The 144,179-nt window shown below is 45.1% G+C and overlaps 1 protein-coding gene and 1 long non-coding RNA gene across 4 annotated transcripts; both read right to left on the bottom strand.

The window, feature by feature from the left end:
• Nucleotides 1-27,278: 27,278 nt before the first annotated feature.
• Nucleotides 27,279-33,966, bottom strand: LOC138985963 (uncharacterized). Its single transcript, XR_011462884.1, has 3 exons — nt 33,907-33,966; nt 30,900-31,131; nt 27,279-27,396 (listed from the first exon to the last, which is right to left on the bottom strand). It is a non-coding gene; the product is annotated as an uncharacterized lncRNA (long non-coding RNA).
• Nucleotides 33,967-50,793: 16,827 nt separating this feature from the next.
• Nucleotides 50,794-134,863, bottom strand: IRF2 (interferon regulatory factor 2). Of its 3 annotated transcripts, none has more exons than XM_005903153.3 (9): nt 134,676-134,862; nt 92,631-92,726; nt 84,057-84,156; nt 82,220-82,396; nt 81,865-81,911; nt 73,290-73,407; nt 61,929-62,093; nt 53,520-53,566; nt 50,794-52,217 (listed from the first exon to the last, which is right to left on the bottom strand). In XM_005903153.3, exons 2-9 carry the CDS (start codon nt 92,715-92,717, stop codon nt 51,909-51,911), a joined length of 1,050 nt encoding a protein of 349 aa, XP_005903215.1. In that variant the 5' UTR covers nt 92,718-92,726; nt 134,676-134,862; the 3' UTR covers nt 50,794-51,908. The 3 variants fall into 3 exon arrangements, with proteins under 3 accessions (XP_005903215.1, XP_070220495.1, XP_070220496.1); XM_070364394.1 differs by lacking the exon at nt 134,676-134,862 and adding an exon at nt 134,277-134,326; XM_070364395.1 differs by lacking the exon at nt 61,929-62,093 and having other exon boundaries at nt 134,676-134,863.
• Nucleotides 134,864-144,179: the final 9,316 nt, after the last annotated feature.

The raw sequence follows: 144,179 nt of genomic DNA, 5'->3' as shown, positions 1-144,179 counted from the left end.
ACTAAAAAGCCTCTTGATGAAAGTGAAAGAGGAGAGTGAAAATTTTGGCTTAAAGCTCAACATTCAAACAACTAAGATCATGGCATCTGGTCTCATCACTTCATGTCAAATAGATGGGGAAACAGTGGAAACAGTGGCAGACTTTATTTTTTTGAGCTCCAAAATCACTGCAGATGGTGACTGCAGCCATGAAATTAAAAGATACTTACTCCTTGGAAGGAAAGTTATGCCAACCTAGACAGCATATTAAAAAGCAGAGACATTACTTTGCCAACAAAGGTCAATCTAGTCAAGGCTATGTTTTTTCCTGTAGTCATGTATGGATGTGAGAGTTGGACTATAAAGAAAGCTGAGTGCTGAAGAATTGATGCTTTTGAACTCTGGTGTTGGAGAAGACTCTTCAGAGTCCCTTGGACAGAAAGGAGATCCACCCAGTCCATCCTAAAGGAGATCAGTCCTGAGTGTTCGTTGGAAGGACTGATGCTGAAGCTGAAACTCCAATACTTTGGCCACCTGATGCAAAGAGCTGACTCATTTGAAAAGACTTGATGCTGGGAAAGATTGAAGGCAGGAGGAGAAGGGGATGACAGAGGATGAGATGGTTGAATGGCATCACCAACTCAATGGACATGAGTTTGAGTGAACTCTGAGAGTTGGTGATGGACAGGGAGGCCTGGTGTGCTGCAGTCCATGGGGTTGCAAAGGGTCGGACACGACGGAGCAACTGAACTGAACTGAACTGATACCCCGATAAAAAATAAAAAGTTCCCAAAAAAGAATGAATCTTTAATGCACTGTGAATCTGGCTACTGTTTAAAATAATGTATTTTATAAAAATTATTTATTCATTTATCTTTAGCTGTGGTGGATCTTCTTTGCTGCACTGGCTTTTCTCTAATTTTGGCAAGTGAAGGCTTTTCTCTCGTTGTGGTGTACGGGCTTCTCATTGCGGCAGCTTCTCTCATTTTGGAGCATGGGCTCTAGGGCTCACAGGCTGCAGCAGGTGTGGCTCCCAGCCTCTAGAGCACAGGCTCAACAGTTGTGGTGCGTGGACTTAGTTGCTCCATGACACATGGGATCCTCCCAGACCAGGGATTGAACCCATGTCTCCTGCATTGGCAGGCAGATTCTTTACCACTGAGCCACCAGGGAAGCCCTAAAAGAATGTCTTGAATGGGTGTCTTGGAAGATCCAAGGTGCCTCTGTTTAGGACAGCTGTCAAATGTCATTGGAGCATCAAGCAGGAAAAATGTGAAACACTGTTTTCTATACAAAAGAAAACGAGAGGAAGAGCCTCAGAATAATGGGGAGCCACAAGGCTCCTCTTTCAGCTGAATCTGCCGGCTCTTGTTAGTATAATCTCCCTTACAAGCCTGAACTGAAAAGGAACTTGGAGTATACAGCCTATGGAAGGGACTCTGGGACCTGGGAGCTGAGGGCTGGGGACTAGGAATCTGAGTTAGTAAAGAGCAAGACTGAGGAGTCAGTGACCAAACTGCTGGCCAGAGAACATTCTGGAGGTAAAAACACCAGCCAGCTGCATTCTTAAACGTTAGACAAAATCGGAGCATGTCACAGATGAAGGAACCTCAGCAACCACCTGGTCCTAAGCCTCCACTTGCCCACAAGGAAACCCACCTCCAGAAAGTTGGGTGATTTTTCTCAAAGTCAGAATATCGGTTGGGGCTTTTGGCTGGCTTTTGAACTCATGGTCCTGAGCTCTTTGCACTTAAACGTGTTAATCAACTCTTACACATGAAATTAGGTGTAAAAGCAATTCTTCCCAAGAATAAATTTAAAGTCTATTTCTGAGACTCTACAGGAAGTGGCCAGGAAGAAAAAAAATCAGCAAAAGAGCCTAGATGTGACACCTGCAGGCAACTGCACGGTTTGAGGAAGGCTGAGATTGTCCAAGCAATACGTCTCTCCAACAGAGAGCTGATATCACACCCAGGAGCATATTTTAATTCCCACAACAGCCCATTAAGTAGATAATATTAACCCCATTTTACAGATAGGGAAACTGAGTCTCAGATTAAGTAAATGCTTGTAGGTCAGACATCCATTGACCTGAGATGTGGGTCTACCTTCTCCCAAATCCTGTGCTTCTTCCATGCGCTGACTGGGCCCTCCCCCCACTGAGTCTGAGCCTTTTCCCGAGCCTCTGGGAACAGGACTTGATTTTCACAAACACTGGAAGCAGGAGTCAAATCCAAGAGAAATAGGATCTGAAACTCAGCTGCGGGGAGAAGCAAGATAAAGGGAGGACAAGCAGAAAAGTTAGTGGAGGAGGTTTGCAAGGTGTCCAGAATTGACTGTGAAGCTCTTGTTTCTATGAAGGGATCATTCAAGGTACTTTCCAGCAACTGTTTGAGGCTTTTGTTTTGATGAGCTGCAACAGCAACAGTGATGTGGGCGGCGGGAGCCCCCTTTCTCACTTTTCTTTCCTTCTTTCCGGTCCTGACCCCAGAGGCTGTTAAGTCGCCCATAAAACAGCCCAAGAGTGTGTCAGGCCGGGGTGTCCCCTGGTGCTACCAGCACTGCACGGTGACTACTCAAGGCTCGTGCCCTTTGACAGCCTGAGCTGAGTGCCTGGGGAGAAAGGCAGACGTCTACTTCAGAAGACAGCTTTGCTCCACACTGACCATCTTTGTGTTGGCAGTAACATAGTCAGCTTGAAAATGGATTTCTATTGGGAGAGAGAGACTTTTCTTAATTATTTTTAGTAGGTCAAAAACCAAATTAGATGACCCAGATCGTTTTCCACACAGATAGAGAACCTGCATCCACCCCCATCCTTCTGTGACAGCTAAGCTGGTTGCGCTGTAATCCTTAGGCAGAAGGATGCGAGGAGGACATTGGAAGCCCAGTGCCTGTCCTTTCCAGAACTGCAGGGTTGCAGGAGGAAGGGAAGGAGGTAAAGGAGGACAAGCTCTGGGGCTTTGGTTTGCCTTTTCTCTCCGGACCAGCTCTTAGGAAGAGGGGAGCTGTAGAAACGCCGAGATCACTGAAGGGAAGCTGGAACCTCAGGGTTGGAAATCCACATCTCTGGGTGTTGCCGTGAAAAGGAAAAAGGAGGAATGAGCTTTTCTTCTCTTGCCTGAGAACAAAGAGGGTAAAGAGAACAATGAGCAGGCCTGATCACTCCTAGTTTTTACTGTAACTGACCCGTTGTCTGTAACTAAGTTTGCTTTTCTGCCCCTAACTCCACGAGCTACATTCTCCCAGTCGAGTCTGACTCTTTTTGACTCTGTGGACTATAGCCCACCAGGCTCCTCTGTCCATGGGGTTTTCCAGGCAGGAATACTGGAATGGGTTGCCTTTCTTCCCCGAGGGGATCTTCCTGACCTAGGGATCAAACCTGTGTCTCCATTACAGACAGGTTCTTTACCCACTGGGTCATCAGGGAAGCCGTACTATCCTTGACCTCTATGCTAATTACATTCTGTATCTGGTGCTTTATAGCACCCTCTTTGCAGACCACTCCTTGTAGTTTTTCTCTCTTTGCCTTACAGAAAGAAGGTCAGGGTACAATACCCAAAAGACAATGGCCCCAACTACCAGGCTACCTTATGCCAACCAACACAAGAGGAAGAATACAAGATTGGCCCAAACTACCAGGCTACCTTATGCCAACCAACGCAAGAGGAAGAATACAAGATCCTTACAACTTTGTTGCTCATCACCTATCCCTGACTGCAAGCCCTCATCTGTATAATCCCCCCAGTTCCTCATGGAAGCGGGGCACAGGTTTGAGGCAGGAGCCTACTGCGTTCTACCCTCTACTGGCTGAGGATTAAAGCCACCCTCCTATTTTCTCCAAACTCTGTCTCCATATTTTTCAACTCAGCTTTGGTGTGTGGGCAAAGATAGCCAAGATTTTAGCGGCAACATGGGCAGAGGAAGGGGAAGCTCCAGGTCCTTGCGGAACACCAGCCTTCCGCTCAATGCTACATCCAAATGGTGCAAGGTAATGGCAAGTGGGTGACAGAAGAACCCAAGGCCCTGGTTGCCCTGGGCCTGCCTGTGGCTTGATGAAGCCCAACTGTCCTACATGCCACCAGAAGGGAATGCAGCCATGCTAAGAATTCCACTCATCAACAGAGATCTCAGGTCACTTCAGAAAAGCCTTGGGGGTTCCAGACATCAAGATCAGAGAAAACGACCAGGTCTCCAGACTCCAGTGTGGGCTGCAACATAACACCCCAAAGGGCCAGATGAGGCTAGGAGCCCACCAAAGGGACCAGGGCAGGAGGGAGCCCCATCCACTCACTCTGTTGCATAAACTGGTGTGTAAATAAAGGACACAAAATGGATGCAATCAGTCTTTCTGCCATGAGGTCACAAGAGCCATGCCTCTCCTCCATTACCAGGGATATGTCTTCACCCCTTCATGCTTGTCATCCCAGAATACCTGTTAATGGCACTCCTCAGTGGTAAAGCATACACTTGCAATGCAGGAGATGCAGGAGACACAGCTTCCATCCCTGGGTCAGAAGACCCCTTGGAGAAGCAAATGGCAACCCACTTCAGTATTCTAGCTAGGGAAATCCCATGGACAGAGGAGCCTGGCAGGCTACAGTCCATGGGGTCGCAACGAGACGGACCCAACTGAGCACACATGCTTCTAATGCTTCTTTTCTATCTCAAACATGTCTCGAGTTGGCCTGGCATGTGTGGTTATACATCATATAGGATAAGGGGCATATTGTGATTCTATTTATTAATTACAAAAGTATCACCTGCAAGTCTCGGGTTTCTTTCTGTTTGCACATCTGCAGTGAGCATGTTTGGAAAGAGGCTGCTAACAGTGGTTCCCTGAGCAGTGGGTGGTGCTGTGGAAAGTGTTGTGCTATTTTATACGTTCAGCTTGTTGTACCAGTGTGTGTGTCTGTGTTTTTAAAGTGTCCCATATGGAGGATGAGTTATAATGGTCACTCCATCCAGGACACAGGAATCATCTTGAAGAAGAACCAGGGAAGATAGTAGAAACTGAGAGCCTGAGCATTTCTGTTAAAGGCACTGAACATTTTTCTGAAACTGGGACAGTTTATGGGCTTCCCTGGTGGCTCAGATGGTAAAGAATCCACTTGCAATGCAGGAGAAATGGGAGACCTGGCTTCAGTCCCGGGGTTGGGAAGATCCCCTGGAGAAAGGAATGGTTACCCACTCCAGTATTCTTGCCTGGAGAATCCCCATGGACAGAGAAGCCTGGCGAGCTACAGTCCATGGGGTTGCAAAGAGTCAGACACGACTGAGCGACTAAGCACAGCACAGCACACCCACTCCAGTATTCTTGCCTGGAGAATTACATGCAATTTGTATTATTGCAGACAGACTAAGTTCACCAGAGTAAGTTCATTCATTCTAAGCAGACTGTAGTTGGTTTTTCCTATTGCCCTGTAGGGGTGGGCTCCTAAAGAATATCAGACGAGCCAGAGAGAAGCACCTTTTCTGTGCCCATCTGAGTATAGGGTGAGTAGTTTTGTGACTATGCTAGTGTGGAATCTGACTACTACTTTTGAAAGGCTGGTAACTCATTTGTTCCAAATGACAGAAATTATAATCTCCTTTTTTTGAAGTGTAACCTGTGATAATTCTCATTTTAAGGTTTTGCTTTCAGTCCACACTCAGGCCCATAACCAGGGCCAGGTTCCAGCCAGGGAGAGCACCGCAGCTTATTACGGGGCTGCCGGTGGGCTCCTGGGGATGGTCACAGCGCCCTCAGCTTCAGAAGAAGGTCAGGCGGGGCTGGGCAGTCACTTCCAGCCTAGAGAAGCTTCTCCATGGACCCCAGTAGTTGAGGAAATGTCAGCATTTGCCATGCGGGCTATGATACTGTCGGCTTTAAAAAAAAAAAAAAGCACAAAGTGAGAGTTGTGAGTTGTTTTATTTGGGGCAGAATGAAGACTGGAAACAAGGAGACAGCACCTCAGATAGCTCTAAGAAACTGTTCCAAAGATGCAGGGGGTTGGCGGGAGGACAGCATATATGTGATTTTGGTAAAGGGGAAATACTTGCAATCAGGCACATATTTTTCCAAAAAGTTTCTACTAGTCTCATGAAGCTTCTGCTAGTCATGAGAAACAGTGACTAACAGAAGGATTTTAGTGCTTTGCTAGATAGGAGTGAAAGGTTGTTGTTGAATCACGCAAAGACACCGGGATTCTTGGCCCCTAGAGGAGAAGAATTCAATCCAGGGCCAGAGACGAGGCTTGATCGCTCAGAGCTTTTGTGTAATAAAATTTTATTAAAGTATAAAGGAGATAGAGAAAGCTTCTGACATAGGCATCAGAAGGGGGCAGAAGAGTAGCCCCCTGCTAGTCTTCAGCTGGATCTTATATAGTCACTGCTGCTGCTGCTGCTGCTAAGTCGCTTCAGTCGTGTCCGACTCTGTGCGACCCCATAGACGGCAGCCCACCAGGCTCCCCCGTCCCTGGGATTCTCCAGGCAAGAACACTGGAGTGGGTTGCCATTTCCTTCTCCAATGTATGAAAGTGAAAAGTGAAAGTGAAGTGGCTCGGTCGTGTCCGACTCCCAGCTAGCAGCCTGTTAATGAACTAAAGGAACGTCTTAAAATTTAGAATGGCACCAGGCCCCTTACCCATAAGATGCATTTTGGGATAATCTTGGCACCAAATGGTTTATCTTGGGCCATAAAATGATTAACTTGAATCTTGAAGAAGGGCAGACCACCATACAAATAGTTTCATTTACATAGATTAGGGGAACAATATCTGAGTATAACATAACTGGTTTGTCAAGTAGGTTCTGAGCCAAGAAGGGGAATCGGAATGGACTTGAAGACAGAGTCTGGGGTAAATGCATAGCACATTAGCATAGCTTAAGACAAATATTTCCATAAGAAAAAGGCATTGGTTATCTCTAGGTTTGAGAATAGTTAACTTCAGCCGAAACCAGGTGTCATTATGGCAACACAGTATTTTAAGAGAAACCTCCTTTTAAATTTGTATAGAGAAGGAAAAAATATCGCTAGTTTGTTTCCTCCTGTCGCTTAAGAGAGAGAAAAATGTCTGACACTTGCAGGCTATTTCGTCCATTTGGAGACCCCTGGCCTTCCTGCCTGTTACCCTCTCAGGAGGAGATAGAAGAATTGGGGTCATAAAATCAGCTCCTGAGAATATCTGACCATCTGAAGACCTGTCCTGCCAGTTTCTCCCTGAGCACGGAGTGGCACATTTCTGCTCTCCTCCCTGAATTCCTGCAGGTGGTGTTGAAGGTCAGCACTGCAGCAGCACAAGACTTAATCCTTGTAGAGATAGATGGCAAATGCCCATGGCAAGCGCCAAATTGTGACAACGTGAAAATAAGTTGGGAAGCACCTCCGAGCACTAATTCACAGCTAACGAGGTCTTGTGAAGGGAGACAATGTCAGTAGAAGCATTATTGACGAATCTAAGAACACCACGATAAAAGATGACTTACCATCTGTTCAAGATTTACCATTTTAACTGGAAAGGAACAAGATAATTATTTTCAGTTTGAAACAAATCTTGAGTCATTTAAGTAACTTAAAAAAACTGTCATGCATATTTTTGCTTTATCTGATGTTTAAAAGTTATTATAAGATATCTGGAAAGGGTTTTCCATTAGACGTGCTCAAAAAGACATCTGAATATAATAAATTTGTAAATGAAATGACAGCGTTTGAGGGGATCCCATGGATAAAGAGCCTCGCAGGGGGTTGCAAAGAGTCAGACACAACTGAGCGACTGAGCGCGCACACTCACAGGCATGAAAAACATAATTAGCTTCCTTAAATATAAGAGCGTTGTCCCACTTCTTTAATATTCAGATTTCTTTTTAAGTATTTAAATTGCTTCACTTCACTTCATATATATGCATATGCTTATTGACAGATTTTCCCAAATAGTGGATATTGTGAACAACAAGAAAAGAACAGCGTCACTCATTACCCAGGTGTATAAAAGGTTAAGTCATGACCCGCGCAGTGGCCCACTGACTGTGCACCCTGGTGGGAATTCAGGATGGAGAAAATCAGAATGAGGCATTCTGTGCTTTGGATAAAGGAGTCCACAGATAATTAAGATGCGTATCACAGGAAGAATTCCAATGATTCCAGATTCTTGTATCTTCCCAAACACAGAAAAGCAAAAGATCATTAATCTGAGATGTCTGCTCTTTGAGAGATAAGCAGTCATCTTTTACCGAGATGTATGAATGGGGATTTCCCTGGTGGTCCAGGGGCTAAGATTGTGCTCCGGATTCAGGGGGCCCGGTTTCGATCCCTGGTCAGGAAACTAGATCCCACATGCTGTAACTAAGAATTTGCATGCCGCAAAAGATGGAAGATCCTATGTGGCTGCAACTAGGAACCAGCACAGCCAAATAAATAGATTTTTTTTAAAAAAAGATGTACGTTTGACTACATGTATTTTCCTAGCCAAAAAAAAATTCATATATACATTGGCTCCTCCCCTACCCCTTTAGATCAGTTCCTCTGAGCTACTGAGAGGCTGTTTCCTGGGCTTAACCCTCAGTAAGGTCCCTGAAAAAAACTGAAACTCACAGGTCTTACGTGGTGCATTGTTCTTTCAGTTGACGATATGATTGTTGAGAATGTTACTTGTACTAATAAATAAAACAATGAGGTTTGGAAGTTGAACTTAAACACTTAAGGGAGAAATAGCTTATGTTTAAATTTTTGTAATCTTCAACAAGTTAAACACTAATTTTGAAAACCAAAAAAATTAGTGTCCTACTTACTGAATACTTTTTGGCCTCTAAACAATCTTTTCTACAAAAAAAAAAAGGACACTCAATTCCCAAAATTTACCCCTGACACACACATTGGCTTTTGAGTTGTGAGCCTTGTGCAGAACAAGAAGACAGGACCAGTCCATCAACACTTAGCCTTGCTGAACCTCAGTTGGTGGAGTGAACTTCAGTGAATGAGAGCAGTTATATTTAGCATTTCTTCTTCCTCCTCCCTTTCAGTTCTAAAAATTCCAACACTGGGTGTCAGTATTGCTCAAAGGCACAGACCTATTCTTACTTAGAGTTAGGACGTAACCTGTTTGAGTAAATCCATTGACAAATCACCCAGATAAGTTTTAAATATGTTTGCAAGCTTGACCACAGAAACAAAGCAAGGTGTTATTCTGATCTCTGAAGCTGGCATGCAGGTCTCACCAGTCCTCCCAAATATCCGGGCTGCAGTTCTCCAAGTCTGCAGACCGTGGCCAAACAGCTTCTCTCCCAGCCCACCTGCCTCTTCCCATGCAAGGCGCCACCTGTTATGAAACCAAGGAGGGACTCGAAACCGTTTGTCCCCTTCATGGAGGATAACTACTTCACGCAGGTATAAAAGCAGGAAGGGGGAAAGAGATTTTAAAACAGCAGAGAAAAAATGAGCGATGAAAGAAAACGAATTGAAGGAGGTTCGGGAGGGAGCGGGTACGTGTATACTTAGAGCTGAGGCCCATTGTTGTACAGCAGAAACCCACACAACATTGTCCAGCAATTATCCTCCAAATTCAAAAAAATAAATAAATTTTAAAAAGAAATGAACTCACAAGCTCACGGTTTCTAGAATCATTCCCAGCACCTGAAGTTCACCTCCTGCATCAGAAATAACTTCTTCCTTGTTCTGCCTCCCTCTCCCCACATTAATTCTTCCTCTACTCTATCCCCTACACGTGGGCATCACCAGATGGCCAACACCGAAATCAGATTGATTATATTCTTTGCAGCCAAAGATGGAGAAGCTCTATTCAGTCAGCAAAAACAAGACTGGGAGCTGACTGTGGCTCAGATCATGAACTCCTTATTGCCAAATTCAGACTTAAGTTGAAAAAAGTAGGGAAAACCACTAGACCATTCAGGTAGGACCTAAATCAAATCCCTTATGATTATACAGTGGAAGTGAGAAATAGATTTAAGGGACTAGATCTGATAGACAGAGTGCCTGATGAACTATGGACAGAGGTTCATGACATTGTACAAAAGACAGGGATCAAGACCATCCCCATGGAAAAGAAATGCAAAAAAGCAAAATGGCTGTCTGGGAGGCCTTACAAATAGCTGTGAAAAGAAGAGAAGTGAAAAGCAAAGGAGAAAAGGAAAGAGATAAACATCTGAATGCAGAGTTCCAAAGAATAGCAAGAAGAGATAAGAAAGCCTTCCTCAGCAATCATTGCAAAGAAATAGAGGAAAACAACAGAATGGGAAAGACTAGAGATCTCTTCAAGAAAATTAGAGATACCAAGGGAACATTTCATGCCAAGATGGGCTCGATAAAGGACAGAAATGGTATGGACCTAACAGAAGCAGAAGATATTAAGAAGAGGTGGCAAGAATACACAGAACTATACAAAAAGATCTTCACCACCCAGATAATCACAATGGTATGATAACTCACCTAGAGCCAAACATCCTGGAACGTGAAGTCAAGTGGGCCTTAGAAAGCATCACTATGAACAAAGCTAGTGGAGGTGATGGAATTCCAGTGGAGCTATTTCAAATCCTGAAAGATGATGCTGTGAGAGTGCTGCACTCAATATGCCAGCAAATTTGGAAAACTCAGCAGTGGCCACAGGACTGGAAAAGGTCAGTTTTCATTCCAATCCCAAAGAAAGGCAATGCCAAAGAATGCTCAAACTACTGCACAATTGCACTCATCTCACACCCTAGTAAAGTAACGCTCAAAATTCTCCAAGCCAGGCTTCAGCAATATGTGAACTGTGAACTTCCAGATGTTCAAGCTGGTTTTAGAAAAGGCAGAGGAACCAGAGATCAAATTGCCAACATCCGCTGGGTCATGGAAAAATTGAAGAGAGTTCCAGAAAAGCATCTATTTCTGCTTTATTGACTATGCCAAAGCCTTTGACTGTGTGGATCACAGTAAACTGTGGAAAATCGTGAAACACATGGGAATACCAGACCACCTGACCTGCCTCTTGAGAAACCTATATGCAGGTCAGGAAGCAACAGTTAGAACTGGACATGGAACAACAGACTGGTTCCAAATAGGAAAAGGAGTACGTCAAGGCTGTATATTGTCACCCTGTTTATTTAACTTATATGCAGAGTACATCATGAGAAATGCTGGGCTGGAAGAAGCACAAGCTGGAATTAAGATTGCCGGGAGAAATATCAATAACCGCAGATATGCAGATGACACCACCCTTATGGCAGAAAGTGAAGAGGAACTTAAAAGCCTCTTGATGAAAGTGAAAGTGGAGAGTGAAAAAGTTGGCTTAAAGCTCAGCATTCAGAAAATGAAGATCATGGCATCTGGTCCCATCACTTCATGGGAAATAGATGGGGAAACAGTGGAAACAGTGTCAGACTTTATTTTTTTTGGCTCCAAAATCACTGCAGATGGTGATTGCAGCCATGAAGTTAAAAGATGCTTACTTCTTGGAAGAAAAGTTATGACCAATCCAGATAGCACATTGAAAAGCAGAGACATTACATTGCCTACAAAGGTCCGTCTAGTCAAGGCTATGGTTTTTCCAGTGGTCATGTATGGATGTGAGAGTTGGACTGTGAAGAAAGCTGAGCACCAAAGAATTGATACTTTTGAACTGTGGTGTTGGAGAAGACTCTTGAGAGTCCCTTGCACTGCAAGGAGATCCAACCAGTCCGTTCTAAAGGAAATCAGCCCTGGTGTTCTTTGGAAGGAATGATGCTAAAGCTGAAACTCCAGTACTTTGGCCACCTCATGTGAAGAGTTGACTCATTGGAAAAGACTCTGATGCTGGGAGGGATTGGGGGCAGGAGGAGAAGGGGACAACAGAGGATGAGATGGCTGGATGGCATCACCGACTCAATGGACGTGAGTCTGAGTGAACTCCGGGAGTTGGTGATGGACAGGGAGGCCTAGCGTGCTGCGATTCATGGGGTCGCAGAGACGGACACGATTGAGCAACTGAACTGAACTGAACTGAACTCTAGCCCCAGACTCATGCTGAGATGCCGATTTGATTGTTTGATTGGTTGCTTAATTGTTTTAACCACAGCTGCTGGCACTTAGGACCCAGATTACTTTCCATCTGCGTTTTCAAATTGGACTCTTTCTCTGTCCCCTTAGCTCATCTTGCTAAGATGAGCTCTTCCCACCCTCCACCAGCTCGGAGGACACTAGCTCACTCAAGTTCCAGTGCTGCTGGGGCGAGGCGGCGGGGGAGCGGCATGGTTAAACCTGAAGAGCATCATCATTTGTGACTATGGAGACCTCTCTGGTCTTTTCCTCTAGATTTATAGTCTCTCTCTCTCTCTCTCTCTTTCTTCTTTCCCATCCACCTCTTTTCTCTGTTCTCTCTTCTTTTTTTCTGTTCCTTTTCTTAATGTAAAATCTATTCCATTGAATGGTTTCTCTCTGACTAATTCTGCTATGTGAACAGAATTGCTAACATTCAATTTTGACTTTCAAAGGGGGCCCTCGCCATATTGTGTGACAGTTTTCATGACTGAATGAAGATGAGCCGTTTCTCGATGAGCCACTGGAACGGGGCTTGTAGGTGTCAACCACCTAGCTTTGCCCTCAAAGGTGGCCTGGGGCTCTGTGTGCCATGGAGTCACACCTGGGAGGCATGTTACTGTCCAGCCAAGCGAGGGCTTCCCGGGTGGTAGTAGTGGTAAAGAATCCTCTGGCCAATGCAGGAGACATGGGTTCCATCCCTGGGTCAGGAAGAACTCCTGGAGGAGGAGATGGCAACCAACTCCAGTATTCTTGCCTGGGAAATCCCATGAACAGGGGAGCCTGGCGGGCTATACAGTTTATGGGGTTACAAAAGTTGGACACGACTGAGTGACTGAGCATGCATGCATCCAGCAAAGTGGGAAGGGGAGGGTCACCCTCTACTCTGAAAAGACCCTCCAGTAGGAAGAGGAAGGGGACCAGACCACCCCCAGACTGATCACATCTGGCGAAACGGCAGATCGGGGTACAGCTGGGCTGACCCCAGCTTGATCCTGGACTCCGGAAAGGTCCTGAACAAAGAGCACTTGTGATGAGCCCATCCCCAGTGGCGCCATTAGCCCTTCATGGGCATCCTCCACTTTGCCTGGCCACACTTTCTTCCTCCTCAATTTCTCTAGGCCTCCGTTACTCCATCACCTTACTGGGGATCATCATTTCAATCACCGATATTGTTGACTTTGGTCTGAATGAAACTTTAAAAAGCTTTTTGGCTAGCACTCTCACATTTTGTGATCTGACATGCCTGCTTTGGACTCATCAGTCAACAGGTATTTAATAATGTACACACTGTTGGCTAATCTGCCTTTTCCCCTTGACAATCACTGTGAACATTCCCCGTCTGTTATTTACCAGATTTGTAAATATTATTTGGATGGTTGTGTTGTAATCTGTCATGAGATATCCCATGAAATATTTCTTGCTGCTGGACATTTAGGTTATTTCCAAATTTTCGCTACTCCAAGTAATGCCTCCATAAATATTAGCGTAGCCAAAGCTTTGCAATCATTCTTTCAAATATTTTTAAACTACATATGCAATCAGCCAACACATGCACTTGGTAAAAACTTAAAACAGTACAGCTATGACCAAAGTCCCCGTGAATGACCAACTAGTCATTTTAGTGACCAAGTGGTCACTAGACAGTGATGTTCTAGTCATTGTCTTTCCGATAGAGATAACTACTGTAATTGGTTAATGGCTAACCTCCTTTTTTTCAGTGTGTTTACATATATTTTCATGTATCTAAATAAAGTATATAGTGGTGTATGGTTTCTATTTACGAGGCTAGGAGTGGCACGCAGATGCTCACATGCTGTATGTATTCACTCGGCAGCAAATCCCGGAGCTATTTCCATGTTCCCACATGAAGCTCTGGAACCCTCTCTGTAACTGTTGGGTCAATTCCATAATAAGGACAAATCACTGTTTATTGAGTTAATTCCCTACTGCTGTGTATCTGGGCTCTTTTTAGTTTTTTGCTGAGACAAACAACGCTGAATTTGATCTCTTCTTTGCATACATGTGCAAATGCTTCTCTGGGGAGACTCAAAGAAGGAGAATTGGTGATCACAGAGAAAGCACATTTTTTAATAAGATCTATGGCAGAAAGTGAAGAGGAACTAAAAAGCCTCTTGATGAAAATGAAAGAGGAGAGTGAAGAAGTTGGCTTAAAGCTCAGCATTCAGAAAATGAAGATTATGGCATCTGGTCCCATCCCTTCATGGGAAATAGATAGGGAAACAGTGGAAATAGAGGCAGACTTTATTTTGGGGGGCTCGAAAATCACTGCAGGTGGTGACTGCAGCCATGAAATTAAAAGACACTTACTCCTTGGGAGAAAAGTTATGACCAACCTAGATAGCATATTGAAAAGCAGAGACAGTACTTTGCCAACAATGGTCCATCTAGTCAAGGCTATGGTTTTTCCAGTGGTCATGTATGGATGTGAGAGCTGGACTATAAAGAAAGCTGAGCGCTGAAGAATTGATGCTTTTAAACTGTGGTGTTGGAAAAGACTCTTGAGAGTCCCTTGCACAGCAAGGAGATCCAACCAGTCCATTCTAAAGGAGATCAGCCCTGGGTGTTCTTTGGAAGGAATGATGCTAAAGCTGAAATTCCAGGACTTTGGCCACCTCATGTGAAGAGTTGACTCATTGGAAAAGACTCTGATGCTGGGAGGGATTGGGGGCAGGAGGAGAAGGGGACGACAGAGGATGAGATGGCTGGATGGCATCACTGACTCGATGGATGTGAGTTTGAGTGAACTCCGGGAGATGGTGATGGACAGGGAGGCCTGGCGTGCTGTGAATCATGGGGTCGCAAAGAGTCGTTCACAACTGAGCGACTGAACTGAACTGAACTGACTGTTAAACTGGACCAATGTGGCTGCACAATCAGGCTCCACCAGTGAACAAATGAGAGGGTGTGTGTGTGTCACTACCACCTCATCCATGCTTTGTATGGCCAAGCTTTGAATTGGTGCCTCTCTAATAAAAATGGATCCCATCGTATTTCATTTGCATTTCCCTGATTTCTAAAAGATTATCTTTTTAAGTTTCAGTTCAGTTGCTCAGTCGTGTCTGACTCTTTGAGATCTCGTGGACTGCAGCATGCCAGGCCTCCCTGTCCATCACCAACTCCCGGAGTTTACCCAAACTCATGTCCATTGAGTCAGTGATGCCATCCAACCATCTCATGCTCTGTCCTCCCCTTCTCCTACTGCCTTCAATCTTTCCCAACATCAGGGTCTTTTCAGATGAGTCAGCTCTTCGCATCAGGTGGCCAAAGTATTGGAGTTTCAGCTTCAACATCAGTCCTTCCAATGAATATTCAGGACTGATCTTCTTTAGGATGGACTGGTTGTATCTCCTTGCAGGCCAAGGGACTCTCAAGAGTCTTCTCCAACACCACAGTTCAAAAGCATTAATTCTTCGGTGCTCAGCTTTCTTCACAGTCCAACTCTCACATCCATACATGACCATTGGAAAAACCATGGCCTTGACTAGATGGACCTTTGTTGGCAAAGTACTGTCTCTGCTTTTCAATATGCTATCTAGGTTGGTCATAACTTTCCTTCCAAAGAGTAACCGTCTTTTAATTTCATGGCTGCAGTCACCATCTGCAGTGATTTGGGAGCCCCCCAGAATAAAGTCTGCCACTGTTTCCACTGTTTTCCCATCTATTTGACATGAAGTGATGGGACTGGATGCCATGATCTTAGTTTTCTGAATGTTGAGCTTTAAGCCAACTTTTTCACTCTCCTCTTTCACCTTCATCAAGAGGCTCTTTAGTTCTTCACTTTCTGCCATAAAGGTGGTGTCATCTGCATATCTGAGGTTATTGATATTTCTCCCGGCAATCTTAATTCCAGCTTGTGCTTCCTCCAGCCCAGCATTTCTCATGATGTACTCTGCATATAAGTTAAATAAGCAGGGTGACAATATACAGCCTTGACGTACTCCTTTTCCTATTTAGAACCAGTCTGTTGTTCCATGTCCAGTTCTAACTGTTGCTTCCTGACCTGCATACAAATTTCTCAAGAGGCAGATCAGGTGGTCTGGTATTCCCATCTCTGTCAGAATTTTCCACAGTTTATTGTGATCCACACAGTCCAAGGCTTTGGCATAGTCAATAAAGCAGAAATAGATGCTTTTCTGGAACTCTCTTGCTTTTTCCATGATTCAGCGGATATTGGCAATTTGATCTCTGGTTCCTCTGCCTTTTCTAAAACCAGCTTGAACATCTGGAAGTTCACATATAGCTGAAGCCTGGCTTGGAGAATTTTGAGCATTACTTTACTAGCATGTGAGATGAGTGCAATTGTGCAGTAGTTTGAGCATTCTTTGGCATTGCCTTTCTTTGGGATTGGAATGAAAATTGACCTTTTCCAGTCCTGTGGCCACTGCTGAGTTTTCCAAATTTGCTGGCATATTGAGTGCAGCACTTTCACAGCATCATCTTTTAGGATTTGAAATAGCTCAGCTGGAATTCCATCACTTATACTAGCTTTGTTCATAGTGATGCTTCCTAAGGCCCACTTGACTTCACATTCCAGGATGTCTGGCTCTAGGTGAGTGATTATCTTGGTCGTGAAGATCTTTTTTGTATAGTTCTGTGTATTCTGACACCTCTTCTTAATATCTTCTGCTTCTGTTAGGTCCATACCATTTCTGTCCTTCATTGAGCCCATCTGTGCATGAAATGTTCCCTTGGTATCTCTAATTTTCTTGAAGAGATCTCTAGTTTTTCCTATTCTATTGTTTTTGTCTATGCACTGATCCCTGAGGAAGGCTTTCTTATGTCTCCTTGCTATTCTTTGGAATTCGGCATTCAAATGGGTATATTTTCCTTTTCTCCTTTGCTTTTCACTTCTCTTCTTTTCACAGCTATTTGTAAGGCCTCCTCAGACAGCCTTTTTTTTTTTTTTTTGCATTTCTTTTTCTTGGGGATGGTCTTGATCCTTGTCTCCTGTACAATGTCACAAACCTCCGTCCATAGTTCATCAGCAGTCTATCAGATCTAGTCCCTTAAATCTATTTCTCACTTCTACTGTGTAATCATAAGAGATTTGATTTAGGTCATACCTGAATGGTCTAGTGGTTTTCCCTACTTTCTTCAATTTAAGTCTGAATTTGGCAATAAGGAGTTCATGATCTGAGCCACAGTCAGTTCCCGGTCTTGTTTTTGCTGACTGTATAGAGCCTCTACATCTTTGGCTGCAAAGAATATAATCAATCTGATTTCAGTGTTGGCCATCTGGTGATGTCCATGCGTAGAGTCCTCTCTTGTGTTGTTGGAAGAGGGTGTTTGCTATGACCAGTGCGTTCCCTTGGCAAAACTCTGTTAGCCTTTGCCCTGCTTCATTCTATACTCCAAGCCCAAATTTGCCTATTACTCCAGGCATTTCTTGACTTCCTACTTTTGTATTCCAGTCCTCTATAATGAAAAGGACATCTTTCCTGGGTGTTAGTTCTAAAAGGGTGTTAGTTCTAAATGGTCTTCGTAGAACCGTTCAACTTCAGCTTCTTCAGCATTACTGGTCATGGCATAAACTTGGATTACCGTGATATTGAATGGTTTTCCTTAGAAATGAACAGAGATCATTCTGTCATTTTTGAGATTGCATCCAAGTACTGTATTTTGGGCTCTTTTGTTGACTATGATGGCTACTCCATTTCTTCTAAGGGATTCTTGCCCACAGTAGTGGATATAATGGTCATCTGAGTTAAATTCACCCATTCCAGTCCATTTTAGTTTGCTGATTCCTAAAATGTCAGTGTTCACTCTTGCCATCTTCTGTTTGACCATTTCCAATTTGCCTTGATTCGTGGACCTAATATTCCAGGTTCGTATGCAATATTGCTCTTTACAGCATCAGACTTTGCTTCTATCACCAGTCACATCCACAACTGGGTATTGTTTTTGCTTTGGCTCCATCTCTTCATTCTTTCTGGAGTTATTTCTCCACTGATCTCCAGTAGCATATTGGGCACCTCCCGACCTGGGGAGTTCATCTTTCAGTGTCCTATCTTTTTCCCTTTTCACACTGTTCATGGGGTTCTCAAGGCAAGAATACTGAAGTGGTTTGCCATTCCCTTCTCTAATGGACCACATCTTGTCAGAACTCTCCACCATGACCCATCCGTCTTGGGTGGCCCTACACGGCATGACTCATAGTTTCATTGAGCTAGACAAGACTGTGGTCCATGTGATTAGATTGGTTAGTTTTCTGTGATTGTGGTTTCAGTCTGTCTGCCCTCTGATGCCGTCTCTCAGCACCTACCATCTTACTTGGGCTTCTCTTATCTTGGACGTGGGGTATCTCTTCATGGCTGCTACAGCAAAGCGCAGCCGCTGCCCCTTACCTTGGATGTGGGGTATCTCCTCACAGCCACCGCTACTGACCTTGGTCATGGGGTATCTCCTCAGTCACTCGCCTCTCCAGCGCTGTGCAGCTGCTTCTTGCCTTTTTTGAGTTTCTCTTCATAGGTCACATTCCTGAAAATTTAGTTACTGAGTCAAAAGATATGCAGTGTGTGTGTACATTTGCATTTCTGTAAGTGTGTTTGTATGTACATGAATATTTGTCTAGTATCTACCTCTTTAAAGGTTACATTTTTTTTTCCTAAAATGCTCTTTTGTAATAACTGAACCAAATGTATACTCTCACTACAGAGTATATAAACTCTATTTTTTTTCATACTCTGAACACTACTGAGTTGTTTTTTTTTAACTTTTTATTTTGTATTGGGGTATAGTCAATTAACAATATTGTGATGGTTTCAGGTGAATAATGAAGGGACTCAGCCATACATATACATGTATCCATTCTCCCCCAAACCCCTCCCACCCAGGCTGCCACATAACTTTAAGCAGAGTTCCTTGTGGTCAGCACTGAGTTTTAAATCTGTTGTTGGTTTGACAGTTTAGTACATAACTATAGCATCTCACTTATTTTAAATTATTTTTATGATGAACAAGACTGTCTATCTTCTTATAGTCTGGGGCAGTTTTTATTTCCTTTTTTTGTGAATGGCTTATTTCTTTTTTGTGTGGGGTTGTTCCTCTTTATTTCTCTGTGGATTTATAAGACCTCTTTACATGCTTAAGAATGTTAACCTACCTCTGAGGGTTCAATAAGGTCCTAACAGTTCAATTAAAATATTATTCTTAGTATGTTAATACATACAATATAATACACAGGTATATTATTATATAAAATACAATAATATTCCTAATTATAATATGAATTCCTTGCAGGGGAATAACACACTGCCACAGGAAGGGCCCCTGGGAGAACCCACTTTGGGGACCAGAGCCCCTGAAGTAAATAAACATAACTTTATAAGAAGACTGTCTTCCTTTGGTTTCCACACTGTCTCTTCACTTATAAAGCGTCCTGACAGACTGTCACGCCACAGCAGTGGATTTTGAATGTTTGCGTGTGACTGGATTCCAGCTGTTCACTGTTACAGGGTCTGTCAGTGACGTATGGCGGGTCCCTGGCTGGGAGCTGCAGCTGAAGCGGCAACGCGGCTCCTTACTTCCCTCATCTGCAGGGAACCCTCCCTTTCTCCCAGCAGGAGAAAGTCTGCCTTGGTTTTACCCTTTTCCTCAAAATCTGTATGTTCTATGTGAAGGAGAATAGGTTCCAGAGCCAGAAAGCTAGCTGGCAATGAAATGAACACACATCACGGATGACGTGTACACCAAACTGAAGGCAGGCCAATCAGGAACACTCATGGCGGGTTCAAATCCCAGCTCCACCCTGACTCACCCGGGGCTCAGCTTTCTCATCTGTAAAATGGGAACCACATGAGTACTTACCTTTAAGGCAGCTGTGGGGATTAACTGGATTCATTTGCCTATGGATTCTGGCCCAACAAGCATCTTTTGGGCAATATCTCTGATCACCGTTTTTCCATCTATTCTCTAAACACAGACAGATCTCTGCATGTGAACTATACTTTGCCAAGCAGTAGAAAGGGGCAGATGAGGGCATACAAATTCTACACCGTAGACATCGTAGCTATAAAAGAGTCTGGTGTGGGTGAAAGGACTTTTCTTGTTTGTCCTGGATATGACATTAGGTTTTGTTTTTTTTTTTAACTCTCACTTCAGTTGAGGAGTCTGGCAACCATGGATTACCCAACAACGGTTACTATGGCTGCGAGGAGGCAACAGAAAGAACCTGCCAGCAGTGTTTACTGAAGAAAAGGGAGTCAATAGCTCCGGTAGTTAACTAATGACGGTGCTTTGTCCTAATGACGGTGCTTTGTCCTTGAGACTAAAAGACAGGAATGACTGCAAAACCTGCAGAAAAACACAGCCCGGCCCTTTCCAAGGAAATCACAGCGTGTAACTCCTCACACTGAGAGGAGCCGTCTCCACAGAACTCCGTCAGTGTCTCCCCACCCAGAGGAATATGCCCAAAGGTCTCCTTTATTCAACATTAGAGCCGATTCTCTGTCATAAGCTTCACTATATTATATTGTCATGTTTATGTTCTTAGCATTTTAGGGACACTTTTCTCACAAAGTGAACATGGGTGATTCATACTGGGCCACATTTCTGGATTCATTTCAAGAATTATGAAATGGGGTGGGGGGTGGGGTATGAATTCTCCCTGACCTGTTTATGTCCGTTTGCAGTGATCGTTGATCATGACCTGTATAACATGGGGATACCGACAGTTACGGAGGGAGAATGAGCCTAAGTTGAGCAGATCTGGCTTTCAATTCTGTCTCTACCCTTTAGAGATTATGTGACACTTGTTAGTTATTTAATATCTCTGAGCCTCAAACTTCTCATCTGCAAACTGAATGTAACACTTATATTGAATATCACACTACCATATGATCCAGCAATCCCACTCCTGGGCATACACATCTGGAGAAAACCATAATTAGAAAAGATACATGCAATCCAATATTCATTGCAGCACTATTTACAATAGCCAGGACATAGAAGTACCCTAAATGTCCAGTGGCAGAGGAATGAATAAAGAGGATGTGGTATACACACACACACACACACACACACACACACACAGTGGACTATTACTCAGCCATAAAGAGTGGAATAATGCCATTTGCAGCAACATGGATGGACCTCAGTTCAGTTCAGTCTCTCAGTCGTGTCCGACTATTTGCGACCCCATGAATCGCAGCACGCCAGGCCTCCCTGTCCATCACCAACTCCCGGAGTTCACTCAGACTCACGTCCATTGAGTCAGTGATGCCATCCAGCCATCTCATCTTCTGTTGTCTCCTTCTCCTCCTGCCCCCAATCCCTCCCAGCAGCAGAGTCTTTTCCAGTGAGTCAACTCCTCCCATGAGGTGGCCAAAGTACTGGAGTTTCAGCTTTAGCATCATTCCTTCCAAAGAAATTCCAGGGCTGATCTCCTTTAGAATGGACTGGTTGGATCTCCTTGCCGTGCAAGGGACTCTCAAGAGTCTTCTCCAACACCACAGTTCAAAAGCATCAATTCTTTGGCACTCAGTTTTCTTCACAGTTCAACTCTCACATCCATACATGACCACTGGAAAAACCATAGCTTTGACTAGACAGACCTTTGTTGGCAAAGTAATGTCTCTGCTTTTGAATATGCTATCTAGGTTGGTCATAACTTTCCTTCCAAGGAAAGTTATTAAAAGCGTGTTTTAATTTCATGGCTGCAGTCACCATCCGCAGTGATTTTGGAGCCCCAAAAAATAAAATCTGACACTGTTTCCACTGTTTCCCCATCTATTTCCCATGAAGTGACGGGGCCAGATGCCTTGATCTTGGTTTTCTGAATGTTGAGATTTAAGCCAACTTTTTCACTCTCCTCTTTCACTTTCATCAAGAGGCTTTTTAGTTCCTCTTCACTTTCTACCATAAGGGTGGTGTCATCTGCATATCTGCGGTTATTGATATTTCTCCTGGCAATCTTGATTCCAGCTTGTGCTTCTTCCAGCCCGTTTCTCATGATGTATTCTGCATATAAGTTAAATAAGCAGGGTGACAGTATACAGCCTTGACGTACTCCTTTTCCTATTTGGAACCAGTCTCTTGTTCCATGTTCAGTTCTAACTGTTGCTTCCTGACCTGCATATAGGTTTCTCAAGAGGCAGGTCAGGTGGTCTGGAGATTGTCATATTGAGAGTGAAGTAAATCATAAAGAGAAAGACAAATATCATATGATATTTCTTACATATGGAATCTAAAAAAACAGAGTACAAAGAACCTATCTATAAAATAGAGTTACAGATGTAGAAAACAAAGTTATGTTTACCAAGGTGAAAGGGGGAAGGGATAAACTGGAAGATTGGGACTGAAATATACACACTACTATATATAAAATGTGATGACTAATAAAGACCTACTGTATAGCACAGGGACCTCTACCCAATACTCCATAATGACCTATATGGGAATAGAATCTAAAAAAAGAGTGCAGATACATATTTATATATCTATAACTGATTCACTTTGCTGTATAGCAGAAATAGACAACATTGTAAATCAACTATACTCCAGTAAAAAACTTGAAAGGAAGTTAAAAAAAGAAAAGGGGGAATTTGAAGACAGACACACAAGATCAGGGAGAAGGCCATGTGAAGATGAAGGAAGAGATTGAGGTGATGCTTCCACAAACCAAGGAACACCGAAGATGGCCAGCAAACCACCAGAAGCCAGGGGAAAAGCCTAGGAACAGATTCTTCCCAAAGCCCTGTAGCTAATACCTGTGAGACAATAAACTTCCAGTATTTAAGCCACCCAATGTGGGGTGCTTTTTTCTGGCAACCTTAGCAAACTACTACAGGCCACAAACATGGCTTTATATTTGTATTATTATTTTTTTTTTTTTTTTGCCATTGTATCTAAAGAGCTTAGCAAAATAGGAGCTTAATGCATATTTGCTGAAAGAAACATTTGTACTCTAGAGAACAAAGAGTTGTGGTTCCTGCCCTTGAACATCTGATAATGCGATGGAAAACACAGGGAAGGAAAAAGACAATTCAAAGTGTAGGCTTAAGGCCAGGTCACAGACGTGTTTGGTCAAGCCAAGCCCTACCTCAGATGGGTGGGCAACATTGGTCAGCCACCCTGGAAATATCCCAGTGCCTGAATGTTGAAGTATGAGTTAGTCAAGCAGAGAAAGAGAACTGGAAAAAACAGAGAGAACAAAACCCAACAGCAAGTGAGAACACAGACTGTCTGAGGAGCTGTGAGTAATTTGGTATAAAGATAAGCTGGAGCCTGATCTTAAGGGGGTTTGTATAACCTGTGTAGTCTGGGAACCAACGAGCTGGATTTAAACATGGGGAGTGAAATGTCTGGGCAGGCTTGAGTTTTAGAAGTTTCTCTCAGGCAAAAATGGGGGTCGATGACAGGGGGAGTGAGTCACCACCAGGATGCTCACTGCTCTTTATGGACTTTAGAAGTGGAGGGGGGAATTTTTAACAACCCCCCCTAAACCTCTTGGGCAAGCAGCCTCCCCAGGGCTGGGCCTGGTTGGGGACCGCCTGTAAGGTACACACCCTGCCCACAGACCAACTCCTATTTTGTCCTTTTAATGGGCAGCAGTACCTCATCACCAGATGTGTGGTACTGCTTACTATTTTTAAGTTCAGACAGTCCCCACTCTCCTAGAATCTGCCTCTAATTCTTGGAAGTTGGGGTAAAACCACATGTTTTTCAGCATTCCTCAAAACCACTAGCTTGAGCACGTAGCTCTGTGACACTGGGGAGGAGGCCGTGGACATCTGTGTGGTGTCTGTTCCCACTCAGTCTTCTCCGGTAGAAGAAAGCAAAACGGTGCAAAGCTGGGAAGACCACGGGGAGGATCAGAGGACAGACGGATCCCGAAGGAAGGAGGCTGCCCGAGACCGTCCTTCCCCAAAATGGACAGGAGCAGAGGAGGGGCTTCCGGATCTGAGGCCGCCCCCCTACTCCTGCTGCAGGACACACCCAGGGGGTCTGCTCAAAGTCAAAACACCTACTGCGGTCCTGTCTTCTCGATCACCTCTCAGGGGACGGTGGTTGCTCTGCACACTGTGCTCAAGGCTGGAAGGAAGGCAGGCTAAGTGAGCTCGTTCTAGAGGATGGGAAGAAAGCACTTCACAGAGCACACTGAAGGCCCAGCCACCACTGCACCCATCCAAGGGGCTTCTGCATCCTCAAACACTGTCCCCCAATGGCCACCAGGGCCCAGTCCGGTCCCAGGCCCCATGGAAGCCAGTGGGATGGGTGTGATCTGGGCCCTGTGGCTGGGGGTAGTGACAGAGCCTATCCACCCCTGCAGACCCCAAATGCCAGGGGACCCAGCTGCTGACCTTTAGACATTATGACAGGGCTGGTGTTGACTTTTGCATTGGCACCTGCAGCCAGCCCGGAGCCTGGTGCGATGGGTCATCCTTCTGACAGTGCCTCAGAGGCACCAAGAGACACAAAACAGAGGGGGACACCGCAGAACGATGGGGTCACCGCAGAGCAGGGCTGCCACCTGTGTGGGCAGAACCCAGTGACATGGAATTTCCCTGCTGGTCTGGACGGGGTTTCGTGGGCTTTTCAATCTTGCTCTCTTTGATCTTAAGACAGTGTTATTACTGATGTACCCAGTGTCCTGTTACACTCTAGCAGGGGTTGCATTTCAGCAGTAGATCACAGAGGTTTCTTATGTGTGAATTGGGCCTATACATCCTCCTGAGATGCTCATTCCTACTTCTGTAACGTGGCCATCGAGTCTGATCAATGTATGCAGGGTTAAAAGGCTGATTTCTTAGGATGCCAAGAGAATCCAGCAGTAAGAGGCTGTTTAGAGAATCATGAATCAATATAGAAAAATTAATCAATTGAATCTGTTTTTTTCTCTCATTAATCTATCTTTTGCCAATATAATTCACAGGGCCACCAGATACCGAATGTAGGAGGGTAGAGAAAATATTTTTCCTACCCTGTGGTATCATTAAAAATGTAAGAGATACTGCAATTAAGGCTTGGCCCACTCTGAACCAATGCTCCCAATCTACAATCTCAAACCTATTTTTCTCCTCCTGACCTATAGAAGATAAAAACCAAAGACACTTAGGAAGGTAACACTAAAGATACCCTTATCCAGTTGGGTAGAATAGCTGGAAATGTCCATTTAAGAGTAAAATGACCCATAACTAAAGGTGAATTATCACTAGTTTTAAAATTTTTGCTAGATGTTGAAATTAAATGAATAAAAAGCATGGGGCTTAAAGTCTAAGGAACTTTAAAAACGCTCCCAGATCCCAACTCTGCTTCTTAACAGCTTTTGGCTTTGGGGAAGTTATGTATTATCTGAGCTTTGATCTGTGCTCAGTCATTCAGCTGTGTCCGACTCTGCGACCCCATGGACCATAGCCCACCAGGCTCCTCTGTCCATGGGATTTTCCAGGCAAGAATACTGGAGTGGGTTGCTATTTCCTCCTCCAGGGGATCTCCCCAACCCAGAGATCAAACCCGCGTCTCTTAGACTCCTGCATTGGCAGGCGGATTCTTAACCACTAGTGCCATCTGGGAAACCTGAGCTTCGATTGCTCATCTATAAAATTCAGTTGGTAGCACGCAGTAGGAATATAGCAAAGGCTGGAATCATTGAATATGTGGATAGATGAGGGGTGGACAGTCATTGAGTCAAAAAATTGCTAAATTGTCAAATTCAGGCTTTGTGGTTCCAACTCAAAGACCGTGGAGCTGACAGAGAATTGTTTTCAAGGGCTAGCAGGGTCCATGGAGGAATGAGCTGAGAAGCTCCTTGCCTGGTTCCCTAAGCATTCTGGTTAAACATCCAAGAACCATTCTACTGGCATGAAACCTAATGATAATTGGTCCAAGTTTTTATGAATGGACGATCACTCATAGTTTAATCCATCCAAAAAAATCTCCTTGGCTTTCCTGAATAAGGCCACACCCAGCTGGGTGAGCATCAGTTCAGTTCAGCTCAGTCACTCAGTCGTGTCTGACTCTTTGCAACCCCATGAACTGCAGCACGCCAGGCCTCCCTGTCCATCACCATCTCCCGGAGTTCACTCAAACTCACATCCATCGAGTCAGTGATGCCACCCAGCCATCTCATCCTCTGCCGTCCCCTTTTCCTCCTGCCCCCAATTCCTCCCAGCATCAGAGTCTTTTCCAATGAGTCAACTCTCCACATGAGGTGGCCAAAGTACTGGAGTTTCAGCTTTAGCATCATTCCTTCCAAAGAACACCCAGGACTGATCTCCTTCAGAATGGACTGGTTGGATCTCCTTGCAGTCCAAGGGACTCTCAAGAGTCTTCTCCAACACCACAGTTCAAAAGCATCAATTCTTCGGCGCTCAGCTTTCTTCACAGTCCAACTCTCACACCCATACATGACCACTGGAAAAACCATAGCCTTGACTAGACGAACCTTTGTTGGCAAAGTAATGTCTCTGCTTTTCAATATGCTATCTAGGTTGGTCATAACTTTTCTCCCAAGGAGTAAGCGTCTTTTAATTTCATGGCTGCAGTCACCATCTGCAGTGATTTTGGAGCCCCCAAAAATAAAGTCTGACACTGTTTCCCCATCTATTTCCCATGAAGTGATGGGGCCAGATGCCTTGATCTTCGTTTTCTGAATGTTGAGCTTTATAACACCTTATAAATGCAACTCTCCTGCATTCCACTGGCATAAATCTCAATCAGCTCCCCTGTCTCCATCCTCTGGCCTTTAAAGAAGAGGCAATTATCCTTCCAAGGAAACATATTTTTTTGCCCCTAACAAAGAGCAAAGGCCCTTTCTGAAAACGTTGTTTGCTGGCCAGTCACACCTCTGTTGGAATCATTTATCACATGCCGATTTTGTGTCTATGATGGTTTCTCACAGAGTGGCCATAAAGCTTAGTTCAAGGCCAAGAATGATAACAAGTTAAACTGACTACAGCTTTTCAGCTTGAATGCTCATGGTAATGATATGTTACTGTCGACTTTCTCTGCTGTCTGGGGTGCATGCTTACACATCACACACATACACCATTATGAGGCATTTATAAGTGCACGTCAGAGAAACAGACACTTCTCGTTGACACCTTAATGTCCACGGTGACTTGGTTATTCTAAATGTCATGCAGTTAGTGTCCAAAATAGCTCATCCCACAGCCATGCTTTGGCTCCCAACTGATCGTTTTGTTAACGTTAAGATTAGACAGAAAATATTGTTTTTAGAGAGTCTGGAATTTTAGTGAGTCTAAGGACTCCTGATGGTCTTATTTATTTTATTGGTGGGGCTCCCCAAAGGAATTTCACACCACAGATAACAAGAAGCAAGCATTTTCTCATTTACCAAAACCAAAGTTGGCGTACGCAGAAATAGAGTGTCACTCAGTGGTGTATTCGTGGTACAAAGATGTGAGATCGGGGCAGAAAAAAGAAGTACATCACCCGGTGTGGTGGTCCTGAAAGATAATTAAAAGCAAACAAAATAATGGGCTCAGGGCCAAAATAAGTTGAAGTTGGGCAGGTTTTCTGAAGCTGTGAAATTAAGAACAGCACTTGGCTCAGGCCAGGGGGGAGAAATTTTAGCTTTAGCGGAGCTGTTGGCTACAGGGATGTTAGCCCTGCCTGAAGTATCTTTTTCAAAAGCTGGAAAGGATTCTTCACACATATGACCCTTCAAACACAGACACACACATTAAAAAAAAAAAAAAGTTGGTTCCTGGATTGGTGAGATGCCCTTTTTAATTTTCTCCTATCTCAATACCATCTCATACATCTTATAAGTCCTTCCAATAAAAGAACGGAGGCAGCTGACCCTACTGGGTTTAATGGTGGAAAAACCAATATGTAGAAATGTAAGGGGGCACAGAAATGAAGACCACTGTAGCTGCTGCACGGAGAAGGCAATGGCACCCCACTCCAGTACTCTTGCCTGGAAAAATCCCATGGACGGAGGAGCCTGGTGGGCTGCAGTCCATGGGGTCGAGAAGAGTCGGACAGGACTGAGCGACTTCACTTTCACTTTTCACCTTCATGCATTGGAGAAGGAAATGGCAAACCACTCCAGTATTCTTGCCTGGAGAATCCCAGTAACGGGGGAGCCTGGTGGGCTGCCGTCTATGGGGTCGCACAGAGTTGGACACAACTGTAGCGACTTAGCAGCAGCAGTAGCTGCTGCAACCAGGAGGCTTAACAATGGATTCAGGTTTTATTCCAGCTTCTGAGAACCTCCTTAAACTAAGGGACATAAACCTTCACTCGCAGGCATCACGTGGGCCTGTGTGTCTACAGCAGAGGTTGGGGAGGGCTACGGGGTCTCCTGTCTTCATCCTCATTTCTCAGTGGTACAGTCCATAGGGTCCCAAAGAGTCAATCACAACTGAGCACACCACTCTCTCACACACACACACACGCACATATCTGACAAGGAAAGCGAGTCTCAGGCTGAATTCCATAAAATAAACATTTAAAGGCAGCAGGCACAAGAGAGTTGCATAACCAGTTCTGTAAACTCAGTGAGGTATCTGTTCTCCGTCCTCCTGGCACGCTGACAAATTCCTTGTATAACAGATTCACTTCAGGCAGATGTGACAATATTCGAGCACTAGATTTAGCTACACTTCTAGACAGAGTCCTGTGCGGAATGTTCCTACAGGTCCTGCTTCAAATCTGAAGCCAGAGTCAGCACTGGTAAGGGCATACGCTAATTATTAGGCTCTCTAGATCATAATGACTTTTGTAAGCAAGAGCCAGAATGTCTGATACAGTCCTTTCAACCAACTCACGTGTGTGGAACACCTCTTATTTTACCAAGGAAAATTACCTCTAAGATCCGTTGAGTTAAATACCCAAGCCGCTGGTGTTTACGGAGAATGAGGACAAGGGAACTGCTTATAGCTGCCCCGAGAGCAGGGTCTTCCTAATAATCCCCCAGCAAACCTCCCCTGGAGTGTGTATTCAATCCTGAGGAGCGTCCTTCACGATTGTTCCTGCTCCTGGGGTTCAGTTAAAAAGAGGCAGAGGTCACACTGCCTATGTCACATGCAGACATTACTGCATTTTTTATTGTGATGTTTTACTGTTTCCAGTCTGAACTCAGACAGGAGATCCAGGCCTTCAACCAGTCTCTGAGCTTAAGAGAGCCCTCTCTTGGGCTTGCCAGGTAGCTCAGCGGTAGAGAATCTGCCTGCCAACACAGGCGACCCGAGTTCAATTCCTAAGATCCCATATGCCTTGGTGCAACTTAGCCCGAGCACCACAACTACTGAGCCTGTGCTCCTGAGCCCAAGAGCCGCAACTCCTGCAGCCGGTGTGTGCTAGAGCTCTTGCCCTGCAACAAGAGAAGCCATCGCAACGAGAAGCTTGTGCGCTGAAACTGGAGAGCAGCTCCTGCTCACCAAAACTAGAGGAAAGCCGTGCAGCAGCAAAGAGCCAGCACAGCCATAAATGCATACTTTTTTTTTTTTTTAAAGAAGCTTTAATTCTTAGAAAAAAGAGACAGAGCCCTCCCCTTTCCCTGTCCCCGTGGCCTGGAGTCGTGGTCAGAATCTGCCTGTATGCAACAGTGGTACCTGTTTCTTCTTGCCTAAGCCCAGGGCCAGCCCTATTTACCAGATGATGCTAACCAGATTAGAGCTCAATTCCTTCCCGGGGTCACCAGAGGAACTGGACTGAGGAAGGGATGTTTTGGCCTCAAGTAATCAGTTTGAACTCTAACATTGTCCTTATATAACTCTAAATGCTCTGATGTGTCTTCTCCACATGATTTCTCATCCTTCGATAAGCAAAGCCTGCTGCCTTCAGGGCCATTATAGGACCATGCTCCCGGGGACGGCAAGCAGAAGCTGCCGGCTCTCTTGAGCCTGGGTTCTGGAACTCGCAGGTCTCTTTTGGCACATTCTACAGGCCAGAATAAGTCACAAGTTCGTCTCAAATTCTAGGGAGTGAAGAAACAGACTGTGCCGCTGAATGGGAGGAGTGGCTAGGTCATGTTGCAAAAAGTATGTGTTCTAGAAAGGGAGGCATAAGCAGCCATTAAACAATAAACCAATTCCATTAATGGTATTTTATCTTCCTCATATATGAAATGAGAACAGTACCTAATTTCTAGTGATATTATGGTAATTAAGTGAAATAGCATCTTTGAAAGGCCAAGTATAAAAAATACCTGGAGAGGGAGTACCTATTATTAAGGTCCTTGACAGACTGATTATAGACAGGCATCTCTCATAGGCAATTCTTGTTCTAGAACACCTGTCTTATTAATCTTTCTTTTTCAGTAGAACCTGCAGGACATATGACGAGGAACTGAGTTTTGTTGCCAATTTTAGGGATAAAATCTTGCTTATCCCTTCATCACTGTAAGCTCCAAAATGTAGGAGTAGGAGATTACGGATGTTGAAATTTTAATTTGATTTGCCTTCAGTTTTTTTTTTTCCAGTTTATTTGTGTGGGTCAGTGTCCAGTTAGCAGAACAGAAACTACTCTAAGACTTTCAGATAGAAGAGCGTTAACATAAGAAATCAGCTATAAATGTTTTGAAGGGCCGGAGAAAAAAAGAGAGAAGCTGAGATCACTCAGAGATTAGTAACTGCAGGAAGCGAGCAGCATCCTAGAGCTGACCAAGAAAAAAAAAAAGAAAAAGTAGTATTGAGGGGAAAAAAAGGCCTTATCCAGAACGCACCATTGTTTGTGGCTGAGGCTGCTCATATAGTCACTGCTCCACTGCTATTATTCTTGGAACATCTCTCAAGAAGCCAGGAGGCTGAATTCCCATCCACACTTGCCCGTCATGATCCTGCTGCTTCCAGAGCCGGAGTCTAGGAGCATCACTGCCTCCACTGCTGAAATTCAACTACCTAAGCACAAACCCACATCACCCACTGCTGTTGCTGCTGCCACTGCCAAAGACTTCAGCAAAAAAAAATTTTATTTTTTTAATTGGCTTCTTCCTTCCACTCACCTTCCAGTCTCCCACCAGTGTCTGCCATTGGTAGAGCTCACTGGGAAGCCAGCTGGCTGGGGGATCTGGGAAATGTGGTTTGCAGGCTTCCATCCCCTCTATAGAGAAGGACAAGGAGGTGGGAATGGAACTGAGAGACTATAGAGGAACAGCAGGGTGCTGGTTCCTCCACACACACAGGTGTTTCCCACAGATGTGCATGTATCTCCAGATGCTTTCTACTCCGGTCTATCTGAAGCAAAGAGAACATACGTTGAATGTTTCAAAACCTCTAACAGAACATTACCTCACCACATTTAACCATCTGATGACCAAACCGCTCTTCTTCTTGGCCATTTACTCCTTTCTTCCTTGGGATTGGCAGGAAATATGTCAATGCTGGTAATAACTTGCATGTCACACTCCTCTTTGCAAAACACCAGTTGAATCATTTTGGTTTCCTTAGAAACAGGGACACAGGGGACCTCGCATCTAGTCAGCAACACAACCAGTTTCCATGCCCAGTCTATTCCACCCGCACATCAATATGGGTGAACCCCAGTGACTGGCCATCCCTACCAGGGCTGAGAGACAAGTAATCTTCACCAAGCCTCTGTCCTGGGCCAGGCGCCACGCTGTGTGTTCGCACACAGAATCCACTGCAGTCTTCCTAACTACTCTGACTGCTAGGGGTGGGTGCACCCATTTTTCAGAGTAGGAAAATAAAGTCCAACATTATAAATGGGACAGTCAGAGAATCTGAACCCAGGCCTGACTTACTCCAAAGCCAAATTATTTCCATAACACCCGCAGCCTCTAGATCTACCTTGAGATAACTCCCAAGCATGTAAAGAGCAGGAAGAGGGCTGGGCAGAAGAAGACGAGAGCTGAATGACTGGTTGGGACAGGAGTGGCAACAGAACAGGGGCTGTGATCGTCACCACTCGTCACAGCCGTCTTTCCGCTTGTGTCCCCTCTCCCTGCCAGTATCTCTCAGAGGTTGAGAGAGGCCTGGGTCACTTGCTTTTATTATTTTTCCCAGAACACAGTATAAGTTTGAATTTGGGGTTTCTGTTGATCTCCCCCACGGTGGGTCCCTGGGCTCCCCCTCCTTCTGTCTGCACCCCGATCTGCTGGGCTCCAAGGGGCAAGTGTCTTACATGACACATGAGACCTCCTCTTTCAAAAGGTTGTAAATACAGCTGGTCACATCCCAAGCCTGCTCTTTAATTGCTTTCCCTCAGGACCCATTACATCACTCTGCACCCAGGGGAGGGTCTATAAATATCTTCTGATCAACTGAAAAAACACACAAACCTTTTTTTTTTTTTTTTCCTAAAAAAAATCCTCATCATTTTAGGAAAAGAGTGACCACTAAAGTTGATTTCATGGGTTCACTTTGGGATTCGCAATGTTTCACACAGCCACAAAGCATGAAGCCTGTGGCATCGAACAAAATGAAAGAAGCAAACCATAAATATATATATCATTTTCTAAAATCTCTTCTTTTTAAAATTTCATGAGCTGAGACAGTGTTTCCTGCCTGGGCAGCCCTGTAGTCAGGTCCTCACCCCACACACATTGCTCTCCTCTGAAGAAGAATGAGAAAGAAAAAAAAAAAAAAAATGGAAATCTTGTGCTATTGGGAAACTGCTGGCTAAAAACTCCGTCTATCTCAACACTTTGTCCTCCTGACCCAGTTCTGTGAGATATCTTCATGGTCGAAAGCTTTACATATTTAAGCCAAACAGAACTCAGAATCCAGGAATGAGAGAGAAAATGAGATGATCTGAGGTGATAAAATATGCTGTTTTAGCCTAGTCTTCCCTTCTACGTAGATATCATTTACAGAAAAATGGTTTTAAACACCATGTTATGAAAACCCATCACTGGGAAGCAATTCAGAAGAGGTTTCCTTCCGGCGAGGAATCTGGTGCAACTTTTGGAGTTTCACATCTACCATATTTTCAGCAGCTGATCAAAAAGTCAATAATGTTTCCCGGACAATTTTTCAATTTTACACCAGCTACCAGACAGATCATCCTAAGGGTCTGAAAACAATATATCCCTAGTGGTGATTTCTTAGAAGCTTTGAAAGACTTCTAAGCTGAGACAGCTCAGTGAACTCTATATGCATTTTCAAAATGTCGCTATTCTGCCTTCAATTTTAGTTCCTCTTTCAGCTGTGGGACAGCAAACGCTGCTGCAGAAATTAGCTTCTCGCACTCCTCTGGGGTCTCTGAAGAGAAATGGACAGAGAGATGTGCATATAATATTCTGTCTCTGGGCCCATGGGCCTGTGCCTGGGGTGGGGCGGTGGAGGGCTCCGGTGACCTGCAGTAGTTCTCCGCAGGGGTCAGATGTCTATTGCCTGAAGAATCTACCCAGAAAGTTGGGGAAACTTCTCTTGCAGAGTGATAACAACTCTCCCTCCTCCAGCTCAGGCACTGGCCACAAAAGACAGGAAGGAAGTCACAACTTAAAAATAAAATTCGCACATAAGCATTCAGCCAACGTTTTAGTCTTAATCAGAGGTCTGTCTCATGGTGTCCTACCCCGACCTTCGTCCAATGTCATCAGCAGTCATCTGGATATTCAGACACCCTAGATCATCCCCTCTGGCCGGGATCTTCCTGGGAGAGGTGCCCCCCAACCCAGAGCCAGTGTGTCGCCCTCTGCTGAGAAAACCCTCCTGTGGCTGGATGTGAGTCCCACACCCAAACGCTGTGGGTTGCCGCTGTGTCCATCCGCCTCGGGATGAATTCCCCAGGCTTTAGGACCGTGTCTTTGCATCTCTTCAAGTTTCCCTTAAGGAGGGTTTTGGAACTTGCCTCCTGGCCACTAATGATGGAAAGCTTGTCACTGAGAAACTTTCAGTAAAGTCTCTGCTTTTCATTCAAGTAAAGGCTTCCTCCCCTGGAGCTTGCCCCATCTGGAAGTGGTCCCCGGGCACCATCTGGTCACACGCAGAGCCCCAAACCAGCCAGCTTTCAGTGTCTCCACACAGAGAGAAGGTGGGTTTTCATACCTTGAAGTGAATGAACTACTCCAAACAGCCTTTCAGTTCAAGATCTCTGTTCCAGCTTTCGATATGCATATTTATTCTCTCTTTTTTTTTTAGATCACTTCCTGGTAACAGCCAGGACTCACAGAATGACTGACTCATTTCATATTCCCCCTAGTTGGCCTCAATGCCTACCCAGCTTCCCTGATGGCAAGGCTCTGTTACCCAGAGGTTGGTGTGAAGCCAGCAGCAGAGCCATCTGGCCCCCAGGATGTAGGACATCACCATTTGAATCCACTGATCAGGGTCTATGAAGAGACCGCGGTTTGTAGTCTGGTGCTTCATGAGATGAATTGTCTTTTTTGTGAATGTAGACTCCAAATCATCACTCCATACCAACGAAATTAAGTCAGACACCTCTCCCTAAATCTGCCTTCAAAAATTATTTCTCTCGGACAATTCACAGACTCAGTCCTTTTCCTACCCGCTGGCTTGTATGAACTGTGTATTTATTTGCTGACTAAAGTTCTTTCTTTAGTCCTGGTGGCACAGAGTCCTCCCTGCCCCCACCCATGCTGGAGGTTGCATAAACAAGCTTATCTTTTGGCAATGATTTTTCAAAAGCATATGAGTCCTTTTCTTTCCTCTCCGTCCCCCAGGCCCCCATCCTGTACTGTATTGAACTAGTGTCGGCTTCCCAAGCTTTTCTCCAGAGCATTGTGCTGGAATAAGGTCCATGGAAAAACACCGCCTGATGGGTTTGCAGATGCGGAGGGACGATGGGATTTCAGTGGATCGTGGAGAACACCGCTCTGCCGTGTTAACGGAAGGTCAAGGTGCACTGTACTCCATTCATGTCCTTCCTTTAGAACACAAAGGCCAACCTGATTCTCCCCTTCTCACCGTACCAGCTTCTGGACCTTGGTAGCAGATAGGTGTGTCAGCATGGTGATTTGCTGAACCAACTAGTGAGCAAATATTTCCTCTGTAGGTGTAGCTTCCCCAGCCAGGGGCCTCACAGTGAGAATTACCTCCCTGATTCTTTCCTCCTCTGGCCTTTAATAAGCCCCCATGTCAACCAAGTTTAATGGATCCATTTTTTTTCAAGCCTTCCAGAGAGAGAGATTCATAATTGCTCCAGAAAGAGTTCCTTAATGTTCATTAAATCCAGTTTACTTAGGTATTTGATCTGTACCTTATCGGCACACAGTCCATTCTGAAGGAGATCAGCCCTGGGATTTCTTTGGAAGGAATGATGCTAAAGCTGAAACTCCAGTACTTTGGCCACCTCATGCGAAGAGCTGACTCATTGGAACAGACTCTGATGCTGGGAGGGATTGGGGGCAAGAGGAGAAGGGGACGACAGAGGATGAGATGGCTGGATGGCATCACTGACTCGATGGACGTGAGTCTGAGTGAACTCTGGGAGTTGGTGATGGACAGGGAGGCCTGGCGTGCTGTGATTCATGGGGTCACAAAGAGTCGGACATGACTGAGAGACTGATCTGATCTGATCTATTGGCACATACTAATCCATTGTGTGTAACTCATTTCTCATTATTTTTTTTCACTGAAGTACAGTTGATTTGTAATATTATATGTTGCCGGTACAGCGGAAGGATTCAGTATTTGTGCAGATTATACTCCGTTATAGGTTGTAACAATTTAATGGCTATGGTTCCCATGCTATACAGTGTATCCTAGTTGCTTATCTATTTTATACATAGTCATTGATATCTCTTAGTCCCACAACCCTAATTCATCCTTCCATCATTATTATTTCTTGAATAAGTGATTGAAAAAATTTGTACATGTGTATCTCCTTCCCAGACCTGTCTCTGGGTCTTTCTGAGATGGTGACAGAGCCCCTCACCCCCTCTTCCTGTGGCACGTCCTCTCCGGAACAGCTCCCTGAATGCTGGCTATGTCTTGCTTATTGTACAGATAGAAAGGCACCCCGCATCAGTGGAAAAACCTCCTTGATGGGTCCCCCCAGCACCTGCTGTCTTTCCCCAGCCATGTGGCCTCAGTCTCCCTGATCGTTTCTGGGGCTGTCTTTTGAATCCTCTTAATGATCAATTGAGAGTTGGACTGTGAAGAAAGCTGAGTGCTGAAAAATTGATGCTTTTGAACTGTGGTGTTGCAGAAGACTCTTCAGAGTCCCTTGGACTGCAGGGAGATCCAACCAGTCCATTCTAAAGGAGATCAGCCCTGGGATTTCTTTGGAAGGACTGATGCTAAAGTTGAAACTCCAGTACTTTGGCCACCTCATGTGAAGAGTTGACTCATTGGAAAAGACTCTGATGGTGGGAGGGACTGGGGGGAGGAGGAAAAGGGGACGACAGAGGATGAGATGGCTGGATGGCATCACCGACTTGATGGACGTGAGTTTGAGTGAACTCCGGGGGTTGGTGATGGACAGGGAGGCCTGGTGTGCTGCGATTCATGGGGTTGCAAAGAGTCAGACACAACTGAGCGACTGAACTGAACTGAATGATCAATTTCTCCTCTGACATCCAGCCATGCCTGAGTTTACTCCTGAATGACCAGCAGGCAGGTGGACAGCGGAGAGTCTGAAAACATGGTGAGGAATGCTCAGGTCTGTTGGAACAAAGGCCAAGGCCAACCCTGAGTCCAGGATGTGGAGCGTGGACAGGGCGGGGACAGCGTGAGGTCTGGGAGCTGCCTGTGTGCTCAGTGACCCAGGGCCTGGGGCCACACCCGGGGTTTTCCATTCCCGCAGGATGGACACTCACAGTCCCTTCCCAGCTGGAGCATCATCTTCACCTCTTGAGGGTGGATTTGAAGGGGTGAAGGGGAGAAAGAGACACACAGAGAGAGAAGCAGGGGAAGGAGAGGAGGAAGAAGAATAGACTGCACAGGACGTGGAGGAGGAGGAAGATGCGTGGATTAGGAACGGCTCCAAAGTCAAGACATGGGTATAAGTAAATCTACAGAAGCTCCTAACCTCCACGAGGTGGCGTATGCAACTGGAAGGCCCACCCACGCTATAGTTGCATTGTGGGTGAGACCTTTCTCTAAGTGTTCTGTGATAGGCAGAGGTGTCAGCATCATTTGAAGGACCCTAGCTGCAAACACTGAGAAAGTATGCACATCTAGAGCCCTTTCTTCTGTATTTTTATTTCCTCCAAGAGTGCCAATGCCACAAAATCATGGGAGGCTCTTTTGAAAGGAAAATTATAGGGGTAAGCACAAAATATTTAAAATATATATATAGACTAACGGTGGGAAGCGGGGAGAAGGCAGGAGGGACAGATATAAACAGACTTCCTGAGCCTTTGCTTTGTCAGTCAAATGCTCAAACAAATTCAGACTCCATGTGCATTTCAAGCTTCTCTCCCTTCAGCCCTGAGCCCAACCCCAGCACTATAGATACACAGACGTACTCACGTCAACCCCATGCTTCCCTACCTCCCTGTATTTAAAAAGTGCAATCTCCTCCACCTAGTTCTCCTTCTTGCCTTCCCTATTTTGCCAGATCTCACTTAAATCAGGCATTCCAACCTCTAAGACCTAATAGTGCCTGATGATCTGAGGGGGAGCTGATGTAATAATAACAGAAATAAAGTGCACAATAGATGTTATTCACTTTCAGTTCAGTCAGTTCAGTCACTCAGTCATGTCTGACTCTTTGTGACCCCATGGACTGCAGCACGCCAGGCTTCCCTGTCCGTCACCAACTCCCGAAGCTTGCTCAAACTCATGTCCACAGAGTCAGTGAAGCCATCCAACCATCTCATCCTCTGTCTGTCGTCCCCTTCTCCTCCCGCCCTCAATCTTTCCCAGAATCAGGGTCTTATCCAATGAGTCAGTTCTTCCCATCAACTGGCCACAGTATTGGAGTTTCAGCCTCAGAATCAGACCTTCCAATGAATATTCAGGACCGATTTCCTTTACGATGGACTGGTTGGATTGCCTTCAAGTCCAAGGGACTCTCAAGTGTCTTCTCCAACATTACAGTTCAAAAGCATCAATTCTTTGGTGCTCAGCTTTCTTTATAGTCCAACTCTCATATCCATACACGACTACTAGAAAAACCATAGCTTTGACCAGATGGACCTTTGTTGGCAAAGTAATGACTCTGCTTTTTAATATGCTGTCTAAGTTGGTCATAACTTTTCTTCCAAGGAGCAAGCATTTTTTAATTTCATGGCTGCAGTCACCATCTGCAGTGATTTTGGAGCCCAAAAAAATAAAGTGTGTCACTGTTTCCATTGTTTCCCCATCTATTTGCCATGAAGTGATGGGGCCGGATGCCATGATCTTTGTTTTCTGAACGTTGAGCTTTAAGCCAACTTTTTCACTCTCCTCTTTCACTTTCATCAAGAGGCTCTTTAGTTTTTCGCTTTCTGCCATAAGGATGGTGTCATCTGCATATCTGAGGTTATTGATATTTCTCCCGGCAATCTTCATTCTAGCTTGGGCTTCATCTAGCCCAGCGTTTCTCATGATGTACTCTGCATATAAGTTAAATAAGCTGGGTGACAATATACAGCCTCGACGTACTGTACTCCTTTCCCAATTTGGAACCAGTCTGTTGTTCCATGTCCAGTTCTAACTGTTGCTTCCTGACCTGCATATAAGTTTCTCAAGAGGCAGGTCAGGTGGTCTGGGATCTGATATTCCCATCTCTTGAAGAATTTCCCACAGTTTATTGTGATCCACACAAAGGCTTTGGCATAGTCAGTAAAACAGAAATAGATGTTTTTCTGGCACTCTCTTGCTTTTTCAGTAATCCAGTGGATGTTGGCAATTTGATCTCTGGTTCCTCTGCCTTTTCTAAATCCAGCTTGAACATCTGGAAGTTCATGGTTCATATATTGCTGAAGCCTGGCTTGGAGAATTTTGAGCATTACTTTACCAGCGTGTGAGATGAGTGCAATTGTGCAGTAGTTTGAGCATTCTTTGGCATTGCCTTTCTTTGGGATTGGAATGAAAACTGACCTTTTCCAGTCCTGTGGCCACTGCTAAGTTTTCCAAATTTGCTGGCATATTGAGGGCAGCATTTTTACAGCATCATCTTTCAGGATTTGAAATAACTCGACTGGAATTCCATCACCTCCACTAGCTTTGTTCGTAGTGATGCTTTCTAAGGCCCACTTGACTTTACATTCCAGGATGTCTGGTTCCAGGTGAGTGATCACACCATCATTGTTATCTGGGTCATGAAGATCTTTTTTGTACAGTTCTTCTGTGTATTCTTGCCACCTCTTCCTAATATCTTCTGATCTGTTTCTCTCCTTTATTAAGCCCATCTTTGCATGAAATGTTCCCTTGGTATCTCTAATTTTCTAGAAGAGGAATTCACCTCAATCATCCTCAAACCATCTCCTACCCCTGTTCCGTGGAAAAATTATCTTCCACGAAAACAGTCCCTGGTGCCAAAAAGACTGGGGACCGCTATTTCTTTCACAGTGAAGCAAGAACCTCAAATTCACCGGTAACAATATTATGGAACAGAGCCAAGCCATTCCTGCTGTCTAAATTCCAAACCCATAGGATCCCTGAATGTGCAGTAGATGGGTGTTTGAAGCTGCTAAATGTCAGGGATAAATTCTCGTGCACCAACAGTAACTGGCGCACCAGGTATGAGCATAGACACATTTTTCACTGCATTTACTGTCTTGGAGTATTCCTGAATCGGAGTCATCATTATAATATAAAGAAAAAACATTTGAGGGAGATAAGTCACTTTTCTAAAAGAGAAAAATGTGCGGAATTTGCGGAGGGGGTGTTGCACCAATGCAGATGGGCACAACTCCCCACCTCCCCGGTATCCCTCAGGGTGAACTGCCCTCCTGGGAGAGGAAGCACCAGCATCCAGAACATGCACAAGTGGTCCCTGCAGGAAGAAGGCAGCAAAGGAAGCTTATCGGGCAGCTTAGGGATTGGAAGGGCAGTCATGGGAGAAACCCTTTTCTGTTGCATCTTATTTATGCCTTTATTATGCCACATTGTGGGTAACACACATGCACAGCGACACCGCACCGCCCTCCACCGCTGATAGGGGACAGGACTTCCTGGTGATTGGATAAAGAAATTATTGCTAGGAAGAGAAGGGAAGTGTATGCTTCCGGTGAGTTTTGTTTTCTGTGGCTGAAATGTGAGGAACTTGGTGAACCTCCCAGTCCAAGGAGTCCCTGCGACAGGCTGATAAAGGAAGGAGACAGCCCCCACTCCCCAAAGTTACTGAAGCGAAAGTGAGCTGTGCGTACACGGGATCCTTCCTTAAGTGGAGAGGAGTTGAAATGAAAAACAAAAGACGGTAGATTTTGTAATATTATCTTGGCGGTTACGTAATCGTCTAGAGGTATTGTTAAGACATTTAAGAACCCCAGTGATTAGCATTTGGACTATTTGTTTGACTTCCTGGCAAATGATCCAGAATAGTCAACATAATATTGAAGAAGAAGAAGAAGAATGGACACTACCTACGTTCAAGCTGGAAAGTTATGACAATCAAAACAGCATGGTGTTGGAAAAGAATAGACAAATGGATTAGTGAAACAGAATACAGAACCCAGAAACAGACCCCAATAAATATAACTAACTGATCTTTGACAATAGAGCAAAGGAAACACAGTGGAGAAAAGATAGTCTTCTCAACAAACAGTTCTGGGACAACTGAGCATCCACTTGCAAAAAAAATAAAATAAAAAAGATTCTAGACACACACCTCCTACTCTTCATGATTATATGCTGCTTTTATTACCAGACTTTAGCTGCAGCTTATTTCTTTTTTAAAAAAAAAATTCATTTATTTGACTCTGCTGGGTCTTAGTTGCAGCACGTGAGATCTAATTTCCTGACTAGGGATTGAACCCAGGCCCCTTGCATTGGGAGCTCAGAGTCTTGGCCACTGGATCACCAGGGAAGTCTCTGTAGCTTATTTCAGAATCAGAAACTAAATATTTTCCCAAGTCATTTTGGACACCTACAGTTATTCACAGCCTGACGAGGATACGCTGTCTTTCAGTCATACTAAATACCTTGGCCTTTGCCGCACAGTTAAGATTGACAATGTAATTTGAAGGCATCACAGAGAACCCTAGGGGTGTGTTGGCATTTCCTCTTTGGTTAAACTTATAATTTTGTTTTTCCTTTTTTAAAGAGCGTTAAACAGCTTCTGTTGAAAGTCACTAGAAACCTTTAAAAGATTTGGAGGCCTAAATAATAGTTTTTTTATGATGCATGAAGGAGTCACACCAATTTCTCCCAGTTTTGAAAATTTTTGTAATGTACCCTGTGTCGTGGGGCAAGGTGTAATGCTCAGTGTGTGCACACGAGGTGACTTCTGCTTCAATACAGTAAAGCAGTGAAAGCTTTTTAAGACATTTTTGGTGACCACTAGGACACATATCCACTGATATGTTAATAGCGTGTGGTGCCACAATGCAAACAGTGAACCAGGAGTGGTGAAGTGGATGAAGAGATACTTCTACGCTGGCAAAGCTTGTGTGGCCATAGGCAGTGCCAACTGTCTTGGCACCTCACTTCTCCGCCCAGCAGCAGGCAAATCTTTTTGACAGGGCTTGCGTTACAGATCCCAATTTCATAAATGTTAACATATGGGAAAATAAACTGTGTTAAACTCGAGAAAATAGGGCAGCTTTCAAATATTCCAAGCCCTTGGAGAATTCTGCAGAGCTGGAGCTATGGCCACCAGATAGAAAGTTGTGTCTGCCTCTATCCTTTGTCATCCCAACACCTCCTCCAGCTTCAAACCTGGAGATCACAGAGTTCAAGTCACAGCATGGAGGGAAAACCAATCTAAAAAGGAAGAAGAAGACAATGGTTATGCTTATTTTAAGCTTCCTGCCTGAACTACCATGAGGCTAATTTCTTCTAGATTAGACTTCATTTCCTGAGGGCTCATACGCAAATGTGTCTTTTCATGGCTGTGCTAAGACACGAAACCTCCTTTTCTCAGGAGGCTCATTTGAATGAGGGTGAACACATAGCTATTGTGAAAGACGGACTCCCATTTGATAAAGGAATGAGGAATAATTCCAATAAAAGCACTTTGCAGTTTTGCATGTCCGTGTGTGGTTATTTTTGCTTTGGGTGTTCTTTGATTCTTTCTTTTTAATAAAATTATAAAGCAAACAAACTTTTAATGATGGTTCCAAGTGCTCACACAGCAAAGCCGCTCCCCTTCCTGCTTAGCAATTAAGAGCTTTGCTTTGTTGCCTATGAAAAAAATTCGTAGCTTTAAAAGAAATAGTAAGTCCCCCAGTTTGGAAATATGCGATAAGAACCTAGAGGAGGACAAAGTCAAACCAGGCCAAGATGCAGGTCCGTGGAAGGAATTTACACAAAGCTCTGGGAGAAAGAGTTACCTTGTGGGAGCTCAGTTCCCCTTCACTCAGAGGGTTAATTTAATGAGACCATAAAATGAATATGTGATCAATTTTTCGAAATTATCCATATCCATTGCATTTGAAAAGAAGATATGATCATTACTATTAGGGTATAGTGTTGAATATACATGCATAAAAAAATAATTCCACCTTATTATTTACTAAATTGTTTAAAACTTTTATCTTTATCTCCTCCAGACCTGCCATGCTGAGCATGGTGTGTTGAAGTCTCCTTTTACTAATATGTTTCCATCTCTTTCTATTCTCATTTTATGTAATTTCTGTGTTATATGCTTGGTTGCTGTACCATTTGGTGCAGAGATGTTCATAATTTATCTTCATTGTGAATCATGATTTTTCAGCCTTAGATAGCATGCCTTTTTCTCTCATGTAAAGCTTTTTAGCCTGAATTCACGTTATCTGATTTAAAAATCATCACCCTTCTTTCTTACTGCTTTTATTTTTCTATTAGAACTTCTCCTGTTTCTTAATTTTTGGTCTTTTGAATCACTGTGATCAAGGCGTGTCTATTAAATATAACATTGCCTTGTAAGCTAATTTGATACCTGGCTCATTTGTCACTACAAGAAAAGAGAAGAAACCAGTAAAGTCTGTTCCATTTATTGATACCACTCCTGTTTAGTCTCAAAGCCGTCATATTATTTTATGTTATATTCACTGCATGCTGTGTTTACTGCATTTCCTTCTTCATTTGGCACATTTTCTTTGTTATTTCTTCTATGTTTATTTTTTTAGGTGACCTGCCTCTGCCCTCTCCAGGGTGGTTCCCATCATTCTGCTTGATCTGCTTCTGAGGCTCAGGCCACTGTTCGTTCAACCACTAAAAATAAAAGAACCAGGAAACTAAAAAACAAGCCTCTGCATAAGGGAAGCCTGGCGTGCTGCAGTTGCAGTCCATGGGGTTGCAGAGAGTCGGACACAACTTAGCAACTCAACAACAACGTAAATGGGGGTGGGGGTCCTGAGATGGCAACTGACATACCCTCGGCCACTCTCTCGCCTCGGGCTACATGTCTCTCAAGGGTGATAGAGTATCTTTATGGGCACAAGCAGCAGTCCCGATGCTACTGAGAACAGCACCCACCACCTTTAGCATCTTTCTGGCTCCAGCTGGTCACAGCCTCAGCCTACACTGTCTTCCCAGAATCTAGTCTCTGACATTCTTCTAGTTCTTCTCCCAGGAAGCTTCTCAATCGCCGTGTTGATCCATTGAGGCAAACAGATACCCTGGAAAGGACTTCTCCTGCAGCTGCACCTGATCTATGTCTAGACTCTATTGAAGCTTCCGCCATATCCAAGTTCCTTCATCCTGTCCGTGACCTAGGATAACATTCTAGGATAGGGCAGGAAAATATCAAGAAACACAAAAGCTTAATAGTGTGCTTGTCTGATTTATAAGTTCGCAGAAATGCACCTGATTTCAAACTTGCTGAGTCAATATGTCCTGCATCCTACAAATCTGGTGGGAATCAGCGTGCCCACTGGTCTATGATGAAATCATGTTGCTGACCCAGAATGAAGTCAATTAGGATCACCTCAATAATCAAAAGTTAATTAAATTTTACCTGGTGGTTTTAGAAGGCATTTTAAAAATGTGTTTGAGTCCATGATATTAAAAATAAAAGTCCCTACTGACAGATTCTGATTGCCTTCAACTCCTAATATTTTCTTAACTATAAGCCCACTTAATCATAAAATGAGTCTTGCCCAACAAATCTTGGACCAGGAACTAGGGGGGGAAACCCCACTAATTTTGGGCTACATAGAAATTGGGGTCACATGTTTGAGCTCTGGAATCCTCAGTGATAAATTCTTGAATTAATATAAATCTGGAGGGGATAGATCATCTGGAAGCAGCGCTCTGTAATATGGATCCTGGCTATTTTATATCCAGATTATGTGCTTGATAAAACTGAGTGCATACAACACAGCCCAGACTTTAATGACAAGATCTTTCTCACAACATTCTTGTGAGTAAGATGTTAATGTCTTCTTTTATATACAAAAAATCCTGTTTTGTATAGATATTAAGAGATTTCAGAAAAGTCAGCAGCAAGTGAGAACTGAACCCAGGTTCATCTGATTAAAAAAAAAAAAACCCAATCTCTTTCCACTACACCACCTTGCAGTCCCATACACATGGGAAGTACAGGATGATGACTCTGGTCTCTGGATGCTCTTATTTGGGAGTTTTTACTTCCTTTGGTGTTATTGGCAGAGTAAATTCCTTGAGGTGTATGCATATCCCAAACAAGCACTCAGCAGTCCCCATGCCCAAATTGCCGGGGGGAGGGAATCAAATCCATCCCCCTGGATTGGAAGCACAGGAACCTTAACATCAGGAAAGTCCTGCCCAACTTTTTCTCTTCTGCTTTCCTCTGACACCAAAGCTGGAAATGGACAGCCTTATTTCCTAGTTGTTCTTGCATCTGGGCTTCTAAACTGCGAATCTGGTTCGACAAGTTAGTTATCTGCGCGTGAGTGAGACTGAGAGTCAGGATGGAGGCAGAAGCTACCTTCCTTCGCATTCACTTGTAATCATCGGGCAACGTGATTGTGAGACACTGGGACTTTCTAAAGCTGCGTCTCAAGGTTTAGTCGCTAATTTAATGGGCCCCCAGAGGAGGCTGGATGGCATCACTGACTCAATGGACGTGAGTCTGAGTGAACTCTGGGAGTTGGTGATGGACAGGGAGGCCTGGTGTGCTGCGATTCATGGGGTCGCAAAGAGTCGGACACGACTGAGCAACTGAATCGACTGAACTCAACTGAAAGACTGCTTGGGCTTCCCTAGTGGCTCAGTTGGTAAAGAATCCACCTGCAATGCAAAAGACATGGGTTTGATCCCTGGGTCGGGAAGATCCCCTGGAGGAGGAAATGGCAACCCACTGCAGTATTCTTGCTTGATAATGCCATGGACAGAGGAGCCTGCTGGGCTACAGTCCCTGGAGTTGCAAGAGTTGGACACGACTTAGTGACTAAACCACCACCAAAGATTGCTTATTGGTTGGATGTCCACCACTACTAGACTTTAATCTCTATTCAAACACAGACTTTGTTTTGCTCACTTCTGTATAGCCTTCTAACACTTAGAACCCTAGTGGCAGACAGTAGGAACTCCATAAATAGTGTTCAATCAATGAATCTATTTTTCTTAACAGAATGTTGGTGCGTGCATTTAAGTCGCTTCAGTCGTGTCTGACTGTTTGTGACCCTAGCCCACCAGGCTCCTCTGACCATGAGACTCTCCAGGCATGAACACTGGAGTGCGTTGCCATGCCCTCCTCCAAGGGATCTTCCCAACCCAGGGATCAAACCTACATCTCTTACCTCTCTTGTATTGTCAGAGGGGTTCTTTATCACTAGCGTCACCTGGGAAGCCCTCTTACCTGAACACTACTCCTAAATTACTGCATTAGTAACAAGGTCATCAACAATATACCCTCAGTTATGCCTCTTCATGAAGCTTTCACCCGGGTTTAGAAAATCCTCAAAGAAAGCAAAGTGATATGTGTTCTCTGAATCTTAGCATTAAATTTAGGGTGACCAAATCCTTCTGGTTTGCCTGATATTTTCTGTTTTAGCACTGAAATCCCATGACCTGAGCAAACCAAGATGATTAGTTGCCCTAGTTAAATTCATGAGGTGGTGAAGGAAGGCATTTGAAATTATATTATTTTAAATCCATCTTGCAAATTAAAATTTGCAAACACAAATCTTTTAAACCAGCCTGGGGTTTCCTTTTCACGTCACAGTTGTCTTGTGAATGATCGCAGAAGCCATCAGGGTGAAATTTGAGCAATGGCCTTGGGCTGCCGCCTACACTTTTATCAATCTTCTTTTTTGGTTATGCACTGAATATGCTACAGCTCAGGGTGTGAAATATAATTAATAGCATATTTCATAATTAAATTTTAAAAACTTGATACAGGAGCTTCCCAGAGAAAAGTTAATAGCACTAGATCCTTTGGGAACGCAAGGGAAATCTGCTTATAATGTAATCGGGAGACAGCAAAGTTAATTCTATTGAGAATATTTATCATGTTAATTCTAGGGATAAATAAATGCTTAGCTATCACAAACCATCAACAACTTCCCCCTCCCCTCCTCCCCTCCCCAGACTCTAGCGGCTGACATTATCCTGAAATTTCAGACATCGAGTTCAAGTACAATTTGGGATTCAAAATAATGTCTTTGATATGGTGCATCACTGAGAACTGGAGAATGTGAGCATGCTCAGTTCTACGACCCAACCTTCCAGTAGATGGATTATGTTGGAGAGTTTCGTTCCCTGATGATTCATGCGGTTGAACGCTTGGATGTTTAGATTTTCAAACATTCTTCTCAACCCAAACCAAAACTTAGCGATGCCGTCACCCTGGAGTTTGTTGAGCACCTGCAAAAACATTTGTGTTGCTAAAATCAACTGTGCCCCCTGACGGTGCCGTTTCTCCGGCCGTGCGTGTGAGGGGTTAACGGAGCCGGAGTTGCACAATCTAGCACAATGCATTCCTCAGAAACAGCAAGCGCAGTCTGAACGTGTTTACAAAGCAGATACAGGGAAACTGACCAAGCCGCCCGAGGGCAGCATGCTTAGGGAACAGAGGCACCACCTGGGCTGCTTTTCTTCTTAAGAAAATTGCCTAAAGGACTCCAGAAAACGCTTTTAGACCGTGTGAACTCTGACATGTCCCACATCTCAAGCCTTCCAACCCTTCCATGGAATGACTCAAGTTCTTGGACAGACTTAACATTTTTGCTCACACCGGCTATTAGGCCTGGCCACTTCCTTCCTTCCAGGCTCTATTTTTGGTAGCAGAACCCCTGCACCTGTTGTTAGCATGGCCGCAGAAGGAAACCTCAACAAAACCCTGGTCTGTCTGCCCAGCAAGGCCAGGCCTGCCCAAGCCGGGCAGGGGATGGTGTCAGGGTCCAGAGGGCCAGCAGCCTCGGGAGAGAACTGCGCACCCACATCTTCTTGTGTCTCCTGACCCGAAGCTTTGCCCAGCCGGGGTGCTCCTCCCTGGGTCTGCAGCCAGCCACCCTCCCAAGGGCTGGAGCCCAGGCGCCCGGCCCTGTTCTTTGACACTGGTGTGTGGATCCCAGGGGAGCAGGAGAAGCTTCTGGGTGGGGGGGTGACTGCATAGTTTCCACATCTGGAAGGCCAACATGACTGAAACACAACCTGGAGAAGCTTCCAGTCCCACAGAGTGGGATTCCCTCGGGGAGGGGTCTGCAGCAGCCTAAGTACAGGTGGAGAACTGGTTCCCAGGCCCCTCGGTGGGTCAGGCTCTAGTCCACCAGCTCCAACCATCCTGGCCCAGGGTGCGCCAGGGGGTGGTGTTTCAAGAGGTAGCCGAACACCACGGAGTAAAAACCAGTTTCTGCCTCCATTCTCTTTGCAAACCAAGGCTGCTACTGAGACACTGGGTACCTGACACCGCGTGCCAGGACCCCTCTGGGCTACCTGCTTGCAAGCCTCCTAGTGCGCTTTCTCTTTCCTCAGTAGAAATTTGGCAGAATTGCCGGGGGTTCTTATGTTCACCTTTTATCTGGGTCTGTTTGTCCACAGCTAGAATAACAGGGAGCTTTTAAAACCTAATGAATTCAACGTTCAAAGAATAGCCTCGAGCAAAAGGAATGTCTAATGTTCCATTAGGGCAGGAGGCCATTTGGGGCTTAACCGTCGTTTTCATTCACATGCAAAATACTTCCAAAAGCACAAGTTGGAAAACTCAGAATCCTGAAACCCAATCACTCATCTTCCTCAATCCTAAAATTTTGATCTCACTAGTTACCTGATAGCCAAATATACTTTAGATTTAGGATGGGGGGAAAAAAAACCAGATACTATTTTGGGGTTTGGATGGCCAGTAGATTTGTATTTCTTTTCTGTGTGTATTTCTTCTTCTCTATAAATACATTTAAATAGACTAAACACCTCCTTTGGCAGTTACTTCCATCAAAACATGGAAAAATGCTATGGCTGAGCATGGATTTATTTAGAAACTTGCAAACGGTGTTCTGGAAGCCCTTTGCGGTTCAGGATGTGCTGGGTTCTTTCAACCTTCGGACTGGGCGGAAGTTCCTGCCACTGGATGCACAGGTCACAGCTGAACAGGCTCCTCATTATTAAGGGGATGACCCAGGTGCTGGAGCAGACACTAAGACACTGAACCTGCCAGTTACACACACACACACACACAGATACACACAGACACACACACCCCAAGCCCATCACAAAAGCCTATCAACACACACACACACCAAGCCCATCATAAAAGCATATCCACACACACACACACCCCCCAAACCCATCACAAAAGCATATCCACACACACACACCAAGCCCATCATAAAACTGTATCAGTGTACACACACACACACCAAGCCCATCAAAAAGGCATATCAACACACACACACACACACACCAAGCCCACCATAAAACGTATCCACACACACACCCAAGCCCATCACAAAAGCTTATCAGCTCACACAGACACCAGCCAAAAGCAGCATTGTCCTCAGCACTTCCTGTAACAGACAATGAGGTCTGAGGCTGCGTCCCTGAGATGCCCCGTCTCGCTGATTTTTCTTCCTCAGGCCAACCCCAGGCACGGGGCTCCTTCCCCACACTCCTGGCAAGTGACGCTGACGAACATGACAGAACACGCCCTTTCTCAGAAATAATTTAAACACCATTCTGGATCTCCTGCCTTCTTGGCTATGCTCTGGGTGCGTGCTCAGCTGTCTCTGACTCTTTGTGACCTATGGATCACAGCCTGCCAGGTGCCTCTGCCCGTGGGGTTCTCCAGGCAAGAATACTGGAGTGGGTTTCCATGCCCTCTTCCAGGGGAATCGTCCCGACCCAGGCATCGAACCTGCATCTTCTTGGCCATGGATGGTTATCTTTAGGCCCCTCAGGTGCATTTCCAGTTCTCTGTCTTCTCTCACCTGGAAAGATGCTGCCTGTCCGGTCACAACCGTGTCGGCAGAAGCACACGGAGTGGCCTCTGGGCCCTACAGAGCTGCTGAGAGGCCTGGAAGTGAGTTGGGGGGTTGGGGGGCTCCCTGTGTGTTTGGAAGAGAGAAAGGGGTCAAGAGGATCTCCCCTTTGATCTCCAGGTCACATGACCGAGAGCCGCCTTCCGCTATTGGTTAATTGATTCTAAAGCAGTGTGGCTGAGTAGAAGGATTTAGATCCAAGTTGCAAAGAACTGGACCTGTTTGTCCAGAACCTGGGAGAAGGTGAGGTCTTCAGTGAAGGGCACGGGCCGAGGAAGACTGGCACCCCTCCTCCCTGCAGCTTCCCCTCTCGCCCAGATTGCAGAGGCTTTTCGTGAAGGGGAGGTAAACCCACTGCCACCGGGTGCTCCTCATGGGAGCAGCCAACCGTCCAGCCTGGCATTTCAGCCACAGCACAGCAACCAGTAACATGCTTCAGTTCATTTTTTGTTCAGGGCTGGATAATTTTATGGCCACTAGTTCTATCTGCAGCCACACACAGAGGGAGGTATAAAATTAGCCCTTTGTCCTTTCACTGAAGGAACCTTTTCAAACATTAACCCAGCAATCTCCTACACAAGCCTCAGAGGTAACAGGGAGGTGGGCTGAGGCTCCATAAGTTGATTTTACGGACACGGTGGAAGCTTGAGGGGTGAGCTGGGTGGCTTCCCCGAGGTCACGGACTCGGTGGTGGAGTCTGGGATTCTGCAATTCACATTTCTCACTCGAAAAGATATGCCTTAAGTTCTGAGGGCAGGGCCTTGGGCTGAGGCCCCAGGTCTTAGAAAGAAGACCGAGCCAGGAGGAATGCAACAAATACCTCCTGTTACCAAAAATGTCTTATCCGTGAGCTCAGGATGTGACATAAATACAGAATTTTAATCATATATTTAAGAACAAGAAAAACACAGATGTGCATGGAATTTGCTAACAGTAGAGAGCAGTGGAAAGGGGGAAAAAGACTCCATCCATAATCACACCAGCCTCGGACGCTTACTACCTGTGAGGCTTTGCATAAAGGCATTTTCCTTTCCAGTCTCCATTTCTTCCCTGTGAAATGGAGATAAATCTCTATCCTGTGCACAACCTTGATGAGTGAAGAGGTGAAATTGTCATGTAAGACAGCACTCAGCACAGGATCCAGCTGCAGGCAAACACCCCGCAAAGGAAGGCATCTGTATCCTCAGGGCTTCCTAGGTGGCTCAGACCGTAAAGAATCTGCCTGCAGTGCAGGATACCTATGTTCGATCCCTGGGTTGGGAAGAGCCCCTGGAGAAGCACACGGCAACCCACTCCAGTATTCTTGCCTGGAGAATCTCATGGACAGAGAAGCCTGGTGGGTTACAGTCCACGGGGTCACAAAGAGCCGGACATGACTGAATGACTAACACAAAGGAAAAGAAAGGGGGAAAGTTCCAGTCCGCCAGAAGAAATGATACACTGCCAGTCCTGTCCCATGACTGTCCTCTAAGGTACACACAGACAAAGCCAGGCGTGATGCCCATTAAAAATTTAACTATATATCATATTCATTTATTATCAATCCACAGGATAATTTGATTGCTACATGAGCTCATAAAAGCTTTTTCACCTTTACAAAATTAAAAAAAAAAATGTGCCACAAGGATGTAATAACTGCCGATAAACAAGAAAAGGAATCTTAAAATTATAAATTTGCTGTAGAAAAGATAAAAAACAATTATATTTTCTTTAGAATTTTACCTTGAATAAAATATTCCCCTGTATAAAAAATAAAAAAGCTTGCTCTGGTTAGAATTAGAGTATTTTTGTCTTCAAATCTGAGAATTTGCATAATCTTTCCATGATAGTTTTCCTTTGTACCGCGTGGCATTCAAGCATAGCAGATTAGAAAGATTTTCTCTTTTTTTTGTTGTTGTTTTTTTTAAAGCAGTCTTTTAAAATGGGACATTGTGGAGAAGTTCATTTCCTTCTTCTCCTCCTCAGGGATGTGGAACACGGCCTTTGAGGGGAGGAAGAGGAGGAAAGAAAATGAATGGGAGAGGAGGGGAGGGGATGAAGGGAAAGAGATGGGAGGGGAAGGGAAGAGAGGAAGGGTCAGGGCTGGGAGGGGAGGAGGGAAGAAGGCTAGGGAAGGGGGGTGCTGATGTGCTGTGAAACAGAGCAGGATCACAAGAAGGTCTATCTGTAAGTGCTTTTAAGATAAGGTGCAGAAGCAGACTGCAACGTCGCTAGTACTGCCCTATGTACATATTCACAAGAATAAAAAATTCCAGCTAGTTCACATTTTCTTCCTCCGTGTGGAGGCATCCATTCCACCATGCTGGCCTTGACCACAGGCAACGCAGCACCTCACTGCCCGTATATGGGTTGGTCCTATGACGTCCTTGAACTTGAGGGAGCAGCCCTGGGAGATCCAGCAGGCTCTAGAGATAACGCGTCTACCAAGAAGCTGGAGTCCTGAGTTAAAAAGAAGCTCCAGTACTGGAGTTGGACACAGCAATCAATGTTCTATTTTGTCAAGGCTTTTTCCCTTAAGATTCGTCTACAACAGATGTCAGAGAGAAAAATAAAATACAAACAAACGATAAACACAAAGCCAAGAAATCCCGACAACCACCAGGGGAAGTCGCAGGCTTATTAGTAGCTCTTGACGCGGGCCTGGGTGATGTCTGACGTCTTCTTGATGACGCTGGCCCGGGTCTCCCGGTCTGGGCGGCTGCTGCTGGGCGTGGGGCTCATGGGGGCGGTGATGGGGAGGTCGGGGAACGGGGGCCAGGAGCTGTTGTAAGGCACCGGGCAGCTCTCCTCTTTGACGGTGACCTGGAGGTCGGGCTTGTTGGACGTGACAAAGGTGGCCATGCTGGGCAGTAGGTACGTGTTCCGCGGCCCCATGTTGCTGAGGTACTGTTTGCCTTCAACGCTCCTCTTCCGCCAGTGTGGCCGACCCTTGCAAAGAAAAGAACGATGACAGGTATTTCCTCTGCCCTTTCTCCAGTGGCTTTTAAAACATGGCCCCTTCTCCCCACGTGTTAAGTATCTGAATTTAAGAGGCATGGAATAAACAAGAAGCTGAGTGACTCCACATCCTTGAACTGAGATCCATCCCCAGCCACACACGCCCCCAAAACACGGTTTCTCTCCCCCGCAACCTTTTATTTTTAATCATCAATGCCCGTCGCCCACCTCCCAGAAATCTAGCCGAGACTATTCTATGAAGGCAGGAAAATGAGGCAGCAGCTTGGTTTCTGGTTCCCCTCTAACGCCAGCTGCCTGGCCTGATTGTTAGGAAGCTCTGGGCCAGGATGGCTGGTGTGAGAGGGCGGCCAGGTCTTCACGACGGCCCCACCGGATCCCTGAGTCCAGCTGAGTTTTTCAGAGGAAGGCAAGTGAGGTGCTCAATAACAGACGGGGAATGCCCCTGGATCTCTTTCAAATGAGTGCAGTTCAGAGCTCCAGCATGCTGCCAACAGCTGGCTTCAAGCTGTGGGCGCCATTCAGGGAAGGAGCTAGAATTCTGACCTTGAAGAAACAGGGTCCAAATGTGTGAGCACCTGCGCCTGCTGTCTTTTCAGAATTCCCAGGCTATCCTCGGAAGCAGTTCGCACCCTGGGAAATCGCTATATCAAACAACCACTAGACAGTCTGTCTGTCTGTAACTGACTCAAACAGACACAAGGCAGGCTTCACAGGAATGCCTTCGCTCACCATCAGAGCCATTGGCTGGCATTGTCAGAGCCCAGCCAGAGGAAGGAGAACAGGAGGGGGACTCAGAATTCGACTGAATACACACCTGGCCAGTGGGCATGGATTGCGGGTGGCAGGGACTCTAGGGACCTGGAGAGCTGCTCCGGCTTAAAGCGCTTCCTGACATTGACCTCTCATCACTGCCCGGAGCCACCTGGACTTTCTATTTCTGCCCAAGAAGTAGGATGTTTATGGCCCTACGAACATCAGCGTTTCCTGGCTTTTTCCTGCCGCCACAGCCTGCTTTCTTACTGAGACATCTCTCACTCTCTGCCCTCCCGTTCATTTCCCCAAAGCCTCGTTTTGTAAGTTGAAATACAAAAGCACTGTCAATTTTTACGTTATGTATATTTCACCACCACCACCAAGAAAAGAAAAAAAAAGCCGCAACTGAAACTCATGATCAAAAGAAAAGAACCTCCACTAGCCACGCGGAAACCACCGTGCTGGTTGGGAAGGCTCTGTCCCAGCGCCTGCTGGCGCCAGCGGCCCCGCCATGCTTACCTCTGCGCTCTCTTCGTCACTGGGCACGCTATCCGTAGTTTCGCTTTCTGTTCACAGAGAGAAAAACACAGGCCTATCATTCCTGCCGCTCAAACTGTTTGGAGGCTCAGGCAGTGTTTTAAAATACATATATATCAGAAACTTTTTCTTCCAAAGAAGTGGGTCACTAAACTCAAAACCTCCGTCTCCTTTGCTCAGGTCAAACGCGTGTGCCTGGGAGGTGTTGGGGTAGAATTGGAGTTCTCTAGTTCTGTCCCTTCGGAGAAAAGGTTGAAGGTGGAGGGGTGGCTCATTTTCCCAGGGCCAGGCTACGTTTATTCATGGTCTCTGCTTCCCGGGGTGGGATGTTGGGCCCCTGGGTGCCCGTCTGCCCCCCTGGTCCTCTGCCAGCTTCTGCCTCCGTGTCAGGCCCTTTCCTTGCGGCTGCTCCATCCAGGCCCCACACCATCCGCAGCAGCTGGTTCATTTAAATCCCAGCCCAGTCTCCCCAGGTCCCTCCTTTCCAGCCCAGTCTCCTCCCAGCCCCTCAGTGCTGATATCCTGGAAGGATAAAGGGGTTTATCTTCCCCCTGGCTTGCTGTGGATGCACAGATTCTAGGGGGGTTCCTGTGAGCCTCAGCTGCCGTGTTTACCTCCTCGTGGGGTTCCCTCCTCCGGAGGGCAGGCGGGGCTGTGACTTGTTCTGAAACCAACGGAACAGGGCGGAGGCGACAGGCTGTATGCGATCACATTACATAAGCCTGAAACCCCATCTAATGAGGCGACAACCTCCCCGGCTGGCCTTGAGGGGGCAGGCCGCCACGGCAGGGAGGCACCCGGACAGACAACCGAGGGGCTGCTTCCAGCCAACAGCCAGCAAGAAGCTGAGGCCCTCAGGCTGACAACCTGCCAGGAACTACATTCCACCCCGCGCTGTGTGAGCCTGGAAGCAGACCCTCCCAGATCCCATCCTCAGATGCGACAGCCGCCCCGGCCCAGAACTGGACAGCGGGTTTCTGCAGAGAATGCCCGGAGCCGAAGACCCGAGCCAAGTCATGCCTGCTCTCCTGACCCTCAGCAACTGTGGGATGATAAAGTGTGTTGTGTTCAGGGACTAAGTTTGTAGTTGTACGCGGCAACAGACGACAAACTCAGTCACCACCCTGATTCAGCCTTCCGGCTGTGAGAGACAGAGCAAGTGACTTGACTTCACGGAGGCACAGTTGGGAATAGAAGCACCTTCCAAAGAGGATGCTGTGCTCAGCCCGGGGCCCGGCACACAGCCCACATCCAGTAAATGCTGGAGCGCCTTTGTCCTGAGCTCACTAGCCTCCTTCAACACTGGATCTGTACCACATACTAGGGGAACAGGATCAGGCAACAACCAGAGGTGACATCACCTGTGCACAGAATACAAGATGTTTTTTTTTCAAGTAATTTACCAGTGTTCTTTAAAAAAAAAAATTATTTATTTATTTTTGGCTGGGCTGGGTCTTCATTGCTGTGCAGACTTTTCTCTAGTTGCAGGGAGCAGGGGCTACTCCACAGTTGCGGTGCGTGGGCTTCTCATTGCAGTGGCTTCTCTCATTGCAGAGCACGCGCTCCAGATGTACAGACTTCTGTAGTTGCAATTCCTGGGCTCTAGAGTACAGGCTCAGTAGCTGTGGTGCACAGGCTTAGTCGCTCTGAGGCATGTGGGATCTACCTGGACCAGGGATCAAACCTGAGTTTCCTGCATCGGCAGGTATTATATATTCTTCACCACTGAGTTACCAGGAAATCCCCAAAATTTCAAGTAAAAATAATTTAAAAAAAATTTTTAAGCAAACTACTTTTGATTTTTAAGTAAAAAAAATTTTAAGTGTTTCAAATACTAAATTGATGGCGTGCAGTTTTTCAGGGTTCACAACATCGAGAAATGAACGCACAGAAGGGAGAACTTCCAAAATACAGGGACACTTAGAGGTCACCCTTGGGGTCACTCACTTTACAGACAAGGCCTGAAGGGAAGCCATATTAGTGAATGTTTATGGGGTTAGTCAGAGAAGGCGATGGCAACCCACTCCAGTACTCTTGCCTGGAAAATCCCATGGACGGAGGAGCCTGGTAGGCTGCAGTCCATGGGGTCGCTAAGAGTCGGACATGACTGAGCGACTTCACTTTCACTTTTCACTTTCCTGCATTGGAGAAGGAAATGGCAACCCACTCCAGTGTTCTTGCCTGGAGAATCCCAGGGACAGGGGAGCCTGGTGGGCTGCCATCTAAGGGGTCGCACAGAGTCGGACATGACTGAAGTGACTTAGCAGCAGCAGCACAGGGTTAGTGAGCCGTGGGCCAGCACTTTGCCTGCAGGTCTTATTCAGTCTCTCAAGGACCCTAAGTCAGGAAGCAGGTCCTGCCACCCCACCCCACCTTCATTGGGCAGAAGATGTTGTGTGTTCTCGTGGCTTCTACCCTTTCCACTTCAAACCTACAGAGGCCCTGGCCTCCAGCCTCCAACCTTGCTGGTGGCATGGCTATGACCAGGTAGCCCCCCAGCCCAGACAGAGCCCTTCCGACCACACAGAGCACCAGTCCTAGACCAGCCCCCTCCACGAACTAAAGGCTAGGGAACAAATGGACAAACTGAGGCACAGAATCATTCTTCAAACAAGGAAGCTGAAAGTGATGACACGGGGCCCATCCTGGGGCCTCTCAGCACCGTTCTCGGTCACTGTACTTCAGTGACTTCACCCAGGCCTGAGCCACTACAGACGGCTGACCACCCACAGCCAGAAAACTGGCCCATCCAGCAGAGGTAGCAGACGCCCGGGAAGCCCTGACCCTCTTTATTGGGGCAAACCAGCAACGCCAGGCACAAGAGACCCTTCCCCACCAAAACACATTATTGTAAAAACAACGGCAAGGGAAAGCACCCCTCCTGGCTTAATCTTCCAGCTAGCCCAGGACTCCTAAGAGGAGACAGAAATCAGTGGCTGCCACTCCCAAGAAGAAAGCAGAACAGAGATGTTGAGAAACCAGCTCAAGTGTGATGGTCTGAGTCAGCGCAGGGAGGGAAGACAGACCAGCCTTCTGATGCCCGAGCCCCGGGCACTGAGGCTCTCCTGCAGCTCCGACCTCCCACAAAACTTCAAGATCCCCATTCCGTTTTAAGCGTTAGCTTCGTAGGGCTCCAAAGTCGAGGTTTCTCTTCCTTTCCTGTAGGTCCAGCCCCTCCAATTCCTCCTAATCACCCTCCAGAAATACTTCGTCTTCTGTTCCTCTCCCCTTCAAATAAACACAGGATGCCACCAGGCTTGTTGGAAATGGGCAAAAACCAGCAGGGAATTGAGTCACCAACATGGGAGGGGCTTGGGATGCAGTCTCTGGGAAGACTCTGTGCTGGGACCTGGCATGACCATAAACGGGATCAGAATGCTATCCACCTTTAAGTACAACTTCAGGGAAACTGCTGGAGACAAGAGGAGATACACATGCTCCGAACTTCTGTTTTCAGCTGACACAAGTGTCTGCGGAAGAACATCATTTCTAAAGGAAGGTCAATTCCCTCTGAAGCAGTTTTGAAGAATCTCCATATTAGCAAACTGAGATTTCTATTTATTTTTTTAAAGTATTTTCTTGGATGCTCCGCACGGCATGTGGGATCCTAGTTCCCGGACGAAGGATTGAACCCCTGCCCCTTGCATTGGAAGCGTGCAGTCTTAACCACTGGCCCATCAGGAAGTTCCTGATTTTTCTAGTTTTTAGTATTTAAAAGAACGGCCTCGAGTGCCTTCAGCTTAGGAGCAAAGGATGCTTGAAGCCCCAGCCTGAGGATATCAAACCCTTCTCTCCAGAAGAACAGCGGTACTTACAGCGACTCCTGGGTCACTGGCTCAAAGTGCTTTGTTGGGGGCCACGCATACCTATTTTCCTGTTTTCTTGGGTTTTACTTCACCACCGGTATTTCCACAGAACTTACAAGTTCACAGCAGCTGCTGCTTCCAGATCAATGTTGTTACTGACACATCAATATGAGTTGTTTTATTTTTCCTTTTCATTAGTTTCAGTTTGGGTTCTGATTTGCTTTGAGTAAAATGGAATTAAAAAAAAATGGGGAGTTGCCTCTTAAGCACAGTCTGAGTAAGTTGTAGTGTTTACAGAGTAATAGCAGGTACCTAAGCAGTTTGATTGATCTTTCTGGTCTCTGTTTTCCCAGAAGCACCCGGAGTGGGTTTGGGTGCTCCCTCCAGGACCTGCAGTTTTACAATGACACTAGTCTTAGGCTCACTCTCCACGTAGCCCAGTTTCTTTCTTTCTTTTTTTTTTTTTAGCTCTATTTTTTTTTGGCTGTGTGGCCTGACACGCAGGATCTTAGTTCCCTGACCAGGGATCTAACCCATGCCCCCTGCAGTGGAAGCATGGAGTCTTAACCACTGGACTGCCAGGGGAGTCCCCTTAGCCCAGTTTTTATTGTCAGACCATCTTAGGAACATGATTTGGAAGGAGACAACACGTCTTCCGTCACAGCCCTTTTGCACAATGACATCTTGGTACATTTTCTGGAAGACTTGTTCAACAAGTTTTATTAATAAGATTGACAAGGATTCTTTTCCCTCGATCACTTCCTCCATGACTTTTACTACAAGTCTCAATGAAAAGGTTCAAATCAGAGCCCTCTTTAAAATTATATATATATATATTTCTGTATTTGGCTGCATCAGGTCTTAGCTGTGGCGTGTGGGATCCTTTGTTATGGGATGCAGGCTTCTCTCCAGTTGCAGCACACAGGCTTAGCTGCTCCACAGCATGTGGAATCTGAGTTCCCCAACCAGGGATCAAACCTGCATCCCATGCATTAGAAGGCAGACTCTTAACCACTGGACCACCAGGGAAGTGTTTCAAACCACAGTCCTCTTAAAGCACTCTTATTTTTGCTGCACCCAACAAAACACAAGCCTGCTCCGGTTTCCTGAAGGACCCAAAGTCTTTTCTGCTAGTGGCTGGTCTCCCTTCTCTCAGTTATTACAAATCAGTCTTTTGTCTTCTGCCTTCTTCTCCATCCTCTCATCCAGCCTTCCCCCCAGTACTACTGTGATTTCTCTTATTAAGCCACCAACAACATAATAAATAATCCCTGTTCACACACCGGAATCTTTAAAAATAAAAAGGACTCTTCTCTAGAGTTTCCCAGGGTTGGGCTTTGGGACATCCCTTCCCAGAATAAAGTTTCATGGATCCAACTAGAATTTGATGTTGTCTTCTAATAACATAATGCAAGTGTGTGTGCTCAGTAGTTAAGTCATGTTCGACTCTTTAGTGACTCCATGGACTGCAGTCCATCAGGGTTCCTCTGTCCATGGGATTTCCCAGGCAAGAATACTGACATGGGTTGCCATTTCCTCCTCCAGGGGCTCTTCCCAATCCACCGGTTGAACCCATGTCTCCTGAACTACAGGCAGATTACTTACCACTGAGCCACCAGGGAAGCCCACAGGGCAAGTACCTCCACTCAAAGAAACTGTCCCTTTTCTTGCTCAACATCATATTTAGACCACGGAGAAGACCGAGTTGCAACAATGAATGTGGTTTTTGTAATACTACTGGGATTCTATTTCAATGATCAGTAGGGAGGAAAAAAATAGCAAACAACTGCCTCCAAATACCAGTTTCCTAAATGAATGAAAGTGGTTAGAGGAGGCTGAAATTCACTTGAATAGTTCAAACAAAGGGACCCTGTCATGAAAAACAGGCAAACAGCCTATTTTTTTTGTGGAGACCATCAAGTTTAAAAAGGAATACAACCAAGAAGCTGTCTTTCCTAGCAGCAAGCTATGGAATTCCTGACTGAAAGATTTTAGCTACCCATGGTCAGTAACAGATAAGTTTCTGCTGTGTCCTGGGTTCTAGAAAAGTGGTAGTGATGACTTATCTTGGCTCTATCCAATAAGCCTCCCCGCAAAGGGTTCTGGAGAATTCAGACAATGAAAACAATGGAAAGAAATAAAGGCCAGGCTGAAACACCAGGCTCCGAGCAAACCCCTGCTGCCTGCCAGCCTGGCACTAAAATCCTTCTTTTCACATCTTGCAAATGTCCTGAAAAGGGTAATGACATTTTCATTTCTCTCTGCATGAATCAGCTGTTCTTGGGATTCTTCTGCGAAGGCAAAATGCTACTGCTGGCAGAACAGCAAGCAGAGGCCCTTCCAGAATCCCCAAGAACACTTCAGAAAACTCTCACTCAACAGATAAATAGAAAAGTGGATTCTAAAGCACTAAACCCTTTAAAAACAAAACAAACAAAAAAAACGATGTAATAATGCCTGCAATGCATGACACAGAGCAGCCACACATTTGCAGCCATGGTCAGGGAAACAAAAGCAAAGTGGCTGAGTGTTTCAGGTTTCAGTTATCTCCACTGTAGAATCAGGGCATAAGCATTTGGCTCTGCCTCCTTTGCTTGGCCCTTGAGATCCTGGCATGTGGACTGCTCTGAATGGCAGAGCCCCACGAGTTCCTGCAGGGCAGCATCGCAGTGCAAGGGCTAAGAACAGCATCAGCCACGCGTGGGTCCCACTGTGCTATAGATTGTCCATCTCTGGACACACCGCTTCACCCCAGCAGCCTTAGATACTTCATTTTTAAAGACATAATAATGACAGTACCCAGGGCTATTCTCCTGACAATTAAATAAGCCAGTCAATATCCAGCACTTAGCATAGTTTCCAGGGCACAACACACACGCAGCAAACAGTATCGTCATAGTTCCTATTACAGGGAATGGTACACACAGGAGTTCAAAAGATGTTTCATGAATAAATAACTGATGACAAGCTTAGCCTGTTTGGCAGATTATAGGCCTCTTGTAGCCAAGGTTGCTTCTCACTTTCCTTTTATGTTTGCAGCACAAAAGAAAGTCAGGACCTTGAGGACATTCTGCGAAGTGAAATAAGCCAGTCACAAATGAACCAATACTGTATAACTGCACTTATATGAGGTACATAGAGTAGCCAAATGCAGAGAGACAGAAAGTACAAGGGGGACTGCCAAGGGGCTGGGGGGAGGCGGATGGGGAGTTACTGTATATCGGGCACGAAGTTTCAGTTTTGCAAAGTGAAAGAGCTCTAGAGATGGACGGGGTGCTCCTTGCACAACACGGTTAAGGCACTGAATGCCGCTGAAATAGCTGAAGCGGGGGGACCTCCCTGGCAGCCCAGCGGTTAAGACTTCTCGCTTCCACAGCAGAGGGCATGGGTTCATCCCTGCTAGAGGAACCAAGATCCCACATGGCACACATCATGGCCCCCAAAAAATAGTAACGAAAAGGCTAAAGTGGTAAATGTTATACTACAGATATTTTACCACAATCGAAAAAAAATTAAGTTGACATGGAAGCAAGTTGGGGTTCAGGAAACAGAAGGTTAATTTAGGGGCTGCTAATGTACAAACGATGTGTCACATGAATCCACCTAATTCTGAAGCCGACTCTGTGCCAGTCACTGGGGTGGTGCCCAGACTGAAGGACACGCTACTTGGCAGCACATAAAGAGCACTGGGAAGAACTCCTGACCTGAGTGACTGGGGTTACCCATCAGAGGACATCCACTTTTTACCTGTAATAACCCTGACTTAGACCTTACATTTCATAATTATAACTGAGTCCCAAAAAGTCAAGTGGAGATCGTCAGAAGGAGGGTAAGACGTAATGTTGGTGGAGGAAGGGAACCACCACTTTATCCTCTAAGGATGGGAGAGCCCGCTGAATCTGGTCCTAACGCTCTGACATCGGGGCCAATTTCTGCCAGTCTGGGGACATTCCCTGGAGAGTTCAAAATGCTCAATGAGAAGCTGTGCTAAATTGAAAAAGAAGCGGAACCTATGTGGAGATGACAAGGAAACTTGGTGGAACGTGGGGTCTGCAGGTTCAGTTCAAATTCTGACCCAAACACTTATGGGCCTGGAGCAATCCCTTCACTTCCGATGAAGGAACTGGAAGAGGTGATCCCTAAGGTCCTACCCAGGTGGGACAAACTCAGATTCCATGAAAAACACCCTTCCAAATTTCTGATAATGTGTGCAAATAAAACAGACACAGATGAACTGTTACACTGGCCAAAACTTTCGTTCAGGTTTTTCTGCAACATCTTTCTATAACATCTGTAAAATCGAACATACTTCTCCCCCCAAAGAAATCTTCTTATTCATTAGTCATGCGTGAATATGTTACGGGTGATCAAGTGAAATGTGACCAAGACTTGGAACTGAGAACAAAAGTGTCTAAGGAGATGGTGCTTGAGAACATTAAAGACAGAATAATTCCAGCCAGAGTAATCCTTAGGAAGGAGGAGAGGTTGTCTGCTGTGTTGGTGAAATGGGTGACCTTAGACTAAAGGATCTCCTTGCCTTGTTCCTCGTTCAGTGGCAGAGATTCTGACCCACCCAGCCCCTTACCTGCGTAGGAAGACACGGGGGAGATCTGCAGGGGGTAGAGCTCACTCATGCTGACCGGCTGTTCATCGCTCTCGGTGGTCACCTCCACAACTTGGCAGATGTCCGGTGGGTTAGCGACAATCTCTTGATCCTCATAGGTGCCGTCCAGATGTGACTGTCCTACCACTTTAAAGAAAAGACGGCCATCATGTGCCACCATCACCAGTCTATACCATCCTGGCATGCACTCTCAAGAAAGAAAACCTCCCCCGAGAGAGCCCAGGAGCCGGAGTCCCAGTTATCAAATGTCATCTGCCATGAAATAAGAACAAGCCTTCACTTTGGGTTAATGTCCCTGGAGAAGCAGCTTGCCAATAACCTGGCTCCCCAGGGCTGAAATAGCCCTGCCAACGGTGCTCACGTGTGGTAGCATCCCAAACTCAACCCGCCCAGGGCCAAGGCTGCAGGAGCAGGGGCCCCATCCAGACCCAGCCCCAGGGCACAAGAGGGAAGCAGTGCTGCGAACGTGACCCATTTCTCTTCTCTGCTCCTCCTCTAAAAGAAGCTGCTGTGCTAGTTTCTGGGTCCTGGGGTCCAGAGAGCTCATCAAACTTTAACAAAGAGGAAGGACCACCAAAATCCACCCTATTGTGTCATGTCTAGCTGTGGGACGCTCTGTTCATACTCTCCACCCTCTTCCTCCTCTGCAGGCAAAAGATGTCATATCAGAACGATCGAAAAGACTGCCTTCCCAGTTCTAACACAGCTTCGCAGCATCAGCTCCTCAAAACACTTAACAAGATGAATTCTGACCACCTTGGCTCTGAATCCTGCCTCAATCTTTTTTTAAATCAAGCTTTTCAGTTTGCGATCACTGGAGATTCACATGCAGTTGTAAGAGATAATACAGAGATCCCACACACCCTTTGCCATGTGTCCTCCAATGGTAACACCTTATTAAACCATCGTACAGTATCAGGACATTGACACTGATAATCTATGCGTCTTGTTCAGATTTCCTTGTTTCACTTGTACTCCTGCGTGTGTGTTTGTGTGTATACTTAGTTCTGGCAATTTCATTACACATGTGGTTTCACATAGCCACCACCACAGTCGAAACACCTAACAGTCTAATCATTACAAGCATCTTCTATAACCGTTATCCACTGTCCTTCAGCCTCCTCCCCTTGTCTCTAACCCCTGACATCCGCTCATGTGTTTCCCATTTCTATAATTTTTGTCATTTCAAGCATGCCTCACGGATGAACTCACACGGTAACCTTTTGAGACGGGTTGTTTTCACTCAGCGTAATTCCCTGGAGATTCATCCAAGTTGTTGTGTTTATCAGTAGTTGGTTACTTCACACTGCTGAGTAATATTCCATGATGCGGATGTACCACGGTCTGCTTTTATTCACAGGATATTCACTACAGAAGGACCTGTAGTATGTTCCATTCTTTGGCTATTATAAATAAGGCTGCTATGGCCATTCACGCACAGTTTTTATCTGAACATAAGTATCCATCTCTGGGACAAAGGCGCAAGAGTGCAATTGCTGGATCACGTGGTAATTAGATGTTTAGTTTTACAAAAAACTGCCGAAGTAGCGTACAGAACGGCCATACCATTTCACGTTCCCACCAGCAATGAACGGATGAGCTCACTGATGCACATTTTCGCCAGATTTTGGTGTCATCATTACTTTTTTGACTTTACTCATTCTGATACATGTTGGTGATACCTCACTGTGGTTTTAATCTGAATGCCCCTAATGCCCTGTCCCACTTTCAAACAGAGCAGACCATATACTTCTGTTGGCAACTGATTGGATGGGATATCCCTGAAAACTGGCACCCATAAGCAAACAGGACCGACGTTTTCCCAAGGGCCTCTCTCAAAGCACTCCGTACCCATAATCAACTTACGCTTGTGCGTAAGTTACTTTAACATTCTATCACATGAGAATGTCAGGGAAAGCATCGCTATCCCATTATAAATGAAGACACTTGGGCACAGAGAAGTACAGTGGCTTCTCCAAAGTCACTCGGCTCGGATTATGGGCAGTGCTCTGCATCCCTGGCCACCTGGAAAAGGTTCAGGTTAGGCGGGAAGGCAGCCACATTCCAGTCTCCTGGAGAAGTTATTAGCATCATGGGCCAGTTCCTGCATTCACTGCTCCAAGTATTTTGATTTCTGTTTATACATGGGTTTCTGTTTGAACTGCCTGGGCAATGAGGGGTGATGAAATGACCAGCACAAGGTAGGGAGAACATAACCTGATTTCTATACAGGGAAGGTTTTAGAAGGCAGTGAGAATCCATGGATTTTCTAGCAAAGAAAAGAAAGGTGCAGAAGAAGCTGGGAAAGGAGATTTGCGGATGTGATAACAGACTCCTCAAAGTCATGGCAGAAGGAATGGAATGGAAACTGGATGCCACCAAGGTCTTCCTGGAGGGGGTCGCATAAAATTAAAGAAGAGGAGGGCAGGCTAAATATGGCAGGCAGACTCCCAAACTCTTATTTTATCCTTTGGATGATCCTACTCGGGCCTGAGAGCATCCATTATGCTGCTCACCAGACACACACTGAGCACTGACACTGACCTCTCTCAAGTTTCTTCTGCCTCTTCTCCCAAGGAAAATAAGACGGCAGGAAAGCGAGATGGGGTCTTTCCTTTCCCTAACTGGGGGTGGATATGAAAACCTAACAAGGTGTGTCTGTGTGTGCATGTGTGTGTGTGTGTGAGATCTTACACGCTAAGATCTTTTATAAATTTGATTTAAATCAAGGCCGCTTTAACTTCCAATCCTCCAAAAGTCCTTTCTCCCTTGCACTATCATTCTAGGGAGTATAAACAATGGTGGCCATTCAAGCATCTTCCTAACTGCATCCCTTTGTTCTGACCAGGAATTCTCTCCCTCAAGGTATTCCCCCAGAAGGCCCAACTCAGTCATTCAACTGACAAGAGATTTCTGGAGCATCGTCTTTGTACAAGGCCTGGCTGTCAGGTCCTAGGAGGACACGAGGAAGCACAGTCTAGGCCAGGATCTGGTTTGTGAGAAGTCCAGCGAGGCTGGAGGCCAGCACGCAATGATCCAGAGAATAAGCCGAGGACAGTCGTGAAAAGGAACAGAAAGCGGAGGGCCCGTGATGAAAGTTCAGGAAGTGGAATATTTTTTTCCAGTTCCAGGAAATCAAAGGCTTCAGCGAGCAGGAGGGGAGCAGGGGAGGGTGAATGGCAGGCAGGAGTCAGATGCTTCTGCTTTCGGGGGGCCTTTTCCTGCCCCCGCCCCAACCCAGAACAGAGCTGCCCTCTTCTTCCTGTGGGCCCCTCGCTCGCTGTCCCCAAAGCTCGGCCAAAACGACAACGTGACGTGATCTCGGGACGTGTCCTGACTTTCGGCCTCACGTGGCCCATTAATTCTCTGTCTCTTTATTAAACTCTGTGTTCATGCATGTCATCTCCCAACCACGCTGTGGCTCCCGAGAGAGCCGAGAACCTGCATGAGGACTCTGTGTCTTGAGTCACAGCACACGTTTGCGGCTTGGACCGCAGAGCAGCTCAATGACTCTGCTGAGTAAAGAGATGAATAAACAGAGCAAGGCTCCCTGACGGGAGCCAGAAGCCTGCAAGAGTTCAGGACCATTTGTGAGTACCGGATGGAACAACGGATGTCTTCTAGAGAATTTCAGGACTCCTGGCAAGTGGGATTTTAAAAATCTAGGTGAAGTGATAAAGACAGAGCAACCATAGCCGCCAGGGGCTTGCAGGAGGGACATAAAAACATTTGGGGGTGAGGAAAATGACCTATGTCTTAAATATAGCGGTGGTCACACCACAGAGGACATCCATCAAAATTCACAGAGCTGCACACCTTCTAAGAGGGCTGCTTTTACTGTATTTCACTTAATATACATGCTTTCAGACCAAAAGTAGATAAGCACCTCTAATTCAATTTTTAAGTGTATCCTGAATACCAGTGACAAAGAGAGAAAATAAGTTTTTGCTTTCTGGGCTACATCTGGTACCCAGTTAATATGAGTCCACGATGTTTAAGGCCAAGCGTCACCCTGAGAGCGTGTAGCTCTGTGCTTGGGACAGGGACGAGCGCCGCTCTCCATCTGAACACGACCAAGGACACTTTAGAAACTTTCCAGCTCGTAAGTCGCAAGTCCAAGAGAGAAGCGCAGAGGTCCCACACGTCTGAGATGCTCTCTGGATGGGCTTTACACACCAGCCTTGATCAATCTCCTTCTCTTTACCCATCTATAGAGACAGATGCGAACTGATTTCCCTGAATCACCAAACTTTACCCCCAGGGGACCACACAGACAGAGCCACTGATTTCTGAGGAATGAAAAGTCACAAGAAGAGCAGAGTTAGCAATCTGCTCAAGCAGCGGTACCCAACCTTTTTGGCACCAGGGACCAGTTTCGTGGAAGATGATTTTTCCAAGAACCTGGGGCTGGGGACCCTTGTGCTACAGCATGAAAGGACAAGAGTGGGAGCCCTCTAGGTGCTGGATGATCCTGATAACCAGTAAGAACAAAACCTAACATCTTCTGGGCCCTGAAGTTTGTCTTCCCCCCCATGGATGATCACCTGTGAGACCTTACAACTCCATGGGAAGATATGATTATCACCCTGTCTTACACAGGTGGAAAAACATCGTGGAGAATCAAATAGCTAACAGAGAGTTCAATGGTCAGACAGCTGGTTAAGTGGCAGTCTCAGGGTGGAAATTCAGCTTTCCCTCTCCAGTACTCAGCAGCACTGTCTCCTGAAAGAGTTAAGGAAGTTCAAACTGAGCTACCCAGGGCTTTCTGAGCCCCTCTTAGGAGAAAAACTTTCAAATCTCACCTTAATAAAACTCTGGGCTCATAACCAATAGTGAAATTGCTTTTCAACAGTTCTATATTGGGTGCCAAGGAAATTCTCGAATGGTCAGAGGAGCAAGGAATCCACTAAGCTCCTCTAGCTTATGAAGGTCAGCACATCAGGAAAAGAGACACCCGCAGGAATGTAATTTTATCGGGACTTCGCTGCTGAGACTTACAACAATATTATTCATGGCTCGTTACTGATGAGCCAGTTTGATTCCTTAAAAGGTCATTCTCACTTTATTAATAACTGTTGACTTAATGCAGGGCTCCACCCAAGAAAGTAGTTGCCCCCATGCCTCAGAGAAAGATCTTAAAAGTAGCCTGCTAGGAATGGAAAAGTTCTTTGAAGGTGGGTTGGTCCTACCACTTGGCAGCTGAAACAAAGCTGAAAACCAGGGAAGTCGGGTAAATTGTCAAGGTCACTCAGGCGGCTGCAGGGTCCAGCTGAAGGCATAGAAAAGCAGGCCATTTGCAAGCTACCACGGAGAGAAATTTCTCTCTGACCTCATCTGAAGTTTGAGAACTTAAACTGTGAAGACCAGCCCTGATGATGTAACATAAGAGAAAACTTCTCTTAATCAAATCTATTTTAATATGATTTTGATAATATCACAAGCATAGTATCATTTTACCATCTTCTAACCACAGTTTGGGCTTCCCTGGTGGCTCAGCTGGTAAAGAAATCCGCCTGCAATGTGGGAGACCTGGGTTCGATCACTGTGTTGGGAAGATCCCCTGGAGGAGGGAAAGGCTACCCATTCCAGTATTCTGGCCTGGAGAATTCCATGGACTGGATAGTCCACGGGGTCGCAAAGAGTCGGACACGACTGAGCGACCTTCACTTTCACTTTTCAATCACACAGTGATTTCTCGTGATACCCACCAGATGCTTGCAACAACCCTGCGAGGTGGGCGGAATCAGTTTTATCATTTCTGCTTTAGACACGAGGAAATGTGCGTCTCAGAGAAGTTAGGGAGTTTGCCTAGGGTCATGTGACAAACAGAAACCTGCAGAACTAGGTCTGGAGCCCCATCCTGTTAACTTTTAATCTGGTACTCTTCCGTTTTCCTTTTAGATAAAAGAGTCTGGCCACGATTTGGTTTAGGCATTCAAGGGTGGTAGAGACAGTGTCTACAAGGTTAGTACTTTCAGAGAAGGGAGCTCTGTCCCCACATGGGGCACACTGCCCCCCGACAGTGACAGGTCTACAGGGGTGCAGGGTAGAGCCAGAGTGTGATGAGAGTATACACTCTTCACTCCCATCAGAAAACAGCATCCTATGCTGCTCTGCTACAAAGGGGAGCAAACAGTGTCTTCTAGTAAAAACTCGGTTGAGTTAATCAACTTGTCTCAAGGGTCAACTCTCTGGGAGCAGAAACCCGGGTAAGACCTCATGGATTGGTGGCATACCCTCCCTGATGAAGCCATCAAATGCCCCATCCTCACTCTGCTATGCAGACAGAGACTTAGCATCCACCCACAGAAACAGAACCCATGCCCTAAACCTTTTTCTCCCTGGATGCACACATAGAATCAAACCGTTCAGAGTCATTCAAGTTCAAACACAGGTATAAAAGAGGTGGACAGGGACTAGGTCACCAGGAGCCTGTGGACGTGAGGGCCTTGGTCCTGGGCCAGGGCAGTGGGGACAGGGTGAGACTGGCACTTTGGGACAAACGACTCCGTGGAGAAGGGGCAGCGTGGACACAGAGCTCGGGCCAGCGCGAAGGTGACTGGGAGTCGCATCAGAAATAGAAGAGGACAGATTTGAGAAATACGACCAGGGAAGACGGGATTAGACAGTTAATTATAAATGAGGCAGAGGTGGCAAGAGAGAGGGAGGAGGAGAAAAACATCTATAGCCTCATGAAAAGTTGACAACTTGCTTGGGTAAATAAAAACTCCTTAAAGGTTGAAAAATAAATAAAACCTCCACCTCCATTTCCCCGGGCTGCAGGGGCACGCGGGACGGAGATCATGTCCTGTGCTGGCTAACCTCTGTCACCCTGGGTTTTCCAAGGTCCAGTTCACCGAACAAAAACAAGATGTATTATCGGTTGTGTCTTGGTACGCTGTGAGATCTCGATTTACACCTCATACACGGACCACCCGATGGCTAAGAGCTTTCTCAGGGTCCTGATAAAACTGGATATCGGGTCTCTGACCTTGTCCCCAAGAGCCTCCAGGACAAGGCCCAGCCCACTGAGAACCAGCATGGAGAGCCTTTATTCGCCCCTTCTCAAGAGGGGTGCCTTCCATCGAAAGAGCCACCCCAAAGCTACTTTTTTATCTCGTAGATGGAATTTCTCATATCTGAAGCATCAGGGAAAATGGGGAACTGAACGAGCCACAAAGGAGCTGAAAAAATGAAGACAACCTTACAGCCTGAGCATCATCTTTGTGTGCGTTCTAAGTCACTGCAGTCTTGTCTGACTCTTTGCAACCTTATGGACCATAGCCCGCCAGGCTCCTCTGTCCATGGGATTCTCCAGGCAAGAGTACTAGAGTGGGTTGCCGTGCCCTCTTCCAGGGGATTTTCTCAATCCAGGCATCGAACCCGCATCTCTTACGTCTCCTCCACTGGCAGGCCATCCTCAAACAATTATGAAATCTGGTGCCAGAGGCTGCCGATCTTAAGTTGTAACTGTGAGGCCCTAAGTTTGGTCTCTTAGTTCTGAATCTCCTCTGCGCCTTTTTTGTTGTTTTCTGCTCCTGTAGATACTCAAAGTTTCTAAGCGTGGCTGAAAAAAAAAAAGCTATTCTAGGTTTACTTTAGATGAAGTCAGTAAAATTTGGAACCAAAAAAAAAAAAGGTACGTCCTAAGACTGTGTGATTTGGGCCACCAAAATCAAGGCAAAACCCAAATCACATTATTTCCTAACTGTCTATGTCTAGTTACCCAAGGCCTGCTTGATTTACTTCAGGGTCATGAACAGCCTTCCTTATTTCACAGCAGTCTTTGCTTTCTTGCAGGGTGGGGTTACTTTTATCAAGGAACACAATGGGGGTGATGAAGCCCCACCTAAGCCAGGGAGACAGAATTTCCGCACCTGCAGACTTTACACACTGGCCTGGAGGTGATTTCAATACAGCTCAGCAGAGGCCCTGCTGACCCGGGCAGTAGGCCAGCAGGGTATTATCAGAACAATCCAGCATGTTTCTGGCTTCTTCCACTTCCTAAAAACAGAAGTTGCCACATACACGAAATAATTCAATGTGAAAGAAAAGTAAAAATAACAATAAGGAGTGTTTTTTTTTTCCCCTCCCTCCTCTTAAAGGGGTAGCAGGTAAGGGTGTTGGAGGGTGCTGACCTGTGCATTTAAATGCTCAGGAGAGAGGAAATGGGAAAACACTTGGTTTAAGTACTGAGACACCACACCCCCTCTTAGAGTGCACAGCCAGCTAAATCTGGAAGTACATTCAGCTGATATGGACAAGAAGGTGAGCCCAGGACACTGCCCGCTGACTGTGAGTGTGTGTGCACTAGTGCACGTGTGTATGTGTGTGTGTCTTCCTGCTGCCCTAAGAATAAAAGTGAAACACAGCTGAGATCCAGCAAGAGTTCATTTGTCAGGGTAACAGTACATTTCGCTGTTTACGCCCTTACTGGATTTGCTTACCACACAGAGCGCCCATCTCCAGAATAAAAATATACTGGCTGGCTGGCCTCCACGGGATTAAGATACTGATTTTCAATCTATTTCCCCAGGGACAGAGCCGACTAACAACGAGGAAAAGGCTCTCGTATTAAGGACTCATTTCAGCTCCCATTTTTAATCTCATAAACATGGGCTTATAAGAGGGGAATGAAAACATCTTGAAGTTTTCATCTTTGTGCCTGGATACAAAACTGGAAGGAACTCTGGGTTTAGAGACCAATAAATAGAAAGCAAGAAATGGTGTCATTTTTAAATAAAACATTTTTTTAGAAAGTAAAGACAGCCCAGAAAAGAATCTCTCCAATGCCACAGGAGCCTCAGAATCAGAAACAGCGATGTTTTTCATCTTGGTCCACACATCACAGAGGCTGGAATGGCTAATTAACCATCACTTGGGAGAGTGGAGACAAGGCTCTGAGAAGGGTTTAAAATCTGAACTAGTGGTTCTGTTAGCAATAATCACAAAGTACCCACTTCTTTCAAATACTTGCATGGATCCACTGCATCTATCATTACACACCTTTGCAAGGGCCACTGACTAGTTAGAAAGAGATATTCAAACTCATTTTACTGCCATCCATTATGATTTTATTCTTCGGAAGAGAATCATTTAATCCAGTTGGTGATTCTCTAACCAGACCTGACCTTCATCTTTGCCCCAGAAGGAACGACCATGCAGTACCAACGCCATGCAGCGCCCACTACACCAAAGGGTGAAGAACAACCAACCTGACAGAGAATTTATGTACTGAAGACTCAACCAGAATGTTAAAAAAAAAAAAAAACGGTTGGGAGTAAAGAATACTGGTCCAATTCTGGCTTCTGTCTGGCATTTTATTTGAGGCTGAATTTCCCTCCTTAAGGAAGGGAGCTCAAAAGTCAAACAACTCCCTCAAAATAAGCTGAATCTTAAGAAAGCGTGCCTGGAGGGTTGGCAAATATCTTGCTTTTTAAAAAGAGCTCAGAGGACCGAAGCTTTCCGAGGACAGTCTGCTGACACAGGGACGATCAAAACCCAGGTGCTGGAGAAGCAGCTCCCAGCGGCCCTAGGGGAGGAAGCCGGACTTCCGGTCAGACAAGCGGCCTCGCTCCAGAGGGGAAGTGAGAAGGCTGCTCGCTCGACAGTTCGACAGTTCGCTCAGCTCAAAATGACTGTGGGGCCATCTGTCTCTGTGCAGAAGTGCCGCATCCCAACGAGGAAGGCAAGGCCGTCCAGTCGCGAGACACAGCATATGCGTCATTCTTCCTTCACCCTGCACGCTGCTGGAGACTCCAAGTGCAAGGAAGACCCTGCACCTGTGATTCTACCTCCAAACTCCAAAACCCCACGTGCAGCGGTTGCAACTTCCGGTCCAAACCCCACACTGTGTGCTTAGTAGCTCGGTCATGTCCGACTCTCTGCAACCCCATGGACTGTAGCCCACCAGGCTCCTCTGTCCATGGGATTTCCCAGGCAAGAATACTGGAGTGGGTTGCCATTTCCTTCTCCAGGGGACTCTTCCCAACCCAGGGATTGAACCCGTGTCTCCTGTGTCTCCCGCATTACAAGCAGATTCTTCATCTGCTGAGCCATCGGAGAAGCCACTGAGAACCCACAAATGAAGGTCCTCAGATGTGAGACTGACTCTTGGAGCTCTGCTTCATCTTTCCCATTCTTACCAGTGTTAGAAGCCCTAATTGTTTACAAAATGGAGCAAAATGAAATGAAACCAAAGGTATTGAGGGCAAAGAAACAGAGGTTCTGGATTCCTGGGCTGGAGTCAGAATACAAGTTCAAGGCTTGGTCTCCACTCTTACAAAGGGTCCCCACCATCCACTCATGGCAGCACCCCGGTGGGACTTTACTGAGATATAATCCACGCTTGTCACCCTCCTGCCTAAAAGCCTCCTGGGGTGGGGCTTACATGATGCATGTATATGCAACATCTGTGAGCCTTAGTATCTGCTGTATTTCAATTTTTAAAAACTTAAACATATACACACACACACCCTCCAGCACTCTGAGGAAAAAAACCCAACCTCCTTCCCAGGGTCTGCAAAGGCCCCCATAAGCCCACCCCACTTCCTTTCTGAAGAGCCTCATGAGCCCTCCCCAGGTGCACTGGCCTTCCCTCTAGTCCTCCAAGTGTGTTCCTGCATCGGGGTCCATGGGGCCAGGTCTGCTGCCAGCCCCCTGCTGCAGTTCCTCCCCCAGCAGCATCATCTCATCTCTCCAGTCTGTCCCTCTGGCGCATTTAACATAGACGGCAAAGCTGTTGTTATCTGCAGTTCCATGAAACTAGGAGTTGGTCCTGCCTTGCTCCCGATCTATTTCCCCGTGCACAGCGCTGCTTCTGCGGCACAGAAGGTACTCAGAACTCTCCGCGGGATCACAGCATGCCCTCCGGCCACACACTTCTGTTTCCGCCTCTGAGAGATGAGCACCACCTCTGTGGCAGGTCCGTCATCCAGAAGATGCTGTGAGGACTGGTGGGGACAGTCTCCCCCACTCCTTGTTCCCAAGTTAAATAAATAATACATTTGTCCACATAACCAAAAATGCAAAGACTGAGAACTGCCGGTGATTAGCCGCCAGTGAGGGGCGGGGGGCGGGGCGGGCGGTGGAATCTCTTTTCATCTACCTATTTTCTTGAGGTCCATCCACCTCAGTTCCTTTATCTGATCCTCAAAGGATTGTATTTTTCAGCCCTGACATCCGAGGGCCTGAACTTGCATTCTGAGACAGTTCCAAGCCCTCCTCCCACAGCCTATGTTATTTTAAGTCACGTTTTACAAATTCTCGACCCCGGAGGGGCTACTTGTGTGTATAAAGAAATGAGATGTCAAAACAGTTTACCTATGATGTTCACCGTACTATCCACTTCAGTTTTTATAGTTGAAGTCAGGACCGCATACTCAGGAGAAAGATCACTTACTCCGTTACTAAGCCCCAAAGGTGACTCAATTGGTTCTTGCTAGGAAGAAGAAAAGAAAAAAGAATTGAGAACACTTCCTTTTCCCTTCCTTTGCTTAGCTTAAATTCTACCCTGTCTGCTTTCTTTTAATGCCAAGGTCAGGTTCATCTCCCAAGTGCATGTTTCAAGTGTATGTTTTCAATCAGCTAGAGCTTAAAAAGCACATTTCTGCCTAGAATGTCTCCTCTAGTGTTCCCTTTTTTCCCACTTCTTCCTTGGAGGAGGTAACACCATTGCACCTGGCTTACCTTCCTGAAATGCTTACCTCTGCAACCCGATGACCCCTGGATAAGGAAGCTGCATTACTATCTAAGTAAAGCTCCGTGCTAGGGAGACCCCAACTCTTCCTTCTCTGAAGGAGGGCGTGCGTGCGTCAGCTCCTGACCTTCTCTCTAAGGGAGGAATCCTTTTATACTTTTGGAGGAAAAGCTCTGCCTCAACTATGAGCCCAAGGACAGGAACTCAGAGCACATGGTGGATGAATTTTTCTCATATAGGGTTTGCCCTGGACCCTGGCCACTTGAGCATCCTGCCCCAGGGGTGGGGCGGGGCAGCCGGTGACACGGGCCAGACTCCCAGCTGAAGACCCCTTGACTCTGTGGAGGCAAGTGGAGCAGCCCATATCCATGGTGCCTGTTAAAGCCTTCCGAGAGTCTACATATTGATACTAATGAATCTAGGAGAATCAATTCCTCTGCCTAAGCTCGGCTCTCGATTCTGGTTTACTCAAGTGCACCAGAGCCCTCCAACCTCTGAAAGCACCAACAGCTCTGGGACAGCCAGTGCTGGGGTACAGACTGACTTTCAGTGGTTTGATGAGAGCGCTTCTCTTCAAGAGAAGAGAAGCTATTGCTATCTATGACAGCAACAGAATCAGACCAAAAAAGCCACACACAACTCCTGGGGAAACCACACTGGAGACGGGGGTATAAGGATGGAAAGAACAGAAGACGGGAGCAGAAGATCATGTGAGATGGATATGACTCTGCTTTGAAAAATTTCAAGTGGCTGCTCCAAGGCATGCAGAGTATTCTTATCAATGCATGTGCTGCTTGGACTCAATCACGAATGCCCTGTAAACCTTAGGGAAGCCACAGTCCCACCCAGCAAATTCCCACCATGATATCCGTGACTTTAAAGACATTACCTCACTGTATAGCTCAGTTCTTGGGGAAAAAAAAAAAATCACAAACAGCAGGGTTGACCAGATGTATGAAACGCTGACACCCCCCCTGCCCCGCTGCCCCCCCATCCCCAGGAAGGACCAGGGACCGCCCTGTTGGGTAGAATGTTTATCCTCTTTCCTTGTAGCATCTCTTTTACAAATTCCAAAGAGTTTATCCTTTCTGGGAAGAAACTCGCTTGCTTGTGACTTGAGGCATCACATTCCCTTGAGAGCTAAACTCTTGACTGTGCACCTGCCTTCCCACCACAGCCCCCTCACTGTGGCTCGGAAAAGCCTGCAGTCTGGCTGCCACTCCACTCGTGGAAGCGAACTCTCAGCTCCCGGAGAGGGTGACGATGAGACGGTCTGGCTTTGGAGTCACATGAGCCTGGAGTTCAAGTCTTTCACTAGTTACAGGGCTTTAGCCTCTTCAGCGGTCTCTTAGGATGCTGTGGACAGCTGTAAACTGAGGACAATAATAGAACCCACACCATTCCCACAGGGATGATGGAAAGATTAAATACAATGAATATGCACCTGTCATCTATAATTAAATAAACACTCGCTATTATCCAAGGTCACAGATAAAACTCCACTCTCCCAAAGCACCTTTCTGCAAGTCTCTTTCCCTCAGCCCCACACTCTGACATCCAACAGGAAGACCTGTAACTCTCCGTTCTTGACAACAAAAGCTACCGGATTTGCCACCTTGCTGAGGGCCCCTTCCTCTCTGGCTTTCTCAATGGCCCCCTTTCTACCCCCTCAACATCTCCACCAAGCTCTATGTGTCATCTTATTCCTCTTCCATCTCTTTGATTTCCCAAAAGGAACTAAGAACATTTTAGGGAATTATGGAAAGAACTGCTCATTTTCATGGGTCTCTTTTGTTGTCATTTTCCACTTTAGGTTTCTTATAAAAGTAACGAGGCAGTCAGACTTGCATATATTTAAAAACCTAAATTATTCTGATTTCTCAATGTGGAGACGTCAAAGTGTTTCACATGATCTACAGTTTAATTAGCGGCAAGTGCGACTTTTATCACATTACACTTGAGAAAACTATGACTCAGAGATGAAATTAGTTTTCTAAGATCACACTCCTTTTAATCTGAGGAGATACGGGAGCTGAACCCAGTCTTTGGTCAGGGAACATGGTCCAATTCCAGTAGCTTCTTAATAAACCCTTGGATCCTGTACTAATTCCAATGGAGACTGAGAACTACTGCCAACATTGTTCTATTCCCCAGATCCCTGCCTTGAATCCTGCACAACTTCTGTAACAGAACAGAATAGGAAATGGCAACTCACTCCAGTATTCTTGCCTGGGAAATCCTATGGACAGAAGAGCCTGGTGAGCTACAATCGTTGGGGTCCCGAAGAGTCAGACACGACTGGGCGACTACACCACCACCACCACCAATGGAGGCTGAGACTATGAACACTGCTTTGCCTCCTCCCGTCCCCACATCCAAAATAACCAGCCGATCGATTCCCAAGTCCTCCATGCAAACCTTCTCTTTGGTTCTGGAAGGACAAGACAGTAGATTGTCTAGTGAAAAGCGTCTAGCACCTCTCTGAAAGGTTTCCATCCAGGGAGCAGAAAAACAGGGATCCTCACTACGTTCAGCTGAAATTTTTGAAATTATTAGAATAGGAAGATCTAAAACTAAACTATGTTATTATTTTTTTTTAAGGCAAGAGCCCAAATTAAGAAAATAGGTGAACGTTTCTCTACAGAACAAATATACAGAGATCCCTCAGGTCACGAACGGCCTTTGTCCACAGCATCTCCTGGTCCTCTGTGATGCTCATTCTTGTCCTGTACCACACCTGGCTGTACCATAACCTGGCCTGCTGAGTCCTAAGCCAACCTGGCTCCTCTTTCTGTCCTAACATCTCTCCATGAGGCCTGAAAACTCAGGGCTGCCTCTTGGATCCATACCTGTCTTCATCCTCAGCATCCTCTTGCAGAGAAATGTCTCCTCTCCATTCCAACCACTATTTTCAGCTAAACTGTCTACTTCAGTCTCTCCTCCCTGACTGTGAGAAAGACCTCCCTTAAATATCAAGTCCACCATGCTCCAAGTCCTTCCCAAGGAGTTCAGCGGTGCCTTATGCCACAAAAACATCCATGGAGGTTAGTCGGCCAACCAGTTTTGCAGACTGTGCTCTGAGCAGCCTCTTCAAGAGCCTCCAGGAGGAGAGGGAGGCACCAGGGTTGGCTGGGTGAGTACTTTCACTTGTTTCCTGCTTCCAGAGCGGTTCTGATTCCATCTGTTGAAAGTTCAGGTGGGTTGCTGGCATGGGTTTTCAGTTCATTAAGGTTTAAAAATTGAAGGTCCCTTGCCACCCATGAAAAGCTTACTCCAGGATGAGCCCTGACAGGTAGTCATTCAGTCTATCTGTGGACAGCAACAGGGAGCATATTGTTTGGTAAGCCAGCTCAAGTCACTGTTGGATCCGAGCGCTCTCTCGGAAAAATCTGCTGACTTCCCTGGCAGTCCAGTGGTTAAGACTTCAAACTTCCAATGCAGGGAGGGTGGGTTCAATCCCTGGTAGGAGAACTAAGATCCAGCATGCTGTGCAAGGTGGCCAAAAATAAAATAAAATAAAATTCTGCTGAGCCAATACCTGCTTTTCTGTAACTCCCATCTAGAGGTCTGCACTCAAAACTAACAGAGACCAGGCCTGCTCTTTACCAAGTGACTGTGCAAGGCTGTCCTTGATTATATTTTCTCTAAGAGCATCAATTCTTTGATTTGGAAGCAGTCTACAGTTCGCAAGTATTCATTTCGAATCCATCCTACCTACATGCCTTCTTTCCCCATGAGGCCTCACTCAGGCTCCTGCTCTAATGAAGCTGGTTTCCTGACTTCTCATTTCCAACTCTTTTCAACCCCGTGGACTGTAGCCCGCCAGGCTCCTCTGTCCTGGAATTCTCCAGGCAAGAACACTGGAGTGGGTTGCCATGCCCTTCTCCAGGGGATCTTCCCCACCCAGATCTTCTGCATTGCAGGCAGATTCTTTACCATCTGAGCCACCAGGGAAGCCCTATCCAATGAAGACCAAACATCAACTCTGACCTCCAGACCTTCACGTGCGATGCTGCTGGTGGGAGTGGATATCCACCAATTTACTGGCATGTCCCCCAAGGCCTGGCTCGGAGCCCACAGCACTGAGGCACTGAGGAAGGTGATGTGGCACAGGTTCTGGAGTTGGACTCGCCTGGAATCAAATCCCAACTCCATAAAGCGTGGAACTCTGGGAAAATCACTCAACATCCCTGTGCCTCCACTGCTGCTAATACAAAAGGGAGACAACCTGCCCATCATGAGAAAGACGAAACAGGTAATAATTGAAGCTGAGAGCATGGTAAGAGCGCCAGAATGTCAGCTACACCCCTCTGTTTTATCCACTTCTATCCTTACTCATCATGGCTTTGGGACATTTTCTGAAACACAGATATACTCTGATGACGTGCCATCTAGTACTGCTCTCTACTGTGCTTCTTATGAGAATATTCCCTTAGACAGCCAGTTACCTCCATGCAGGCAGGGCTTAGTTCAAGTAAAATGGCTCCCTGAGTGCACAGCATATACTCCAACATCTGAGGATATGGAGGCAGCATTTCTGCACATATCACGTGGTCAGTGGGCCTTGGTCTCCCAGTTTCCGGGAAGCTATTTCCCGAGGAAACAAAGAGCATGGAGATAACAGACTACCTGAATGGCCCAAGAAATATTCTAAGAGTGGGCCAGCATGCTCTGAATATTTCTTCCTAGTTAAAACTTCAACTCAATCAACTATACTGCAATGAAAAAAATAATTTAAAGAAGAATAGTATTTATTCAGGTATCTTAAAAAAAAAAAACAACACTTCAACTTTAATTGAAGGAAGACTGGGAAGAGCTTGTTTTAACAGTAAATTTTCATACCCAGTTACTACACGCTTGTGCTTAGTTACCCAGTCATGTCCGACTCTTTGCGACCCCGTGGACCATGCCAGGCTCCTTTGTCCATGAGACTTCCCAGGCAAGAATACTAGAATGGGTTGCTATTTCCTTCTCCAAGGAATCCTACCGACCCAGGGATCCAACCCACGTCTCCTGCATTAGCCGGTAGATACTAAGCCACAAGGGAAGCATTTGTATAAGACAAATTTTCTCTGTAGAAGAAACCTACCTAGTCTATTCCGTTGCATATATGCACAGGACATATGAACTCAGATCTTAGCTGTTTTGACAAACAATAAAAAGTAATGTATGAACATCTCAGTAAAATCCTTTACACAATTCCAGACCATCTGGGGAATGGACTTTGAACCGCTCTCCAGAAACATTCAATGAACACTATGCAGCCATGAGCCACAGCACTTGGGAAAGCCTACAAGCCTCCTCCATGTTCCCAGCCTTTGTTGTTAAGTCAGATGCAAGGGGATTTATATTCAAAAGTTAAGTTGTGTTTACTTCCGATGAATCGCCTATCTTCTGCTGAAGGAACAATGTCTCTCTGAGGGACACAATTCAGGTACTAAGCAAGCCTACATCACAGCAGGATTTCTCACTGCACCCTCTCCTGGGATGGAATTAACCCACATGGCTGAGCCTACAAGGAAAGCTCTCACTTTCCCCCCTGCGTCAATGTGGGGCCTGGCCACATGCAAGACACTGTCATTGTGACGGGGCTGCAGATGACCTTTACTGCCGAGAACACCATGTGTCATCAATTCGCACACTGATGGACTTGTGAGGGGCACATTCCTCCATTTCCCTACCCCTGAAGTAAGACGTGCCTTCTGATCAATTATGTATGTCAAGATTTCACTGCAAGCAGTTTTCCCTGCTTACAGATTAAAAAAATAATAGTACATCTTACCATCATTGGCACCTAATAGTCATTGCTTCTGGAGGGTATGTCTGAGCAAAGTCAACTGAAAAGTGAACATCTGTTACTCCATTTTTATTTCTCCATTAACTGAGATTATGAAATTTAATCTGCATTCTAACCCTCCACTCCCTCCCCATATATATATTTAAGCATCTACTTGGTCAACAAATACTCATCTATCTAGGCAGTGATCAAATATGTATTAATTATCTGTTTTGTACCAATGACTAAGCTAGATGCTGTGAAAATATTAATAGCAGTAAATATGACAGAGCTGTACTTAAGACTGTAGAAGATTCTTCAAAATCACACATTTGTGGAAGTTACAACTTTTCTGACTAAACAAGAATAATCAGAATGTAGGCCCTAAAAAAAATCCAAATGGTGGGAAATCTGATATAACAAACAACAAGATTTTTTCAATTGCAAGAAAAAAATAATTTTTTGAAAGTAATCCAGTGGAAACCCATAGGTTAAAAAGACTTGAGACATATACAAAAATCACAACATGTGAACTTTATATGATTTTGATTCAAGTGATCAGACTGTATAAAAACTATGAAACTTATGAGACAAATTAGAAATTTTTAAGCACTGACTGGATGGATATTTGGTGATAGTGAAGAACTACTATTAATTTTTTCAGATGTAATAATGATTCTGGATTATTTTTAAAGAGCATTTATCTTTTAAAGATATTTACTGAAGTAGTTGTGAAAGAAATGATGTTTAGAATCTGCTTTAAAATATTGGGCTGAACCATATGAAATTATTTTTGCAAGTCAAAAATGGTTGAGTATCTGCAGTTTCATGCATATAGGGAAGTAGACAGAGGTACTAATGTAATAAAATGGCCATGAGCTGATTGATGTTGAAAGTGGGGTGACGGTCTATGAAGTACATTTGACTCACTTGCTTCCTTCCTGTGTGTATAAAATTTTTCCATAATAAAAAGTTAAAATATAAGGCCTATACTGTGCTATATTTAAAGTAAGTCACCAACTAAAAATACTGAAAGTGGAAACTAGAGGTCTCACTGCTGAAACACTCTAGCTAAAATATTTCTTTTCCATTGTAGAAGTAAATGTGTCTGAAATTTTAACAATTTACCTAAGTTTTCCCCTCTAATTACCTTCACAAGTCAAACTGAAGTATATTTTGTGTGTGTGTTTTTCCAACTATTTTGACTCAGTGGTTTGCTTTTAAACATTGCGCTGTCTGGATAATTTGGATTTTCCTTCAACAGTTATTCTGGAGTATAAATCAGAGTACTTGGCATCACTTTTAAGTTCAGTTCAAAGTTACCATGTGAACTTGGCCACATGTCCCTCTGCCCTTGGGCCCCTGTCACTCAACCTTCTCACGCCACCGTCTCCTCATCTGCAAACAGGGTGTGCTGAAGCAGACCACTGTCTCTCTGATGGTCTACGGGCCCGGACTGTAGAGTCTGCTCTTTGCTTAGCAACTGAAGCTCATCTTCAGTTTCTCATGGGATATTTGGCAATTCTATGGCTTTTGAACAAGGGCCCCCCAATCAACACACAAAGACCCTCACAGGGTAGGGGGTTTCAGACTACATAGCCGATGGAAAAGCTCACACACACAAATACATCCCTATGGAAGACCTTTGGGAGTTACGAAAGCTAGTTCTTTTTTTTTTTTTTTTGAAAGCTAGTTCTATATTGAGATCCACACAAATAGAGGGCCTGAACAGAGCACAAACTAATAGCCTATCAAGGGTAAAAAAAAAAAAAATATATATATATATATATACACACAAGTATATATATATACACACATAAATATATACATATACACACATATATATACGTGTGCGTGTGCATGTGTGTTCAGTCACTCAGTCACGTCCAATTCTTTTACAACCCCATGGACTGTAGCCTGCCAGGCTTGAGGGGCCTGGTGGGCTACTGTTCATGGGGTCACAAAGAGTCGGACACAACCGAGTGACTAAGCACATACATATATAAATGTAGGTATTTAATATAAGTTTATAATACCTAATATACTTTAAAATATATTTAATGGCCTGAAAACATACTTGATATTGTCAGATAGTAGCGGGTTGCTGGAGCTTAGCCGGAGCTAAGTGACCAGCTGGCAAGAGTTGCAGGGGCCAGATGGAGGCCTAAGACTGCCAGGCTCAGCGTGGATTTGTGAGTTCATTCATAAATCGTTCAGGGAAATTGGATGAAGCAGGGGAGGTGTGTATACCTGAGCCCACAAGCGGGCACATGCTAAAGAGAAGACGTGAGAGCACAGAAATCACAACAGCAAAGGAAGCAAGATTAAATACTTCACAGAGACCACATCGCTTGTCTTCATGAGACAGACTATGAATCACTAGTATGATCACAACTTTGGTCTCCTCTCTGCACAAAGATTACCTTGATGTGCTTCACTCTGTCTTCTTTTTCTGTCTTTGGTTTCTTTCCTGTGGCAACAAAAATAGTTCGGGATTAATCCATGAAGAATGCAGAGACATTTCCCCTACATTAAATTCTTTCTGAAACTCTCACTGCATTTATTGCTGTAATGTGTAGATGGTCAAGATCCCAAACGTTTCTTTTCCTTTCCTTGGGGGCCCTGAGAGTCATTTTACCCAGCCAAGTAAAGGCAGAATTAACATCCACAATGGGAACAGGGTTGTATTCTTGCTGTGGCTACGATTGTGGAAATCAAGAAATCACAAAGGCGCTATTTAAGCAACAGATGTTTTAGCCGGTAAATATCTTTATCTACCTTTCTTAGAAGGCCGCTCAGACATGGGCAGCATCCGGTAGACTCTGAAGGCATTGTTTCCTTTTTTTATGCTTTTGTCCTTGACTTCCTCAATGTCAGGCAAAGAGTTCATGGCACATCGGAAATTCGCCTTCCACGTTTTTGGGTCAGGTTTATCTATTCCTGGTTGATGCTTTCCTAAAAAAATAGTCGAAAGAATGAAGGTTAAGAGGAAAAAAAAGAGAGGGAACATTATTTCCAGAGTAAAAATTTCTGGAAACAGGATTGCTGGCGGGTTGTAGAGAGAATGCTTTTCATTCCAGGCCACACCTACAGTGAACAAACGTCCTGGTTTGTTCCAAGCTGAGAAGGTTCTTGGGATGCGGGAATTTTTGTTTTAAAACCCAACAGTTTCAGGGCGCTGCTGCTGCTGCTAAGTCGCTTCAGTCGTGTCCGACTCTGTGCAACCCCATAGACGGCAGCCCACCAGGCTCCCCCGTCCCTGGGATTCTCCAGGCAAGAACACTGGAGTGGGTTGCCATTTCCTTCTCCAGTGCAGGAAAGTGAAAAGTGAAAGTGAAGTTGCTCAGTCATGTCCAACTCTTAGCGACCCCATGGACTGCAGCCCACCAGGCTCTTCCATCCATGGGATTTTCCAGGCAAGAGTACTGGAGTGGGGTGCCATTGCCTTCTCCCAGTTTCAGGGCAAACTGGGACAAACTGGTCACCCTAGGTCTACTTCAGAGAAAATAAGGGTAGAAATCAATGTGGAGAATCAAGGTAAGGAAAAGAAAAAGCTAGGAGGTCAGGAGGGTTTCCTTGGTGGCTCAGCTGGTAAAGAATCCTCCTGCAACGTGGGAGACCTGGGTTCAATCCCTGGTTGGGAAGATCCCCTGGAGAAGAGAACGGCTACCCATTCCAGTACTCTTGCCTGGAAAATTCCATAGACTCTATAGTCCATGGGGTCGAGAAGAGTTGGACATGACTGAGTTACTTTCACTTCACTTCGCTTCAGGAGGCCAGGAGACCAACAAGCATAAGTCACTGGAAGGTCTCCTTTTCAAATGACTCTCAAACAAACAGCTCCCTAGTTAAATGAAATTATAAATAAATAGCTACATAAATAAACAGCAAATAAATAATAAGAAATAAATAGCTAAATAAATAGTAAGTATTAATCAAAAATAAACAGCTAAATAAATAAATAGTAAGAAATACATAGCTAAATAAATAGTAAGAGAAACAGCTCTCTAGTTATAAATAAATATAATCTCGACTACCTTTGGGGGAAATAATTCAACCAAGGTTTACAGCTCCAGAACAAATCAGTTCTACATCCCCCTGGTACATACCTGGGGAACTTCATCAGAAAACCACATTTATATGGCTGAGTTCCTTCACTGTTCATCTGAAACTGCTACAACATTGTTAATTGGATATATCCCAATATACAGTATTTTTGGTGTTAAAAAAAAATAGAAAACCACATGTCCAGGAAATTCAAAGACTCAGTTTCTATGGAATGGGTGGAGCATCACTTCTGAGTGATGAAGTCTATACCTCATATGCCCTGGATGTGTCTGAAGACAAGTCACAGGTTTATCAGCACTATCTTCATGAAACCATAAGCCAAGGCATTTCATACATGCAGTAAAAATAAAAAGAAACAATAGCTAACAGTCTATCATATAAGTGAAATTTACCAAGAGAGTAGAACTTAAATATTCTCAACCAAAAAACAAAGTACACTTTAAATATCCTGCAATTTAATTTGTCAGTTATACCTTGATTTTTAAAAAGCATGAAACCAAAAAAAAAAGCAACAGTACCAGCCTCTGGAGATGATGTGGGTTCATACCTGTATGGATGGCCCAGTTTCTAAAGAGGGGTGCATCTTTTTCCACATCCCACCCATGTCTAGCAGCATGCATCCAGGGGATCTGAAAAATCTTCTTTTCCTAAGAAAAAAAAAGTAAATAAGAACTGCAGCGAAGGGTTTCAGGCCATCATTGCAGAGGGTTCTAGCTAGTTTCAGCTAGTAAGACTCCCCATTAAGTAAAATCACTGGGTTTGCTGAATGTCTATGGTAAACCAAACCCATTTCCTCACTATGACCCAAACCTTGACAGTCTACCAGGTGAGACTGAGAGGCAGGTGGAGTCTGGTAGGCTAGAAATAAATTTCAAGGTCAAAAGTGATGATTTGGGAAATGCCAATGTGTTTCATTACCTGTGCCTCCTTTTTTACAGGATCACAGGTAAATGGCCACTGACTGAAATGTCTATAGCTTATGATTTATTTCTGTCACTTGGTAAAGAGGAACTCCAGCTGTCTTAGGTAAATTAAACATTAGGCAACTCTAGCATGAAAACATATACACTAACATGTGTAAAATGGACAGCCAGTGGGAATTTGAGAAATGATGCAAGGAGCTCAACCCGGGGCTCTGGGACAATCTAGAGGGGTGGGTGGTGTGAGGGAGGCTCAAGAGGGAGGAGACATATGTATATACCTATGGCTGATCCATGCTGATGTATGGTAGAAACCAACACAATACTGTGATTATCCTTCAATTAAAAATATCATGTAGGAAACGAGTTGCCAGTCCAGGTTCGATGCATGATGCTGGATGCTTGGGGCTGGTGCACTGGGACGGCCCAGAGGGATGGTATGGGGAGGAGGAGGGAGGAGGGTTCGGGATGGGGAACACATGTATACCTGTATGGATTCATTTTGATATTTGGCAAAACTAATACAATTATGTAAAGTTTAAAAATAAAATAAAATTGGAAGAATAAAAAAAAAAAATAAAATTGGAAGAATAAAAAAAATAAATAAAAAAATAAAAAAATAAAAATAAATAAATCAAAAAAAAAAAAACAAAAAACTGCTTGGGGAGGCGATGGTTGCATATTACCAACATTAATATTTTAAAATTCAAAGAAACAAAAAAATTCCTACAGGTATAATCATATAAATAAAAATAAATTTTCTTTCTTTTTAAATAAAAATACAATATCTTTCCCTTGTCAAAAAAAAAAAAAAAAAAAAAAAATTTTTTAAAATTAGGCAACTCTTCAAAGCAATACACATTTCACTGCTAAAGGGAAGTCGGGGTGTCTGAGGCCATTGTCAGAGACTGAATCTCTCAATCTGCTCATGCAGCCAACAGAAATGAGAGATTTTGTTTTAGGGACTTCCCCTTCCAGGGGTTCAGTTCAGTCGCTCAGTCGTGTCTGACTCTTTGCGACCCCGTGGACTGCAGCACGCCAGGCCTCCCTGTCTGTCACCAACTTCCGTAGTTTAGGCAAACTCAGGTTCAGGGATTAGGGTGGCAGGTGGGGGGCGCGGAACGGGTTTGATCCCTGGCTGGGGAAATAAAGATTCCGCATGACAGATGGCGTGGCCAAAAATATATAAAATAAAATAAAACAAAATAGAGAAGTTAAAAAAAATTTTTTTAAAGATTTTGTTCTAATCCCTGTGTCTACTACCCTGCCTGAGGAGAAAGCAACAAATATAAACAAAGATGTACCAATTATGTGAAGATGACACTTTTTTTCTGAAGAAAAGTCCCTTAAGTACAGTTCTTGTCATAGAAGACCTTCTCCATCTCTCTTACATCCCAACTCAAAACTGCTTAAATCAACCCTGGCAAATGTATGACTAGAAACTAGTGCTTTGGAAACAAAATAGTAAAACTACTTATGTGAAACCCAGTTTACTTTGCATGTTCACAAGGTCTCAGTTTTGGTTCTTGCAACACCCGAAGGAGCTGGGTATATGTTACTGTTTCTGCTTTACAGTTAAGGAAACTGAGGAACAGATTTAAATTATCCATTCAAGGAACTCACGGTAATATTAGTAAATATCCAAACTCAGAACCTAGGTCATGTGATCCCATATTCAATCACTGACTCACACTGCCAGTTGTCTCCCAGGGTTTACATTTAGATTTCCTGACCTACAACAGATCCGCTGACTTGGATTCCATGCAGATTAAAGACCAATAAAACTGTATTTTTTTAAAGCTCTCAAGGTAGATCTGATCATTTCTAGGGAGGGGGGGAAAAATCTCTGCACAATACACTGGAGCAGGAAAGTAAATGTCAGGAGGGATTTCCCACCTCTTTGGTTTCACACAATGAAAGATACAAATGGGCCCCACCGACCCAAAAGGGACTTGATGCCTCCCACAGAACCAGCCACAAAGCCTGAATTAAAAATATGTCAGAACATTTGAGGGTTCCCCAGAACTGTTAAAGGGGAAAATTCCATGTATATAAAACGTAGTCAATAAAGAAGAACTGAAAGTGAGAGGTTTTTCATAAAACCCTCCGTGTTCACACTGTATCATCCACTGAGAGAGGGCGGGGTTTCAGGTCGGCCAGTTTCAAAAGGGCAGTGATCTGAAGAGGGTTGAGTGAAACTTTATTTTTTATGGTAGACGAATATCAGAGCACAAAATCACTCAATGCAGTTTTTAACATTCCCAGGGGGGAAAAAAAAAACCCATAAATTTATCTCTGAAAGAATGTATTTCCTGAAGTACACAAGCAGAATCTAAAGGTTTATGCTTAAAGATACAGACCTTTAAAGAATCAGACTCTTGCACTTTTTTATAGATCAAAGGAGATCTGGGGTGACACAATCTGAAATCAATCTCGAGACACAAAATTGATTCTTATAGGCAGATCTTTTCAACTGTGTGTGTGTGTGCAAGCATACATAACTTAGTGATTCAACAACAGCAACACCACACAAACACACACACACACACACCTCCAAACCTAGTCTCCCAGAAATCATGCCCAAATCACGCAACCATGAAAGTAATGACTGAACCTAGCAATCACCCACCATGAATCCCCTTGAAAGGGGCCAGGGACCTAAACAGACATTTTTCCAGGGTGGCTATACACACTGGGTATGGAAGGACTGAACACAACAGCAGATGTAGAGACCTCTGCCCACCTGTAGGCAGAAGAGATGAGCCCGGCTCAAGCTGAGAACATCTGAGATAATTGTGAGCAACGCAGAACAAACATAGCTTGACCTCCAAGCGGAATCCAGCCTTCTTATCTCCCACGGCTGCTCCACTCCCCCAATATCTATAAGATGTTCCAATGTTGCTTGCTATTTTTGTTTGGACTTCTCACTGTGTTCTGAGATGGCCTGATATTTACACAAGTACAAGCCTGCTTTCAAAGTGCAGAGCAGGAAAAGGTCGGAATTACCCGATGACCTCCAGGGCTCAGGGAGGGGGCCTTGGCGCCTGGGTCCAGGCAGACCTCTGCGGAGAAACAGGAACCTCATAAATCAGGGTGGGAATCAATCGAAGTGATGAGAACAGTGAACCTGGATGCCGCCTCCTTCCTTCCTCAAGAAACAGCCCAGGGAAACCACAAAATCAAGCATGCGGACAAATCCAGATCAGACCTGGTCTCTTCAACAAGCCAATGGAGAGATGGCAAAAAGGGAGCGGGCGTTGCTCATAGTCAGGAACCAAACACAACCTAGGGGTCTGCTGTGGCTTCTGATGGAACAAATAAATCCTAGAAAGATATCTGAGGAATAGTCAGGTATTCTGAATAGGAACAGGGCAGTAATGGCACTTTAAATGATGACTAATTATGATTAATTTATGATTATCCAATTGGTAATGGTATCGTGAATCCATAAGAAAATATTCTTGGGTCTTACAGATATACCCAGTCAGGGAGTTGCTTTAGTTACCTCCCAATTAATAGTTGTCCAATCTAGATGTGAGTTTTAAATCTAGAAGGGAATTTGCTACATTATTCTTTCTAGTCGTTAGATCATTCAAGCATACTATGTGTATTTGCAAATACTTATAATAAAAAGCAACTGGCCCAAGCCACAGCCACGTTCAGGAGCTAGGTACAATGCTGCTGTGCAAACCTCCTTATCGCTCCTCCAGAGGAATCCAGAGCATCTGTTCCATCAGCCCCCACCTCCTGGAAACAGGAGATGGAAACAAATTCAAGGCGTTAATTAGCCACCTATCTATCTTCCCTGGTGGCTCAGTGGCAAAGAATCTGCTTATTAAGCAGGAGATGCAGGTTCGATCTCTGGGTCAGGAAGATCCCTGGAAGAAGGAAATAGCAACCCAATCCAGTATTCTTGCCTGGGAAATCCCATGGACAGAGGAGACTGGTGAGCTCCAGTCCACAGGGTTGCAAAGAGTCGGATACAACTGAGCAACAGACTTTCATTCACTTCCCCACCCCTTCATGTATTGGAAGCAGGAGATGGAAACAAATTTAAGGCATTAATTGGCCACCTATTTATCTCTCACTAGGAATGCACTGGGTATGATGGAGTCTCCGTTTGAGAGCAATGTGACCATTGCCAACCCAGTGTTCTTGAGTCTAATTATCTTAATAGAACATATACAGAGTCATCGATGTTCCTCCCCTTCAAGTAGCCATCCTTCATGCATTCATTCTCAGCACAATGTTACCTGGAGCCTCCAGGGTGTCAGGCCTGGCGCTGAGCTCTCAGCAATGGTCAAGACAGCCCTGGTACATGGCCAGCCTGGAGTGCCTCCCCGTGAGCACCCGGAAAGACAAAGCCCCGAGGGTGGCACAGCTTTTCTAAGACTCACAACAGCCTTCAGCAGAAGAGAATTGGGGATGACCTCAAACCACTCAAAATACAAGTAGGGATTCTTGGGCTTATGAATGGGCAGGGAATAACAGTGGGTCTGAGTGAAATATTTATGCAGACAGCCGAACGCCAGCAAGCCTAAGTTAGCAGAAAACCTATAAACCGATGCTCTGGGGAGGTGTGGGTACAGACAGGAAATGCCCCGAGGCCACCCAACATCTACAGTGACTACAGCCACAGGGCGTTTCCGTCTGCATTGGGCCCTCAGGCAGCCCAGGAGCTGCGGGCACAGCATCGTCCTGGGAGGTGCCATCTGCTGCAGCCACTGCCCCCTCTCTGTCCTTCAGCCTGGCCCACGCCCAGCCCAGCAGAGAACAAGGGGGTGGAGGTCTCCTGTCCTTCTGCACCAGAGAAGGCACTCAGGAGCCAAGAGCCAGGTGAGTAAGGCTCCACACGAAGGACTGCCTGAGGGGCGCTAAGTGTTCAGCTGCACCAAGAAGAATCCATTCACTTTCTGGTCCTCTTTAGAGCCCAGTGGATTGCAAGGAGATCAAACCGGTCAATCCTGAAGGAAATCAACCCTACAAATTCATTGGAAGGACTGATGCTGAAGCTGAAGCTCCAATCCTTTGGCCACCTGATGTGAAGAGCCGATGCCTCATTAAAGACCCTGATGCTGGGAAAGACTGAAGGCAGGAGAAGAAGGGGACAACCGAGGATGAGATGGTTGGATGGCTTCACCGACTCAATGGACCTGAATTTGAACAAACTCCAGAGATAGTGGAGGACAGAGGAGCCTGGTGTGCTGCAGTCCATGGGTTTGAAAAAGAGTCGGACGCAACTTAGTGACTGAACAACAAAATCCAAAATACAAGGACACAGGGGTTTGAGCAAAAGGTATCTTGGTGGACAGCCCAGGTGAAGAAGTAGCTCTGAGAGGGGGTGTACGCTTCCTTGGGCTGTCATAACAAACTGCCACCCACTGAATGGCTTAGCACCACAGAAACGGATCCTATTATTTTTCGGTGGAGGCCAGAATTCCAAAATCAAGACATCAGCAAGGCTCTAAGGAGAATCCTGCCTTGCCTCTTCCAGCTTCCAGTAGGTCCGGGTGCCCTTGACTTACGGCTGCAGCACTCTAGTCCCTGCCTCCTTCTCCACTTGGCCTTCCCCTCTGTGGGTGTCTCCTCGTCTGTGTCCTTTATTTTTTTAAGATTTTTTTTTTAATTTTTATGCAGACCATTATTTTAAAGTCTTCACTGAATATGTTACAATATTGCTTCTGTTCTATGTTTTGGTTTCTTGGCTGCTAGGCATGTGAGCTCTTGGCTCCCTGACCACCCTTGAACTGGAAGGTGAATTATCTTAACCACTTGACTGCCAGGGAAGTCCCTCTTCTGTGTCTTATAAGAACCCTTGTCACTGGATCAGCCCACCAGGTAATCCAGGATGATCTCCTCTCGACATCTTTAAATTAATTACATCTGCCAAGATCCTTTCTCTAAATAAGGTCACAACCACGGGTCCTGGGGGTCAGGATGTGGACATATCTTTGAGGGGGGCTACCACTCAACCTACTACAGACAACAACAAACCGCAGTGTATTAAGAGCCCACTTGCAGGAGACGTGGTGACGTTCGAAGCACACCACTGTGTCAAGCTAGCCAAAACGGGTGGGTGGGTTTTGAAAAGGAAAAAGCAAAGGCAAACAACTGACTTTCTTCAGAAATCAGGAACATCTGCTTTAATTTCACATCCCAAATCAATATAGGCAATATTACCAGTTCTTCAGGATATAATCCTCCTAAACCCATGAGCCTTGATTTCCTTGTCTGCAATATGACAAAAAACTCTACCTGATGACTTGTTGAAACTCAACATTCAGAAAACTAAGATCATGGCATCTGGTCCCATCACTTCATGGCAAATGGACAGGGAAACAGTGGAAACAGTGACTTTATTTTTGGGGGTTCCAAAATCACTGAAGATGGTGACTGCAGCCATGAAATTAAAAGATGCTTGCTCTTGGGAAGAAAAGTTATGACCAACCTAGACAGCTTACTAAAAAGCAGAGACACTACTTTGCCAACAAAGGTCTGTCTAGTCAAAGCTATGGTTTTTCCAGTAGTCATGTATGGATGTGAGAGTTGGACTATAAAGAAAGCTGAGCGCTGAAGAACTAATGCTTTTGAACTGTGGTGTTGGAGAAGACTCTTGAGAGTCCCTTGGACTGCAAGGAGATCCAACCAGTCCATCCTAAAGGAAATCAGTCTTAAATATTCACTGGAAAGACTGATGCTGAAGCTGAAACTCCAATGCTTTGGCCACCTGATGGGAAGAATTGACTCACTTGAAAAGACCCTGATGCTGGGAAAGATTGAGGGCGGGAGGAGAAGGGGATGACAGAGGATAAGATGATTGGATGGCATTACCGACTCGATGGACCAGACCTGCTCTGGGAGTGGACAGGGAGGCCTGGCGTGCTGTAGTCTGGGGTCGCAAAGAGTCGGACACGACTGAGCGACTGAACTGAACTGATGACTTGTTTCTTTGGAAGAGGCTAACTACAAAGCCCCTCCAGGATACAAACCTAAAATACTACAGACACAGCAAGGCTGGAAAAATATATCGTTTACCCTAAGACCTTAGAATATAGGACAGGTCATTTGAAATGAGCACATGCTTTACTTAAAATATTTCTGTTTACTTCTATGCCATCTTGTTTCAGAAGGGACTTATTTAAATAGATACATTCAAATATAATACACCATTACATTTAAAATAAATGAAAAAATAGGTAAACGAGGAGGAAGAAAAAAAGAAATAAGATTGAGAGATATCTGCAAAGATAAAAATGAAGTAAGGAGCAATATTCATACAAAAATTAGGCTGAACAGTATTTTGTACACTTGTTAGGAGTAGCCACAATCTGGCTGTCAGCTCTGGCATGTGATGCAAAGGTAAAGCCTGACCTGCTAAATTATTCATCGTGTCCTTAAGATTAAAAACACGGGGAGGTAGAGGAGGAAAAAGACACTTGCTCAGAAGAACCGTAATACTCCTAGTAGTGGGAGAGAAATCTCTCTTGGGCTGTCTTAAAGAAAGTATGCTGTAGTCATTGCTTTTCTAGATTATAACTGAATGTTTCCAGGTGTTCTTTATGTTTACATCCAATGGCTTCCTAAGAGTCAGGATCAACTAAACTGAGGGTTTTGAGGTTGATAAAAGTAAGAAAGTATTTATGTACGTATGTGGGAGGGGGTTGTAAATGACAGAATACTGCTTTCTTCGGACAGGTAGGCCCACAAACAGGGTTTCATAATAAAAGTAAAATAAGTTTTTTAAGACAAAAACGAAAGTTGTCTTTATGTAGAGAATACTGAAAAGAAAATCAATATGCTCCTTTCCCAATAGAAAGCCCTAGACTTTCCATGTCCTCCAACCCTAGAAAACCAGGAGAAGCAAGAAAGAATATTCAGAGATGGAGAAGGGTAAGAAGCACTGAATAGAAATACAGCCAGATGCTTCCCACAACAGTCATCCATGAGACCAGAGCCTTAACTCAGGGTTGAGGCTACAGTCTGAAGTGATGATAAATCTTCTTTTTTATGATTCTTTGATATTTTCATAATCACTTTTGCTTGGTTGGTTTTTGTAATAAATAAGCATACTATTTTGAACACAAAGAACAATTTTACTTGGGGCAGTCCACACGCAGCTGCTTTTAGTAGGGATCTCTCTGTCACAGACACACACACACACTCACATACACACATACACATACACACACGCACACACTTACCTTGCTAAGCCACTTCAGCCCTGGTATCATATTTGAGTTGATCTGTTCTTCCAGCCACGGGCGCATACGCATCCTTTCCACCGGCATGGTGTCTTTCTGCAGAAGAGCAAACACAACATCAGACATTTCTGCTGCTCACTGTCATGTCCGCAGGTGAAGTCTGACACCATGCCTGACCAACTGTATACTCCTCTTTCTCAAAATTGCATAGCTTATGTGTACCCAGGGGCTGGGGGCTATGAGAGCATATTAGGGGCTTTTCCTTGGAGCATCCTGCCCCACTCATTCCCGAGGGGCTGTCTCCGTGGGGCGATGGTGCGTGAGGGCCACGCCGGCTCTCAGCTAAGAGGGGCCCATGATGAAAAAAACGCAGCCAGTCAGAGGGCTCGGATACCTAACGCTGGGTTTTGCGCATGCGTGCTCAGTTGCAGCCAACTTTTTGTGACCCTATGGAAGTAGCCTGCCAGGATCCTCTGTCCATGGGATTATCCAGGTAAGAATACTGCAGTGGGTTGCCATTCCCTTCTCCAGGGGATCTTCCTAACCAGGGATCAAACTTGCATTTCCTGTGTTTCTGGCATCAGCAGGCAGATTCTCTACCACTGTACCACCTGGGAAACCCTAAGCTGGGTTTTACCCCCTCCCAACCCGGCTGTGTTTACGGCAGATACCTTCAGTGTATCAGGTACCCAGAGGACCAGTGTTTTACAAGTACCCTTTGGCATCATCTTTTATTTAAGAGCCAAGGGTGGACACAGCCATTCCTTTGGGATATCTGAGTTATTGACAAGCTTCGAAATCCCAACACGGGCATGTTTGGGCAAGCTCTTAAGGTATCAGGTTCATTTGGTTTCAAGGTCTTTCACCAATTAGCCATCCCCTCCTAATGTAGTCTGTCTCCTGGCTTCAGCATCACTTTTATGTGAAAGCATCTCTTATTCAGAGTGCTCCCTCAAGGATCCTTCTTCACTGCCACCGGCCCCCTCTGACCTGGGGTCACCTTTCCTCCACCAGCCCACAAAACACCCCTCCCCCCTCCTTCCAGATGCATTTCTACACAGTCTATCCCTTGCCCACCTAAATATACCCAGAGTGGGATCACTCATTCATCTTCAGCCTATTTACACACAAGTCTGCATTCGATCCAAAAGCAGAGACAATGGCGACCAAGTCTCCAATTCCACAGGACATCATGGATGGTAGGACACGACGCTCTTTTCAACCCTTGGCTGCCTCATCTATCCTTGGCTCATTTTCTCCTCCAGAAATGAGCTCTGGATATTCTGCTCCGATGACTTTGGGCTAGGATGATCACAGTCTCAGTAACGCTCTCTTCCAGCTCGCAAAGGACTTCCTGTCTCCTCTGTGCCCAGCCCACAGCTTACACCAGAGGGCAAGCATCACTATGAGCCACCTGGAGCTGCACTCTGCCCGTAAAGCCTATTTTGACTCTAGAATTAAGGCTAGCCCTTGCCTTTCCCTCGGACCTTTTCCCTACTTCTGACCCACTCCCTGTCACAGACACCGCCTCCTCCTTGCTCCTCTTTCCCAGCCTCGCCAATCCTGAGCCATTCTCCAAGATCCAATCTCCGCCCTCCTCCCCACAAGGCCTCCCAGACATGCCAGATGCAAGAATCCCTCCTCCTCCACGTCCCACAATGCCCACGATCTTGTACTGCTCATCAGAAAATCAAACATTGCTATAGGGCAGCTATTCTAAGGTTGTGTTTATTCTTACTAACTCTTACCTTTTTAAACGGAAACTTCTCAGCTGTGCCCACCCTCTCCTCTTTCCAAAGAGTAACTTCACTGAGAGCAGGAACTCCAGCTCTCATAGGTCTTTGGATAATCCTACAAAACCTAAATGCAGCCGTGCCCTCCAAGAGAGGTGCAATACAAGGACCAGTTCTGAAGGTCAGCCAATATGGGGTCACCACGGCAGGCTGGCCCTGTCCACTCATCTGGTGGCTTCAGGAATAAGAGGAACCACAGGGACACCCCAAAAGGACGTGGAAGAGCCACAGGGAGCCTCACATGGCTGCTCTGAATGGGTCTCAAGCTGTTCCGATCACTCACTCCTCCATTCACAGGCCATGTATCAAGAGTGATGCTCCAGGAACAGGAAGGAAGGAGATGGTCCCTGCCACCTAGGGATTCCTGGTCTAGCAGGAGACAGGGGACAAGACAATTCCCACAGCCCAGGGTGCCTCCTGTGTACAGAATGATAAGGAGAGAGTTCTGGAAGCATGGGGTAAAGCTGTCCACATTAGATCCACTGGGTGACCAAGCATAGCGAAGGCTCTGCCCAGCTGACCCTGCAGATCCTCCTTCTTAAAAAGATCTCAAGACACAGAGGTCTGGGCAGTAGAGAGGGGCGAGGAGGCATGGATATAAGGTGACAGCTCTTCTGAAGGGATAAGATGAAAGCAGAACCGCTGTGGCCCAGGAACCTCTGCAGCCCTACCTTAGCTCAGCAACACGGAAATATGCCCCTGCTTTCCATCTGTAATTTATAACATGTTCCTCCCCTATTTTTTTTTTTTTTTTTTTTTTTTTTTTTTTTTTTTTTACAAACAACCCATTTAGGAAAAAATGGTCACCTGAAATAAGGCAAAAAACTTTGTATCTTTAAAGCCTGTGTGGGGAAATACAATCAATCTTCATTATTCGAGGATTTCATATTTGCAAACGTACCTACTCACTAAGTATTTCTATCACCCAAATTGATCTTTGGGGTGTTCCCTGGCCCTTCACAGACATGCCCAGAGACGTGGAAATCCTGAGTCAGCCGGTCCACACGCTCCCAACTAAGGTCAAACCGGTGACATCCTGCCTTCTTATTTCAGCTCTCACACTATAAATACATGTCCTTTTCACAGTCTATCCAGTGCAACATTTTTCACATTTTCCTGCCTTTTTGTTGGTGATTTTGCCATTTAAAATGGCCCCCAGAGTGGGCTGTCTGAAACGCTGTCAACCATCTCTAAGTGCAAGAAGGCTGTGACGTGACTTTTAGAGAAAATATGTGTGTGAGATAAACTTCCTTCAGGCACGAGTTACTGCTTGTTGTCTACAAGATGTAATAAATATGGAGTCTTTAAAACAGAAGCATGTAAAACAAGATTACATATCAATGAGTTGATGAAAATGTGATCAGAGGCTCACAGGAACCTAATGCCTCTGGAGAAGAGGGAAATGCAGACACAGACAGATAGAGGCAGCTTCCCAGGTGGCTCTGTGGAACAATCTGCCGCAATGCAGGAGGCGCAGAAGATGTGGGTTTGATCCCTGGGTCAGGAAGATCCCCTGGAGGAGGAAATGGCAGCCCACTCTAGTATTCTTGCCTGGAGAATACCATGGACAGAGGAGCCTGGTGGGCTACACAGCCTATGAAGTGAAGTGAAGTAGCTCAGTCGTGTCCCGACTCTTTGTGATCCCATGGACTGTAGTCTACCGGGCTTCTCTGTCCATGGGATTTTCCAGGCAAGAGTACTGGAGTGGGTTGCCATTTCCTTCTCCAGGAGATCTTCCTGACTCAGGGATTGAACTCAGGTCTCCTGCATTGCAGGCAGACGCTTTACCCTCTGAGCCACCAGGGAAGCCACACAGCCTATAGGGACTCACATAGAGTCAGACACAACTGAGTCACTGAGCATACATACACACACACACAGAGAAGCCCACGTGCAGACACAGTCACAGGGGGAAGATAGCCATGTGAGGACAGAGGCAGAGACTGGAATGATGCAGCCACAAGCCAAGGACTGCGTGCAACCACCAGAAACTGGACGAGGCCAGGAACGACCCTCCCCTGGAGGTTTAAGAGGGAGAACAGCCCTACAAACACTTTAACCTGGGGCTTCCAGCTTTCAGAACTGTAAGAGAATAGATTCCTGTTGAAGTCACACAGTTTGTGGTACTTTGTTATGGCCACCCTAGGAAACTTAATGCAGAAGATGCTCTGAGTCAGGTGACAGGTCTCCTGCTCTGTCTACAGTTAAAGAAGATGGGACAGCAGACAGTGCAAAGACCCCGAGGGCAGGAGGACCAGCTGCAGAAGGCAGTCAGCAACATGGTGATGTCAGAGGCAGGTTGACCCCACAGGCCTGCAAAACCATGCTTAGGATTTTGGTCATCATCCCAAGAGTGAAGAGAAAACTAGAGATTTATACCAACCAATGATATTATCAGTGTTGTGAACAGTAAAGGTAAGAGCTGATTATAAAACCTAGACCAGGGTTCCACCAACGTTAACATACACACAAATCTCAATTCAGGAGGTCTAGGTGAGCCCTGGGATTCTCAATTTCTAACAAGCTCACAGGTCACTGGATCACACTCTGAAGAGCAAGGCTCCAGACTCACTTGGTTCTTCTTGCTACAAAGTCTGGTCGTCCCGGCAGACAGCCCCCCTCCACTAGTCTCTGTGCGTTGTGTTCTGCGGCGTCATCTATCTGTTGACCCAGTCCATTTACATACGTCTTTCTAACAAGGATGCAGCTCAGCCAAACCTCAACGTTTACCGCTCACCTAGCCAAACTCTATGGAAATCCCACATATAGAAACTGTTCTAAATCTTTAGTCAGGACTGTCATAAATTATAAGCAGATTTTTAGGAAAAGCAAATACAGCAAGGATCTGATCAGAGTAGGGAAAACTCTATTATCAAGTGCTTCACTTACTTCAGGTTCCATGGTGTTGTGTGTGTGTGTGTGTGTGTGCGTGTGTGTGTTTTAACAGCTAGGACATCCCCGATGATACACAATGAAAGCTAACCCTTTTACACGGAAGCACTTCCTCTTTCTTATTCGATTTTAGAGCCTGGCTCCCCCTCCCACACACTAAACAGGTAATGAATTACCAGTGGTCTTGCCACATGATCGAGAATAAAAAGGTCGCCATTTGACATAGATTTCTCATGACTATCAGAGGCTGGGTTTGCATCTGTGAAAGGAAGGGAAGGTGGAACTCAACGTTGATCTAGCACAGGCCTACGAGGCACGTGCTTTCCAGCTTCCATCGGTGAAATTCAAGGAGCTAGCTGGGTCTTCCTTCTCTGATGCACGTTTCCCTTGGGCAGAAACACTCAAGCCACAGGAAACCTGAACAGAGTTGAAAAAGTCAGGGAACTCGACAGGGAAGACAAAGAGGTGCTATTTTTGCCAAGAGGACCGAAATACATCAGGAACTTGGACTTTGTGTTCCAGTTCTGACTTTGTTAACTACTGTGCGTCCCTGGGTCAGTCACTCAATCTCTCCGGTGGACACTTTAATCATCTAGAAAAAGGAGGAGTTTCACAAAGATAATTTCAAGGTTATCTGTGACTCTAGGAATCCTTTTATAACATAAAGGCTCATACTCTGATTTAACTTTTTTTGTAAGCTTCATTTCCTGTACACAGTGCGTTAAATGTGAAAAACTTAAATTTTATGCTTCTATAAACCTAAACATGGGCTTCCCTGATGGCTTAGATGGTAAAGAATCTGCCTGTAATACAGGAGACCCAGGTTTGATCCCTGGGTCGGGAAGATCCCCTGGTAAAGGGAATGGCTACCCACTCCAGTATTCTCACCTGGAGAATTCCATGGACAGAGGAGCCTGACGGGCTACAGTCCACAGGGTCGCAAAAGAGACGGACACGACTGAGTGACTACACTTTCAAACCTAAAATATGATGCATCTACCCTCAAGCTTGACTTTGAAAAATCAGCTATCCTAACATCTTTGAGATTTGGGGTTGGGATCATCTTTGAAACCATGGCATTGATTATAAATCAATTCAGTGCACGGCAAGTATTTAGAATATTACAGGCACCAGGACTGCTACATGAAGGCACAAGAGCTGTCCGCTGTGTTTCAAGGAACAAACTCACGCCCCCCATGAGGCTGACAATGCTGACTCTGGTCCTGATTAGTGCCATTAACCGAGATCTTGAATTTTAACCTAAATAACTGCGGTTTGGCTCTTAGAATAGTAGGCCACTTACTAAGCACTTACTAGATGCTAGCCATGGAAACCAGGGTTTTCTGGGAGCTTCTCACTTCTCTTCAACCCCAGAAGGTAGGGACTTTATCACCCATATTTCAGATGAGGGGATAGGTTGGGGAACTGCCTGGGAACCCAGACTCTCGTTCAAGTCTGTCTGCAATGCCCGGGCTCAGAAACCCTAACATCTGCCTTCCTCTTGCTGCAGAAAACACTCAGATGGTCTTTTAACTGTTCTACTTACAGAGACTTTCCCAACCCCTCTCTGATTTGCATACCACTGACATGTTAATCATCCTAAAACACCACTTAAATCATGTTAATGTTCAGTACCAGAGACTTCTAATGTCCTTGCTGGATTTAGAGAATAAAACTCTGGGCTGAGAGAGGGGGGTTGCTTCTGGTAATGGCATGGTAGGTAATTCAGACCTAACTCCCCTAGTGAAATACTAGGAAACCTGAACAAAGCGTGTTTTTCAAAATACAGTTAGAAACATCAGAGAACTAACAAGGTGGTAAAGAATTAGGAGGCAAGATCTGGGGGAAGGAAGGAATGCAGGAAGGTAAGCCTGATATTTGGGGCTGCTCTTCTCCAAGCCTAGAAGCAACTGCTGAACCCAGAGAGGAAGCTGCAGGCCTTCGAAGATGAGCAGGGCTATGGACACTTCCAGTGACCAGGGGCATAAGAACTGAAGTCAGGAGCCAGCTAGGCAAAGGGAGTCCTGGGAACTCCCCACTCCCAAACACGAAAGTCGTGTAAGGTGTAAAACGAAATGGAAATAGACTAGCCTCAAACACTAAAGCCTGGCTTTTTGATTAATCTCAAGCCTTGATCAAATTGAAATGATCTGGAACTACCTGAAGTCACCTCAAAACATATCTTGAGGAAAGATAACATTATCCTAAGATTTATATTCTATCTGGGACTTTTCAGATACAACGGCCAGCATTCAATCAATACAGCTAGGAATCCGAGGATGGAAGACAACAAAATAGAAAACCAAGGAAAGTAGTAAACAATAGAAACGGACTAATAGGGACACATACGCAGACTTTAGACAGAACTAATGGATACACAGACACCAATGTTTCCAGACATAGCCTTTAAACAAGTATGCTTAACACAGGAAATAAAAGACAAGACGGAAAATTTTTTCAGAGAACTGAACACTGTAAAACTGGAAATTCTACACTAAAGGATAACTACTGATCATTTCAAAGTAAGAATTCAGTGGATGAGTTTACCAACACATTAGACATCACTGGGGGAAAAATGTGAACCAGAAGATAAAACAGACACGAATAAAGCACTGAGACAAAAGAATGGGATATGCGTAATAAAGGATCAAAAATCCATAGCACTGATAGATTGTACTTTAGACCTAAAAAGTTCTGGTGGTTTAGTAGCTAAGTTGTGTCTGACTCTTTTGTGACGCCATGGACTATATGTAGCCTACCAGGCTCCTCTGTCCGTGGGATTCTGTCCATGGGATTCTCCAGGCAAGAATAGTGGAGTGGGTTGCCATTTCCTTCTCCAGAGGATCTTCCCAACCCAGGAATCAAACCTGGGTCCCCTGCATTGCAGGTAGATGATTTCAGAGCTATGAGGGAAGCCCAAAAGATCTAAATATTGGTAGTTGGAAGTTCTACAAAGATAAGAGAGAAGAATGAGGCAGAAGCAATATTTCAAGAGACAGTGATCAATTACCATCTAACCACAAATTTATACTCACTGCTGCTGCTGCTAAGTCACTTCAGTGTGTGACCCCGACTCTGTGTGACCCCGTAGATAGCAGCCCACCAGGCTCTGCCATCCCTGGGATTCTCTTATACTCACTACAGATCCCAAACTGACTACTATAAATAAAGCCACACCTAGGAATAATGTAGTACCTTTGATGAAAACCAAAACATAGAGAAAAATCTTAAAATCAGCGGAAGAAAAACAGGTTCTTAAAGAAGAAAAAAAAAGCTCATGATCTTCAAAAAACACAAAACCCAGAAGCCTTATAGTGACTACTCAGCAGAAACCATGGAACACAAGATGATGGAAAAGATGCCTTTAAAGCTCCTGAAGTAGGACTTCCCTGGCGGTCCAATGGTTGGGACTCTGCATTTCCACTGCGTGGGGTGCGGGTTCAGTCCCTGGCTGGGGAATTAGGATCCCCGCATGCTGTGTGTCGGGACCAAAACAATTAAGTTAAAATAAATTTTAAAAAGCACCCAAAGAAAATAATTGCTCTTTTTAAATGTTAAATACAGTGAAAATTTCCTTCAGGATGAAGAGGAAATAAAGGCATGTTCACTTAGAGGCAAACCTAAAGATCTTCCACCAGCAGCCCCGCCAAACATCAGTTCCCAGTTACAGCATCACAGACGGTGGGTCACAGCATGGTAAGAGGGCAGGCAAAAGCCTGGGAGCGAAGTTGCTGATAAGCACAGGGCTTAACTTGGAGGCTGTGTCACAGAAGCCAATCACAGTGGTGCCCTGCCCCATTGCTTCTGCAGCTGCATCATTTGTTTTAAATATGCCTGTGCAGGCTGCGGCTTCTCCTCACAAAGCCACGTGCCAGCCGGACATAAATGTCACCCTCCCGACAAAAGCCAACTCGAGTCCGTTTTCACCCATTAACCCTCTCTCACAGTTCTAACCACTGGACCCTCTCCCCCTATGGATGTACTGTCTGCGATATCCATTCATCCAGGGTACCACCAAATATTTATTCAACACACATTATTACAAGGAACTGTGTGCTAAGTGCTGAGGAGAATTCAAAGATGTGTAAGACATGATCACTACCCTCGAGGAATTAGTAAATTAACTGGGGGCATGAGACATAAATTACATAAAGCAACCTAATAATACTATAATTATCATAACAAAAGACTGCAATAGAGATCAGAAGGCAGTGGGTGATTAAATGCCAACTAGGTGAACTCGTTCATAAATCATTATTAGATGGGTTCCTAAGCGAAAGCTTTATGGTAGAGAAAGAGTTTACAGGGTAGGGCGGGATCACTTACGTAGACAGAAGACTGCAAGCCAAGTCAGGCAAGGTAAGCGCTGGTGTTTATGGCCAAAGCAGAACTAAGAAGGGCCCCTTTGCTGATGTGGACAGAGCAACTGATTCACGTATCAACATGGGGCAGCTTCATAAGAGTCAGCCAGTGTTAAGAAGCACAGACTGGATAGTTCGCATATTAATATATTCATCGCAAACCCTCACAATCGCCCTTGTCAGTTAAGTATTACTATCCCCATTTTAGAGATGAGGGAAAGCCTAGCTTACAAAGGTACATTAAAAAAGTGTCCAAGTCATCCAAGCCCCCAGATTTGAATCTGGGAACCAAGATTTGAATCCAGGTCTTGCTGGAGGCTCTCAAATGCCCCACTAGACACTGGGCTTGTTTGCAGGGTTACTGAAAAGTCCTGAATGGCTATGTTTCGTCATGAACCAAGCACCACTCCACACACGAAGGCAAGGAAGCCAGTGGCCAGAGCTACTGCTCTGTTGAGGATGGTGGCTGTGAGGAAAGGGAAAACACACGAGTGGGGATACACTCGTAGGAATATAATATAGCAATTTTTAGTGGTGATTTCTCCTGGATATACAGTAGTCCTTCCCAAAATGTAAGTTCCTCTTACATGACATCCTATGCTCCTCATATTGACTTTTATGTACCTTTTGAAAAAAAATAAGAATTTCAGTTCAAAATTATGTGAACTTAGAGGAAGTTGGAATTGAAAATTAAAAATCACCATCACCATGACTGTTATCATCATCATCTTTATCCTCATCACACTGGTTCAAGGCCTTACGTAGAATGAGATACCAATGCTAATAACACACAGTTATACTTTGCCATACTTTCTCTTCACCTATAGCAGCACCCCAACCTGTATGTGCAATTATCCAGAGAATCAAAAAAAAAAAAAAAGATTCTCTGGCCGCATCCTAGAACTACTGAATAAGAATCTCCAGAACTTAAGAATCAGTTATTTATTTCTTAAATTTTTTATTTTGTATTGAGGTATAGCCGATTAACAGTACTAAGACAGTTTCAGGGACTGTCAGGGACTCAGTCATATGCACATATATATGTATGGTGGGCTGCCGTCTATGGGGTCACACAGAGTCGGACACGACTGAAGTGACTTAGCATAGCATAGCATAGCATGCTCCCCTAAATTCCCCTCCTATCCAGGCTGCCACATAACACTGAGCAGAGTTTCATGCATTATACAGTAGGTCCTTGCTGGTTATCTATTTTAAATAGAGCAGTGTATACCTGTCCATCCCAAACTCCCTAACTATCCCTTCCCCCCACCCCCCTACCCACCCACCACGGCAACAATAAGTTCATTTTCTAAGTCTGTGAGTCAAGAATCAGTTATTTTTTATTATCCTAGGATACTTTTTATGCAGGTAAGTGTATGTAGTAATACATATACTTAGAATCATTAGCCAACGGCCTTTCAGATTTCATATGGTTACTAAACAACTGAGTCATGGGAAAACTGGGAGGCCAAAGGTGAATAGATTTCCTCATCAATGGAATACAACTGCATATGAAATTAAAAGTCTAAATACCTCTAAGTACCGCAGAGCCAGTTTCCCATACTGAGAATTATCCAAACTACCGTTTTGCATATTCACCACTGCACACCTACAAATTTCTTATTAGGGATGTTTTCTATACCCTTTTAGAAGACATTACCAGACCTCCTTTACAAAAAATCTCCCTGTTTCTGACCACAAACTACGCTGGCACCTGAAACAGGGCGATTTAACCTCTGAATCACAACCATAAGCTGACAGAGAAATTGACTTACGGCCTCCACACATGTGCTCGAAACACACCAAAATATCTCTGGTTTTCAGTACTGCAGGTGAGCCAACGGTCATTCTACAAAACAGTTCTCAATGTAGCCAAAAGAGAACAGAAGGTCTCCACCCAGGGAGGAAGCCTTCAACATCCACGCCACACACAGGTCACGTCTGTGCAGATGTGCGCTCCCCAACGAGAGGGTCCACCTCCGCCCGCCACGCTCCACATCCCTGCTCCGTCTCCCAAGAATGTCCACTCTCGGGGCCCACTCCTTCCCAGACACAGCTCCCAACCACTTCACTGCAGACAGGTCTCACTGCCTCCCTCTTCTTGTTTGCTCACGTGGCAAAAATTCAGGACTGGGCTGAATAGTTGCTGTTTAGTCGCTAAGTCGTGTCAGACTCTTTTGAGACTCCATGGACTACAGCCTGCCAGGCTCCTCTGTCCCTGAGATTCTCCAGGCAAGAATACTGGAGTGGGTTGCCGTTTCTTCCTCCAGGGGAACTTCCTGACCCAGGGATCGAACTCACATCTCCTGCTTGGCAGGCGGATTCTTTACCACTGAGCCTTCTAGGAAGCCCCTGGCCGAATGGTACCCAGTCATCATAATAGTAATACCATTATAGATTTATGGTTTATCACTTCACCAGAGCTTTCAAACAGTCTCTGTCTTTTTTGTTGTTCCTTCTCCATCAGCGTTTCTCATTCTCCATGGGAGCACTTTCAGATTTTTCTACCCTCACTTCCACACTCATTGATCCCAGCAAATGATTTTGCCCCCCACCCCAGAGAGAAAAACAGAGGGCACCACTCTTCTTTCTGAATGTCTGACTCCCTTCCCTCTTCAGACTGCTCTGTGACCTCCTTTTGTCCTTCTTCAGACCAAGTGGGTGGTAATGTCACTCTGCAACAGAGAATGTGGAAGGTTTAAGAGGAGAAATACTTAGTGTGATCATCTCTGGGTTCATCCGTGATGCTGCCCAGGGCCTAGAGATGACCATTCTAGGCGAAGTAAGTCAGAGAGAGACAAATATCATATGATAGCACTAATGTGTGGGATCTAAAATGAAATGATACAAATGAACTTATTTACAAAACAGAAATAGACATACGGATGAGGAAAACAAACTTACCAAAGGGGAAAAGTCAGTTGCGGGGGTGGGGATAAATAGATTAGGAGTTTGGGCTTAACAGATACACATTCCTGTATATAAAATAAACAACGAGGATTTCCTATATAGCACAGGGAACTATACTCAGTATCTTGTAATAAGCTATAATAGAAAAGACTTAATATGTACATATCTATGTATATATAACTATGTGTATATGTATAACTGAATCGCTATACAGTACACCTGAAAGTAACACAATATTGTAAATCAGCTATACTTCTACTTGAGAGAGAGAGAGGAAAAATACTGAGATTGGTTTCATGTCTATTGAATTTAAGGTATCTTTGGGATATCCCAAGAGATGCCAGATAGGCAATTAGATATGTGACGCCAGAGCCCAGGAGAAGTCTTGCCTGGTAATAGTCAGGCAGCCCTTTACAGATTGTTCAAATGCCATCTCCACAAAGCCCACACTGGCGAATTCAAAACTGCCCTTAAATCCATAACACGCGCTGCCTCTATCATGTACCTATGCTGTCTTACAGTCATCGCTGCATTTTGCCTTACTCCACTGAGACAAACTTCTGCTAACATTGCTACACATGTTAACATGTAGAACTATCTGAAACATCTAGCATTGCACCTTGTACCCAGAAGGTAGCCAATAAACATACACCAGCCCCCTCCAGCGGTAATGCACATGTTCTAAGTGGACAGGTCAGGGTCAGATCTCAGTCCTGTGACTTCCGTGTGATGGTGACCCACATTTTTCATCTGTAAAACAAGTGGTACCAATGTCCTGGGGCTTCCCTGGTAGCTCAGAAGTAAAGAATTCTCCTGCAATGCAGGAGACATCCCTGGGTCAGAAAGATCCCCTGGAGTAGGAAACGGCAACCCACTCTAGTATTCTTGCCTGGGAAATCCTATGGACAGGAGAGCCTGACTGGCTATACTCCACCGGGTCACAAAGAGTCACTAAGGGACAAAAGCAAACAGTATCCAAACAGTCTAACAAGGTAACCACTGGCTGTAAGTGGTCACTGAACACCTGGGATGTGCCTGGTGTGAAGGGAGAACCATTTGTTCCCAAAGACGACACACAGTTTCAAGGCCAGCTCTAGTCTTTCCAAGTCCCTGTGAGTGGTCCGGTGCCAGGAAAAAAACAAAGTGTCTGCAAGAGACAGCCCTGTGGGTTTCCTGCTAAGGCAGGTTATCCACCTGACACTGAGACACTGTTACTCTCAATTTTCAGTCGGGTTGGTTTGAAAAGGCCTGACTCACCCTCTGCAAGCGGAACCATCTTTGGGGAGGCAGCCCTGCTGGTAAGCGGTGAGCTTCTGTGAGTCATCCTTACCTCGGCCTAGACCTGTGAGCCCTTGAACACAGGGCTTGCCCCGAGTATCCCACGCCACACAGCAGCAATCCCAACAGTAGCTAATGAGGATTAAGTGTTTGGCAGGTTCTAAGCTGGTCAGGGGCATTATTTCACTTGATTCACAGCAACCTTAGAAAGCAGTTGCTACTAAAATGCCCATTTGATAGATGAAGCAACTGAGGCACGTAAGGTCAAGCAACTTGTCCACACTCACAGAAGGTGGGAGAGCTCCGATTTAAACAGAAGAATAGCACTGACATGTATGAACCACCGTGTGTAGAGCCAGCGAGCTAGTAGGAAGCTGCTTACATAGCACAGGGAGCTCAGCTCGATGCTCTGTGATGACCTAGAGGCCTGAGATGGGGGGTCGGGGGGTGAGTGGGAGGCTGGTTCAAGAAGAAAGGATATATGTACATATATAACTGATTCATGTTGTTTTTACAGCAGAAACTAACACAACATTGTAAAGCAATTACACTCCAATGAAAAAGTAAATTGAAAAATTAAAAATAAATAAATAAACAGAAGGCGTCTTAGGCCCTCACTTAGCCTGTGGACTATGAGGCCAAACTGGGAACCACATAAAGAGGCATTGAGATCCCAGTGCCTCCCAGTTCGACCCAGCGCCCGCCCAGGGAGCCCTTGCTGGCCTGGAGCTCTGGTCAGGCTGCACTTGCCTGACCTGATGAGTAGAAAGCATCGGAGCCTCATTACCCAGCTCCACCCCCTTCAAGTCACACTTCCTGCCCCTTTTAGTACCTTCCTGGCTGGTGGAAATCAGCAACAGGGACTGCTGCATATCCTGTCCAGCCCGGCTTTATTTTTGTAATTTGTAAGGAAAACAGCATTTCCCCACTCCCATACTCCAAAATAAAAATATTTTTCCACTCTCCACCCCTTTACACCTCCATCCCTTCTTTAAGAAGCAACAGGAAAGAATCTTTTTTTTTTTTTCCAAACTTGAATCACTGGGTGTATTTTCCAGTGGTTTCATTTTAGTTTCTGCCTCTGCCGTAAAGCAGGGTCCCTGGCCTGAGCACGGGCCACCTGGGACCTGGAGGGGTCTGATGAAAGCAGGAAGCGAGGAAAGCGCGCCCTGCCCTGCCCTGCCGGTTACTGATTAACCCAGGGAACTATTTCCGGAACGCAGACAAACCCCATAGAAGCCACTGCTCCACCATCGCAGAGTTGATTTCACAGGAACACTTTTGTAAGGTACCGAAAACCACGGAAGTGCTAGGCATTGTGGGTATTTGTCAATTTCCACAGCCGTCAGCGTGCGTGAAGAGCAATCACTTGCCCATGAGGCCTTCTGCTTCCCCTTCACTTCTAGGTTCAGGACCTCTAAAGCGTGCCAACACCCCAGCCCACAAACTCCAAACAGCTTCAGTCTCTCAGCGCCCTGTGGGTCCTCCACACTCTACATACCAGCTCACTTCTCTCTGGGAATTCAGGGGCGGGTTTTAAATCTACCCTTCCAAAAAAGCTTCCCCTGACCAATGCAGATTCGACTATTACCACAAGGCTCATTTTGTTTTTGTTGATATGACAGCTTCTGATAAATATCTGGACACTAAAGATAAGCAATCTTGTCTGACTCAGCTAATACATTTGACTGGGAATGTCTGAACAAGTGACTATGATCTCTGCCGGGCCTAGCGCTGTCCTTACTTACCAAGGATGGTGGCCAAGATGCAGGGCATTACCAGAGGAGGTCTGACTGCCACTTGGACCCTGGGACAGCATGGCAATCCCTGGGCAAGGTGGAGACCAGAGATGGCCCCACCACAACTGGGCAGGGCATTGAGGCTTCTTGGGAAAATGGCTGATTCCAGGGCTAAATCAGGGAAAGCTGAAAATGAGCTTGAACCATCTTGGAAGGAAACAGAAAATTCCTTTCTTTCTTGGAAAGAAAGGAAATGATCAAAGAACACTGGGAGCACATCGAAAAAATATAGTAGCCAACTTGAAAGGGCTCCCACTGGCCAAATCTGAGACAACTGGAGCACTGAAATAATGATAAAATTGTGTTATACCCCATTGAATGAAATAGGGATCTACAAAAAACTTAATAGGAAGAAGAGAAAGCTTTTCTGCAAAGTACAGTGCCAACTAACGATTGTGGAAAGATGATGGAACTAGATTGCCGTTTGGCAGCAATCCAAGTAGTAATTACTCAGTCATGACACAAGTTCAAACCAGTGGGTGAAAGGTTGATGAGAAAAGGACACTTATACAGTCTCAAAGTACCTCCCACAAAATATTCTGTATTACAAAGGGGAAAAAGTAACTTTACAGTGCAGAAGGCTGACAGATAATCTCCTTACTCAAATGATCGAATGCATATCACTAATAAAGGAACAAGTCAAAGACATACACCACCGGAGAAGAGGCAAAAAGAACAGAGCATCACGTCCGAGATATTCTTGCAGAAAATGCATCTTCTGAATTTAATCGTGAGGAAACCGCCAACAAACTCACACTGACAGATGCTGGGTAAGATAACTGGCTAGTAGTCATCAAAAATCTCAAGTTCACGGACGCTTAGGAAAGACGGCAAAAGCATGACCCCTGAACCTGGACAGGATTTTTCTTTTTTTGCTACGAGGGACATTATTGAGACAACTAGCAAATCTGAACGGGATCTGTGGGTTAGAAAGTTCTCGTGCCCATTTCCTGAATCTGATGGTCACGTGGAGAGGTCATCCTTGTTTGCAGGATAGATACATTCAAGGATTCAGGAGTGCTGGAACTTCAGGTTGGCAAGTTTCTCTCCAGAGGTTGGGAAAATAGGAAAATTCTTTGTAAGTATTTTTGCAACTTTTAAGACTGAAATTAGCTGCAAAGAAAAAGACTTGGCAAAAAAGAAGACAGCCAAACATGCCAGTGATTTACTGTCCAGAGTGGGAAGCAACAGCATTTCTGCAAATATAACAAACTCTAGCCAATTCCTCCTGAGGTACTTAAACTAAACGGCTGGTAGTTTTTTCTTAATCCATGGGTACCATGACTGTATAAAGTATGAGCATCGATCACCTTATCTGTCCACCCATGAGGGGCTACACAATCAAGCAACAACGATCTGAACAGGGAACCCTGAAGCTTCATTTTCCAGGGAAGACGGTACACACATTTTAAGTAAAGGGTATGTGGGAAATGAACAGATGACCCCAAAAGCCAGCCTGCATATTTGAGAAGCCTCTCAGACTTCAGCATCCAAGAGTTATCTCCAGTCAAACATCTGAATTCATATTTAATTGAACTCATACTTGATTGAAGTTATTTAGATCTGGGGCTTCCCTGGTGACTCAGGCAGTAAAGAATCTGCTTGCAGTGAAAGAGACTAGGGTTTGATCCCTGGGTCTGGAAGATTCCCTGCAGAAGGAAATGGCAACCCACTCCAGCATTCTTGCCTGGAGAATCCCACGGGCAGAAGAGTATGGGGGGCTACAGTCCATGGGGTTGTAAAGAGTCAGACACGACTGAGCGACTAAATAGATGCTAGATTTAGATTTTAAAACATGAGCCTGGTTCCCAGGTGACACTGCTTCACCTTGTAGGTGAAGTCAGCAGCAGAATAAAGAAGTCAGAAGGCCAGGTCCCTGAGCCCCCTAGAGATGGCGGGTTTTGATGTCTTCAGGGGACCCCATACCGCAGGATTCTCTGGGGGGCATTTCGGGCGAGTCCCAGTTGTCAGCAGAGCACCCACAGTGGGCATTCCTGGCCGGCATAGTTTCGTCTTCTTTCATGACCAGAGTTCCTGATCCCAACAGCCAATTTCCTGCACTTGGCTCAAGAAAAGCCCACCATGAGTAAGGGTTGTTTTTTTTTTTTCGCTTTTTGTGTCTTATATTTACAACTGTTCCTCAACGTGGAGAAAACAGAAGCCTGAAAAGCCTTCAGCTCTATTTGCTCTCACTTAGCTGATCGTTTCAGTAACTGCTCTGGCCTGCAAGTAACAAGCACAGCACATAGTTACGGTTTCCCCAGGAGAATAACTACAACACTGTGAGAACAGAAAGTGAAACCAGGGAGTCAAGAATAATTCCTGCCTTCAGCGGAGCCCACGCCAATCAAGTCCATTCTGATGGCTGCCCCGCACCTCTCAACCCCAGTCTGTTATCTGCCCAGCAACCAGAAGACTCTTGTAAAAGCATAAACATGATCTCCTTTAAAGCTCACTGTTGTCACCGGCTCTGGCTCCGGCTTCCCCTCCCAATGCTGGCCTACTCCCTGACCCTCGGGTCAGCAGGGCAACCCACGACCTCTGTACTTGCCATCCTCAAAGGCAACCCGCTGACTCACATGGCTCACGTCTTAGCTTCACAAGCACGTCCTGGGCAAGACTTCCTAGTCTCCCCAGGCCAGGCCAGACTCCAAACCTATCCGCCTCCCTAGTCAAGAATCTCCATGAGGTTCAAGAGCAAATGGCAAAGATTGATGCTGAGTTAATAAACTAGGACCTGACTGTGGATGTCAGGCAGGAAAGACAGTGAGAGGGGGAACAGAGAGGGGAGACAGCCTAGTAAAAGAAGGCTGGTACACAAACAATTACAGTGAAGAAAATAGTGATCTGCCCTTTAAAAAAAAAAAAAAAAAGGAAGGTATATATAAATGCAACGATTAATTTGTCTGAGAAAGCCCGGGGATATATATTTTTACATTTTAAAAATTATTTCTTACAAGCACTGCTTTCCATTATTTTAGGGTTTCAAGATATAATCTGGAATCATATTTATTTCAAAGTGGTATATATGGAAATTCACAAGAAACTTACTGAGGCCCATCACCACTGCCTTTTCCATTACCCAGTATGCACAGATGGTCAGTATGGTGACCATATTATTTGTGGTCCAAAACGGAACACTTCTGAGTATGAATGGGGCCTTACTAATAATTATACCTTGCCTCTAAACAGATGTAAAGAGAGACTATCCCTGGGCGGGGCGGGGGGCGGGGGGGAGGAAGCAGGATGAGGGGGTCTTCAGGTCATAGGAGATAACTGCTCTTTTATTCAAAATCCTTGGACTGTATATGTTTTAGAATTCAGCAGCTTGGGGATTGTAGAGAGATGATATGGTGCATATAACATATAGAACATAACACCCCCAGCAATCTCTAGAGCAGAACCACTTAATCTAATACAGCAATATTTCTGCAGTAAAACAGGAACATTCTCACTGATTGGGATTAGTAAAAGCTATAAATAGCTTCATGCCAATTTGGGGCAGACTATACAGACAAATGAGTCATGATAAAAAACTTTCAGTTTTCAGAGCAAAGAAGGGATTTGGGGTCTGTAATTAATTTCAAGTTATTTCAATCCTTGCAATATATTATTGTTCCCATGTTATACAAGACAATCAGCATCTTCTTCCTTAAACTGTATTTACGTTATAAACTAATCAGGCATGCACCATGCTTGAGTGAGTAACAGCACATTTTCAGTCCTGAAATGGAAAACTTCAATACAGATTGTTTTTGCATATTAAAAAGTGAGGGAATGCTTTTGCTGAATATTTTAAGATTTGACATCTGAGGTAGCCATTTAAAAATTATTATTGCCTTTACATTAGTTCCACCAAGCAATAGGTATACATTTTACTTTACCAATGTCATACATAAAATATTTATTTACAGTATAAGGTGAAAGTGTCAGTCGCTCAGTCATGTTGACTCTTTGCGACTCCGTGGACGATAACCCACCAGGCTCCTCTGTCCACGGGATTTCCCAGGCAAGAGTACTGGAGTGGTTAACCATTCCCTGCTCCAGGGGAATCTTCCTAATCCAGGGATCAAACCCTCCTGCATCGCAGGCAGATTCTTTACCATCTGAGCCACCAGGGAAGCCCATGAAAAGCTTTAAATAAGACTCAAAATTTCTTAAAAATTTCTTCCCTAAGGTTGCCTTACAGTGACATTTGTAATGCCATCATTCCTTCTCCTACAACATTTTAAGTATCCGATTTCAAAAATTTAAGTTATGACAGAATACTTCCAGGAGTATCAAGTTAAATAACGTTTATTTGTTGCTGTTTATCATAGTATATGCAGCATAAGAACCGCATTATCCATTGAGGAAGCGCGTGAGTCATTCTCTACTTAATGTAAGCCCTACTGCTCTGCAGAAACCACTGCGTGAAAGAGAAAGACTCAACGTGGCACAAATGCAAATTCACTCAAGGAACTGTCCGGAAACTTTACCCCCTTACACTTAAAATAATTTTGAATGAAAGGGCAGGTGTATCCTTGCCATGTGAGACGTCTAATGTACCTTTGAACTGTTTCGGTTCTATGGGACTTGGGTAGAGATTCAGTTCGGACATCCTTGCATACACACTTCCTCCGGGCAGTGTGAAGAAAGAAAACACAGCAAGTCTGATGATGGCCGAGGTCAAGGAGCCCCGGAGACCTTCCTACCAAAAAGGCCACTGCACGCATGCCACCAATTACATTTATATACACTGAATTGAACTGTTTAGAAATCAGTCAGCTCAGTTGTGTCCGACTCTTTGCAGCCCCATGGACTGCAAATACACGCATTGAAAAATCTAACTTGCGACTCCTCTGGTGGTCCAATGCTTGGGACATCCCCTTCCAAAGCAGGGGCATGAGTTCAATCCCTGATGGAGAGGGTGGGGCTAAGATCCCACATGCCTCATGGCCAAAAAAACCAAAACAAAAAACAGAAGCAACGTTGTAACAAATTCAATAAAGACTTTAAAAATGCTCCACATCCCCCAAAAATATACATATATCTTTTAAAACAAAAAAAAAACGCAAACTTGCCTCCCAAAAAAATGCTCTCCTGATTCCTCAGCAGGTAAAGATGGTGGTAGAATGATGGGGGCAATAGCTATGATGCGCACCTAGTATTAAACTCTATGCTCTTCATACGTTACCTCCCTCAACCCTCACAATAACCCTGTGAGGTAGGTAACACTATTATCACTGTTCCCATTTTCAGAGAAGGAAGCTGTGGCTTCAGTTCAATTCAGTCGCTCAGTTGTGTCTGAAGAGAGAGTCTGCTGCAGCTATGAGAAGAGAGGCTGTAAATGGTCTCAACAAAATATGAATATATGCATATAGTTCTAATTTCCTTTAGTGCCAGTTCCTAACATATAGCTGATTGAGAAAAAGTATATATTTAATAATTATTTATGCTGCTTTGAGGAAAATCATGTCAGAGTCTCACATAAAATAATATGATAATATTAATCTATTCAGTTCAGTCACTCAGTCGTGTCCGACTCTTTGAGACCCCATGAATCGCAGCATGCCAGGCCTTCCTGTCCATCACCAACTCCCAGAGTTCACTCAAACTCAACGTCCATCGAGTCGGTGATGCCATCCAAGCATCTCATCCTCTGTCATCCCCTTCTCCTCCTGCCCCCAATCCCTCCCAGCATCAGAGTCTTTTCCAATGAGACAACTCTTTGCATGAGGTGGCCAAAGTACTGGAGTTTCAGCTTTAACATCATTCCTTCCAAAGAACACCCAGGGCTAATCTCCTTTAGAATGGACTGGTTGGATTTCCTTGCAGTCCAAGGGACCCTCAAGTGTCTTCTCCAACACCACAGTTCAAAAGCATCAATTCTTCAGCACTCAGCTTTCTTCACAGTCCAACTCTCACATCCATACATGACCACAGGAAAAACCATAGCCTTGACTAGACGGACCTTTGTTGGCAAAGTAATATCTCTGCTTCTGAATATGCTTTCTAGGTTGGTCATAACTTTCCTTCAAAGGAGTAAGCGTCTTTTAATTTCATGGCTGCAATCACCATTTGCAGTGATTTTGGAGCCCCAAAAAATGAAGTCTGGCTTAGTCCCTGGCAAAGCCGATCCTCCATCCCTGAGCTCCACTACCATGAGATTCCAGCATCCGAGACAGGCTTCAGACTTGCATGAACAGGATTGGTCTACACGTGCCCTCAAACATATATGCTAGAAAACAGGTGTTTCCCGAGCTTTTCATGGCCACCATGCTAGTTCTGACAGTTGCCTCTTTGTATCAGGAACATTTCAGGAACACAGGCATTTAAGTCCCGCAGGCCTACAGACCCAGAAAGAAAACAGAGCCGAATAGTGGTAGCATTTCCTTACTTTGTTTTGTTGGGTCTCCTGTTCTGAGGGAGGAGCAACTAAGAATCCAAATCGCCCACAAACAAGGATGGAACAGGAAGACAGTGAGCTGTCTGGGGCTTTTCCTAAAAGAGGAACAAAGCTTTTGACCTTATATGACCCCAGGGCTGCACTGGTGTGTGTATGACTGGTCTCACCAGGTCTGGTAGCCAAGGGTTTAAAAGCTGAAGTCCCCAAACAAAACTGCAAAACCTTCATACCTCTGTTTGACAATGTCCCCTAGGAGATGCTAGCAACCCCCAGAGGCCACCGCAAACAGGCAACCCTGATGGGCAGGGCGTGGGTCCTCCCAACACCTCCACGAGGAACGAGACAGCAGGAAGAAGGGTGTATAGGGGGGTAAGATTCTAATACTGTCTCTTGCCTGTCTTTGCCTACAGCCAGCCGAACACGGAGCAAGGAACAGCTGAGGAAAGGGGATGGATCCCCAAAGACCTTTCTCGGAGAACATTTTCCGAAGGGTACCCTTTGGGAAAGAATGTAAAGACCAAAGGTTTCCCCTCAGGAAAACCGTTTTGCAACTCTCTTACCTAATGCAGCAAGAATGATGTTTAAAAAAGAGCTCCCTGGAGGTTCAAGAGGAAGGGGACATCCATGTACCTATGGCTGATTCATGTTGCTATATGGCAGAAACCAACACAATATTGTAAAGCAATTATCCTCCAATTAAAAATAAATTTAAATTTTTAAAAAACTTAGGGCAAAAAAGAAGAGCTCACATCACATCCAGGGACTCGTAGAAGGAAGGAGTGTATCATCAGAGCATCCCTTGGCTAATTTCCTCACAAGAGCTGCCACACGAGTAACAGCAGAAAAGGCCACGAGGTGAACTCAAGCCTGGTCTGAAAGCCCATCTCTATTGCTTATTAGCTGTGTGACCTTGGGCAGGTTAGCAACCCTATCTGTTCCCACAGGCCTTTGCAAGGATTAGAGAAGGAACCCTGTAAAATACCGAGAATTGTGCTTTACATCTCTCATGTGCTATAGGTTGGAGTACAAACAGATACAAATTTTCCAGACAGTTAGCTTGACCATGGTATCAGACATTTTAAAAGATATCCTTTGACCCAGCCATGACCCAGCCAAGTGTTTTCAAGGCAATTTAACCATGTGTGAAACGTGTTTTCTAAAACGTCAAAAACAAAACAAAAACAAAACACACAAGGAATGATCTAAATCTGTTACATAAACAAATGCAATATTCTTTCTTCTTAAAAAAACTGAGAAAAAGCTGTGTGAAGTTGCACAGATAAATTACTTTCCAGGTATATCTAAATTATAGAAACCTAAGAGCATTAAAAAAAAAAAATCCATCACCTTTTAAAAAAGTATCTTCTAGAAGAATTCCCAGAAGGCAGTAAGGACCTAGAAGGGCAGACTGACTTTTAAAAAAGACTTCATAGATCTAAAGTCGTGCTGTGACCACTCTGTGTGTTTGGCCCCAGACCCATGTACCTAGGCGGCATCAGATTCTGCAATTCAGCAAAGCAAGAACCACGGACAGATTTCAAAGCATATGGACTCAGGCTCGTACTGCATGTTCAAACCTTCTTTCCATATGGAAAATGGGAAAAGAAGCGACCCTATTTTTCCCTTAATCAGCATGTCCTCTGAGCACTGCTTCTGCAGTAAGGCAAAGCCTGAAAGCCGTGACTTCTCCTTTTGGGAGTTAAGCAGGGAGTCCATTTCAGACTGTCCCTCTTCGCATGAATAGGTGGGTGTCTCTGGAGCCATCCAGTTAAGCCAGCAGTCCAAAAGCCCGGAAAAGATGTCTGTGTCCTCAAATACCCCAGGAAAGCACAGGAGAAGTTAAACAAGATGGTGCATGTGAGAAAACTCTGGACCACAGAGTGGATCGTTGAGATACACACAGTAGCTTGGGAAGGAAGAACACGGCAGGAAATGAGCAGGACCTAAATTCTCCAAGCTCTTTACATCACCCAAGTCACTGCCTACCTGCCACCGCCATAGGATTCTCTGTGACCTACGGATGCTGGGTGTTTTGTCCCACTAGGAACACAAACAAAGGGACGTGGAAAAAGGGGGATGGAGATGCTTTCATTACTTCAGTTAGAAAAGTCGAGGAAGAGCAATTCAGAATACTGGAACCTTCCAAGAAAACCTATTTGCTTAAAATGACAAAATTGTTTGCTGCCATCTGATTTCAAATCCATTTACTGGCGGATGATGTTGACACGAGTTTGAGTAAGCTTCCGGAGTTGGTGATGGACAGAGAAGCCTGGTATGCTGCAGTCCAGGGGGTTGCAAAGAGTCAGGCACGACTGAGCGACTGAACTGAACTGATGGTGAAAACTGATGCTTCTCCAAAGACACTTGCCTGAAAATAATTTGCTCCGAAAAAGGCTGGGATTGAAGGGCACTATCTTTTCCCCTCATTCCACATCCACAGGGTCTCTGACAGCTTCCTTCTTGCTGTGGCTTTTCCTTCGGGGATTTCCTTTGAGCTTGTCCCTTCAGCCAGTAAACTCTCAATAAAGGTTATTACTGATGCTTCTTATTTTACTCCTCCTCCTCTTCCCCTTCTTCCTTCTCCTTCCCCTTCTTCTTCTCTCTTTTATTATAATTATTATACTTATTATTGGGGCTTCCCTGGTGCTCAGTCAGTAAAGAATCTGCCTGCAGTGCAAGAGACCCAGGTTCAATCCCTGGGTTGGAAAGATCCCCTGGAGGAGGGGATGGCAACCCTCTACAGTATTCTTGCCTGGAGAATCCCATGGACAGAGGAGCCTGTTGGGCAACAATCCATGGGGTCACAGAGTCCGACACGATTTAGCAACTAAACCACCACACTTTTATTGTATAACATTACAGAGCCATTCAATTCAGCTCTTTTTGCTCAAATCCGGTTGAGATCCAACAGACAAACTATAACCTTCCACAGTAATGATTCTATTCATGGATGTTTCAATGTTTCTAAAACATTAAAAAGAAACCACCACACTACAATGATCTAAATCTGTTACATATACTAATGTAATATTCTTTCTTGTAACAAAAAAAAAGAGAAACTGTGAAGTTGCACAGATTACTTTCCAGATATATCTAAATTATGAAAATCTAAGTGCATTTTTTAAAAAAATCACTGATGAATTCCAACTGGAAATGAGAGCCAGCACTGCTAACCGCCCCCAAATACATTAAGACCTGACTCAAGAACACATCTTTCCTTTACAAGCTGCAGAAATGTCTTCAAATATTTTTCAAAGCTACTTACTGCCACTAACCAAGTCCCAAACAGTACCTGGAAATTGGATTTGGCATCCACTGTATTGTCACCATGTCCCCCTCTCCACCAGCCCTTCTCAGGACCACACTGGCTTCCCTCCCCTCCCTGGCTTCAGCAGAAGGTGCTGGAGACAGCACAGGTCTGGTGTCAAGCACGCCTGATGGGAATCTCACCACTTACACCCTGTCACCTGTCCAAATCTTAGTTTCTTCATCTGTAAACAGAGATCTTAATAGCAACTCGGCAGAGCTGCTATGAGGAAGAAACAAATAAAGAGCAGCTTCTATTAGGAGGAAAAGTATGAGATGAGTGCCTTGGTCTCCCCTAAAACATCCCCCAAGAAATCCCAAAGAGCAGGGCCAGCACCCCACCTGATAGCAGAGTGGACACCCCAGAATTCCTCCCAAGGAGCAGGAGGGTCCCCAGGGTCCGTGTTTTGGAATGTGAGCACCCTCTGCACGTTGCACAGTGCTGGCCAGATGCCTCTTCCCAAACGTCTGATCACCTGGCTCGAAACTGCAGTGGCTCCACAATGACCAGTGAATAAAATCTGGACTCACAGGAACTCAGCCCCATCCCACCTTTCTGACTTCTTACCTGACTCATCCCTCCTACCATCTAAACTCCACTGAAATTCACAGCTTCATGTACTTGAAAACAGGCACAGCTCTGGGTGAAGTCTTTGCGAGCAGGAATTGTCTGTTACTCATCTTCCCTAAAGATCAGGTATGGTCCTTGGCACATGAATCATCATGTAGTAATTACAGATTGATAAGACAGTGGATGAACCCCTCCTGGAAAACCCACTGGGGCTGGGGATGGGGAGGAGAAAGCAGATGACATGAAATACACGTTGTGATGATGGAACTACAATATGAACAAGTAACAGGTAAGTGGGAGGGGGTGGGGGAAGATTGCTAAAGCATGCAACCCCAATAAAGAAAAATTGTACTATTTTCATGACATTTTTTGCAGGTGAACCAAGTTAAGTATGTTAGAAAACTTCTGAATTACAGTTATTTAACATTTCATTCACAACATAGAATCTTGTGAACAGCTCTGTGGGGAATACAAAGCCAATCAGGACACGATCTTTGTCCTCAAAAAGGTTACATTATAAGGACAGAGGCAGGAACAGAAAAACAACCAGCTCCAAAACTAGGCATCCTAGAGAAACAAATCAAAGATGCCAAAGCTTCCCAGGATGAGCCTGAAGTTATAATACACCCCTCCCGGCTTGAACTCATCAACACGACTGGTTCTTGGTTTCTTCTCTGCACTGGACTTACCCTGGTCATTTCATCAACCTGACAATCATAGGACCCTGAGCTTTTCAGAAGGCATTTTGTGGGAGTTTTACTAGATTACGTCAAAACCCAGAAGAGAGGGCTTCAAAGAAGAGGGGGCATCTGAAGTGGGCTTGGAAAGGTAGGGGATCTCAGGCCTCAGGCGGAAAGGAAGGAAAAAACTTCCTGCACAGCAACAAAGGAAAGGGCGGAAGCGGCATGACGGCATGTTTGAACCATTAGTAATTCGGAGAAGCTATGCCCCAGGAAAAATGGGCGGATATGGGAGAGAAACAGCCGGAAGGCTCCCTGAAGCTGGCTGGCTAACAGAGAGACCTTTGTCCTTGCACCTTAACAAGGGTCCCTGCTGTCTGATGAGGGGAGACACCCTCACACACCCCAGGGCACATGCACACGTGGTGAGGTGTCTCCCACCTGCTGTCGGGGCCTCGCTCCTCATTAGAAAACACCCGTTGGCTCTGAGGTCCCACAGAGGAGTCTGTCTGGACAGGAAATGACAAATGGGAGAACTAGGTCAATCATTCCGAGTTAATTCATCCAATGTTTCTTGAGTGCCGGGCATATGCAAGTCGTTCTGCTGAGCCCTCCCACGATGGTCCTCCCAAATTTATAATCAGCTCAACACGGCAGTTGTTGATAATAAACCTGGAGCGTGATCTATTGAAATACAACACAGAAGTATCTTGGGGCTTTGAATAAGACCTTTAAACGTAAGCAAAGAGCCCAGCACATATCCAATAAATGCTATCACTGCGGCCGTTAACCAGTTACAGCCTCTGTCCTGTCACCTGGTTATGCTGGTGGGGAGGGACGGGGGTCGCGTGCAGATGGGAAGAAGTCCCACCGGGTGCACCCATACCCACGGCTTCCTCCAGGCTTCCTCCAAACTGAGGCTTGCCCCTAAGGTTCCATGAGCCAGCCCTTCCAGGCTCTTCCATCGCGTCACTCGGATAACACGGCCAAGCGCACGGCGGATACGATGCCAACGGCAAGTCCCGCTGCTGAGATGAAGCCAGATCCAGTCACTCTTGGAGCCGCTGGGACGCCTCACCCTAAACACTTCTGCTGTGCCAAGTTCTGGCTTGGGGGCACCTGGGCCGTCATCTTGGTTCTCCAACTTGAGTTTCTCGTCTGTTTTAACAGCAGCAGTCTCTATCGCCCCCTCACTTAAGTACTGTGAACCTAGTCATCATAACTTCTCTCTCACTAAAAGCCAAATCAAAACAAACAGAAGAAGATACAAAAAATATTTTTGTACCTTTGCATCACTTCCTCTTAGAAACGTACAAAAACATCTCCTAGACAGGCCTGGTTATTATCAAAACCAGAGTCTGGTCCTTCCTGCAGTGCCCGTGTCTCTATGAATGAAATGCATGCATCATTCTTAAACCTTCTTCTATCTTAAGCAAGGAAGGCTCACAGCACTGACTTCCAGCTGCTAAAGAGTCACCATCTATATCATCTAAAATGTAAGAGGTGGGGAGATGTTCCAAATCCCCAATAACCCTTCTCCCCAAAAACTTGCTCTACACTCAGAATAAAGCCTTTCCTTGCTAGTAAACACAGGAACACATGCACTGAAGAAAGTATTCGTGCCTACCAGGAATGATCCCTGATACTCCCTTAACCCGTCTGCTCCCATCAGACAAGAGAACGCTCCATCCACCAAGAGTGGAAGGAATTTCCAACCCTTCATGGTTTTGTTCTTACTGCTCTTTCAACCAAAGATGCCCTGAGCCCCCACAGGAAACTGGCTGAACCTGCCCTGTTCCTACAATTGGTGGAAAGCATAGTGAAGCTCATTACCCTGGTGAAAGATAGAGCCCCTGCCAATTCCTTCTCATAGCCTTTGCTGTGGTGCTTCCATTAAGCACATTGTTCTTTTTGCTCCTACAGATGGTTATTTCCCTGCCTGTCTCTCTAACTAAATGATAAGCTCCGTGAGAAGCTGGAATTGTCAATTTTGCATCTCTACACCAGCAGTCCAGAAACGTCTGTTGAAGGAATTAACTCTTTTGGAAGTTGTATTTAAAATATTTGTCTGCAGGAAGGAGTCTTCAACTTAACTTCAACATCATATTTGTTTTCCTAGCTACTTGAGGCTAGTTTTACAGACTTTTTTAGAACTCTGGGCCCCAAGCCTGAAGGGAATACAGACTTTTGCAGCTATCTATCTGCTTCCCAATTATTTACAATTCACTCTGAGTTATAATCCATATATGATCTTGTCAGGCTACATTATTCAATAAAGACCAACTTCTCAAAAGGATTGAGTGAAGCAGAAAATTCGAGCAGAACACAAAAGTAAACCAACAATAAATTTGCTACTGTAAAGTTGACATTTCACCGAGTTTGTCATCTACTATAGCTCTTATTAAGGACAAATACATGGTTTCTCATTCTGTCGATTATTCACAATAAATACACAAATGCTTTCATTCATTTTTCCCAGCAGACCTGTTATAACAGCACTATTTTGCTTCATCTGCTCAAATGGTAGTTATCAAACCACTGTTGAGAGTATTATGTATAAATTCTCATGCCCCCGAATGTTATTCTGAGGCTGCTTTTACTCAGTTTTATCCAAAATACCTTAAAAGTACTGAACCCTAGGGTCTTTTTATGAGCCCCAAGTATCGAAGGTACTTATATGAGTCAGAGATGACCATATGAGTAGCTGATATAATTAATCCACTAGCATATTCAAGCATTATGTTGTTTCTCTTACCAGAACTTTAGGATTCAAAATGTAACAGAAAAAAATTAACTCTTTACTACTGAGTTCAACAAAATATACTAAGGACTTAATCTGGCCACGTGACCCTGGGCAGGCTGCTTGATTTCTCCAGCTGTAAACGTGAAGTACTCTTAGTTGATTCCCCATTTCAGAGTCCCCTCTGATATACTTCATTCAGTATAATTTAATTCTTCAATAGGTGCTTTATCAGCTCTACAACATCTCAACATTTTTCAAATTCTGAAAATTTTTCACTGGTTTTATACTACATGTTATATACATACTGTAACAAGGGAGAATCTTTTGTGTTTTCAGACCATACTAGTATTTCAGACCATATCTTTTTGAGTTTTCAGACCAGACTTTGGAACCCATAAAATAACGACTTAATCCTACAACTCAACAACAACAAAAAGCAACCAGTTCAAAAACGGGCAAAGGACTGGAAGAAACATTTCTCTAAAGAGGATATACAAATGGCCAAGAAGCACGTGGGAAAATCCTCAACATCACCAGCCATTAGGGAAATGCAAATCAAAACCACAGAGACCACCAAACACCAGTTAGGATGGCTATTACCAAAAAAATTCAAGGGAAGAAATTCTGGCTAGGATATGGAGAAACTGGAACCCTTGGGCATTACTGATGGGAATGTAAAGTGGTACAGGTGATATGGCAAACTTCTCAAACTTCTCAAAAAGTTAAACCTAGAATGACTGGACTCAAAAAGTTAAACCTAGAATGACCCACTGGACTGTAAGAATTGAAAGCAGGGACTCAAACAGATACTTCTTATAGCAGAGTTCACACCAGCATGACTCAACAATAGCCAGTGGTAATGACAACCCCGAGGGCCCATCGAGAGATGTATGGATCAACAAAGTGTGCGAATATTATTCAGTCTTTAAAAGGAAGGACATTCTAACACATGCTCCAATGTTGGATGAACATGAAAAACATCCTGCTGAGTGACGTAAGCTGGGCACAAAAGGACAAATATTGTCTGATGCCACCTATATGAAGTACCTAGAGGAGGCAAGGAGAAGGGTGGCTGTCCATGCAGAGGGGGGTGGGTTTTTATTTAATGGGTAGAGAGTTTCTGTTTGAGATGATGGTTCTGGGGAAGGACAGTGCTGATAGTTGCAAACACTGTAAATGAATTTTATGCCCTTGGACTGTATACTTAAAGATGATTATAATAGGAAATTTTGTGTTATGTAACTTTTACCATAGTAATAAAAAAAAAAAAAAACAATGACCAGACACGCATTCATGAACTCACTGCTTGCTGTCACTGTTTCCATGAGCCCTGTCGTGGACAACAGTCATACTTTACTTCCAGGTAACCTGAAGGTAATCTACTGACCACATATACACATGCACAAAAAAGGATGGATTTTCAAAATTAAATTGGATGTCATCTCAAGCCATGTGAGGTATGTGAGGAGCGAGGTTCTCCTGGCACAAACCTCCAGGGAGGGATTCCAAGCCGTGTGTCAGCAGCAGCACGGCCAGTTCCAGTCTGCCCTCAGAGGGGAGGGGAAGTAGAAAGCGGAGATAACCATCATCAAGGCTCAGACACTTCATGGCAAAGGACACCAGACGACAGAGGGAGAAGCAAGGTGCCAAGCCAGGGAGGGAAAACGGTAGAGCAGCAGCCAGAACGATGAAACAAGACCTTGTTCTACGCCTGTGATAAGCTTTACTGAGAATCTGTCCCTTAGAAAATAAAACATACATAGCTGGCCCCAAAACGTGCCGCGTCCACACTGTGGTGTCCCGGACAACCTGAGATGGTGCCGGGTGGTCCATGGAGGGGCAGACACCGCAAGTCAGTTCTTTAACCTGAGGTCTCGGCCGCCCAGACCGAGGCTCCTCACTGCAGGGAACACACACCATCTGCCTGGCTCACTCAGTTCCAAGCTGAAGACTTCTCTACCTTTCTACACCTTCTCCCCACCCATGGAGTCAGCACTGAGTACACATCTGTAGAGTAAACGGCAACTGGATGAATGATCAAAATTGTCCACTCCTTCGTTTCAGGGTCCAGACTGACCCCATTGCCCAGACTGCAACCCGAATTGCACCTTGACTTTGAGAGAAAAAAAAAAGACGATGCATTCAAAGCACATGTAAGAGAGGCAAATACATAAACCCTCTCCTATAATATTTTAAACTCACCCTGACTTCCTGAATCACCAGGAGCCACACCCCAAAGGGGAAATAGCAGTTCACCCACATTCTCTCCTGGGACCTTTGGACTTCGCTTCTATAACAGAGAGAAGAAAGGGGTGCCATCCGTGTCGGTCCTCAGGGCCACCGAGAGCACCCCAAGAACCCAGAGCATCCCCTGGGGCCACCAGCTTCTCATCTCATTTCTCTGTCCCCTCATCCCTGAGGACCTTGACATTCCAAGTCAGCTCAACAGTGCACACGAGTGAAGTTTTCCCATATGAACAAAATCCCAACATCCCCCCAAAAGAGTCAATCAAGATTTACCTTCAGGATTATGATTTTAAAGTGAGATTATACTTTCCTGTTCTTCTGTCAGTTGCAAATCCCCAAACCTACTAGAATTCACTTAAAACTAATCTACAGTGTTTTCATTGGAAGAAAGCAATCAAGAAAGTTCTGACCCGCTGAGCAGCTGGGAATTTCTTTGCTGAAGGTTTGGTTTAGTCTTTATTTTTCTAGCTGCTGGCCCTGCTAACATGATTCAGTGAAGGTCGTATTTAATCTCACAGAGAAAAGCTACCTAAGCAGTTCTTAGGTAAGGCTTCAGGAAAATAAATTGCCTGAGCTCTGTGGCTATGTCTGTTGCTTCTCCCCAACAATTACAGTCAGAGCGTACAAATGAAAGCAACTGTTAAGATACCAGGGCTTGACTTCAAAAGAACTTCCCTGCCTGTAAGTTACGGGCTGAAAGTTTGTTAATAAAAAAGTTATTATTAATAACTAACCCACCAAGAAAGTAGCAGCTCCCAAATGTATACCTCTGGTTTCTCAGCAACGAAAGCTTATTTACATGTACCGGAAGGTATTACTATCAGCATTGGAACATAAATGTCAAAGGAATCGAGTGATAAGATTTCTGTAAAGGCCTTGGTCCAAAGGAGAAAACCAGACCATTTTTTCCACCTTCTGGATATTGAACTCCTTAATACAAAGTGATAACTGCTAACGCAAAGTGACAAATCCCAGGGTTTCCGTGCTCCGTACATACACCACTGGGTTTGTAACACAAGAGAGATCTGGCCCATCCATCTTGAGCTGGAATCCAGGCTTCGGAGCTAACCTTCGCTCTCGGGCTGAAAATCAAATCAACAAATATTTACCCAGTGCTTACTGCATATCAAGCACGGGTAGGGAATGCAAGGAAATACGACACGATCCCAGGTCTCAGAAAACCTGGTCGGGGAGGTGATGCAAACGGGAAAATCCAGGGAATCGACACTTTTCACAGCACTTCAAAAGGGTGGGAAATATTCAAGGTGTTTGGGACTATGGCCAAAGGAATGGCACCCACAGTGTGTTGCTTCTGAAGAGTTTCAGAGCATCTTATTATTTTAAGCTGATGAGAGGGGGTAGGGTTGGCGGGGGACCCACAGGGAGACGCAGTTATAACCAAATGAATACTCTAACTCTGCTTTTTTTTTTCCTGGTTCTTTTAGATTGAGTCGCTGTATTACAACGTTTCCCTATATTTCTCTTCACAACTTGCTTCATTTCCTAGTCCTACACCGTCCAATATGGTAGACACCAGCCATATGGCCGCTGCCCGCTGCACGCTTGAAATGTGACCAGACTGAATTAAGATGTGCTGAAGGTACAAAAGATACAGTGGATTTTGCAGTCAGCATGAAAAAAAAGTAAGCAAATGATCTCATTAATAGTTTTATGTTAATTACATGTTGAAAGGATAATATTCTGGACACACTGGACTAAATAAGAGAGCATTAAAATTAACTTCACCTGCTTCTTTTGGGGCTTCCCAGGTGGATCAGTGATAAAGAACCTGCCTGAAAATGCAGAAGATGCAGGAGACACAGGTTCAATCCTTGGATTGAGACGATCCCCTGGAGGAGGAAATGACAACCCACTCCAGTATTCTTGCTGGGAAAATTCCACGGCCAGAGAAGCCTGGTGGGCTGTAGTTCGTGGGGTCCCAAAGAGTCGGATATGACTGAGTGTCTGAGCATGCGCTTCTTTTTACTTTTCTAATGTGGCTACTAGAACATTAAAAATTACACATGTGGCTCACATTCTATTTGTATTGGATAGTGTTGTCCTAATCAATATTCTTTTTTCTCAGCTGTGCTTTGGCATTCTGCCTCTAAACTCCTAATGGTTACACCCAACCCCAGTTTCATAACACATCCAGAAAAACCTCTCCCATGTCTATAAAGGAATCAAAACTATTCTAAAAATTTTTTCCAGACACAAATTCCAGATTTGGAGGCTTCTTCAGTTATGAAAGTCAGAAAGTCTCAATCACACTCCGATTGAGACACACAGAGTCTCAATCCCATTTAGAGTCTCCCCATGGAGAATCCCATGGGGATGTGTAAAGTTTGCTATGTGGGGAAAATAAAACCTCCAGGATTTCAGGGCTCCTGTGAAACAGCCAAGCCACCTGTGATACAGGAACCAACAAGGTATAAAGACAGTGTATATAAGACAGGGCAGGTTGCATTCACTTCCCCTCAAAACGTTTTACTCTTCACCTACCACAGGAATTGGCTCTGGAGCCATTTGTCTAAACTAACTGCTCTGCTCCAGAAGGATAATCAAACTTCTCTAATCTTCTTCTCAAGAGGGCCAAATGGTTACAGCCTTGACTAGGTTCCTGGGTGAAGTTCGCAGGGTCTCAGGAGGCCCTACCTCTCTAAGCATGTACATTTCAAAAGGGGCAAAGCCATGACCTCACGGACACCTGTAGTTGGTAAGAGCCTTACGTTCCAAAAGGTGAGGACGTTAACTCAGAAGAGGAAAGGAGCAGAGGAAGTTTCCGTGGAATAGGAAACGGTAACCCCCTCCAGTTATCCTTGGCTGGGAAATCCCATGGACAGGGAAGCCTGGTGGGCTACAATCCATGGGGTCGCAAAGAGTCAGACATGACTGAGTGACTGAGCATGCACACAATCTCTCTCTCTACCCACACGCCTCCCCCCCACCCCGGACCATTGGCAGCGGAGAGGGATGGTCATTCTGATGTCGTCTATGGAAGGTAATCCACACCCAGGTTTCATCTGTTTTCAATGGTATCACTTCAAGGTCTAGGTATGGGAGGCCAACACCGTAGCATCTCTCTGGCTGCTGACCTGGTTGTAAAGATCAAGAAAGAACTCTTGCCTCCTACCCCCATCAGGTGCTTCTGTCATATACACAGCGGACATATCTGTGAAGCGGGTAACATCTCAGACCCTCCACAGTTGCTGATAAAACAATGTGTCCCAACCTCCCAAAGGAACCATCAATCTCGGTATCTTGAAGCCGTAAGAGCTGAATCAGGACAAGGGCATATCTAGGCACTCACTGGCTGGGAAAGCTCTGATTCTACAGCCTGGCTCTGTACATCAAGGCAGAGAGGGGCTGGGAATGGCCAAGCTCATGAACAACACCCTCCTTAGCAACATCCGATTTACTTGTCCTCATCCACATTTACCAGAGGTGAGGTTTGAGGGGACACTTCAGAGTCGTCTTGAGTATATTTTTCTGGTTGTAAGAGTAATTGTGTTGTTGTATTAAATTTGGGGGAGAAAGCCAAACATCCATAAGCACACCATCCAAATGTTTCCTTCCATTTTTTTTTTTAATGATGTATATACACACACGTTTTAAAAATAAAATTAAGGTCACAGTTGAAAATCCTCTTTTTCTCCATTCAACATACACCCCAAATACCTTCCCATCATTAAATGCAAAAGCATGAATTTTATCAGCTATCTGTACTCAGGGCCTGGTACACTGTAACGCATTTAAATGTACTCCTATTGTTGGGGATTTAGGGTGTTTCCGAGTTCTCACTACAACAGAAGCGAACAGTAAACATCCCTGTACATAAATCTTTGTTCTGCTTCTGGTTACTTCACATCTGTAGGTTCCTAGAAGTGGGATTACTGGAACAGAGAGTTCAACATTTTTAAGACATTAAGTGTACACCACCTAACTGTATTCCATAAAGTTTATTTCAAAGTACAATACCCCAGCTACAGTACCAAGTGCTTAGTTTCCAAACTACAGTGCCCACAGTACCAGCGATGGTATCATAGCTCAGTCTTAACCCTGTGCCGATTCTCTTTCCTGGACTCCCTACTTACCTCCTACAACCTGGAAAAAATAAAAGAGCAGCAAGGAAGACGAGCATGGGGGAGGGGACAGCTTAAGGGCTATGACAGTATTGCTGATCCATTTCATCAACATGTATCTTCTTCGAGGTGGCTGTGGTTGCCTCTAAAGGTAACTGAGTTTGAGTCTTAAGGCCTCAGGTCAGGCCACCAATTCCTCCATCCTCTCTGGCTCCAATACCACCTCTGACGTGGTTTCAACCATGCCCAAAGGGTGACCACTCACAGCCTCCTGTTTACTTGTCTAAAGTTGGCCATACCTAGTAATTTGATCCCCCAGGGGAAAAAAAAAAAAAAAGCCAATCTCCAAAGTTAGAAGTGGAGGGTCCTCTAGCATTTCAACTTGTTCTGCATTTACTATCAATTAACTACCAGCTTGACTCTTTACTTGCAAAACGTCTCAATGACATTTGTGGCAGACACAAAGTCTACCTGTCTGACTCCCTTTTCAGTCTCTCTCACTCAGCAATTCAAGAGGCAATATTCTACTCCACACCTTCGTCTCTTTTCTCATCACCTCATTCCCTCGACTGTCACGTTCCCCACTCACACTCTACCACCCCCCACACCCACTGACACCCTAATCAGGTGCCAGGACGCTCTCGTCCATCACTGTCCTTGTTCTCATCACCTTCAATCATTTTAGGGTAAGGAGCACAGAAAAAGCTCTTCAAAAGTAACACCTTAGATATGACTTGAAACACGTATGTAGCTTCTCCTCATTCAAAACATCAACCTCATGTCAGGGGAAAGTCCGCTGGATTCTAAGCTCATGGGGCCAGGAGCGCGTCTTCTATTTAGAAGGTATTTCTTTGGCTCCTACAAAATCCTGACATCTGCAAGCTCAAAAAGAATAGATGAAATGGGAAGCTGTCTTTCCTTTGATCACATTAGGTGTGTATCAAATGCTCTTACAGACGGCAACAGATTGCTAAGGATGCTGGAAAAGAAATTATTCATGAAACTGACAGAGCAACTGCTTAACTCTCAAAAATGCTTAATCAAAACTGGACCAGCTTTTATCACGCAGAATTCTAAAGCAAGGTATTTTGTTGAACTAAATTGGCCTTGCCCCCGAGATAAAAATGCTTAGCACCAGAAAGAACACAGCCTTCTCGTCTCTTAAGTGTGGGGCTACAAGGTGTGCGCACAGGGCATGGGACACACAGAGCTGTTTTTTGCTTGACTCGTGTTCTTTCCTACTTATTAAAGCTGAATACTAAACCGATAAAGGGGAATATAAGCCAAAACAGAAACAAACAACAAACAAACCCATGACTCTGTGACCTTCCTAGAGAGAGACAGACTCATGAAACACAATCCTCCTGGGCTTGTTCAGAGCAGAAAATTCAAAATATCACAACCGTACTACAGATCCCATTTCTGTATGACAAGCAAGGTCAATGTGGCCAGAGTCAATGGGGAAGGGACCATAGAGTACCTATTCAAAGAGCTGCCTAAAAGGTGGCTAACAAGTTCCATCTGCTTGCTGTCCTGCATAGCCTGACCTGGGAGCCAATGAAAAAAAAAAAGAGATTCGGCCCTGAGAAGAGACCCTTGATTCAGTGGTTCTCTGCCTTTGCTCTGGCCCACATACCTGAGGGATAGGGATCCAGGACACCCTGGTCAATGTCAGAGGGCTACTCAGGGGTGGGGGGAGGGATTCTCAAAAAGGGAGAGACAAGGAGAGGAAAGGGCTTCAGTCTCAAATCTGAAGGTCTGGGTGGTTTCTAAAAGCCTCTTCCTCTCCATGATTCTGATACACATAAGTCCCATCCCTCAAAGATGATACTACCAAAGATGATAGAACCCCATTTTACAGATGAGAAAACTAAGGTCCAGAAAGAAGAAGTGAGTGAAGAGTTAACAAAAGAGCTGAAAGTCAACACCAGGCCTCTGGGCTCTTTGAGTCCATGCACCTTCCACTATCCAGGGCCTTGGACATGTTGGCTGTCAACAGATATTTAATAAGCAAATGAAATAAGGACCCAACGTTTGCATTCATTTAACAAAATAATCCCCTCGGTTACTGCAATGGTTCATATCCTGGGGTCCCTGGACCCCCAGCAGAACTCAAAAGTTACTGATGGGGGGCAGAGGAAGATAGCAGCTGGTTTCAGAACCTCAGAAGGTCCAACAGGACTAACAGTGTACCTAAGGAATGGCTGCCCAAGCTGCCTCCAACATCGAGTTTCTCTGCTTCGGGCTGGAACTGGATCATCTAGATTTGCTGATGCTGGTTCTCAGGTCAACCATGATTTCTAACTGCAGTGTGCCTCTGAGGAATAAAAACAGGCCCATAAAGTCTTCCTAACTAAACACAATCTGTTTCAGAGGCTGTTTGTCAAAAGATGGAGCTGTTAAGATGGGAAATCATTTTAAAAGCATCTTTGGAGGAAAAACTGCTGGTGACTATGGGTCTTCTGGAGGGGTCACCACCCAGCCTCAGGTACCTGCAGACTTGATTTCCTGCCTGTGTATTGCCTTTGGTATTTTATATAAAATATTGGCTTTGGGTTTAAATCTGGATCCTATAGATAAGTTACCATTCTTTGCTGGAAAAAAAAAAAATCAAGATTTAATCAAATCTCATCACTCCCTTTCTCACCAGCCACCCCCACTATGAGGGCCACTGCTTGACCCTGCCTTGGGCATAAATTATAGCCAAATATTGATCACACTCAGGCCAAAAGTAGGGCACGAATGGGGTGAACAGGGACAGAGGCCCTAACTTCCAACCCCTGTGCTCAAAGGAACATGTGTCCCACACAGACCAAAAGAAGAACTGGCTTTATTGCTAAGAATAATGGACATTTCCCAGCAATGTATGTTATTTATATATACTCCTTTAAGTATTTTATATCTATTATAAACATATACTATCTATTACATTTATTTTCACATACGCTGTCACATATCATTTTCACATAGATAGTGTTAGGTACATAGTAAGCATCCAATAAATGCAAGTTAACTGACTCGCTTTAAGGATGTCATAGTGGGACTCCCCTAGTGGAGCAGTGGTTAGGACTCTGAGCTTCCACTGCAGGGGGTTCGGTTCCATCCCTGCTTGGGAAACTATGATCCCACATGCCCCATGGTATGGCCAAAAATAATAAAGATGTTATAGCAAAAAGTAAAATCAGTTAAGAGCATATCCATTGTAACAGATAATGAAGAGTCTTCAGCAACGAGGAAGAAAATTCACACTAAAACACAATGAGCTTGGAAAGGATTTTTCTTGATATAAGGAGGGAAAATACACTGGTCCAATCATTTTTATTTCTATATCATTTGGTCTCCATGGACACCATCTAACTTTTGACAGAAAAACACTTACTAACAATATCAGATGTCTTGTTAAAGATTTTAATGCTCTATATAAAATAGTTATTCTGTATTTAATTCCTTACCATTCTCTATATTCTCTCAGAACAAGTAAAATCACTTCTTGCTGAAAATTCTCTAAAGGAAAGTCAGTGTTTAATCCACAGTCATGATTCCCTGATTTTAAAGTTAAGAATGCACGCGTGGTTAGTCGGTCAGTCCCATACGACTCTTTGCAACTCTATGGACTGTAGCCCCCCAGGTTCCTCTGTCCAGGGGATTGTCCAGGCAAGAATACTGGAGTGGGAAGTTAAGGAGAACCTGATAGAATTCTGAAGGTGAATGCCTTAGGCACTTGTAGACTGCTGTAACTTACGCAACCTTCTTTCAAAACAGTATCTCATTTGTTCCCAAAAGCAACCCTATCAGATATTGATATCACCTTTCATAGAACTCACCCCTAAAGGTAATTACTGTATTTATTTTTTGGCTAGGCATTGTCAGCTCACTCACTAGAATGCAATTTCCCCAAAAGGTAAAGAAACTCCCTTCCTGATCTCAGTCAAAGCCCCAGAACCCAGCACAGTGTCGGGGGCATAGTGAATGTTCTATGAATACTTATTAAATGAATAAAGTCCCTTATCTGCATTAAGCCTTTTTCTGGTATGAAGCACGTAACAGAACCACATCCCAGATATCCCATTTAGAGTTCACTGGTCTGTTCGGTATCAAAAGGAAAGTTTCATCAAAGTGCTCTAAAAACAACGAAGCTTATATGCCATGACACCAAGAATAAAAGAACAGTGTCCTTGGAGACATGAGAAAATTGATGCAGATCAAACTCCCCAATGTTAAATGCCCAAAGTTTTAAAGTTTCCACTACTAAGTTCAAACATCTTGAACTAGCTTTGGTATACTGAATATTTGCCTAATAAAGGATACGGGAAAGCAGAGGAAGAGAGAGACTGGGTCATGGTTCATGGAGCTGTCAGGACTTCGGTTCACCATAATCCGTCTCCAATTTAGCCACAAACCCTTACTTTGGATTATCATGACACTTTAACAGGTAAGTAAGTCTGAAGTGTGCAGAATTATCTCTAACTTTTGAAGGACAAAAGAAAAAAAACCCAACTCATTGAGAATGAAAAATGTAGATGTTTAATATTAAGAAGCAGTTACAAATCAGAATAGACAAGAACTTGGATCCAGGAGGCCAAAATCTAACTTCTTAACACAACAGGCTGTTATAAATTATAACCATTCACTAATTATAGTGAAATTCTGGACTTTGCCCCATCAATCAATACATTTTTCAAGGTATTAAAAAATACCAAATGAAGTCCTCAATATTCCAGCTACTGAAGTTTTCTTAGAAAACACAAGTTTTTTTCAGGATTTTGTCCTTTCCCTCTCCGAAAAAGGAGTGATGGGGTGGGGAGAGAAAATCCTGAGTGCGGGTGCATGAATGGGGTCACCTTCCAGGTCGTGGCAAGGAGCTTGCATCTGTCTAACGTCAAGACCATCTACCTTCCCTTCCAGATTGTCGCCAGGCCCTTCTCTGTACCTGCCCTTAAGCACCAAAAAGCAAAGCGCACGCTGCTGACTCCTCAATGTTATCTGCAGTCGGTCTGAAAACTCATAAACGAATGCAGGCTTGACAGCAACTTTGGTGATTCCTGAAAATCCACAACAGGAAATATAACTCTCCTCCACCCTCCCTCGCCATTCATCAAAAGCAGACCGAGTCACAGCGACGGGGAGGCCGGTGGCAGAGGGAAGATGCCAGCACTCTTCTGAACAGAGGACCGGGCGCATTACCGTTGCCCACACTGGAGGGAGGAGGCAGGAGAGGGAGGAAGCGGGGAAAATGTCCCCAAGTTCCAAACACTATCCTTTAGTGGCAAAGACGACCGAAAACCACGCCGCCAGTACGTGGCCACCTCCACTGCCAGTGCCAAGGGTCACATTTACAGCGATGACCAGGGGTCCCGCCGACACCGGCTGACCTCGGCGCCTCGCCAGGTGCCCGGAAGGCTGTTTATGCGCCCGGCTCAGGCTGCCTGCCTCCTTTCCGCTTCTTCCCCTCTAAAGGGGTAAGGGGGTGAGGGCGCAGCCCCACGCAGCCACACCTGGGGCCCAAACTGAGATGCCGGTGCGTCCTGGGGGGGAAGTGGGGGGAGGTGAGCTGCGTCCTGAAACCCTTCCAACTTGCAAAAGACTGCCCGAGCCCTCTCAGAGCCGGCTCCCTGGCACAGCGAGCGGCCGGGCGCCACGATGGGCCGCGGCGGGCATCGCTTGGTGGGCGAGCCCGGCCCGCGAGGCGGAAAGGAAGTGGCGGCCACGGCTTTGCACCAACCACGTTCGGCCGGCTGGCGAATGCCACTCTGCGCCCCGAGCGGGGTCGGAGGGCGCGGGGCGGGCACTCGCGTCCCCACCCCGCCGCCGCCCGCGCCCCGGAACCCCCAGGGGACGCCGGCACCCCCAGCCCCGGGCCTGCCAGCGGGGCGCCGCTCGGTCCCCAGAGGCTCCCCGCCCCCACCTTGCCCGCTCCGTAGCCGAGGCGGGTCAGGCCGAGCGCGCGAGGCCGGCCCGGGGGGCGCCCGCGGGGACCCGGAGGCGCCCGGCGCTAGGCCGCGGCCCGGACCGCTGACCCCTCCCGGGACTCGCCGCCCGAGCCCCACCACCTCCAGCCCCGCGCGGGGACAAGTGCAGCGACAAAGCCCCAGGGCCAGGCCAGACACTGGCCGGCGGGAAGGAGGACGCCGCGTCCCTCCCGGGCGGTGGCGGCAGCGGCCCAGCCCCCAGGAAGCCGGGCGCGCCGGCCAGGCCCCGCGCGCAGCCCCGATCGGAGCCCGCCCGCCCGGCCCCCGGCCGCTGGCACCCGATGCCCGCGACCCTTCCCCGAGCCCCGAGGGTGGGCGAGCCCCGGGGACCGCCCCCGGCGCCCCATCAAGTTTCCTTCGGCCGCGGCGGGAGGCGCCTCTCCCGGCCCGGGCGCGGGGCGCAGGCTGCGGGCGAACGGCGGGTTCCTGCCTATTTACGCCACAGGCTGCCTGGAGAGAGGCGCCGCCGCCGGGCGAAGAGAACGACCCGCTCCCGTCCTTCGGATCCGGTGGCGCCGGCATCTGTAAACACACATACACACACACACACGCACACACATGCACGCGATCATGTTGTTTTTAAAAGGAGGCCCGACTCCAGCGGACCTGCTCCCCCACAAACACCACCTGGGGCGCAGGATCGCACAGAGCAGGTCTGTGTCCATGGAGCCAGCTCTCCGCATCTGCAAATCCAAAAGTGAAATTAAACCTCCACCAACCTCCTCCTCCTCCTCCTCCTCCTCCTCCTTGCAGCCTCAGCAGCAGCAGCAGCAGCAGCAGCAGCAGCAACCGAACCTGCTTCCCCTAAAACCAGATGATCCATAACAGCGCCGACTGTTCCTCCAAAAATCAGTATTAATATTTATGAACCTCAGCATTTTCCGTCTGCAAAACATCGTGTCAAACCATCAGGACGCGCGCGCACGCACACACACACATACATACACACATCCCCTCCAGTCCTAAACATGCCCTCGAGAAAAACACACACGCACAGTCCCGACTATTATTTGAAAAAAATGTTACCTCTCAGTGTGCTTTTTTCACGCTACCAATACAATTCCGCAAGGCTTAAGTGTTGCTAAGGTGTGTGAAATGGAAATGAAAGCCCGTCAGTTGAATAATCGCAGGAGCAAAACTAAAAGTTACTCCCCGGCTTGCCTGAGAACAGTCCAGATCGAAAGCAAAACAAGGAGAGGAAACTGCGAAGCGCCGAGGCTGGAAATCCCCCCGCCCCCCGCCCTCCCGGAGCCTGGCTCGCTCCCGCCCGCCCTCCGCGCTCCCCCCGCCCCCCCCCCACCCCGCTCCGCCCTCCTCCCTCCGCCCTTCCTCCCCAGTGTTTGTTTCAAGCTTGTGCAACCGGGAGGTGCAGGCGGGGGGAGGCCGCGAGCCGCCCGGCCAGGAGGTGCGGAAGTTCGCCGCCGCCGCCGTTCATTGGCGGGCAGCGCCGCTTTCATAATTTCTCAGAAAAGTCAATTTCATTTTCACTTCCCCACGTCGCGGCCGCGGGAGCAACAAGCGGCTGCTCGTGAGTGTGCTGCCCGCGCACCCGGGCGTTCAAACCACTCGAGCCGGGGGGTCCGGGGGCGGGGGGCTCCGGGGGCGCCAGCCTGGGCTCCAGGCGTCAGCTGGTTGGCGGCAGGCGGGGAAAGCAGGTACCCTACCGACTCCCCATCCTAAAGGGCGACCCGAAGGTCGGAAAGGAGGGAGGAGGCTGGCGGCTCGTGGAAGCAACGCTCTTGCCATCCCGTCGGTGGGGCAGGTGTTTACAGCCTGTTTTCCGAGTGAGTAAAACTTCACTTTGTAACACTGCCCACTTCCAAGGAACACAAAGAGCAATGAACTGACAAGACAGCATTACTTAGATACTAGTGCACTACCTGGGCCAAGCGACGCGTCCTTAACCTTATTTAAACCCTTATCAGTAGCTGAGGGTGTAACCATTTGAGGGGCTGCTGTCGTCTGGGACCCTGTCTGGGGGCGATAAGGAAGGCCCTCCCCTAGAAGTTCCCTGCCTGCAGCTAAGATGGGCAAGGGTAAGAGCGGATTTTCCTGAAAGATGTCTCACTGTGGCTGGACCAGGAGACAAGTTTATACTGGAGTACTTCCAGCCAGGTTCCTATTTGGCCTCTTTAACTTACTACCTGGCATTCCCCAGTCAAGTTGCTTAACCTAAGGCCTCAGTCCTCAATGCCCTGAAATGGGGATGATTTAGAGAATGCAAGAGTGCTGCACCAGTTCCCTTCAAAGGGTGTTAGCTCAGACTAACACAGTTCACTTGGGACCTGTCACTTTGGGGTCCCTTGCTGTAAAATAGAGATTCTGACCTCGTTATACCTGTTCCTTCCCCCACATGCCTTTTCATTGGCCTTCTCCCAAATCTCTCTCCCCTCACACAGGAAGTCCATTCCTAGGAGGCCATAGCTACGTATGTGTAAACACTTAACCTAAAAACATAGCTCCAGCAGTCCTCTTTCACAGAAGTATTGAGCTTTACAGACGGGTAAAAGTATCTACGTATGCACGTGTGGTGAGGAGAGGGGCGGGTTTAGGATTCTGCTTTGTGGCTGTGGTCCCAGAAATAGATCTGCCATATTCTGTTACTTTTTATCCCCTCTGATAGAATACTATTTGCTACAGTCACTCACTTTCTTATTTCATAAAGCAATGACTGTGATAGATGATTAGAGTAACTATATACAAACTCTGCAGAATTTTTGTCAGTCTTTACCCACCCCGTGGACCCCAAGTAAGAAACCCCGTGGTCCTTAATGTTTTCCTTCCTCCCAACACACCACCCATCATATGGACCTGTTGATACTGATCCCAAATATCTCTGACCCCACCCCCTCTCCCACCCCTCTGCATAGCTTCACTGAGTTATGGCAGTGGCCTGGGGACTAGGCTTCTGGCTCGAACTCGAACTCATCTGGGTTAACATCCAGGTTAAGCAGAAAATCAACTTCAGGTGAAGCACAATTCCAGTCCTAACCCCGCCCCTCAAAAATTTCTCCACGGCCCTCAGAATAAAGTCCATATTATTTTCAAGACATAAAAAGCCCGTTATAATCTGACATTAGACCTCTTTTCCAGCCTCATCTCCTGCTACTGTGCCCCACACCACTCCCTTGTCAAACCAGCTTCCATTCCTTTTTGTAAAACAACAGAGCCATCCTCTTGTTCGGCATTTTATCCTCTGTGTAGTGCCCAGCACAGAGGCTCTCAGCTACTTAGGAACTAATAGTCGTTTGCCCTTGGTTCTCAGAAAATATTGTAGACTTTATCAGAGTATTTTTAATAGAAATGTAATTGATATTTGTTGTGTAGAATACAGAAAAGTTGAAGGAAGACTATGACACCTGCAATTTTACCAATAAGGAATAGACCTGAAGATATTTTCATGTATGTCCTTTTAGTAATTTTTGTAAAGAACATTTTTGTTCAGCATCTCTGCATCATTTAATAATCGCCATAATACGGCCTGATGCCTATGTGACATCCTTCTGTCCTGTTATATTGCTTTGCTGGTTCCTCCTCTGCTGCCAGCCCCCTAAATTATGGTGTGCTGAGACAGTCTAGCCTCGCCCCTCCTGTTCTCTCATTCTACATGCTTTTTCTTGGAGTGCTCTCACCTACACCCAAAGCTTTAGATATCACTATTTGGTGAAAACTCCAAAATCCATACCTTCTGAGCTCTGGATACATTTACCTTCTAGATGTTCCTTGGGTACAACAAATTATTTATGTCCCAACTAAACTCATAACACTCTCCCCAACCAACTTGTATTTGTTACTTCATTAACCAGCAGGAAACGGGGAAGCATCACCAACTCCCATCTTTCCTGAGTTCATGGAACTTCCTGGGACGTGGGTAGCATTTCTAATTTCCAGGCCCATGAAATTAAAAGATGCTTACTCCTTGGAAGAAAAGTTATGACCAACCTACATAGCATATTGAAGAGCAGAGACATTACTTTGCCAACAAAGGTCCGTCTAGTCAAGGCTATGGTTTTTCCCGTGGTCATGTATGGGTGTGAGAGTTGGACTGTGAAGAAAGCTGAGCGCCGAAGAATTGATGCTTTGAACTGTGGTGTTGGAAAGACTCTTGAGAGTCCCTTGGACTGCAAGGAGATCCAACCAGTCCATTCTGAAGATCAGCCCTGGGATTTCTTTGGAAGGAATGATGCTAAAGCTGAAACTCCAGTACTTTGGCCACCTGATGCGAAGAGTTGACTCATTGGAAAAGACTCTGATGCTGGGAGGGATTGGGGGCAGGGGGAGAAGGGGACGCCAGAGGATGAGATGGCTGGATGGCATCACTGACTCGATGGACGTGAGTCTGGGTGAACTCCGGGAGTTGGTGATGGACAGGGAGGCCTGGCGTGCTGCGATTCATGGGGTCGCAAAGAGTTGGACACGACTGAGCGACTGAACTGAACTGAACTGAAGATCATCTGTCTGGATGCATCAGTACTCATTTCAAGGGAGTCGAGAAAGGACAATGATGACTTGTCCATACAGCAATCGATCTTTCCATGAATGAAACTTAAAGATACAGTCAAGGTTAACCTTTCTCAAATAGGTTAATTTATTTGTTCTAATAAATGAGACTAATTTGGTAAAATAATCATTTAAGTAACGAACATTTATTGAGTGCCCAAGAACTCTTCTTGTGAACATAACAAATTAAAATCTCTGCCATCCAATAAGTTTTGTTACAGTCTAGTAAATTGGAATGTTAATTTCCATTGTATCATCCTAGTAATGGCCCGGACATCACCTCCAGCTATTATCACAGTCTTTAGAACTGGACGTTAAAGTTACAACTATAGGCTATGATGGCATGCTAACTAGAGGGCTAAGTACTTAGAGCTGTGATTAAATCAGCACCCCCCCATAACTCTGTCAGTTGATCCCCTAATTTTTCCCACAGTATCCCTAGTACCACTTTTGTCCTGGCCCCCAAGACTCTTTTGCATGCTGATAGAATTCAGCAGAGGTTATAAACTCATGGAAAATGAGTGTTCTGCACTTGCCAGAGCAGTTGCCCAATACAAAGCCATAGATTATAGTTCTGCACTGCAAAGAATATCATTGTGAATTCCATGTTGAATAAACAATACAGCCATGGTAGATTTTAGTTGAAACAGTAGAACTGCAAAGATGTTGAAAAAGCCATCTAAGTTCAAGGATCATAGGCATTAAACTGGAAAAGTTCTTGACTACTGTATTACCTCACGTAGTGGGTTTTTTTCCATTTTACTAGAAACTCTGAAATTTGTTGCAATTATTCTCTGAAAATCATGAATTTCAATTGAGTAATATATTGCCCAATCCTTAGTAATAAATATTAATTTTGTCCTGTTCCTCTGGTGAAATAAGGGAAGAAATACTCTTTAAATGTGCCAGGATGTGTGTGTGTGTGGTGGGGGGGGTGGGCTGGTACAGGGAGAGAGATAGAGATGAGTTTCTGTTGTCCAAAAGCAAAGCTTTCAGCTTCAAAAACTTCATAATTTTTTTTCTATCATTTCTCTGTCTTATCCCAAATGGCTTTGAAATATTCATTATGTCTCTAAGGTGATAAACTGCAAAGTAGTGCTTTTAAAGTCAGAAGGGATTAGGAACAATTTCTGTAATAGTTTCAAGAATTAAAACTATTTCAAAAAAAAAAAAAACTATTTCAGAGACTTCCCTGGTGGTCCAGTGGTTAAAACTTTGCCTCCCAATGCAGGGAGCGTGGGTTCAATCCCTGGTCAAGGGACTAAAATACCACATGCCTCACAGGGCCAAAAAAAACAAAACATAAAAAAGAGGCAATATTGTAACAAATTCAATAAGGACTTTAAAAATGGCCCACATTAAAAAAAAATCTTAAAAATTTTTTTAATATTAAAAAAAGAGAAAGAGATATCAGATCCCAAGGAACCAGAAAAAAAATAATAAAAAGCAATTATTTCAAACAAGAAATAAATTTCCAGTCTGTAACATAAATTCAGCAAACCACAAAATTCACTGAATCTGAGTTTTTGAAGAATCATCTGTTACAGCTTCCACCACTTTGTACGCTCCTCTCTCGCCAGCATGTGAGCCTTGATGATATTCAGTCTGTTCTCTTTCTCCCCCAGCTTCTGAACACTTTGAATAATATACCTTATTCTATTTGAAAATGTTTGGAAATTTGCCAATCAGAAAGTTTGCCAATCAGAATCTTTCTGGTTCCTTGGGATCTGATATCTCTGTTTCTCTTTCTTTTTTTAATATTAAAAAAATTTTTTTAAGATTTTTTCTATGTGGATCATTTTTAAAGTCCTTATTGAATTTGTTACAATATTGCCTCTTTTTTATGTTTTTTTTTTTTTGGCCCTGTGAGGCATGTGGTATCTTAGTCCCTTGACCAAGAGTGTCATGAAACAAAGGACAAAGAGTATAAATAGTCTTACTTCCTCAAAAAGTTTCATCTCCACTACATCCAAAAGCTGCATGACATTTCATACATACAGCTCTTGATGTTGCCTCCTTCACCTTGCATGCACCTCCAAGACGTTTCCTAGCTGTGTTCTGGGAAAGAATAAAAGGAAGCCCTGCTCTCCCAGAGCTTACCTTCTAATGGGGATGATGTCAACATAACCAGACCAATCAGATAGTTACCGATTTGTATCCGTGTGCTGAGAGAAACAAGTAAGACCTTTGACAGAAAATACTAGGGGGCCCATTCATTTCCTGGGGTACCACAAACCAGGTGGCTGAAATAACAGGAGTGTACTGTCTCACAGTTCTGGAAGCTATATGTCCAGGACCGAGGTGTCCGTGGGATTGGTTCCTTCTGAGGGTTGAGAGGGAAGGATGTGTTCCTTGCTCCCTCCTAGCTTCTGGTGGTTCGCCAGCAATCCTAGGCATTCTTTTGCTTGTGGAAGCATCACTCCATCTCTGCCTGAATCTTCAGGTGTTCTCTCTGGATGTGCACCTGTATCTAAATTTCCTGGTTTTTATAGGAACAGTAGTCTTACCGGATTCCGTTCAGTTCAGTTTACTCGCTCAGTCGTGTCCGACTCTTTGTGACCCCATGGACTGCAGCATGCCAGGCCTCCCTGTCCAACACCAACTTACTGGATTAGGGGCCCCCATACTCCAATATGGGCTTCCCTGGTGGCTCAGTGATAAAAGAATCCACCTGCCAGTGCAGGAGATGTGAGTTTGATCCCCGGGTTGGAAAAGTCCCCTGCAGAAGGAAATGGCAATCCACTCCAGTATTCTTGCCTGGGAAATCCCATGGACAGAGGAGCCTGGCAGGCTACAGTCCATGGGGTCATGAAGAGTCGGACATGACTTAGCGACTAAACAACAATAATACTCGGTATGATCTCATCTTAATTCATTGCGTCTGCAAAGATACTCTGAGGTCCTGGGGGTTAGCACTGCAACGTGAATTTTGAGGGGCACTCACTTCAACATATAACAGATACCAACTATGTGATGAAGCGCTGATGCAGGGGAGAGAGTGGAGGCAAAGGCCTTGAGAAGCAAAAGGGCCCGGCGTATTCTGGAAACCAAAGGAAGCTAAATGTGACTTAAAAGTTCTGAATGAGGTTGAGGACACAGGTAGAGGCCAGAACAAGGAGTATGGATTTTATTGTGAGATCAATGGGGAGATTTTGAAGAGTTCTTTGGTTTTAAAATGTCACACTATAAATTTCCCACATCAGTGAAATGCAAGGATTTGCTTAATTTGTGGATTTCTTAGAATTTGCAACAGTTCTTTTGTTGACCTCTCAGTTTATTACATGATGAATTTGTTGAGGAAACAACACATTAAGAATATTTGGAAACAGTTTGATCTCATTTTTCTTTTTGTATTTTTAAAGTATTTCTTCCCCTTTAACATTGTCTCTGATTTTCATCTCTACAAGCGAAGCAAATATTTACTTCATGCTCTTTATCACACCCCCATAAAAACTTTCCTTAAAAAAAAGGAGATACATTCAACTGTGGATTCCTGGCACACACTATTCTCCTCAGACTGTTTGGAGTGAACAATGATAATTCTCAGAGATTATGTCACCACAAAATCAATATTCATCCCAAAATTTAATGGTTTTGAATATTTTTTCTTTTTTGACTTCGAAAAATTTTCAGGATTTTTTTTCCATCAGAAACCCCTTGTGTGTAATGAGTAGTTAGGATATGTGTGTGTGTGTGTGGTGAGGGGTGGGCGGGTACAGGGAGGGAGATAGAGATGAGTTTCTATTGTCCAAAAGCAAAACTTTCAGCTTCAAAAACTTTTTTACTATCAAAAAACTGAATTTTTGTTGGCAGAAGTTTTAGGTAAAACTTCTCGATTTGCCTTGGATGTTGTGTAATTTGAAAGCAAATATTGGTTTAAATAGCCCATCACATATTTTCTCAGTATCCAACTGTGGATACTGGATTTCATCTCCTGACAACCAAAAAAAAAAGTCACTTTCTTTCCTGTTTTACATATTGAAGTTTTGAGGAAGTTTTGAAGATTTCATTTGGGGAAAAGCTTCTGTTGCTTTTTTTTTTTTAAAAAAAGGAAAAAAAGACCAAAGTCTCAAATACTGGCTGTTAGTTCAGCTTCATTTTCCTATACTTGGAGATAAGAAAGAAGACACAGCAAAGTGTGAGTGAGGATCTTTAAGACTGAAGGAGAGACAGAAATATGCAGACCAAGGAACAGAAACTGGAAGGAGGGTAGATGGGTGAGTTCCTGCTGGGTAGCCAGGCAGAGCCAGCCCATAGGAGGGACCAATCTTTAGGTTCATCCTCAACTGACTTGCTCAGATTGTCTCCATATTTTCCTTGTTTTTAGTTCCTATCTTGACAAGAACTTTTCATCTTTTCAGGGGTGTAAAACCAACAGAATCATGACCACTTGTTTCACAAGGTGTATGGTTGATGTCATGTTGGGGTTTTTTTTATGTTTTATTTTTATCTTTTGGACATACTGTACAGCATATGGGATCTTAGTTTCCCAACCAGGGATTGGAAGTGTGGAGTCTTAACCACTGGCTGGGTGGCTGGTGTGCATGCTCTATCATGTCCAACTCTTTGCAACCCCATGGACTGTAGCCCTCCAGGCTCCTCTGTCCATGGAATTGTCCAAGCAAGAATACTGGAGTGGGTTGCTATTTCCTTCTGCAAGGGATCTTCATGACCCAGGGATCAAACCAGTGTCTCTTGTGTCTCCTGTATTGACAGGTGGATCCTTTACCACTGAGGCCCCTGGGAAAACCCCTTAACCATGCCCCTATGTCATGTTTTATGACACTTTTGACCAAGCCTTTTCCCTCATTGAGAAATTAAAGGAACACTACCCTAACCCTCTCATCTTCCACAATGCTTACAAGTATTTACCACACATACACTCTTAATGGTATTTTTGCTTATGATGAACTTGAACATAATAGTAGGAAATTTATGCTCCAGTGAGTGTAAAAGGAAAACAAAGTTTCATATTTACAGTAAGGTTACCCCAAAGATGTTCATATATATAAGGCAAAAAAGGAACTATATCGAAACATTAATAGTGGTTGTCTTTGAGTAACAGAACTGAGTGATTTTTTTTGTTGAAAAATTAACATTTTTGAGGAGAGATTTTCCTTTTATTAATGTAAAAATGTTAATATATTTTATAGATTTCAGAAAACTATTTCTTGATATGCTTATGATTTTTATGCAAATGACTTGTTTTAGCTAGTTTCTTCTCCTGGACTTCAAAAAGGAAAGCACTGGTTTATACATCTTACATCTTACACTGCATTCTTATAAGAATTTTTAAATCTGTCTAGATAATTTTTTCCTACAAATGCCATATAGTTTCTTCTAGTCTTTAATTTTATCAAAATATTCATTTTTAATGACTCTCCAAAGAAACATATAAAACCAAACATAAATTACCATGTGTCCAGATCAATGGCTATTAATAAGTGATATATTCCATGATCATTATTAATATTTGAATAAGCTTTTGCTTTGATTCATATCATGTTTTAAATATGCTGTTTGAAAAAGATTGACTTAAGAGAAACCTATAAAAACTAAAGACTCTTTCCTACTTGTAAAGTTTCATTTCACTTGGATGTAAGAATATTACTAGATGCTTAGATGCTCAGCAATCAAATTCAAATTTTTAGATCTCAAATATGAATGAGGATTCTAAGAAAAATACCATAATTTTATGTTACCTTTTTTTCTTTCTTTGCCTTTCCTCTTTCTGGCACTTTCAGCTTTAGTCATCGTAGTTCCTATTTTGCTTGCTTTATTGCCACATACAATAGGATTATCAGAAGGCAGAGAAAACAGCTCATCTGAAGGCAGTGATGGGAAGGATGTTTATCTTTCTCTCTCTCACACACATACACATGCGCGCAGAGGGGAGGCGGGTTCTCTGCATTGTGGAAACTCACTTCGGAATACTTTTCCCTCAGAAGTAAGAAGAAACTATGATGGTATAAGTATACAGTTTTCATTCATGATGGGCTAAAATAAGAGTTCGTGGGCCGGCCCAGGAAT

Source organism: Bos mutus, chromosome 27 (genome assembly GCF_027580195.1).
Source record: "Bos mutus isolate GX-2022 chromosome 27, NWIPB_WYAK_1.1, whole genome shotgun sequence".
NCBI lineage: Eukaryota > Metazoa > Chordata > Mammalia > Artiodactyla > Bovidae > Bos > Bos mutus.
Note: the sequence above shows the minus strand (reverse complement) of the source record. Positions and strands in the feature narration are given on the sequence as shown.

What these genes read in the sequence shown, in the direction of transcription:
- IRF2 (XM_005903153.3), bottom strand. Translation starts at nt 92,717, where the DNA reads ATGCCGGTGGAAAGGATGCGTATGCGCCCGTGGCTGGAAGAACAGATC. An exon ending in GGCTGAAGTGGCTTAGCAAG is followed by an intron (nt 84,157 to 92,630) that starts GTAAGTGTGTGC and finishes TTTTTTTCTTAG; the next exon opens with GAAAAGAAGATTTTTCAGAT. An exon ending in CCCCGTGTCTTCCTACGCAG is followed by an intron (nt 53,567 to 61,928) that starts GTAAGGGGCTGG and finishes CTCTGTGAACAG; the next exon opens with AAAGCGAAACTACGGATAGC.